The sequence below is a fragment of the Theobroma cacao genome, chromosome 2 (assembly GCF_053813885.1).
Source record: "Theobroma cacao isolate CCN51 chromosome 2, ASM5381388v1, whole genome shotgun sequence".
Classification (NCBI taxonomy): domain Eukaryota; kingdom Viridiplantae; phylum Streptophyta; class Magnoliopsida; order Malvales; family Malvaceae; genus Theobroma; species Theobroma cacao.
The window spans coordinates 37,347,398-37,491,576 of record NC_142640.1 but is presented as its reverse complement, the minus strand read 5'-3'; the positions used below and the strand labels follow the sequence as shown (position 1 = coordinate 37,491,576).

Below are 144,179 nucleotides of genomic sequence, written 5' to 3'. Positions count from 1 at the left end.
GTATCTGACAGAGGAGCTCAGTTTACTAGTAGGTTTTGGGGAAAGTTGCAAGAAGCATTGGGCACTAAGTTGGATTTCAGCACAGCTTTCCACCCTCAGACTGATGGACAATCTGAACGGACCATACAGACATTGGAGGATATGTTGAGGGCTTGTGTGATAGACCTTGGTGTCAGGTGGGAACAATATTTACCCTTAGTGGAATTTGCCTACAACAACAGTTTCCAAACTAGCATCCAAATGGCACCATTTGAGGCCTTATATGGACGAAGATGTAGGTCACCCATTGGATGGCTAGAGGTGGGAGAAAGGAAACTTTTGGGGCCTGAATTGGTGCAGGATGCAACCGAGAAAATACACATGATCCGTCAAAGGATGTTAACAGCACAAAGTAGACAGAAATCATATGCTGATAACCGACGGAGAGACTTGGAGTTCCAAGTAGGAGATCATGTATTTTTGAAAGTTTCGCCAACTAAAGGGATAATGAGGTTTGGCAAGAAAGGGAAGTTAAGTCCTCGGTATATAGGGCCATTCGAGATCTTAGAAAAGGTTGGAGCGGTGGCTTATCGTTTGGCATTACCACCAGACCTCTCTAATATTCATCCCGTGTTTCATGTATCCATGCTTAGGAAGTACAACCCAGATCCATCACATGTAATACGGTATGAAACAATTCAGTTGCAAGATGATCTAACCTATGAGGAACAACCGGTAGCTATCCTTGATAGGCAAGTTAAAAAGCTCCGTTCAAAGGATGTAGCCTCAGTGAAAGTGTTGTGGCGGAATCACACTAGCGAGGAGGTAACGTGGGAAGCTGAGGATGAGATGCGGACAAAGCATCCACACCTCTTCGATATGTAAAGGTAAGCCACTCTACATTGAATTTAAATTCGGGGACCGAATTTTTATTAGTGGGGGAGAATGTGAGACCCTGTCAAGCTCGATTAAAAGACGGTATTGTATCGAGTGGTACAATTAAGTTAAATCGAGCCTTGAACTAGTTCAAATAGAAATTCTAAGAGGAATTTGAAAATTTTAAAACCAACAGAATGGTTTAGAATAGTGATTTGGAGTTCAAGGTCCAGTTTGGAGTCCATCAGAAAATTGACCGATTAGGGACAAAACGGTCATTTTACCATTTGATGATAAAATGGAGATTTTTAGCCAAGATTTGATCACATTTGACCAAGAATAATTATATGAAATATAATTATGATTATTGGAGTATAAAATGATGTTTAGTAGTGAAAAATTTTGATTCTCGGTATTTATAGAGCACAAGGGCAAAATGGTAATTTTGCCACTAGTGGACTAAACGAAAATTTTTTTGAAACAATTTTTGCCCCATTTAGTTAATATTGATCAATATTAGTGTTATTTTAGGTTGAAAAGTAGAAATAATGAGATTCCGGTACATTTCAGAGTATAAGGGCAAAATCGTAATTTTTTTGTCTCGGGGGCAAATCAGTAAAATTTTCGGCCCAGCACTTGTCAAGACCAAGGGATTTTAATTGTGGTAGGATTGGATAAATACCAGAATATTTGTGGTGGAAAATTAAGAAGAAAAAGTCAAAAAGTTAAAAATTTGGCCAATAAGCATGTGACACATGGCATGCTTGATTATTTTATTATTTTCTATAGAAATCAGCCCATTAAATCCCCAATTCCCTCACCATATTCGGCCTAGACATCCAGCAACCAGAAAAAAGGAAGAACAAAAGGAAAAACAAGAAAACCTAGGTGGAAATTCAAAGAAAAAGTGAAGAAATCAAGGAAACAAGCTAGGTAAGTTAAAATTTCTTTAATTCTCCTTGATACCTAGCTTACCCATGCTTTTGTTCTTGATTTCCATGGTTGAATATTGAGTTATCATGATGAATTCAATTCTGAAAAATGGGTATGGAAGAGGAATTGTTGTTGGAATAATTTGATTTTAGACTATGTTAGTGTTTAGGGATAGTTAAGCATGGTTATGAACAAAAACACAAAAGAAATATTCAATTTCTCTAGGGTTCCTTGTTGGCTGAACCATGAGGGCTGAATATCAATGGGGTATTGTTTTTATTTCAAGGAAAATGGCATGGAAAATGATGAAGTAAGGTGAAACGGTTATGTAGAAAAAGATTCGATGCTAGTACACCAAATGACCAAATTTTTTTCTATAAGGAATTGTGAGGGTTCTAATGCTGAATTTGGCTTTATTTAAATGTATGTGGTAAATTAAGGTATTAGAGGAGAAATGAATTAATTTGGAGGTGATTTGGACACAATCGCCGATTAATCGGGTGATCGGTCAAATTTAATCGATACCGTGATTAAGCGGTAATCAGACATATTTTTGCATTACATATCAAGCATTAGTAGTTTAAATTAATTTATATCAATTTAGGGACAATATAGTAAATTCCTCGACTTTGTTATTTGTCAAGGTGGTGAGACGTCCGGAAAAGGCAAAGGAATTACGCCTGAGGACTATTAGTCAGAGTTCACCCAGAATCCGAATTTTCAACACCTGTGAGTGGACTGCCTATCAAAATTGTTTTGGGAATATGACTATTTTGAACAAAGTGTTTGAATGATTTTATGAAATTTTTCATGAAAATGAATGCCTTGGGAACAAGCTTTTAAGAAAAGGTTTATGTTATGAAATGTGGTTATTATGGATTTCTATGTGGCTGCATTATGTTGATATACATATATGCTTGAATATAATGTTGTGTAATTATGTTGACTCGGCTATGTGCGAGTAGGGAGTGTGCATAAGCCGAGGATGACCCGGTTATGTGCGAGTAGGGAGTGCGCATAATCCGGTGATGACCCAGCCATGTGCGAGTAGGGAGTGCGCATGAGCTGGTGATGATGATGATGATGAGCTGGTGATGATGATGATGGGTTGATGAGATGATGATGATGGGTATATACGTATATATATATATACATATGTAAATGTGTGTGATATAGCAAATTGATGGACAATGATTTATGGTTGTAATGTACGTAAAATTTGACACATTATACTTTGAGAATTTTCATGAATGTTAGGTTGATTTTATTAGTTTAGCAGGATGGCTATTGTTGAGTGAGGAAAAATGTTTCTCTTGTTGCTTTGTTTTCACTGCATCGAAATTCATGCTCGCTGTAGCGAAAAACTCTGGGGTTTGGAGGGGTTTTAAATAGGAATGAACTAAATTGCATTGTTTGAAACAAGTGCATCATGATTTTAAATTTTTCCTAATTGTTGCTTGTTCCCTTCCTTGTTCACTCACTGGGTTTATACTCACCATTTTCAAATTCATGTTTTCAGATCACGAGGTAGCCGATAATTAGGACGAGGTGTCCTTGTAGATCTGTGTACATCTTCTGGTAGGTGTCTCGGCATTCGGTAGCTGTATATCCATCCGAGTCACTCCGCTGGAGGTCGAGTATTATTTTGTTATGTATAGATGAACTTAAATGTAAATTTTAAAAGAGTAATGCCAGTACGAGTTGGCAATGTGTATCACTATTTTGACTCAAAGTCATGAAATACGACTTAGTGATAATAAATAGAATCATAAGTAAAATAAATAATAGGCTTGCTTGGATTTAGTGGATTATGTCCATTGGACCCATGCGCCGGTCATGACCCGGAATTTGGGTCGTGACAATTCTATTCTCTCATTTTCTCTTATTTTCCCCTATTTTCTCTCAACTTTCTTTCATTTTCTCTCAAAAATCTCACACACCCCCCCAAACCCTAACCCCATTCACTTCCAAATCTCTAGTCCCAATGGTATCATGCACCAAACGAGTTTGCCAAGTGTCAATGACTCATCAAAGGAGAATCCTCATCTAGGCCCTCACAAAACTTTATGAAGAACTTTGAAAACCAAGCCTAAGAAAAGAGGTACACTGAGTTCTTCTCTACCCTTATAATTTACCCTAGTAAGCTTAGAGATTTTCAATATCTTGAGACCCTACGACTTCCCTATGTAGAGAATCTTAGGCGGCAAGGGTGGTTGGAATTTTTAGGGATGAATAGGAAATTTTATGAAAGATTGATCCGAGTATTTTATTCCAATGTCACCACCACTTTCAAGGATAATCCAACAAATGAAAATGAGTATGCCCATGAGGATAAGTTTACTAATTAGGTAATGGGAAAGGAAATGCATATAATGCCTACTATGCTCAGCCACATACTATATATTCCTAATTCGAGAAAACGCTAGTATAATTTTAGGGTTTATGAGGGTTTAGGGTCTAGGGTATTACGCTATTGAGTTTTTTGTATTTTTGGCCCCTAATGACATAGGCCAAATTAGTGCCAATAGGTTAACCATTCACGATAAGATTTTCCACCTAACCATATCGTGGAACCTTAGGCCTAGTGGGAGGAAATATTCCCACATGAAGAATGAGGACTTATATTTTCTGCATCACATCAAACACAACATTCCAATGAACCTAGCTGAGTTTATGTTTCCAGATATGATGCAAGTGGTAACCGGAGGGAGTAAAACTTTGGCTCATGGGATGGCCATAAGCCAAATCTTGGATTTTTATGGATTCGATTTCTTAGTAGATCCTCCTACAGCACATAAGGTCCACACTACCATTGACGAGCATACAACTAACAAGTTCAACTATTAGATGATTAATGGGCAGCGGTAGCCTAAGGGACTTATGCCTTCATAAGCACAAAAAGAGGCTGGTGATGAGAGTAGTAGTAGTAGTGACGATGTTGAAGTAACTGATGCTACTACTTTGGGCAATTTGTTCACCTACATGTAATCTATGAAGTCTCAGCTCATGGCTCACATTGACCCATCTATTGAGTTAATGATGAGCTACGAGGATGGGTCACTGCTATGGAGCACGAGGTTGTTTCCTTGGTCCAACTATGCGACACCTTCCCCCTAATCGATCCTTCGACCCAATCAACCACTTCAACTGGTCATCCCATCGATCCTATCACTAAAATTGATCCAACTGCTCCGACCACTAATCCGACCAATCCCTCTTTCATCACTCCACCTATTTTACCTTAAGCATTTTGAGGACATATGTTTTCTTTTGTGCTTACATACATTGTCTAGTTTTCTAGTTCAATGGCATCAAACATTTGCATTACATTCTCATATTTTTTTTACATAGTTATGCTTCTAACACTTTTGAATGTTAATACTTTGGATGTTCATATTTTGAATGTTGATATTTGGGATACAAATATTATGGATGTTATGATGGTTGTATTGTTAATGACAAAGTCTCTACAGTTATGTTGCTTATATGGCTTATATTGCTTCCAATTGATCTTTAAGGTTTATTTAAAGCCAGTTTCAAACTCATTTTATTCATTTTAATATAACAAAAAAGGGGAGAAGTGTTTTTTTGCAAAATTTCACCCACACAAATGCACATAAATTTTCAACACTTAGAATTAAGTGAAATGGAGCTTTTCATTTTTAAAATAAGCTTAAGTTCAAAACTAAAAGGGAGTTTTAATTGTCAATTTTGCTCATTAGTTTTATTATATCAAAAAAGGGGAGATTGTTAGCTTTACAATTAATCCTATTTTAAAATAACAAAATCAATGATCAAAATTTAAGTTTTTAAGTGTATTGAAGCACCATAAATTTCCCTTAAGCATTTACAAAAAAAATGGCTAAGTGTTTGTAGCTCAAAATGCTTTAGAAAATGTCTTATTGCATTAAGGTATCAAGACATTTTATATAAGTATCGAGACATCAAACTTAAAATGCCTCAAGAAGCAAAAGTCTCGAGACATTTCACATAGGCTTCAAGACATCATCTCTAAAGCAAGTGCTAATGTATCAAGACATGGTCTTGAAGTATCAAGACATCATCTCAAAAGTCCATAATTCTAGAGAGCAAGCCCAAAAGTATCAAGACCTGTCTTCAAGTTGTCAAGACTTCACCTCTAGACATCAATTTCTAGAGAGCATGTGCCAATGTGTTGAGACCTACCTTCAAAGTATCAAGACATCCTTCATTCTAAAATTACCAAGGATAAGCAAGGTATCAAGACATGAAAGAGAAGTATTGAGACATTTTCTCCAAATTTGAATTTCCAAATAGCAACATCAAATGTATCGAGACCCGACTACACTGTATAGAGACATCCTTCAATCTAAGAATGCCAATGATGAACTAGGTATTGAGACATCCAAGAGAGGTATTGAGACTTTAATGGACTCAAGCAACAAGGTATTGAGACATGTTTCAAAGGTATCATGACCTCAAGTCAAACAAGCTAGAAAAAGACATGTTTAACAACTACTCTTTGAAGCACAAGTCCCCAAAAGGCTATTTTAGATACTTACATACAAATAAGGGTCTATGGCAAGTTTTCCAAGGTAGAGAACACTAAGAGCAAAATTTGCAAGATAGAGCAAAACCTCTAACTCAAGATTTCTCCAAAATCACTCTCGAAATCAAAATGTTCTTTCATTGAGCTACTTGAACCTCAAACTTCTTTATTCTTTCAAGAGCTTTCATTCTTTCATTATATTCATTGTATTCATTGTATCATTCAGCCTTCTTGAGGCATTTGAGCTTTCCATCCTCTTTGTATTCCATTGTAAAGGTTTTTATCTTAACATTGAAAATACAATGTTGTTGAATGGTTATACTTTAACCAAGTAAAAAGGTAAAGGGTTTAAGTCTAAGCCTTGAAAAGATTGATTGTGAAGGTTATGCTTTGTCCTTGAAAAGCATTTTTGAGATAGTGGATTCTAAACTCCTTAGCAAAATAAGGGAGAGGGACATAGGCAAAGAGGCCGAACTTCCAAAAAAATCCATGTGTTCTTTCTTTGCTTTCTTAAATTGTGTTTATTGTTATTAGTTCTTCGATCGCTTTTGAGATCCTTGAAAAAGAATTTCTACAATTTTAGTTTTAAAGAAGCTTTTCCATTCTTACTTGTTTTTAGAAGCACTCTACTCTTCAAGTTTGCAAGAATTTTCAAAAACCTTTAATTCACCCCCTCTTAAGTTATATTCCTTCAACTTTTAATTATAACTATCCTTGATGAAATATCCGTTGGTATCAATGCATTAAATGCTATTGGTATGTCCTTGACATTTTATGTAACCATCCTCAACCTAACATATTTCATCATTATTATTCGACGGTATTTTTCTAGCGATTTTAATCCTTTGATGTTAAATCTAACCATCCTCGACAAAATATTCGTCGGTATTTATAAATTCAATTTCGTTGGTATTTTCTTGACATATGAATTCCCCTAACATTTTATGTAGCCATTATCGATGGATTATCTATCAAATTGTCCACTGACGGCTCCGATGGTGTTACAAATACCAATGGATTACTTCCGTCTTTAGAATATATTGTCACAATAGAAGTTTTAAATTAAATGATTGCCAAATGAATCGAAGAGACATTGCAACTTCGTCAATTCACCCTCATAATCAAAATATATTATAACAATAAAAGTTTTAAAATAATTTTCAGCTACATTCTTAAATTTAGAAAATAAAGAAAATACATCTAATTTAAATTTTGGTGGAAAGAACAAGATATATCTACTATGATGATTCACCAAAAAGATATAATATCTATAAACTTCAATGATAGGAACCCTAGCAAACCCCCAAATATCAATATAAATGATATCTAGTGGTCTTTTACTAATTAAACTAGACATATGGAAAGGAAATATATGGATTTTATTACCACAACAAGCATCATAAGATGTAATTTGTATGGGTGCGAAGCAAGGTAGAGAAGAATTCTTGATAACTAAATGCAAAGTTTGAGAAGAAGGGTGACCTAGTCTTTCATGCCATGTATAAATGTTTGTTTTAGTCCAAGATTAGCTAATGCAAAAGGACTTAATCAGAGGCATAGTCTCTTGGAACCTATAGGACCTCAATATCTATTCAAGCATTAAGCCAGTGTCCTTTTTTTATTAAAAAATTCCTTCACCAAGATAAGAAAAGGAAAAAATTCAACAAGGACATTATTAGTTTTAGTGAATTTTGAAACAAATATGAGATTAGTTTTTGGTAAAGGAACACATAAAACATTATTTAAAGAAAAAGACTGAAAGGAGGGATGAACTAAAGTTGAGCTAGTATGAGAAATTGATAAAACTTTTCCATCACCGATAAAAACTTGTCAGTTAAATTTCTACCTATGCAAGTATACGTATTGAAAAGATAGTATATAAGCAAGCAAAGTATCGATCTCAAAGAGAATTGATCTAAAATTTTACTAAGTACCAAAATTATAACAATTTAATCTTATCCAAACAATCAAAATTAATTAATTAACTAAAACTAATCAACCAAAATTTAAACTAAAAAGAAAAATCAAAGTAATAATAACTTGAGTAAAGATCAAATCAAACAAGCCTAGGATTACAATATCCCTCACACTTCATCTAAATTTTACCTCTCTTCCTCAACTTATTTCAATGGATTGAATTGCTAACCTAGAGTCATCAATTATTTATAAGGGTTTCCCAACTCATCTTTTAAAAATATCTTTTTTAACCAAAACACTATATCCCTATGTGAATTAAAATTAAAACAAACTCATTAAGTTCAAGCTCTAATTTAGCTACATATGGCTTATAGGTATTTCCCTATCCTATACGCAAATCAATTAAAATGATCATATGCTATCTCAATTTTAGTCTACACTAAACTCCCTTTCTCAAGTTTGTTTAGGTTCCTAAGTCAATTTAATTGGTGATCAGGCAATTAAAAGCATTAAGAACAAATTTAAATAAACAATTCAAATCCCATCAAAGATAAGCAAGAAAGAGATTAAAAATTTAGATTACATGTGAGTTCAATTGCAATCCTAGAAAAAAGAAAATTAACTACTCATAATTGCAAAGACAAATAACATTATATAAATTTCAACCATTAGGAGTAACAAGAAAAATAAAAGCTAAGGAAGAAAACAAAACAAATAGTTGCAACCCTGTTTTTTAAGTTTCAACCTCAACTTCTAGCTTCTTAAATCTCCAAAAGTTATCTTTTTACTTTCTCTTAAAATATCCTATTTATACTAACAATCTTAACCTACAAATCCCTAAATTAACCTACTAGTTCTAACTATTGGGCTTAATAGTGTAATGAGGCCCAAACATCAATTGTCAATCTTAAAATTGCCATTCCCGCAACAGTATATCCAGCCATTTTGTGATGCCATTTTCTTTATCTTCAAAGCAAAATTTGGGAAAAGTGATTTCCATGAAAGTGTTAGCTCTATCTCTTAGCTTTCCAATGGTCCAAGAATTGCAGTATTTGGAGTTTTGTAGCGCAAGTTATGGTTGACACATATGCAAGCAGACTTTTGGGTCTTTCAACACCTTACTTTCCAAAATTAAGCCCAAGTCTCTTAGATCCTACAAAAATATAAAAACTAATAAATAATAGTCAAATTAAAAGAAATAAATATAAAATTAAAATAACTTACTTAAAAATAAACTAATTATAAAAATAATAAAAAATAACTAAATTATAATTGAAAATTAAGGACTCAACTAATATTTAATAACAAAATTGGAATAAAATAATTCTATAAAATAGAATTATCAAAAGTTCATTGGGACCTCTATACGCAAATGTAAATAATAAGTTTTGCAACTTATTTATGACATGATCAAATGGACTTGTGTCAACTACCCACTAAGAGGATGATGTCGTCATTCTAAAATGATTAACAGTTAGATAGAAGACTTAGGTATGATTTTCAAGCAATCTTGAAGTTTGAATGACATAAATTCTTAAAAGGCCTAATTGATCAAAAAAACCTGATTTTTGAGGAGGCTGCTTTGGCCTGTTAGAATGAAAAGAAGTAGCTTTAGTAGCAAGATGGGTAAAGGTATGATCATATTAGTTTATGATTCTTGTTTTTTGATAACTTCTTCATAACAATGAACTTACTTCACAATTCTTCAAAGGTAATGTAAGTTTCCCTAACTCTTACACCAGTTGCAGTTTCCTTGAAGTTAGAACCAATTCTATTAAGAGCATAGATGACAAGTTCATCTTCATTTACAAGTGAGTTCACCAATGCAAGTTCATCAGCAACGCTTATGAGATTTTGGAAGCATTCATAGACTCTCTTAGTGCCTTTGGGTTGGGTAAGTTTTTCTCTTAGTTAAATCTTTTGAGATCTAGACTTGTTAGCATACAACTTATTGATTTTGGCCCAAGCATCAAAAGATGTTTTAGCATAGGCAAAGAAACGCACAACACTTTTGTGGCAAATGAAATAATACAATGAAGCAATAACTAATCTTGTTTGACCTAGTGATAACATGTTGGATTAGCAATAAGAGTATGAAGGTTAGTACCTTTTTGTGGTGTCATCGTTGAAGGGCAAGGGGTGGAATCGTCCACATATCTAAGTAACTTATATCCAATTAAGAAAGACTTGAATTTAGTCTGCCAAGGGGGAAAGTTAAGAAAAGTGAGTTTTATAGGAAGGTGTGCAGCAACATTAATAGTAATCAAGAGATTATGTTGATTGGAGAAAAGAAGTTTAGAATTAGATGGAATTGTCGAAAGGCAGGTAGTATTTTCTAAGCTTGAGGAAGACATGATCAGTTGAGAAAAAAAAACAAGAAATATTCTTGACTTGATAGAACTTAGAATGGCTCTAATACGATAAAGAAATTCAATATTAGAGATTGAATATGGAAGAAAGCGACCTTGGTATTTTCATTTCACAATGATGTCTTCATAATACAAAGATTAAATGATAAGACAAGTTTAAAATACAAATAGTTTTAGATAATTTTTTATATAAAATAATTTTAACTTAGTAAATAACTTAAGTCACTTTTTTTCCTTTCTACATGATCCAATGATATTTTGAAAATTTTATTTTATGATATTAAAATCAACATCGAAAACATGTCACAAGTTGAAAAAAATGTTATTTAACTTAATATGATCAATAAATCTAATTTAATTTGAATAATTCATCTAAATTCAATTCGATATGAATTAAAGAATTAAAAACTTAAACTTGATATAAACCAAACTCGAGTAACTCGAATATCAAATCCAAATGATTTGAACTAACTTGAGATAATTTGAATTTAAAGTCACTTGAATAAAAAAACAAACTTGAATTTTTTTCAATCCAAATTGACTCGACCCGCTCAATTGTTACTAATCATTGGGCATTGGTTGAATTGCTACAAATGAAGTGGTGAGATTTGTAGTCTAGATCAGTCTAATACAAATTACAAATCTAGATCAACCTAATACAAATTCTAATTTGTTTTTGCAGTGATATTAGACAATCTACCTTCACAATTGTGAAATCCCACCTTTATGAATAGTGTTTAATAAGAAATCCTTAGGTGAGCAATTAATTAACATGCTTTGAGCATTTGAAACTAAGTTTTTGAGTTTTAAAAATTTATGTTTTAATGTTTAGAGATGATTTACAAAGTTTGAGATTGAAAATAGTCCAATTGGACATGTTTTCAAGGTTTATTTTTAGAACATCTATTGATAGATACAATCTAGAAAAGTTTTCTCAAAGCTACCTTGAAGAACATCTATGAATAAATAACCAGACTTATCTATAGATAGCCAAATGTATCAACAGATGGCCCCCATCAATCGATAGATAGCAACTAGAAAGTTTTTCAAAAGAGCTTTTAAGCTCATCTATCGATAAATAGCCCCGATCTATCAATACATGACATCATTTTCACAAAAATAAAAGGGATAAAAATGTATTTTCACTTCCCAAACTATAAATAACTCACTTTCACATAGGGTTATCAACTCTCAGCTAATTTTCAGAGTTAATCTCTCCCTTCTAAGGCTCTCTCAACCTATTTTTCACTCAAATCACTATTTTTGGAAAATTTGAGCTTGATTTTGAGTTTTAAAAACAAATGTGATATTTTTCACTCTTAAAACCTTTCAATCTTGGGTTTTTAACTCTGAAAATATTGTGTATTGTTCCAAATTTGTTGATTTCTACAAGCCAAAGGATTTTGATGGATTCCCTCCTTATTTAGAGCTCACCTAAGGTAATGATAATGTATTTATGAATTTATGCACATGGGTATTTGTAGAACAATGATTTTTAGCTAGAAATTTAGTTGTAGATGAATTTGACTAATTTCAAAAAGGCTTGGTTAGATTACTACATGATTTGGGGATTAAGGAATGATTATTATGATTATTGAATGTCTCGGAACAAAAAAAACTCCACAGTAATAGCTAGAGTAGATTGGTACTTTTTGATCAAAGCCAACATTTTCAAGGTGAATGGATACACCACTTTTGAAACTATTTTAGTATGTAAGTTGAAAGCATGATTTAAATGATTAAGGGTTTATTGATGAGCATGATTTCCCATAAATATTTATTCTAGAAAATGTATTTATGGATGTGGAAATGTTTTGGAAATTGGTTTTTGAAACTATATGTATATGTAAATATGCTATTATGTATTAGTTTTCAACAATGGAGGCCAAGCCTTTTTATGATTGCAGTCCACTAAATTACTTTGGCCTTTTGGTTAGTGTGGGTACGAGAATTATATATATGTGATTGAGAATGGTTGTGGATGATTAAAATGTTCTTGAATGTAAGTATTGAGAGTATGGATTGAAAATGTCTCCATTTTTCTTGATTCATGTTTGACATGATTTGTTATTGATGGTTGATCTTGATATGATCTTTTATAAAATTTTGATTGTGTTGTGATTGGTTCTAGTCCTAGTGCAGGCGTAAGAATACCATAGGGATAAGATTGGCGAATACACCATCCATTCCCCTTATATATATTGGCTCTAGTTTCGGTGTTGAGGTAAGAATACCACAAGGTTAAACTTGGCCAAGTGCCACATTTTCCCTTTTTGTATGTTAACTCTAATCCTATTGTAGGAGTAAGAATACCACAAGGTTAAGCTTGGCCAACGTGTTACATTTTCCTTTTTTGTATGTTGGCTCTAGTCTTGGTGTGGGGGTAAGAATACCATAGGGTTAAGTTGGGCATCGTAGCACTTTTCCCCTCCTTATGAGTCTTGATGTGGGGGTAAGAATATCATAGGGATGATTTGGGCGAAACTACCTATTCTCCTCTTAATTTGCTCATTGTATGTATTGATGTGATTTATGAAATGAATGGTTCATTCTTCATTGAATATTTAATGTTGAACTTGAAGGTTCATGGGTTACTTTCTATTTTCTCCTAGTAAACATTTTGTGAGTTGAGCTTTTGGTATGAGTACCATATTTTATGCATCATCAGTTTCGGATGCATTTATGGTTACATAATTGTCATAATTATTTTGCAACTATGATTTATTATAAAAACCCTTATCCACTAGCTTGGCCCCTTCCTCGTATTCACTCACGGAGTCTTTGTGACTCACACTTTATTTTCTCCTATTTTGTTTCAGATTAGTATCTTGCTTGGTTGGATCACTTAGGAGTTGTAGCTCAACTCATATTTTATAGGTGTGGGAGATCCTCCTTTCTAGTCTTCTAGTGTCGTTACACTCCGCTGTATGTATCAAATCAACTCATTAGATTACATTGTTGATATTGAACTTGGGATATGTAAATAATGTTGATATACTTATTTATGTTTCCACACATTATGTTGAGTCCCAAATATGGATACATGTTGATGATAAGACTCTGGTAGATGAACCATAGCAATGTAGGTACGAGATGCGTGTCGAACCACAATTGATATAATATTGTGAATATTGCATGAGATGAAATAGTGATATAATACTGTAATATAAAATAACAAGTGATATTTTTTTCAGGTCAACCATTAATTATAAAAATTTATTTGACTATAAGAATTTATTTGAACACAATAAAAAAATAAAGATTTGAATTTTCTTGAATAATTTAAATTATTTGAACACAACAAAAGAATAAAGATTTGAATTTTCTTGAATAATTTAAAGGTTTTTTTTTAATATTATGCCTAAAACTTCTTAATTATTGGTTAAAAGTTGAATTTCCTTCTATCATTTCCATAAGCAATATCATTTGTACGGTTTGTACTTATGATCTAATCATGTAATTAATTGTTTTTGTAGAAAAATATATATAGAACAAAGAAAATTGGGAAGCAACTATTTATTTGTCAATGAAATTAAGTGGCGAAAGCAACTCATCATATGATTTGATAGAATGAAAACACACATCTCATCCAATATGCAACATTTATTTACGAAAATATTATATGTTGACGTAACAATCCCACCGTATAGAAATTTTATTTATGTTCACACATGCTAGTTCTTAATGTGATCTCGTCTGACTCATTTCGTTTCTGGCTCCGTTAGGTGTTAATTTAGGGCACCCAACCAGGACTTATGATGGAACTGCTCCACTGATCCAGTCCTACCTGTTGCTATTTTCCTTCTTCTTTTTTTTTTTCTATTTTACTCTGCCCCTCAAGGAATTAGTAATGCACAATTGACAATCCATGGCATCTAACGTTGTTTTTTTCCCCCTGAAATCCATGGAATGCGGAACTGGTTAAACCCAAAAGCTTGGCTGGAGTTAATTTGACAATGAAGTTAAAATCCTAAGATGCTTTTGGTTCAGGATGCTGGAGTGGAGACTGACAAAAATAAATCGAGTATATAAGAAAATTGGTTTACAAAGCAGTAGTCTTCTTTTTCAACCATACTCTTTGCATTTTAAGATGTAAGTCTTCTTTAGCCTCCTGTAATCCAAGTCCTCACTTTTTGGTGGTCCGTAACAAACTTCATAGTCAAAAATAATTGGTAGTGAAAACAGGGTTAATCTACTGATGCTGGCAAATCAAAATGATTTGATGTCCTCTCTAAAGCACGAACACGGAGGAATTCCCAATGTACCAGTCTCCAATGTACCTGATTGGAATATGCCTCAGACACGTTAAGATATACATATCAGATACGAAAGGGCATGCCAGGAAAAAAATAAAATGTTAGGACACAGTCAAGACACATTGGAAATGCGTTGAACATGATGGTGGAAGGATAATTGTTCACCAGAAAGATTGGAGACAAAAAATGGAGTGGAAGGTTAGATGATCAATTGAGAGAATCTAAAGAGTTACAGCATTGTGCAGGATTGGGTGGCTGCAACAACAACTACATTAGTGCCTGGTGAGGAAGATAGAGAACATTAGCTTTTGATAAAGGGCATTAAACTATAAAATTGGGCTTGATTAATTCCATGGTACATTCTAAAACAAGCTCACAATGTACCAATGGTAACATAACATATAAAGATTTTTATGCTTGTCGATAAAATTGATAAACATCAAGCCAGTTTAAGCTCAACAAAGGCACTGAGTAGATAGGCTTTGAACAGACAATTCTTCATAATTACTCAGTCAAAGAACATATCTATAGAAAAACAGAGCATAAGATTATGATACATTACTTTTTTCGACTCCAAGAGCTTTGATTCATTCGCTGTTGATATTCATTTCCTTTATGGTGAAAAAGGTTAAGCACAATTGTTTATCTTGTACTCCTTTATATTTACTGTTTTACTATAGTTATTAGTTAGTAATTATACTTTTGCATTATTAAGTGGTTATGTAACTAGCATGGAATGTCTTAATGAGTTTGAATAGCTAGGACTAGATGTCATTTATGTGTATCCAGGGGCTAAAATTAAAAACTGCTATAAGCCTAACATATATGGTCCTTTAGTCACATTAAGCAGCCATGTTATACTGTTTGAGGTTCTACAACCTTAAACCCTAGTTATTTTGTTCCTACTTCAATTTTCACCAATTTTAGCCTTCTTTCTGATTTTCTTTCATTGTTTTAGTTTCTTTTTTCTTGTTTCTACTTAGCCTTGTTTAGGATTTGTTTTACTTTTTCTATTAGAGATTCTTTCATTGTTTTGGTCTTTGATATAGTGCAAAAGTAGAAACAATACAAAGAAAACGAAAACAATGAAAGAAAAAAAAAAACAAAAGGCTAAGATTGATGTAAAATCAAAGTAGGAACAAAGTAATTTGTTTAGGGTTGTAGAACATCTAACAAAAAAAATTTCAATACAATAAAACTACCTAATGTGTCTAAAGGATTATTTATATCTGGGTTACAACAGCTTTTAATCTTAACCCTTGCATACAAGGAAATCACACCTAATCACATAAACCACACGTTAGTCATATGACCACTTAATAAAATAAAATCATAATTATTAACTAAGAATAATAGTAAAACAATACATATAAAGGAATACATATGAAGATAAACAATTAGATAAATTCTAGAATGCTCCAACTTTAGAATAATACTCCTATACATCCAAAGGTTTTTTTTTAAATTTTAGTGTTCCTCGTAATTGTGGAAGCTGATACTCAAAAAAAAAAACTAGACAGCTAGGAAGCACGAATAAGAGTATGATTTGTTACAGACATAACAATACAGAAGTTTTTGAAAAACTAGAACACATGGTAGGATATGATAATAGAAAATATATATTTATTATGTATAATTTCATTAATTTTTAAATAAAATAGAGATGATATGCAAAAAAGGTCTCAAATCTTGTAAAATTTATTTAGAAAAATATTTCTTTAATTGTAATTTTATTAATATAGTTTTGGGATATATTTCGAATTAATCTAACACAATAACTTTATAGGGCTAGAAATCATGACCCAATATACTTTAAAAAACCAAAACCCCAGTTTACTCAACCCAACTTTGCATTTTTTGATCAAGTCCAATTTTATAATTTAAAGCCCTTTTGCCCTACCATAAAAAAGCTCATTTTTTTCCATCTTCCTTACACAGCTGCCTAGTTCAGAACAGTTTTGCAACTCCTTTCATTCCCTCCCTTAATCATTTCACCTTCCAATCAATATTTCATCTCTAATTGGAATATAAAACAGATTAAAATATTCTCAACAGTTCTTTGTCTTCTCTTCTAGCCATCTTTTCTATGAAAGATAATCCTTTCACCGTCGTGGATAGCCCATTTCCAATGTCTTGGCCACGTTTTGACCATGTCCTAATAGTTTATCATATTTTTTGGCATGTTCTTCAAAGCCAAATAAGAATCTTAATGTGTCCAACATGGATACAAAATCTATACGTTGGGGATTTTGGCATGTTGTGCTTTATTGCTACAAAGACATTTAAATAAATATAAAAATTTTGAATCTCTTAGTTTAAATAAGCATTTCAATTGTTGCACTCTTCATTACATTAAGCAAGCAATTCTCTCTTATAACTTAGGCCACTAACACGTATCAACATACAACAATAACAAGTCTTTTCCTGTAATATGGGATTGACTACTTCGATCACAATCTCTATCGCTCTCTACACAGAACTATACACTGAACAATATCATTAAGAGTAAGGTTGCTTATTATTGTTTCCTTCCATAATTTCTTTGGTTTCTCCCTCCCCTTTTGACAAGAGCATTTTCCATTAACTGATACAACAATAGAAAGACTTTTCTTAAAATTTGGGATTGATTACTTGGATCAGATATCTCTATTGTTCTCTATGTAGAACTATATAAAGTAATATCATAAGAGTAAGGTTGTTTTATATTATTTCCTCCCATGTTTTCATTGGTTTCTCCCTCCCCTTTCAACATGAGCATTTTCCACTAACACTGTCTAGTTGGAACATTCATAGAATATTGTAAAAGGGTTTGGTCATTTTGTGCCTTTCATTTTCATTGAAAATTTCAACCCTTAAAGTTCCATGTAAGAAACAAACTATTAAACACCGACATCTTGAGTCTCAACTTGGGCTAACAATCATTATCCTACTTGCTTTGCTATCTTACCAAAACAAAATCTTCACTATTGTCTCTAAATTACAGTCTTTAAGGATTAAAAGAAAAACCCACCAACTTTCAACCATAGTTTGCAAACGGTAATACGGCTTGAATGAATTTTGAATCATGGACAATACTGGATGTACGAAAACTTTACAGAATGCAAAAGTTATACTATCTACTCCAAAGAGGAAACAAGTATGGACAAATTCAATTCTTGGCTTCAAAGTTTAAGGTATCAGATAAAGCTTTTAATATAATAGCCCTCTGGGTTATTCAAAATGCAAGACAAAGGGAGAAAGTTTTAAATGCAATTGATGGTATACTAAATGTTTTAGGAGACTAAAAATGTAAAGCATTATATGAATCACTTGAATTGCGGAAAGCAAGCATCCAAAAAAAAAATTTAGTGGAAGAATTCTTAAGCACAAGATACATAACAAGTAATGTCTCTCTTATCAAAGAAAGATCCCTTGGAAGCACATTTACAATTTCTAGAAGCGTGCACTTCCAACTTCATTAAAGTAAGAATACCATTCTTGTCAAGTTCATGAAAGCTCCCACCTGCTGAAATTTGAATATCAAGTTCATTCTTCTTTGTCGATGTTCGATACTTGTATCAAAGTGTAGACATTCTGTTTTTATATTTTCTAATGATAATATTAAACCATAGACATTTTGTTTGTCCTATTTTCACTAAAGTATAGTTCAATTCCCATCTAAATTAACAAATAATTCCACTTCTACTCTTTTCAGTGAGAAGAGGACAGTAAGGAAGTTTCTACCAAGTAGCAGAAAAATAAGCAGAATACATCAATACATAGCAGAACAGGCCTTCACCAGACACTTACTGAACAAGGATGTTGTTTTAAACATTGTTAGTCAGGTCCTATATTATTAAATGTGGTAATTTATAAATTCCTTAAAATCATGAGGAACATTAGACAAGATTTAGCAATAGGAACATAAGTTCTTGAAAGAAAAGACCTAAACCATCATACTATTCACTAATAGCTCTCAAATGTTGGTCAAACTAACTATCCAATGATTTTGAGACAATATAATGATGGCTATAACACATCAAAAAGAGGAAATTTTTCTAAAACACCAACCTCCGTATATAAATTATTGCTCAAAAGTGTGTAAACAACAGTAATGGGTTTTCAAATGGAAGTGACAAAATTTGAATTTTGCAACCAAGTACAATGAAGTGGATTCAAACCTTAAGGGGTTGAAGAAGGCGGTGCTTCATTCTTGAAGTTTGCATTTGCAGCTTTATCCATGGATGGTGGTACATAAATTCTTGCTTTCTTAAGAACTTCAGCAACAACCCAATGCTTACGCTTGCTCAACGGCCTAGAAGGATCCAATTTAACCTTGGAAAAAGAAAAAACATGTTGAAGTACTGGAAATATTACTATGACACTCAAGTACAAGACATTGTTACAATAAAAAAAAGTTTAAAAAGATACCCTGTCACCAATGTTGCATTGATCGTTTTCGTCATGGGCCATGAACTTGGAGGTGCGCTTGACGTAGCGGTTGTAAAGCTTGTGATGGAAGAGCCTGTCCACTGCTACTACCACTGATTTCTGCATCTTATTTGACACAACAACACCCACAACTGATTTCATCTTCTTATTCTGTTTTTTCCTCTTTGATTGGCTTATAGCATGCCAAAACTATTCTCTGCAAAACGAAAAGTCTGATTCCCAAAACTATTTTGGCGGACCAAAAACATAAGAGAAAGAAAGGAGAAAAGATCATGCGATTTACTCCAAATGGTCTTCCCCCAGGGCTCGAGGAGAAAGCAAAGGTGGAAGCAAGGGTTTTAGATCAATACAGCAACGAAAACCAATTTAGATCTCATCTGAAGAATTATATAACCCTAATTTTCCTTTTCTTTTACAAATTTCATGGAAAATAATCAAAAAGCTCTAAAATTAAAATTAAATGAAAATTAAACAAAAACTATGGTGACTAGAGTATGGTTTCACCTTCCAAAGTAGCGATTTCTTGAAAGCGATCAAGGAAGCTCGAGAGAGGAAGCGGACCAAATGTGAAGCTCGTTAGAGAGAGGCAGCGGAGCAAATGTGAAGCTCGTGAGAGAGAGGAAGACGGCTGTTATGGGCGAAGAGAGGAAAAAAAAAAAGGAAAGTACCGTGAGGGGAAGGAAGAAAGGGTTAAAAAAAAGATAGGGATTGGTTATAGGGATGTCAATGACCCCTGTTATAGTGTACCTGGGAGTACTCGATTCGTTTGCATAGAATTAGAGTATTTTATAATTGGATTCGAATAGAATTTAGGTAATAATTTTACTATTTATAGCGAGTTTGAGTATCACTTCTTAAATATTCGATATTTGAATTTGATTATATATTTTTTTAATTTTATATGATTAAAAATAAATTTATATTATTAATTAAATTAATTTATAAAATTATAATTATTAATTAATTTATAATATCTTTTAATATATATTTTATATATTATATTAATTTATAAAAAATATAATTACTATTATATATATTTTAGTATATATACTTTAAATATAAGTATGTTTATTTTTTATTTTATATTAACATTACAGAAATTATAACTTATAAAATTATTGTTTATAATATATACTTTTGTGTATCTAAACTTATAAAATATATATCTAAATAGAAATTGTAAGACTAGAATAATTTTGGAATATAGTTATTTTTATAAATTTCATAGATAAACCCATGTAGCTAATTAAACTTGTAGTGTTTAAGTTGTTATTTGAATATTTGTTTCTAATTATTTAAGTTGATATTTGAGATATTTTTTTATTATTTAAATTTAAATTTTATTATTTATATGCTTTTTTAAATTTAATTATTGATGAATTATATGAAATATGGATGAAAATATTATTGTATACAGATACGGGGTACGAATTCGGGTTCAGGTAATTGAGTATTCATGAAAAGTATTTTAATAATTTTTTACATAATCGAGTTTTTAAACGGGTTCGGGTAATTATCGAGTAGTGAGTATATATTAGGGTTCGAGTTAGGGTAGTAAATTTAAAAATATTCGAGGTAATTATCGGGGTTTAAGTACTCCATTTTTTAATTAGATTTGGGTTCAGGCATCTCAAAATTAGCGAGTACCTTACCCGTTGACATCCCTAATTGATTACATTACTACCTTATTAGATAGTTGATGCTTGGACAAATGCAATGGGATAACAAGTAACCTAATTATAAGTAATGTAAATTTGAAAAAATAATATTATAGCTTTTGATTTATAAGTATTTTGTTGAGGATGTAATATTAATTTTAAGAATTATTTTTTATTAAGATATAAATTTACTATATTTGTATTTGTATTATTAATTTTTATAAAATATCTTCTTTTAAATATATTTTTAATATCATATATTTTATTTTTATTTATAATTTTGTATATTTTATTTTAATTTTTTAATATATTTTTCTATATTATATATTTTATTTTAATTTTTTAAAAAGATAATATAAATTTGATTAACCGTCATCATCCACCATCCAACGAAAAATGGCCACTTAAAGTAACAAAGAGACATTCCTCGAAATTTATACAAAAAAATAAACAAATTGTAAAAAATAGCAAACCGCATAAATCTATTTCAAAAGTAGCCTTCAAATATAAAGTTAAGTGTTTTTACCAACTTTTATCATTAACTTGACAAAAATGTCCTTTAAACCATTTCAAACAAATTAAATATTATTGATTTCTCTCTCTCACCATCCAAACAAATTAAATGATGTCTATTTTTCTCGTCATCTACTTCTCTCTAATTTTACCATCATTGTCATCTCTCTTTGCCTATCTTTTGTCATCTCATCATATCATCATCAATATCTAAACCATAAAGCAAAGATGACATCAAGGTATGTTTTTGTATTTATTGGTTTACATTCACCGAATCTTAAAGTTGATAGGTTAAAGTTATAAGTAAAATGAAATCAACAAATTAGAACACTGCCCTGAGTTGTTACATGCCCTGAGTTGTTACACTCCATGCTAAAGGCGAAAGTCCCATAAAGACAAGTAAAAATAGTTTTCTCTTGATCTTCAAGAGCTATAGCAACTGGAATTCTTGGGATTCAACGTCATGCTCAAATAGGAGAATAATCAAGGAATTAAAAATATAATGTAGTGGAAAATAAGAAACTAATTTTAATCAAAAAAACAGTTAAATCCTATAGGATCAATATTTGTGTTTTCATATAATTTTTAAAATAATTCGGAATATTTATAAGTTTAAGAGTTACATACCTTACTCTAGATATTGTAATCAAGAGCCAATTAAATTCAAAATCGCTTATGATGAAGCAAGTAACCCGAAAAGAGAATAAGCCAGTTTAAAATCCTGCAGTCAAAATCTTTGCTTCTTTATCTTTAGGAACTGTCAAATCTTCAGCCACCCAAGTGTTTGCCTTCTAACAATAATCCACACAACGATCGAATAAGACCTTCTCAAATGTAGCATTTTACTTATGCTAGCAAGTTTTGTTTCTAAAACAAAAAAGACCAAAAATTCTTCTCGAATCTTATTTCTGTCAAACAAAGAAAACTATTTTTCTCTTCTTATTTTTATGAAACGGTTAAAAAGTGGCTGAAGGCTTAAAGTTTTAGTTTGCTAACATAACATATTTATATAGCCAAACTAAGTTGTAACCCTAGATACAACAGTTGTATTTTAATTCAATTAAGTCCTTGTGAACTTAATTAATTTTCCACTTATTTTGGTCTATTCCAATTAAGGCCAACTTAATTGATTATCCTTATTTAATTTCAATCATGCCACTTAATGTGTGTGACCTATTAGGCTTCTAACATGTTTGCAATAAATATAAATCCTAATCAAATATCAATTTGATAATTAATTTATATTTATAGATTATGAGCAACATCTAGCAATACATCATGACCACCCAAATGTTAAAGAGTCAATTAAAGAATTTGACAAAGCCCTTCAGTGATAAGCCTCTCAGTGCAATACAGTCCTCTCATCAAATACCCCAGATATGTCACAAAGCATGGCTCAGTATCTACTTATAACATTCCATATTAGTTCTCATAATTCATGACTAACCTTATAAATTTAGAAAACTAACTTTCCTCAAATTCATCATGCTTTGCCCAAAGACTTTATACAAGTTAATTAAGAATTGAGAATAAGTGAGATACATCCCTTCATATCACTTGGGGTGATGAATCCTCTCTTGACCATTCATTCACCTTTGCATGTGTCACAAGCCAATCTCGGGCCATGATTGGCACAAAGACCCAATAGGCACAACCCATTAGGCCTAAGCAAGCCTTCCTATATGAATATGTACATTAGTCCATCTATTATTCATATTTCTTTAAGATCTATACTTAATAGTGTTCGAATGCTAATTTCTTCAAAGACAATTCATAGAACCCAAGTAAATACTTGCACTGGCATCATAAATTAAAATATACATAGATAGTTTGTCAAATGTATCTTAACAATTCACATTAAACATATATGTGCATATACAAAGACCTTGACCGTCAGCGGAGTGACTTTGGGCAACCTTCCAAAAAATAGATAAGAGGAAGCACCTCGGCCTAGAATCCAACTACCTTTGAACCTGAAGACTAAAACATGAAGTTGAAAATAATGAGTATAAGTTGATTGTGAGTTCTGACTTTCAAAAAAAAAAATAGAAAATAATGAGTATAAACTCAGTGAGTGAACTTAGGAAGAGAACAAGCAAACGATACGGAAAGATTTTTGAAAACACGATGCACTTATTTTAAAAACAATGCAATTTAGTTTAATTTCTTGTAAAACCCTTAATTCAACCCTTGATTATTTAATCCCTTAAGGTGAAGGATTTAAAATCCACAATGGAGTTGAAAAGAGTGAAAACTACAGCAAATATCCAATCAAGACAAGTAAAACAGAGGGTTTCTCGTTGCAGTGGAAAGGCATACTATAGCATATAGTATAATCACATTTTTTATTTTCATAACTTGTTTATAGCATATATATATATATATATACATGTACACCACAGTCGCCTTACCCAGCTTATGTGCACTCCCTACACGTACATTTCAATATCATCATGTGCACTCCCTACACGCACATTTCAATATCATCACACGCACTTTCACCCACATCATTATTGGCATGTGCACTCCCACACCGCACACCACCGGCACCGTCTCGTGCACTCCTACACTGCACATGCACAGTTATAGCTATTATACAGCATTATCACTCAAAGCATAACACACGTATCCACATAATATAGGAACACATGGTTTCATTATATCACATATTTTACCATATAAAAACATTTCATTAAGGGCTTGTTCCCATGCAAATTTTTTTAAAGAAAAACCAACAAAATATTTCAAGTGGTTCAATCAAGCATATGATCATTTATTCCAAAACATTTTAATACAAGTTCACTCACCTTAATACCACCTTACAAAACTAGTGCCCACAAAGTCTCAATCCAGGTAGTCCCGAAATACCGTTAAAACATTGGTGCTTGAAGGTTTAAAGATCAACCAAACCTTTTAGCCTTAAAAATGAAGATTTGAAGCAAAAAATCCAAGTGTTGTTGAAAGTGGAGTAGAAATAGAAAACAAAGGAAAGGAAGAGGGATTTTTCTTTCTCTCTCCTAGGGTTTAGATGTGCTAGAAATTGGGGTTGAAAGTTGTAACTTTGGTGCACAAAGAGTTGGGAGAAGGAAGAAGTAAGAAAAAGAAAGAAAAGAAAGGAAAACAAGGAAAAGAAAATGAAAAATCTTGATTTTTATGGTGAAGGAACAAAAATGGCGTTGGGAGGATAAGGAGAAGGAAGATGATGCTTTGGAGATGATGACCGGTGATGTGATAAGGATGAAGGGTCACTTTGACCAAGCTTGATAGGAAAATTATCGTTTTGCCCTTCTAGGTTCCCATACTTTCAATTTGTACGACTATCACATGAAAATATATTTCATAACACTTGAGTGAAATACCAAATAGAATTCTCATAGCAGATCATGTTAATAACTCTCTAATATAGAGTTGTTTGGATTTAATTTAGATCATAATTTGGCTTAGTTCTTGTAATAATACATAAAAATTAGTAGATTTTATTTAATTATTTTAAATTAGTTAATTCAGATAAGTCAACTTAATCTTAGTTAATTTTATGCTTAATTTGGTGTTAATGTGCTTAAGATAGGTTGTTATTGATTTATTTGTGCTTTTGTAGGTATTTGATGAAAGAAGAATTTTAATGGAAGAAGAAAAGCTATTTCAAGGTGCAAACTTGCACTGCATATATTTTGGTATTTCGGCCATAACTCTCTCTACAAAGCTAAGAGAAAAATATACAACTTTTATATTTACAACTTTACCCAGCTCAGCTTGGAAGGTGGTCAAAAATCTTGTTGAAGTTGACACACTGCAGCAGTCCTAGAGCAATTACAATTTCTGTTAATTAATTGGGCAAGACTGTGGCCCATATAGTTTGATGAGGAAATCCTAGCTGAAATTGACTTCTTTCTTCACTCAACTTGGCCTAACTTCAAATCCTATAAAAACAACCTTTTAGAGGACTTAAAAAAAAAATAAAAAATGCCAGATTGATAGTTGAGAGTCAAGCTATAGAGTTATTGAAGCTAAGAAGAATTTGAAGGATCCAAGGAGATTTAGAGATCAAGATTACAATCCTTGGTTTTTTCTATCTTTTTGTTATTCTCATATTCTCTTGCTTTTGTTTTTAATGTTTTAAACTTTATTCAATGATGATGTGTGACTTGATGGGGAACTAATTCATTAATCTAAGATTATGATTAAACTCAATATGTAGTCTAAATTATTTATCTTTCTTTTACTTATGTTTGATAGATTAAAGTTGTTTATTTTATTCTGTTTTTAATGCTTCTAGTTGACTGGCCACCAATTAGATTAAATTGAAAACCTAGGTTAAACCTTGATGAAGGAGATTTAGATAGACATTGAATAAAATAGCATATGATTGAATGCACTAAGTTGATTAGGTGGTTTGATTTGCATATAGGGTAGACATACACTTATAATCCATACGTAGCCAAAATTAGAGCACAAACTTAATGAATCTTTCTTCAATTTAATTTGCATAGACATATATTAAATTAATTGGAAGAGGTATTTTTATGAGAAACTCGACAAAGACTTGTAAATAATTTAGGACTCTAGGTTAGCAACTTAATCCATTAAACTAAGTTAAAGCAGAGAGACAATATTCAGATGAAGTATTGAAGGATATCATAATCTTAGGTCTGGTAATCACTAGAAGTTAATAAGATAATTTTGTTGATATATCTTAGATTAGTTTTAGTTATTAGTTTATTAGTTTTAATTTTAATTTTAATTGTTTAGATAAAATTAGGGTGAGTTAATTTTAGTAATTAACATTAAGAATTAATTCAATTCTTTGTGAGATCGCCACTCTACTCACCATCATATTATCTTTGCAATATGTATACTTGAGTGGGTAGAAAATTGAACAACACATGTTCAGTGAACTTGTTTTTTAACAAGCAGCAACATGTTATCCTCAAGTATCCCATATACTTCAATATATGAAATCGATTTGTTACTTCCCAAGTAAAGAGGCTTAACATGTACTAGTTTTTGAGCATTATCAATGCCTTGTCTTGACAAAATAATGACCAGGAACAATTTTAGGAACGTGGCTTTGATGTATAGTGATCTTATAATTGTATTAAGTTTACAATTCTCTTATAAGGCCTTTATGTTCCATGGGCTTCATCCAATTAGTACTTAATAACTCCTTATTATTGCACTGACATGAAGGAAAACCTCTATTACATATATTTATGTGATGGAGTATGCATTAAATGATAATATATATTCCTTGACCAATCTAATTTGCTCAAAGGCATATACCAAGAGGAATAACCATTCAAAAAACAGTAAAATTGAGCTTTTGATAATCCATACATACCTTCCAACCAGTCACAGTTCTTGTGGGAATAAGCTCATTGTTTTCATTAGAAACAACAATCATACCTCCTTTCTTTGGTTCACGTTGGACTAGACTTACCCATGTCTATTCAAAATTGGATATACTATACCAACATCTAGCCACTTGATAATTTCTTTTTTAACCACTTCTTTCATGATTGGATTCTACTTATGTTGACGCTTAATGGTTGCCTTGTGGTTGTCTTCAAGAAGGATCTTATGCATGCAAATAGATGGACTAATTCCCTTGATGTTATCAATGGTCCACCTTATGGCCTTCTTAAACTCTCTTAGCACACAAAAGAGCTTGTCTTCTTGCGCATTAATAAAAGCAGAAGAAATAATAATTGACAAAGTATATGAGCTTCCTAGAAAAACGTAACTTAGATGAAAATGCAATGGCTTAAGCTCAAGTGTGAGTGGTTCTTCAATGGAAAGCTTGGCTGGTGAAGTTGAAGAAGTTGGTAATTCCAAAAACTCAAATTAAGATTTTGGGAGGCATGATGGAGCATCCAACATTTTTGCATATTCAAGAACTCTATCATCATCACTTTCACAAGTAGAAATCAATGAGGTCTCGAGTGGACTATTAGAATAATTTTCCATAAACACATCATTGGTAATGTTATTCATCACATTAACTACAAAACATTCATCAAAATCTTTTGGGAAGTTTAAAGCTCTAAAAATATTAAAAGTTACCTCTTAGTCTTGAACCCTTAAGGTAAGTTCACCGTTTCCAACATCAATTAGAGCTCCACCAGTAGCTAAAATTGGTCTCCCAAGCATGATCAATATTTCACGATATTTTTCTATGTCAAGCACAATAAATCTACTGGAAAATAAACTTACTAACTTTTACTAAAACATCTTCCATTATACCATATAAATAAGTGATGGATCGATCAACAAGTTGCAAAGTCATATAAGTAAGCTTAATCTCCCCTAAACCAAGTTGCCTATATATTGACAATGACATCAAATTTATACTTGCACCCAAATCACATAAAGCTTTAGCAAAGTATAAAGTACCAATAGTACACGAAATGGTAAAATTACTTGGATCTTTAAGCTTTGTTGGAAGCTTATTTTGCATTATGGCACTACACTCTTCAATAAGTGCAACAGTCTTAAACTCACTTAATTTCCTCTTTTTACTCAAGATGTCTTTCAAGAATTTGGAAGCTTATTTTGAATTATGGCATTGCACTCTTCAATAAGTGCAATAGTCTTAAACTCACCTAATTTCCTCTTTTACTCAAGATGTCTTTCAAGAATTTCACATAGTTGGGCATATATTTCAAAGCTTCAATAAAATGAATATTAATATGAATCTTTTTCAATACCCTAATAAATCTTTGAATTGCTTGTCAAGCTTATCCTTTTGGAAACGTTGAGGAAAAAGTAGAGGCGGTGGTTGTGAAGGATTTAATTGTGATTTTTATGTCTTAGATTTTTCGTCAAAATTTTCAACCACAATTTCTTTTTCAAGATCAATTTCAACTTCTTTTTTAGCAGACTTGCCTAAATCTACGGATTGCTCATTACTACCACTTACCTCTTTTCCATTTCTTAGTGTATTGCCTTACAATGCTCCTTACCTTCTTTTCTAAGATTGGGTTCAGTATCACTAGGTAAAGCACCCTGATTTATACTATTAGTGGCATTAGCTAACTGACCCATTTGTGTTTCAAGATTCTTGAGTGATGTTGTTTGACTTTGGATGATAGCATCATTAGCCATTTATTGCATGAACTTCTCTTCCATAGTTGGCTTTTTCTCAAGCAAAGGAGCTTTAGCTTATGGTGGAAAACTAGGAGGAAAATTTGATTCTGCTACTAAAAAAGATTTTTGATTGTTACCCCATGAAAAGTTAAGATGATTCCTCCAACTAGGATTGTAAATGTTGGAATATAGATTATTATACTACTTATTAAAATTTCCAACAAACTGTGCAGATTCATTAGTAATAAGACACTGAACACTGAGATGCTTATCTCCACATAACTCACATGTTAAAATAGGACTATGAACAACATTGACACGTAATATATCAATTTTCTTAATGAGAGCAACCAATTGTACAATCAAGGCATTAATTGCATCAGGCTTATGAATACTAGCAACTTTCCTTAAACCCAATCCCTCAAATGGTCATTGATAATTATTGGAGACCATCTCCTCTAACAAGTCATAAACCTCATCAATGGATTTACTCATCAGTGCTACTATTGATATAACATTAATGGTGGTTCTAATTGGACCAAGCAAACCATTATGGAGAGTCTAAACTTACATCCATTTAGGCAACCTATGGTGATTACATACTTTAAATTAGTCTTTATATGTCACAGCCCAGTTTTCGGGCCATGACCGACGCATGGGCCTAGTGGGCATAGCTTACTAAGCCCAAGCAAGCCTATTTATATGACCTGTTCATCATTCCATCAAAAGTTCCTAAAGTCACATTTCATAATTTCAATCCAAAATAATGCTAACCATTGCCAACTCATAGTGGCATTACCAATCAAAATATACATATATTGTCTAAAACATACATCTTAATAATTTACATCAGATTTCTCTATACACAATAAAAGGGATACTCGACTTCCAACGGAGAGATTTGGGCGAAAGTACAACTATTGAATGTCGAGATACCTACCAAGGAGATGATCTACGAGGACACCTCGACCTAGTTACTGACTGCCTCCTGATCTGAAAACATGAAGTTGAAAACAATGAGTATAAACCCAGTGAGTGAACAAAGGAAGGGAACAAGCAAACGATAAGAAAAGTTTTAAGAAATCATGATGCACTTATTTTCAAAAACAATGCAATTTAGTTTAGTTCTTATTAAAACCCCTCATTAAACCCATAATTGGTTAATCACTTGATGGTGAAGGATCCATGCACAACAAAGAATTTGAAGAGTGAAAACTTTAGTAGCATTCAAGCAAGTCAAGCGAAATGACTGATCCTCGCTACAGTGGAAAGGCATGATCATAAGCTGGCCGAGGGTTTCTCATTAAAACCCCTCATTTCAAACTTAATTAATTAATTCCTTGATGTTGGAAGTCCATGATCAACTATGATGTTAAAGAAGTGGAAAATATGGCAGAAACCAAACAAGGTAGCAAGCACGACAAAAGGTTTCTCACTGCAGCGAGCGAGGGTTTCTCACTAAAACCCCTCATTTCAAACTTAATTAATTAATTCCTTGATGTTGGAAGTCCATGATCAACTATGATGTTAAAGAAGTGGAAAATATGGCAGAAACCAAACAAGGTAGCAAGCACGACAGAAGGTTTCTCGCTGCAGCGAGCGAGGGTTTCTCACTAAAACCCCTCATTTCAAACTTAATTAATTAATTCCTTGATGTTGGAAGTCCATGATCAACTATGATGTTAAAGAAGTGGAAAATATGGCAGAAACCAAACAAGGTAGCAAGCACGACAGAAGGTTTCTCGCTGCAGCGAGAATTCATTCTCACTATAGCGAAACCACCTGTAGACATCTCGCTGCAGCTAGAATGTATTCTCGCTGCAGTGAGTTACAAGACTGTAGCCAGCCTCCCAACCCGAGAGTTTCTCGTAGCAGCGAGAATCATTCTCGCAGAAGTGAGAAACAGAACACCAAGAAGAAAGTTCTCATTATATCAAGAAAAGGCCATCTTGCTACAATGACAAAATCAATTTGAAAGTACTTAGCAATTTTCAAGATTCAACATGCAAGATTTCACATACATTACAACCATATACCATATTCATAAACTTTATATTGCAAATATATATATATATGTCAAGCCCGACCTTATAAAATACTTGCCATGTCATTCATGTGATTGACAATATGCTTGCATACTTGGAAAGCCCCGAAAAATAGTCAAAAGTCGGTAGTGTACTTAGTGGTGCAACTAAGTTGAATTAAGCCTTGAACTAGACCAAATAGAGATTTTAAGATGAAATTGAGAATTTTAAAACCCCAGAATGACTTAAAATGGTGATTCGGAGTTCGAGGACTGATTTGGAGTCAAATTGAAAATTTCATGATATAGAGGCAAAATGGTCATTTTGCCACCCGAGGTTAAAAATTGGAATGTTGGAAGAAGTTTTTGATCAAGATTGACTATTTAGAACATAATTTGAGTTTGAGAAGTGAAAAATTTTAATTTCGACATTTTTTTGAGCATAGGGGTAAAATAGTCATTTTGCCACCCCAGGGGTAAAATTGTAATTTTACACCACCCAACACTTGTCCAGCACATGAATTTTACCCAATATTATCATGGATAATTGAGAAAATTTAAGTGGTGGAGAGAGATTGCTTAATGGGTAAGTATGACACATGGACCAATGGAATGGTGACATGTGTCAAGTTTATATCCATTTATTATTTAGCTTTAAATTCAGCACAAAATCAGCCTATTTCTCATTCTTATGGCCGGCCAAAGAAGAATAAAGGAAGAAAAGAAAGAACAAGAACCCTAGGTGGAAAAATTCAAAGGAAAAGTGTGAAAAATTCAAGGAAACAAGTGAAAAAGGTAAGATTTTTTCAATAAAGCTTGAGATTTACCTTTCCCATGCATTCTTTAGCATTTTCCATGGTTGAATCACATGGTTTCATGATGGGTCTCTTGCTGACCGGACATGGGGGGAGGAGTTTTGATGCTTGATTTGGTTAGATTTCAATGTATTTTAGTGTTTTTAGTTAGTTAGTGATGTGTAGCTTGAAAAGCTAATAAGAAAAATTCATTTTCTTCCATTACCCATCATTGGCCAAATTCTCCATGTGGAATATTGATGATGATTTTGATTGTTATTTCATGTGATTTGGTTAGGAAATAATGAATTTCGGTGAGAAAATCAAGTAGGAAAAATTATAGTATTGATGTACCCATCATGGCAGAAATTCCCAAGGGAAAATGTGAAGGTGATGTTGTTAAATTTTATGCTATTGGATTTGTGATTGATGGTTTGGAGAATTGGAAGAAAAATGGAGTTAATTGGAGTTGAATCGGACATATTGGCCAATTAATTAAGTGATAGATCGAATTAGGCGAACACTGTGTTTAGACGATAATCCGAACAATTTGCATTCCATTTCATGCATCCATATAGTTTTATAACGGTTTAGCACCAATGTGGTAAATTGCTTGATTTTGCATTATGTCTAGGTGGTGAATCCTTCGCCAAGGGCAAAGAAATTGTACCTGAAGATCGGTAGTCAGAATACTCTAGAAATTCGACTCTAGAAATAATGAGTAACCTTATCATCATTTTAATTATCAAAAGTGGTCTTTTTATTAGATTTTGTAAATTTTATGGAAAATGAGTTTAAATGGTTAATTTTTAGGTTTTATAAACAAAATGTGTTTAAATGAAAAGATTTTATAAATTGTCTTGAAATTGAATGATGGCTTTGAAAATAGAGTAACTGGAGACCACTTGATGTGTTGTAAATTTATGGTTCTAATTGATGGCTTATGATAATGTGTTGGCATGACTGGCTGGAATTGTGGTTTGTGAACTGTATGAATTGTTTTGTTTTACATTTACAAGCTAGGTAGTATAATATTAGTCATGTCATGCTATCAAAATTTTATTGTATGGTGGGTTTAGCTTGCTGCGGTGGGCGGGTTCTGTGGACCAGCCTATTAGAAGGGCACGAAATTCAGTTATATATGTACCTCGGTTGAAGAGGCGTGTAGGGTATCTCCTGAGGTATGGTTAAAGTTCACGTCACGCTGAACCACTCGAACGCCAAGGAACGGTTGTGTTTTTCAAACTAAAAATATGTTTATGTGTATACGAAACCTTTTAACAGCCTTGGCGGACTAGGTTAAATGCCTCAGCCACGATATTCCCGAGAATGATTTTGGCAGGAGCCAAGCTTTTAAGATACTCATAAGCCATGTTGATTATTTAAATGAAATGAATATTTATGCTATGAAATACATAGTGAGATGTAATATTTTAATCGTCTCCATTTACTCGACTTTAGATATTTTGGATGATGTTTGTTTACTCACTGGGATTATATAATCTCACCACTCTCATTTTTACCCATTTCAAGCTTAGAATAGGCTGTAGATAGCTAGTTTCATTGAGGCTATCATTGGATTTGCATCCTCCAAACTGTAAGTTCACAGTTCTCCTTACTTTTGGTTATTCGGGGACCCACTGGTTATTGTAAATTAAATTAAATACTTTGGCTTACTATATTACAGTATGTATGAATTTATTTTGCTTTTACGCTGCAAAAATTATTTACGGATAACTCTAAAAATATTGTTTTATAAGAAAATAAAATATTTTATTGAATATTTCTTTTATTTTATTTTATTATATCCAAATAATCATAATTTCATTTTAAATGAAGGTTTAAATATTTAAACTTATTTTTGATTGTGAATTATGTGTTTTGTACTTGCAAATTACATTTTTAGTGGATTTCGAAATTTTTAAGGAAAAATGACTAAAATGCCCTTGTGAGACAGAAATTAATTTTTTATTGTTTTAAGTTGGAAAGAGCTTAAAATCTTTTAAAACATGATATTTAGCAACGGTTACTCATAGGGGGAATGAGAAACTGATATTAAAGTTTTGCAGGGTTCGAGTTGGCATTCCGGGTAATGAGTGTTCATCGGGACACCGCGACGGGTTGTCACGGGCTTGAGGGGAGTACCGGGTCATGACAATATATATATATATATATATATATATATATATATTATATTATATTAGTGTCCTATAGGAGCACAAGGATTCATCATATTGCACACTCACCACATAAAACGTTTTAATAAAGGCTTGTTCCCATGCATAATCTTTAAGGAAAAATCAAATAAAAATCAGTCACATGCTTCATCCAAATACCAATACATTTCCCAAAATATTTTAAATGCAAGTTCACTCACCTTAGTGGATTTGTAATTGAATTTCTTTCCAAAATTCTTCCAAGCTAATAAGGGAAATCACTTATTTAGGGAAGAGCATGAAAAACCTTACGAAAGGGTGTAGAAAAACATGAGAAATAAAGCTTATTTAGGGAAGCTTTAAAGGTTTCAAAGGATATTTCCATGAAAAGTGCAAAGAAACATGGAATGGAGAGGAGGATAGGAGGAAGAAGAAGAAGAGAAGCTGCTGGAAAACTGAAGAAAAGCTACTGGAGATTAGATATTTAATGTTAAAGTTTATCCAATTTTCATACAATTTACAATAATGCTTTTAACAAGGCCACTTGTCTTCCTCCTTTCCTTTATGCACTCTTTTTTACTCCTTTAACATTGAGACAAAGTCCATAATAGTCTAAAAGTACTCGAGTTCACGAAAACTTAAAAATTTCGACTCGAGATAAAAAATGACCATTTTGCCCCTACCTAGGAAATCATCATTATTTCTATTTCCTTTGTCATTTTATCCTTATTTTCATCATTCATTTATGCCTTAGGCCTACTTAGGCCTTAATAATGTTTGAAAGCATACTTCTAGGGGCTCACTAAGGAAATGACGAAATTACCCTTAGTCCGTGATATCGTGTCTACTTTTAGCTACAAGTCTATAAAGATCAAGGTCTCACATTATACCTCTCCCAAGCCTCATATAATGATTTAGAATCGAATTGTGTGAAGGAGTGATGATATCATCCCGCATCTTGGCTGTTTTAGTTGGTGGAAAATATTTAGCCAAGAATTTCTAAGCCAAATCATCCTAAGTATTAATGGAACCAATTGGAAGTGAATTCAACCAACTCTTTGCCTTGTCTCTTAGTGAAAATGGGAAAAGCCTCTATTAATGGCATCATCAGAAATGTCATTAGTCTTGAATGTATCACAAATCTCTAAGAACTTCATAATATGTGCATTAAGATCATTATTTGACAATCCCTTAAATTGAACTAAAGTCTGAATCATTTGAATGATTGTTGGCTTAATCTCAAAGTTATTGGCTTGAATAGTAGGTCTACGGAAGCTAGAGCGAAAGCTTTAAATGAGAAGTACAACATATTCTTGCAAGGACTTGTTCTTTTCTTTTCATTAGCCATTGTTTCGAATTCAGTTAAAGGTTGTGAATTTTCTTTTCAAAATCTTCAAAGAGTCTTTTTGATTTTCGGATAAAAATGAACAATCTCCAAACTTTTCACTTTTTGCATGCAACAACTGAAAGTACCTAAAAATGAAGAAAAATAAAGTTTGAATTAAGACTAAGATTGCTTGGTATTAATATTAACAAAGAAAAGTTGGCACAAATTCCTCAGCAATAGCGTAAAAAACTTGTTGTCGAATTTACAATGCAAGTGCAGGTGTCGTTAACAAGTAATATAGTAGAAAGTAAAATTCGTTCTCACAAAAAATTGCCTAAATCTTTTGGTTAAGTACTAAAATTAACACAACTTAATTTTATCCATACAACTGAATTTAAAACTACTGAAAATTAAAAAAACTAAAACTAAAAGCAAAAGTAATAATTTAACTAGAATCAATCAACCAAAAGTCTAAAACCACAATATCCCCTCAATATTTCATCTGAATCTCTTTTACTCTCTCTTTGCTTACTAGATAGGCTCCAATTGTTAACCTAGAGTTCTAATATATTTATAAGTCTCTTCTGATATACTTATAAAAATATCTTCCTTAATCAACTTACTATATTCCTATGCAAATTGAAATTAAGAAAGACTCATTAAGCTCAAACTCTCATTATGGCTACATATGACCAGTAAGTATATTCCTACCTTACACGCGAATTAAATCAATCAACTCATGCAATTGATATTGAACAAATGCTACTTCATCCATGGCTTACTCTAAACTCCCTCTTCCAATTCTGTTTAGGTTTCTAAAGCAATATAATCGGTGATCAAATAATCAAGCGCATTCAAAACAAGATTGAAATAAACAACTCAAACACTATCAATCATAAACAAGAAAGAATATTAAAAATTTAAAGTACACATTGGGTTCAATTGCAATTCTAGGTTAAATATTTAGTTTCACATGACTACTAAAAAATCATCCAAAAAAGTATAACCATCAAAACTAAACAAATAAAGTATAAAGATAACAAAAGAAGAAAGAACTCCAAGATTTGTCAAGTCTTCGATTTGTAATCTTCCTTGTTTTCTTTGCTTTCTTACTACCTTGAATTCCTCTTTTTATTCAAAAAAACCTTGCTTAATTCTTGCTTTTTTCTTTCCTAAACATGCTTCTAAAAAATGGGTTAAATAGAGCTCAAGTTCATGTCAAAATAGAAGTTCGAATGCACCAAAACTCCTCTCTAACTTGCAAGTAATAAATCTATTGTATAGAGTTATTTTATCACATTTTGAGGGTTTATGTAGCTAAATCTTTGAGATTTTAAATTTGAAATTAAGTATTTTAGTTGTTTTCAATACATGTCGAGTGATTTTGTTTAAGTTATTTTAGTTTAATTTTATGTTAAATTACTTTAAATATCTTTAAGTTTAGTTATTGTTGATCTCTTTTATTGTTTTTGTAGGAAATTTGATGAAAAGACCTTATTTGGTGATAATTCGTGCAAGTATGGTGATAACTTTATTTGTACATATTGTAGTATTTTAAGCATAACTCTTGCTACAGAAGTCCAATTGATGTTATTCTTAAGCCATTAAAAACATAAGAGATAGGGCTACAACTTTCATGTTTACCACTTCACCAAGTTCAGATCAAAGCGAGGTGAAAAGCATGTTGGAAAAGGTTGGATTGTTGTAGTTTTTGCACAAGGCAACATGAGAAAATAAAGGCCACAACCTTGGAGAGAAGGAGGCTGTAGTGCCCTTGATGCCAAGTGACCATACAAGAACTAGAGAGATGGCACCATGACGCTGGTGAAGCAAGGCCATAACACCTTAGCAGATTTGAGGCATTACACTATCACCCAAGAGAAAGGCATTGTGGCAACCAATGAAGAAGGCTGTAGCACTGAGTTACGATATTCAGGCTTTCCCTTTTTGAATTTTGGAAGAATTACGTCTTTTTGGAGGCTTTGTTGTTGGTTTAATACATGCAAGTATACATATCGAATAAGTAATATAGACAGTAAGTCCAGTATCGTATCTCCGTAGGGATTTGCTCTTAAGTTCTCACTGGGTACTAAAATTTTAACAGACTAATCTTATCCAAGTAACTTATATTTTGAAAGATTAATTAAAAACTAAATTTAGTTAAACACTAAACTAAGGAATGAAGGCTGAAAATTTACTAGAAAAGTAATAGATTAAAGGCCTAAGATCATGGGTTCACTCAACATTTCATCTGGAATACATTTTTCTTAAGTTAAATTCATGGGTGGTGTTGTTAGCATAAAATCCAAATTTATGTACATGTCTTCTTTGAGATACTTGTACACATACCTAACTTAATTGGGTCACTATATCTCTATAGTAATCAATTAAATATGGTTCATTAAGCAAGTGTTCTAATTTAACTGTATGCAATATTTAGGTGTATGTCTACCCTAATTGCTAATTAGATCTGCTAATTTCTAAGTGACATGAACAATTGCTTAGTCTAATATAAAATTACTTTGTCAAGTTTCATTTAGATTTCCATAACCAATCAATTACTGATCAAACAATCAAAGGTAATAAGTACAGAATTGAATAAACATCATCATACCCATTCATAATAAATAAACGAGAAACAAAATATTCAGATTACATATTAAAATCCACCACTATCCTAGAAAAATAATTTAGTTAATCATTTCTGCAGCAAACAACATTTTCTTGATGTTTACAATGAAAGAAAGAGAAAGAAAGCAAAACTAAAGTGAAGAATAGGTTTTCTATCGATTCTGATCCTCAATCTTTGTCAATTTCTTTTTGTTTCCTTTTATGTAGAACTCCTATGTTTTCTCTAAAAAAGCTACCACTCAGTCTTTTTTTCTCATTTGATGAAAAAAATCCTATTTATAATCTCTCAAATACCCTTAGACTTAAAAATCCCGAAATGCAGATTATTTTTTCACTAATACAGGTTAAAGCTTCCACGACCTTGCTCCTTATGTGTTACGGTGCTCCATACTCAGACAATAACTTGGCCAACTTCAGCATCCAGCGTCACGACTTTCCTAAACAAAGACTAAATCAGTGATGACTCAAATTAGGACTTTTAACATGAAAATAAGCTAGAATTACTTGCATTAGAGTAGTTCAACATGTTTTAAACTTATTAATAAAAAGATATTAAAACTACCTAAAACTAACTTAAAAACACAAGGACTTAACGATTTTAGCATCCAAAATGCAGCAAAATAACTCTATATAATAGAGTTATTAGCTTTTAAAAGGCAACTTTGAGGCAATCAAAGAAAAAGTTTTGATTATGTTTTCTCCAAAGAAAAACAATAAAAAAAAGCAAGAAACATTGTGCAAGATTAATGATTGAAGATCTGACAAATCTTCAATTTTTGTTCTTTTCTTTTTATTATTTGTTTTTCTTGAATTGTTACAATGGTTAAATTTCTTTGGACTATATTTTTATCTTTAGTGATGACTAATTTACTTTTTCTAAGATTATGATTGAACTCAACATGTAGTTTGAATTCTTTATCTATCTTTAGCTTATTATCAATGAGTATGAGTTGTTTATTCCAATTTTATATTTAACGCTTTTAATTGCTTCATCACCAATTAAATTGATTTGTATATCTAAATACAACTTGATGAAGGGAGTTTAAATTAGGACAAGAATGAAATAGCATGCGTTCAAATTCACTCAGTTGATTGGGTGATTTGATTTGCATATAAGATCTACATATACCTATATGTCGCATATAGCCAAGATTAGAATACAAACTTAATGAATCTTTTTTCAATTGAATTTATATAGACATAGACATATAGTAAATTAATTAGGAAAAATATTTTTCATAAGAACCTCAACAAAGACTTATAAATAAATTGGGACTCTAAGTTAGCAATTCAATCCTTCAAAGTAAATTTAAAGAGAGATAAAGGATTCAAATGAAGTGTTGAGAGATATTGTAATCCTAGGCTTTTTATTAATTGATTTTTTCGAGTAAAGTTTTGCCTATTAGCTTTTAAATTTCATTTAGTTATTATTTAGTTTTAGTTTTGCTTTTAATTATTCACTTTAATTCGGTTGTTTAAATAGGATTAAGTTGTGTTAATTTTCGTATTTAGCAGAAGTTGGTACAATTCTTTATAGGATTCAACATTCTACTTACTATTACATTACTTGTTATGATATGTACACTTGCATGATAAAATCAACAATAACGAGCATCGCGGTTTTCTCTCTTTGGGTGCCGCAACATTGTGCTCTCAGTCTCTTTTTTTTTTAGCTTTTCTTTTCGGGCACCATGGCGTTGCCTCTTTGGAGGCCACGACATCGAGTCCTCTATTTTGTTGAAGTGTTCTTACCTTGTCGCAGCACTGTGGCACTCATGCTTCCAAGGCCATGGCCTTCCATGCTTTGTCTTGAATGTCTAGGTTTTGCTGCATTGCTTTGACTTGTGACATGATTTTCCCTTTCTTCGAAGCTGAACTAGAAAAGTAGTAAACATGAAAGTTGTAACACTACCTCTTAACTTTCTGGCAGTTTAAAAATCATGTTAATTTTGCTGGTCCTAAATAAATGTGCTAGAAGGGGGGTGAAAAGCACTTTTTGGCTCTTGGCAAGATGAAGAACTAATTTGAAAAGCAATGAAAATAAAAACAGAGTAGACAATGCACAGCAATTTAGAGTGGTTCGGTCCAAGACCTACATCCACTACCTTGATTATCCAACCAAGGATTTTCGAAACTAATCCACTATGAATCGGTGAAATTCATAAGCTTTCACCAAGCTTTATAATGGCTTTTACTAGGCTTAGCCAAAACCTTTCACAATAGTTTTTACCGGGATCAACTAAAACCCAACACTTAACTTTTCAAGGCTAAGTTAGAACCTTAACACAAACAAGCGATCCTAGCTTGAAATAATCACTTAGAGTGACTTGCTCACTCTAAGAATACAAAAAGAGAAGTGAAGAGAGTGTACCTATGATCACAAGGTTGATCTAAGTGGTACCAAGTGAAGTGTAGTTCACAATTACAAAGATGGGAGTTGAGTGCAGTAAATGAGCAGTGAGTATTTGTAGGTTTTTCAGCTCTTTTTTTTGTGTTCTTGGAAGCCTTCATTACATTTTTAGTCGTTGGAACTCTCTTTTATACTTGGAAAATCAGCTTTGATGTGAGTTAGATAGTTTTTGACCATTGAGAACAGTTTGGTAGCAATTCTGGCTGTTAATCTGTCTTCTAGTGCACAATTCAAAATTTCTGGCAGAATGTTCTTAGTTGACTAACCGATATCTTAGTCGACTAAGTTGTCTCTGTCTTCTGATCTTAGTTTCTGACAGTGTGCACTTAGTCGACTAACTCATTCCTTGGTCGACTAAGTTGGTTTTGTTTCTCAATACTCTTCAGTTCGCCAACTTTTGATTTAAAGCTTAGCTGACTAACTCTTCATTAATCGTCTAAGGGGCTTTTGTCTTGTTGATCAATTGTGACTTCCTTATTCCTATGCTCTTTGATATGTGCATTTGAATGATTGATTAGTTATTGCATACAATATTTTTCTTGCACACTCAAGTGGAGATATTAGACACAAATGAATGGGAATGTTTTATTATCATCAAAAACTAATGAAGCCAACAATCTCCCCTTTTTTTATGATGACAAAACATTCCTTGATTAACAACACAATGTCCTTTTATTCTTTTTAGTTTTACACAAAATGGTGGTTTTCCTCCCCCTAAGTGTGTGATCCCCCTTAGTGTGTGCATAGTTTTATTATTCATCTCAGCATGTTTTTATTCTCGTCATACATAAATGACATGTAAGGGTTCAAATTTTTGACAAAATGTATTTATATAGGCTTATGAAATAATAAGCAGGAAGTGACAGAATGATAGAACATTATTACTATTTTAGCATGTTGTCTATCGTATAGTTCCCAGATTTAATCCATTCCAAAGCCAAATGCCATAAACCATCTAGTCAAAAATATTTGCATTCATATTTATTTTCATCCAAATCTCACTCACAATATCATATCAACAATTAATTGTCAGCATAACAGCTCAATATCAGCATCAAATCTTTAAACAGTAGCAGAAACTCAATAATAGCTTTAAATATTCAATCATCAGCTTATCAGCATTGCATTCATTCAAAATTCAACCAAAATATCATGAGAATAAGTTTCAGTGCATTATCAGAATAAGTTTTCAACACATTTTTAGCATCAGTCATTAACAACAGAGGTTTTCAACACATTACAGAACAAAATAAATAAACAATGTCTCAGCACAATGATCAGTATCCAATTTTCAACAAACTACCATAGACAACCTAGTTAGATTTAACACCCTAAATTTCACCTAGATTTTTAGTACCTCTACCTTAACATTTTTTGTAATTTATTTTTCTTTTCCCTTTGCTTTCCACTTCTCCCCCTTTTTGTCATCATCAAATCTCAAGGATGCTTAATTATCTTCTAAAAAGGATGAGGGAGAGGACTCATCATCAGTGAAATATTTGACATTGAGAGGTTCAGGAGAAGATTTTGATGGTGATTTTTGTGGTGGAGGTTCAAGAGAAGAGATAGTTGCTGGTTTAGACTTTTCAGCAATTCTGGAGGATTTTCTTCTTTCAAGGAATTTTGTCTTGGTTGCCATTCTCTTGATGCCTTCACCAGGTGGTTTTGATTTGGCTTGTGGATCAGTAGTGGCTTTTTCTTTTCCTTTCCTAGATTGCCCTTCTATAGTATGAGTTGGTGCAGATGTGGCTTGTTGTGTTTTTGCTTTAGCTGCTTCTTTCTTAGCTTGCTCCTCATGAACCATTTGATGAAAAAGACCCATGATTGAAACCTCTTCAGAATGTGGAGGAGATGGTTGAGGTTCTGGTTGTGGATCTTGAATAGGTGGAGAGGTGCCATCAAGAGATCCAAGAACTTCAGTTCCCTTATCTGATCTTTTTTCTTTTTCAAGCTCAACTTCAAGGTCAATCATTGGTTCAGCATCTTTAGCTTGAGGAGTAGGGCCTCCAGAGCTCTCAGCTAGGAAGGCAGAGCCTTCAGTAGCCTCCCCTGCTGGTGTTGGGCTTGGAGTTGCTTAAGTGTCTTTAGCTACAAGCTCAGCAATGGATTTCCCTTTTTCCTTTATCATATTTTCAATCTCTGCAAGTCTTTATTCCATTTTCACAAATTTTGCAGATTGCTTTGTAAGCTTCCCATTCATTCTCATCAACAGATTGAAAATCATTTCACTGGAAAATGGTGAGAGTGTTGCCTTTGTCTGTGCTAGTATTGTAGAGACCTTGTGTGAGACCTTGACTTTTATAGACTCGTAGATAGAAATATATGCGATATCCCTAATCAAGGGTAATTTCATCATTTTCTCAATAAGCCCATAAAAGTAAGTTTTAAACAATATTATGGCTTAAGTAGGCCTAAAGAATACATGAATGATGAAAATATGGGTGAAATGACAAGGAAATAAAAATTTTGATGATTTTCATGTTCTAGGGGCAAAACGATAATTTTATGAATTTACGGGGGCAAAGTTGAAATTTTGGAATTTTACACCACCTAACACTTGTCATGCCCATGGATTTCAGCCATTAACATTTTACATTGTGGATAATTGAAACATTTTATATGGTGGAGAGAGATTGCTTAATGGATAAGTTTTACACATGGACCAATGGAAACATGCCATGTGTCAAGCTTGGATCATTCTAGAATTTCCTTGTAAAATCTATTTAAAACTCTCTTAGTCTCACCCATATGGCTGGCCAAAGCATGAAGTGAAGAGGAAAGGAAAGAACACAAACCCTAGGTGGGAAAATTGAAGAAAAAGTGTGGGATTCCAAGGAATTAAGCAAGGTAAAGTGAAAATTCTTTATTTTTACTTGAGATTTACAATACCCATGCTTTATTTTCTTATTTCTATGGTTGAGAAACATGATTTCATAGTGAATAAGTGGTAGGCAAAATGGGTATGGAGAGAGAATGATCTTGGATTGGTTTGATTTTTAGGTATGTTAGTGTTTTTAGGTGATTAATGATGTGTAGCATGAAAACAAGTGAAGAAAACCACCAAAGGTTTGGTGCCCATCAATAGCTGAATTCTCTAAGTGAATAATGAGGAAGAATGGGATGTTATTCTAGGTGATTTGATTAAGAAATAATAGTTTTTGGTGTAAGAATTAATGAATAATGGTGAGAAAATTAAGTAGGAAAAATCATGGAGTTAGTGTACCATTGTTGGCTGAAAGTTCCAAGAAGAAAAATGAAGATAAATTTTGCCTAATTGTGTGTTAATTAATTTGTGCTTGGTGAATTGAGGGATTGGAAAAGAAATGGAGCAAGTTGGAGTGATATTGGATGCATTGGCCAATTTATCGAATGAAAAATTGACTTAGGCCAATACCGGGTCTAAATGGCTACCTGTGCATTTTTCATTTCATATCATATATATATCGAGCCTGAAATAGCTTATGACTGTTAGACATAATTTAATTGGAATACGTGTCATGGAATATGGCTAGGTGGTGAGCCATTGGATATAGGTAAAGGACTGTACCCGCGAACTAAAAATAGGAGTATTTCTACTCATAATACCGGTGAGTGGACTTGCATTTCAAAACTTGTTTTGGGGATATAATGTATTTGTCAAACATTTGAATGGATTATCCAGCTTTTCATAAAAACAAGTGCCTTAGGAACAAGCTTTTGATAGATTGTCTTCATGTTGTGACATGTGACTATTATTGATTCATGCACTACCACATTGTGTTGATATATATATATATGAATACATTGTTGTGTAATGATATTGACTCGGCTATGTGCGAGTAGGAAGTGCGCTTAAGCCGATGATGACCCGGTTATGTGCGAGTAGGGAGTGCACATAACTTGGTGATGGCCTGGTTATGTGAGAGTAGGGAGTGCACATAACCCGGTGATGACCTAGCCATGTGCGAGTAGGGAGTGTGCATGAGCTGGGAATGATGATGATGGGATGGTGTGCATGATGATGATGATGGGATGGTGTGCATGATGATGATGGGTATATGGTTGTACATGCAAATATGTGAGCATTCGATTTGTTGAAATTTGGGAGTTTACATGTGTTACATGTTGCTATTGTTATTTTAGCAAGATGACTTGTTTTAAGGGAAAAGGAGACTTTTTCCTTGATGTTCTTATCTTCGCTGCAGCGAGATTCATTCTCTTTGCAGCGAGAAACTTTCTGTCCATTTTACTAACTTGTGGGTTTTGTTATATTTTTCGATTCTTTGGTACCATAGTTGAGTATGGATATTTTAAGTGATTTACTCATGAGGGGTTTACATGAGGGGTTTACATGAGGGGTTCTACTAAGAACTAGAACAAATTGCATTATTTTGAGAAAATGAGTGCATCATGATTTCGATAAACATTCCTTATGGTATGCTTGTTCCCTTCTTGTTCACTCACTGAGTTTATGCTCACCGCTTTCAACTTCATATTTTCAGATTCAGAGACAGCCGGTAACTAGGACGAGGTGTCCTCATGGGCTTGTATCCATCTTTTGGTAGGTGTCTCGGCATTCAGTAGCTATACATTCGTCCGAGTCTCTCCGTTGGACATCGAGTCTCCTTTTGTTATGTATAGACGAACCTAATGTGAATTATTAAGATACATGTGTAGATAGTGTATATACACTTGTTTGGTATGCCAATATGAAGTGGCAATGCTGAATATTATTTTGATTCTAAGTTATGATATATGACTTAATAGTTTAGGATGGAATGATGAACATGTCAGATTAATAGGCTTGCTTGGGCTTAGTGGACTACGTCCATTGGGCCCATACACCAGTCATGACCCAGAATTTGGGTCTTGACACCTTGGGTGATTTAACAAAAGTTTCTCCATCTAACTTGTAACCTATCTTTGGCAGACTACCTAAGTAGATAGCCTGGTCTCTATTCTTTACCAGGTCCATTTCATATCTTTTAGTCCAAATTCGTTTCTTCTACACTAGAGAAGTGATGACATTCCCATATGGCAGATTTATCTTGTCTCCTGTACAGGTTCTTCTCATCCTTTCAACCATAAATTGACCTAGATTCAAGGGAGTAGCATTGAATGCATGCTCCATTAGCCATAAGTCCTGAAGGCTAATGTAGCTAAAATTGCCACTTCTGCCATGAATGTTTACTACTATAAAGTAATGCAAAATCTTAATTTGAGGACTGGTAATCAGTCCGACATTACTTTTTAAGGAGTATTTTTCTTTCTTCCCTGTAATTATTTCCCACAAGGAGGACGGGTCATAATTTTTAGGGAATTCAAACTCTCCTTCTTCACTTTCGACTTTTAAGTAAATTTCCTAGGTCAGCAGCGGTTACAGTAAACTCCTTTCCATTTAAAAACACATTCAGGCCATCATCAAGATAATTAGTAGAATCTTCAAGTTCCTCATTTCCTAACGCAATACTTGCATAAAACTCTTTAACCAAACTGGCACTGTAGGATTGATTCTTAAATGTACTATACTGCTTTAGTTTTAATTCCTCAAAATAATCAAATAAACTTGTCTGAAGTTTTGGGGTTTCATTGAAACTATCCCAGTCAATGTATTTTCCACAAGTAATGGGGGCATTCTCTAATTTCTTGTATCTATCTTCATGTACTTTGTTCTTAAACTTAAAAGATGAGGTGTTACCTTTCTTAGATGATTTTTCCTTCTCTTTCTTTTTCTCTGTTTTTTGTTCCTTTTCCTTCTGCTATTTTCCAAAATTTTCACTCATTGATGCAGACCTAATTTTCTGTTTCTTTCTCTGTATTTATGCTTGTATGCCTTTTTCCAGTGGCAGTTTTCCTTTCTTATTCTCAGCAATCTCTTTGGTCAAAGAGGTTTTTGCTATTTTGGATTTGAGAGAATTCTGATCGAGGGCTTTTAGAATCTGAGTGGAAGCGGTTTCAGTTTTGGGTGGGTCAGTTTCAGAGGAGAGAAAATGTAGGGGAAATAAGTTAACGGGCAGTTTAATTTCTCTAAAAATCGTCTGTCTCCCCTTTAAATATTGTCAGTTTTTCTCCTATTCAAAATTCAAATTTTGCCTCATATTTTATTTTTCATAAGACAGTATTTTCTACCCATTTTCTTCACTCGGTATACTGCTTTTGTTTACTATTTTATTCTTTTTCTTTCTAACTTAACTGAGTCTTATTATTTAAAGTGACAGAACACTCTTAGTTGACTAAGTGTCTCTCTTAGTTAACTAAGTGCCTACTGTCTTTTTGAGAAAATTTTAAAATTTTTCCTAAAGCTCTTACATACTAACCATTCCTAAATTTCTTCTAATCTCACAGAATCTATCCTCATTTAAAAGTTTTGTTAAGATGTCAACTAATTGATGTAAAGTATTTACAAACTCAATTTTAATGTCACATTTCACTGTGTGATCTCTAACAAAATGGTGCCTAATCTCAATATGCTTAATCCTAGAATGCTGCACAGGATTTTTTGAAATGTTGATTACACTTGTATTGTCACAATATATTGGTATGTTATTCATTGACATTCCATAATCTTTTAGTTATTGTTTAATCCACAAGATTTGAGCACAACAGTTGCTTAGAGACACATATTCTGCTTCAGCTATAGACAGAGCTACTAAATTTTGCTTTTTGCTGGACAATGACACAAGCATACTACTTAGAAACTGACAGGTTCCACTAGTACTCTTTCTATCTGTTTTGCTGCCAGTAAAATCAACATCTGAATATCCAACTAAGCTAAAAGATGGTTCTCTAGGGTACCATATGCCTAAAGTTTATGTGTCTATGAAGTATCTAAAAATTCTTTTAATAGCAGTCATGTGTGATTCTTTGGGTTGAGATTGAAAACGAGCATATAAACACACACTAAATTGTATATCAGGCCTGCTGGCTGTTAAATAAAGAAGTGATCCGATCATACCTCTATAGAGCTTTTGATCAACATCCTTTCCTTTTTCATCTAAATCAAGTCTGGTGGATGGACTCATTGGTGTACAAATTGATTTCATCTTTAGCATATCAAACCTTTTGAGCATGTCTTGAGTGTATCTGTTTTGATTGATGAAGATTCCTTTCTCACTTTGTTTGATTTAAAAACCAAGAAAATACTTTAGCTCACCTATCATGCTCATCTCAAATTCTCCCTGCATTTCTTTAGCAAAATTGTTGCATAAAGCCTCATTAGTTCCACCAAACACAATGTCATCCACATAAATTTGAACAATAATTAAATCTTTTAAATATCTTTTGATAAATAATGTTGTATCAATACTACCTCTAACATAACCTTTTTTAACCAAAAATTTTGAAAGCCTTTCATACCAAGCTCTAGGAGCTTGTTTCAATCCATAAAAGGCTTTGTGAAGTTTGAAAACATGATCTGATTTTTCAAAGTCTTCAAATCCTAGTGGTTGATCAACATACACTTCCTCTTGAATGAATCCATTTAAAAATGCACTCTTTAATTCATTTGGTACAATTTAAAATTCATAAAGTATGCAAAAGTAAGCAACAACCTTATGGCTTCAATCCTAGCAACCGGTGCAAAGGATTCATCATAGTCAATTCCTTCCTCTTGGTTGTATCCTTGGGCTACCAACCTAGCTTTATTTCTAACTACATTCCCTTGCTCATCTACCTTATTTCTATACATCCATTTTGTTCCAACGGTAGGGTGGTTTATAGGCCTAGAGACTAATGACGATACATGGTTTCTTTTGAATTGATCAAGTTCCTCTTACATGGCCAATATCCAGCTTTCTTCTTTTTCTGCTTCCTCAAATGTTTTAGGCTCAATTTGAGATATGAAAGCTAAAAACACACAAGTCTCTCTTATTGCTCTCCTAGTTTTAACACCTTGTGAAATATCATCTATGATTAGTTCTTGTGGGTCGTCTTTTGCATATCTCCAACTCCTTGGAAGGTCATTATGCTGATTTTCAGTTCTTTGCAGAGTTTCTATAGGTGGAGGTTCTGTTTCTCTACCTAAGGTATTTTCTTCACTATTTTTCTCATCATCTAAACTCATTTCTTCCATTTGTCTTTCAAGGACATCCGTATCATTTTCATCATCAAAAAATTTCCTTTTGTAAGGTATTGGATTCATCAAAAACTACATGGATGGATTCTTCAACCATTAAAGATCTTTTGTTGAAGACTCTATAGGCTTTTGAGTTTAATGCACATCCTAGAAATATAGCTTCATCACTCTTTGCATCAAACTTACCTATGGACTATTTTCCATTGTTTAACACAAAACATTTACAACCAAAGCTTCTAAGATGACAAATATTTGGTTTCTTACCTTTGTACAGTTCATATGGAGTCTTTGATATCATGGCTCTTATAGATATTCTATTAAGGATATAAGCTGCTGTATTAACAGCTTCTGCCCAAAAGTATTTTGGTAGATTATTCTCACATAGCATAGTTTGAGCCATTTCCTTCAAGGTTCGATTTTTCCTTTCTACAACTCCATTTTGCTGGGGTGTTCTAGGTGCAGAAATATTATGATCCAGCCCCTTTTCATTACAAAAATTCTCAAATTCATCTCCTTCAAACTCACCTCCATGATCACTCCTAATACTAACTATAGTTAGTCCTTTTTCATTTTCAACCTTCCTACAATGACTTATAAATGCTGGTATAGCATCATTCTTATGAGCAAGGAAGTAAACCCAAGTATACCTAGAGTAGTCATCAACTATTACAAAGCCATAAGATTTTCCTCCTAGACTAGTTGTACTTATTGGGCCGAATAGATCAATGTGCAGTAATTCAAGAGGTCTAGATGTGAAAACAACTTTCTTGGTTTTAAAGGCTGTTATAACTTGCTTTCCTAGTTGGCAAGCATCACATATTTTATCATTTTCAAATTTTATATTTGGCAGTCCAACAACTAGATTTTTCTTACTTAATTTTGACATAGTATGCATGCTCACTTGTCCTAGTCTCCTATGTCATAGCTAGCTATCATTTTCAGCATTTGCCACTAAACATATTTCACAATTCATTTCAAAATCTTCAAGAAATACAACATACATATTCTTTAATCTTCTTCCTATAAATGAGACTTTATTAGTGCTTATATCTATCATTTCACACTTATTTGAATCAAAGCATACTTTAAATCCTTTATCACATATTGACTAATGCTCAATAAATTATGTTTCAAGCCTTTAACTAATAACACATGACTTATTTGAGTTTGGGAGTTCTTACCAATCGTTCTTATACCATGAATTCTACCTTTTGAATCATCACCAAAGGATATGGTTCCTTCCATTCTTTTGTCCAACTTAGAAAATATCATTTCATCTCCTATCGTGTGCCTTGAGCAGCCACTGTCCATATACCAAGGCTGCTTCTTCTTGAGTTGAGCTCTTGAACATGTCTCCTTTAAGTGCAGCTTAACCTACAAGACAGATTTTCAGTTTTTCTTTATAAGTACCCGTACCTTGATGGGTCCTTGATTGTTAGTTGTAATATAAGATCCTTTTGGAACATATATTTTTCTTATTTTCTGTGTGCTTCTTTTCTCAAAACAATCATATAATAAATGACCAATTTTATTACAATTATAGCATCTAGATAATGCATTAGCAGAATTTTTCTTGTAGTAGACATTTCTTTTTGAAGTTTCATTTTTCAAACTTTTACGAGCTGTGTTTTCATCAAGTGTTTTTTGCAAAGCTTCAGATTTATTGTCCAACTCTAATTTTAAAACTTCAAAATCTATTTTTGAATGTTTTAACTCAACTTGCAGAAAATTTCTTTGCTCAAAAACAGAATTGAACTCTTTTCTTATCTTTTCCAAATCATTTTCAAGAGATGCAGTCTTTTTCTTTAAAGTCTTGTATTTCGAAAAGAGTTTTTCAAATTCATCATAAAGGCACTCATACTCATCTTGTAAATCATCAATAGAAATATCACAAGGGGATGAGGATATCTCGGATTCATTATCCCGTGCCATCAAACACAAGTTTGCTCTTTCCTCAGCTTTTTCTTCCTCACCTTTAGAACTTGATGTGTCACTGTCTGATCAAGCAGTTGCCACCATTGCCTTCTTTGATTTCTTGTTTTTCTTTAGATTTTCATCTTTCAGCAATGGGCATTCGGACTTAAAATGTCCAGGCTTCTTGCATTCGAAGCAAGTTAGCTCATCTTTTTTGTTGGAGTCATTTTTGTTTCTAGTTCTCCATGAAGAATCTTGATCTTTTCTAAACCCTCTTCTAGCCAATCTCCAGTTTCTTTTGCCCATAAGCTTTCTGAATTTCCTTGCAACTAGTGGCAACTCTTTGTCATCATCACAGGATAACTCTTCCAACTTTTCTTCAAGAATGCTGGCTTTTAGTGCAATGCTCTTTTTCTTTTCTTTTGCTTCCCTCTTATCTTCTTCTTCCTCTTCCTTGAGTTCTAGCTCATGAGTAAAAAGAGAACCATAAATCTCATCTAGAGTTATAACATTTAGGTCATTGGCTTCTCGGATTATGGTCACTTTAGGCTTCCAATTTTTTGGTAGCCTTCTAAGAAGTCTTTTAACAATCTCATGCTTGGGAATTGGTTTGTCAAGTTGACTTAATTTGATTGTGATGTTTGTGAATCTATCTAACATGCTGGTGATATCTTCATCAGGCTCTATCTTAAACATTTCATAATTATGGGTCAATAGGGCTATCTTGGACTCCTTGACTTGAGAAGTTTTTTCATGGATAATCTGAAGTTTATCCCACACCTATTTTGTTGTAGTACAGCTTGAAACTTTATTGAATTCGGTGGGAGTTAGAGCATAATACAATGTGTTGATTGCTTTAAAATTTGTCTAGACCTTTTTAGTTTCAGCGTCAATCCATTTAGACCTTTGTTTAGGGATCATCTCATTTGTCACTACATTTAGAGTTGAAAGAATAAATGGTCCGTTAGTTATGACGTCCCACATCTCATAATCAATTGTCTTAATATATATTGACATCCTAATGCTCCAATAAGGATAGTTAGAGCCATCAAACAAAGGTGGTTTGTTTGTTGATTGTCCCTTAGAAACTATTGATTTTTGTAGAGCCATTTGGATCTTCCCAAGGGTTTTAGACCTTAATAACAAGGGTTAGGCTCTGATACCACTTGGTGGTCCCAAATAAATGTGCTAGAGGGGGGTGAATAGCACTTTTTAGCTCTTGACAAGATGAGAAACTAATTTGAAAAGCAATGAAAATAAAAACAGAGTAGACAACGCGCAGCAATTTAGAGTGGTTCGATCCAAGACCTACATCCACTACCTTGATTATCCAACCAAGGATTTTCCAAACTAATCCACTATGAACCGGTTAAATTCATAAGCTTTCACCAAGCTTTACAATGACTTTTACCAGGCTTAGCCAAAACCTTTCACAATAGTTTTTACCGGGATCAACTAAAACCCAACACCTAACTTTTCAAGGCTAAGTTAGAACCTTAACACAATCAGCGATCCTAGCTTGAAATAATCACTTAGAGTGACTTACTCACTCTAAGAATACAAAGAGAAAAGTGAAGAGAGTGTACATATGATCACAAGGTTGATCTAAATGGAACCAAGTGAAGTGAAGCTTACAATTACAAAGATGAGAGTTGAGTGCAGTAAATGAGCAGTGCATATTTGAGAGTTTTTCAGCTCTTTTTTTTGTGTTCTTGGAAGCCTTCATTACATTTCTAGCCGTTGGAACCCTCTTTTATACTTGGAAAATTAGCTCTGATGTGAGTTAGATAGTTTTTGACCGTTGGGAACAGTTTGGTAGCAATTTTGGCTATTAATTTGTCTTCTAGTGCACAATTCAAAATTTCTGGCAGAATGCTCTTAGTCGACTAACCGATATCTTAGTCGACTAAGTTGTCTCTGTCTTCTGATCCTAGTTTCTGGCAGTGTGCACTTAGTCAACTAACTCATTCCTTGGTCGACTAAGTTGGTTTTGTTTCTCAATACTCTTCAGCCTGTCAACTTTTGATTTAAATCTCGGCTGACTAACTTTTCATTAATCGACTAAAGGGCTTCTGTCTTGTTGATCAATTGTGACTTCCTTATTCCTATGCTCTTTGATATGTGCATTTGAATGATTGATTAGTTATTGCATACAATATTTGTCCTGCACACTCAAGAGGAGATATTAGACACAAATGAATGGGAATGTTTTATTATCATCAAAAACTAATGGAGCCAACAAATTAGACTTCTATAGTGAAAGATATGCTCGAAATACCGAAACATGTGTAGTGAAAGTCTACACCTTGGATGCATTATTCTTAACAAAATATCACATTTTTCATAGCACACCTACAAAAGCAACAAACTAACTTAAATAATAGCTAAACTTAAAGCAAAATATCATAAAATAACTTAAAGCAATTGAACCTAATATAATTAACTTAAATAAAATAAATGACTAAAAATAACTAATACTTAAACTAAATCTCAAGAACTTAGACAAACTACACCTAAAATTGTGACCAAATAACTATATAAAATAGAGCTATCAGTCGATTCTAGAAAGAGGCAGAAATGGGGTTGAAGAAAATGCACAAGTCTGGCCATCAAGAATCATTACTTGGAAGACAACATGTCGATTCTGGAAGCTTTAGAGAGAAAAGTCATAAACTTGGAGAAAAAACAAGAGATGGGGAATGGATAAGGACGGAATGCCTAAAATTAAATTTGAATTTTCAACTTGGCACCAAATTTTTAGAAGAATCGACACTAAAAGCACAACATGTCAATTTTCAGGAAAAACAAAAAGGTATAGATTTTCTAGAAATACAAAGAATCGACACCTCAAGCAGAACATGTCGATTCTACATGGATGACAAAAATGAGACAATTGGCACAAAGCATAGCAATTCTTTTTGAATCTTACTCCAATAGGCAAGAAACTTCCACGCATATAAATACCCATTTGAGAGACATTAAAATGAGAGAAAAAAGAAAAAGAAGAAGAGGAAAACAAGAGAAACATCATTCCTTTTTTAGTAGAGAGTGCTGAAACCAAAAAAAGCTTAAAGTTCCTTCCTTTCCAAAGAGAGTGAGAAGGAAAACCAGAAAGTTTATTCCTTTCCTCATTTCTATAACTTTTTGAGCTAAGATATTATTTCATCAGTCTTTATTTCTCATAAAGTTCTCATCTTTTTGTGCTTAATAGCTCATCCACCTTGTTAAGAGGTCAAAAAGATGAAATCTTTATAATCCACTATTGTATTTGGTTATACCTCTCCAAAAAAGGTGGTACTGGTTATACCTCTGTTGGAAAAGGTAGAAAGGTTATGCTTTAACCTTGAAAAGGCAGAAACTTTATGAAAGGTTATGCTTTAACCTTGAAAAGGCAGAGACTTTTGAAAGGTTGTGCTTTAACCTTGAAAAGGCAATGACTTTGTGAGGTTATGCTTGTTCCTCTCGAAAAAGCAGTATTTGTCTGAAGGTTATGCTTACTCCTTGAAAGACAATTTATTAGTGGATTCAAACGCCTTATGCTATAAAGGGAAATGACATAGGCAACTAAGGCCAAACCTTTATAAAAATCTGACTGAGTATTTTTTTATTTTCTACACATTTATTTTCAGCTCATACTCTGTTTTTTGTTTCCACTGCAATTTCTAAATATTCTCGTGACTCTATTTTAAAGAAGGAATTTTTTCTTGATAACCAATTCACCCCCCTTTTTGGTTACATTGCCTTAAGCCTATTACATCTAATGAGAATAAAAGGAACAAAATTGAAGACCAATGACAATCACTATGTTAGGCGTTGAAAAAGATGTAAACTAACCTTTTGCAAAAGCACTCAATCATATGCTTAGATGATGTCGGTGTTTTACAAACTTCCAATTTTCATCTCCTTTGAAGTTTGTAAAACACTGTGCATCATCTAAGCCTATGATTTGTTCTATAGTCTTTGTCTGTTCTCCATTCGAAGGCTTCATTGCCAACTGCACTAATAGATTTTATGGACCTAACCTACCTACTTGAGAATATTTAGCAAATAGGGAATTCGCAACAATATGAGGTTTTTATTTACTAAATAATCTCGAGTAAGTCGATTAAGTCCATTGAATCTAAGAGTGATGAATTATGCTGTACTCCTTGAACCCAAACTCCCTGACCTGAACACAAATAAAAAGAAAAAGGCTTAGTCCAGACAACACTAAAAAATTAAAATATATACTTAAGCTTTTGGCATGATTCTAGATGACTTGGTTGATTACAAGACAATGAAACTTTATTATATAAATGATAATAATAAGAGTAAATATATAATAAGTAACAATAAATATCTACAAATGCAACAAAAATAATAAAGTATAAATTATTATCTTAAGTAAATTAATTAAAAGTAATTTTTTAGTTTTGGTATATTACTTTTTTCTAAAAAAACTAAGAACATACTTTCATTAATATTGAGGGATAACAATTTTCCCCTCCATCAATTATAGAATTTGAGATAAAGACACACCACATGGATATTGGTCAATATACCCTCTCATTACAAACAAACAAACCCCCCACCCTCAATACTTATACAAGGTGCCCACAAATGTATACCATTCCCTTGTTGGGATGAAAAATAGCCAAGAGCCAATATCAATCTTCCCTACTTTTTATACTAACACAATTAAGCATTAAACAAAATCTCCATTACGAGCATGTACAAAACATACCAGCACTTAAAAACCCCTTTACACAACATCAATAAACATCTTATACCCATTCCATCTAGCAAGTAATATCCTTTCTTTTCAGACAGAACACAACATAAACATCAAAAAACAAAAAAGACATGGAGAAAAGAACATATCGTTAGTGGCTAAAGACTTGCCTTTGCATTTTCTATTTTCATCAGTTAATGAAAGCCAAACATTAAAAAAAAAGACTGAAAATGAAACATAATAAAAAGGCTTGCAACAACTAATTACTTATACCCTGTTTGGCTAAAACAAAGTAATCGGTTATTTTTCAGCAACAAAGCCAAATGGTTGTGGTAAGACATAACATAGGGCAATTTGCTTGCCATAGCGGCAAAACATGAAGCAAGCAATCACAAAGGAAAAACCCTAGAAAAATATAAAAAACCCTAGGACAAGAAAAACCTTAGCAATTGAAAAGTAAAAAGAAACCTATTCTTCTACAAGTCGCTAGCTAGTCCACTAAAAAAGTCTACTTCTTAAACAATCTACTTTCAAAATTAATTAAGGTTTAGAAATATATCAATTTTTAGACTACATAAAATTAAACATACTTAGATTAACGATTGAGAAGTGGATCTATGATGAGGGATGGTGGGTTCGCGACAGGGTGTATGTGTCGGTGAAGGGGAAGGGTAGAGGGTCGGTTTAGGGCCAAAATGGGGTTAAAGACACTAGGAGGCAGGGAGGAATAAATAGAGAGAGAAAGTGAAAAGGTGGATCTGTGACGAGGGAGGGTAGGTCTACACAAGGGAGTGTGGGTTAGTAAAGAGGGAGGGAAGAGGGCTCGATGACACTAGGGGGAGGGGTAGGGTGAAGGGGACGAAATGTATTTCATCTAAATTTTTTTTATAGTGAATTTTTTCTTCACTTTTCTACTTCATAAATGTGCTAAGGAAGCTCTATTTATACATATGAATGCTTTTGGAGCCATTAAAAGCCTTTAGAGACTGAAAATGGTTATTTCTTGCTCGTAAAAAGTGTTTAATGGCTATGAGGGATTGCTCCCTTCCAAGGAAGGATCGATCCCTAAGTTGTAATTTTGAAAATTTGTGAGTGAGGGATAGATTGCTTCAAGGGGGAATTTATCTTTAACAACTAGCAATGGATCTTTTCGATTCTATGTGAAAAGGATTGATCCTTAAACCCTAGGGATCGATTCATGTAGCTTTGTTCATGAAAAATACTTTATTTTGAACCTAAATGAATGTAAAATAATTAGACAAATGTGATAACTCTATATATAGAGTTATTATGCCACATTTTGATTATTAAAAACAGATAAGTCTTTCTGTTTTTAAGTAATTTTAGGCAGTTTTTATGGTTTTCATTATTAAGTTTAGTGCATGTTGAACTACTTTAATTTGAGTAATTTTAGCTCAGTTTTATGTTAAAAGTTCTAATTTGAGCTATCACTTCTTTAGTCTTTGTTTTGAAGGTTCTAAAGTGCATAACGATTCATAAAAGTGAACCACGTAAGGATGGCTAGGTTGTAAATGTTTACTGAACATGCTTTGGTATTTTAGGCATCACTCGCACTACAAAAGTAAAATTTATGAGATTCTTGGACCAATGGAAATCTAAGAGAAAGGGCTACAACTTTAGTGTTTATCACTTTGTTCAGTTTTAATCGGATCATGGTCAAAATCCTTGTTGAATGAGCACTACAGCAGTTTTCATGGACTGAACATGAGGTATTTTGAGCATAATGTGGTATTTTGAGTATAAATCTCACTCCAGAAGTCCAATGGATGTGATTCTTGAACTATTGGAAAATTAAGAGGAAGGTCTACAACTTTTATGTTCACCACTTTGTCCAGTTCGAACTGTAGCATAAAGAAACTTGTCAAGAAGCAAGCGCCGCGGCACAAGCCCGATATCTCAACATTCAATTTTAGTGGGTTTTTAAAATTCTAGGGTTTTGGGGGGTCTATTTAAGGGGGCTTTTGAGAGCAACTTTAGAAACAATTAAGCTAGGGTTTTTTGGAGAAAAAGAAGTTATCAAACACGCAAGAAAGCTAGGAAAATCAAGGAAGAGTAAAGATTCAAGAATTAACAATTCTTTGTTTCTTTCTCAACTTTTATTTTTCTTTAACTTTCTTAGACTTGTTTTGATGGATAATTATCTTTGGATTATGTTTTTATTTTTCAGCATGAATTAATTTACTTTTTCTAGGATTATGGTAGATTTCAGCATGTAATCTAAATATATGTTTCTCTTTTATTTATTATGAATGGGTATGGTTTTGTTTATTCAAATTTGTTCTTAATACTTTTGATTCTCTAGCTAGCAATTGAATGATTTGTGAATTTAGATAAGACTAACCAAAGTAATTTTAGATTAGACTAAGATTTGAATAGTGCATGTTTTACGTCACTTAGGTGATCTGATTCGCAATTAGGGTAGACATACACCTAAATGCCATACATAGCCAAATTAGAACACTAGCTTAATGAACATATTTAATTAATTACTATAGACATATAGTGACTCAATTAAGTTAGGTATTTGTGCAAGCATCTCAACGAAGACTTGTACATAGGTTTGGATTCTAGGTTAGCAAAACCACTCATGAATATAAATATTGAGAGAAATATATGTCAGATGAAGTATTGAATGAACCCATAATCATAGGTTTTAATCTATTACCTGTCTTTAGTGAATTTTTACTTTTCGTTAATTAACTTAGTTTTTGATTGAATTTAATTTTAATCAATTTTCTACAAAATCGAGTAACTTGAATAAGATTAATTTGTCATAATTTTAGTACTTAGTGAAGAATTAAGAGCAAATCCTTATGGGATACGATTCTAGACTTAGAGCATGTTTGGCCTGGCTTTTTTTTAGCTTAAAAGCTATTATAAAGCTCTTATGAAGAATAATAGCTTTTAAAATTAAGTTAAAGCTATTTGGTAAATTTACTTTTTATAAGCTCTTTTTTATAGATAACTTGTTTGGGAAAAAAATTTATATAAACTCTAATTTTGGTTAAAATTACCATAAAGAGTATTTAATAAATAACTTTCTATTAACCACGAATTTCTTTGCTCAAAATAGAAAAAATGAACTTTATTTTTTTTCTATTTAAAATAAAATTTTGAAAATATAAAAAGTATTTTTATATAACATAAAGTTTATAATTAATAATAAATCATAAAAAAAGAGTTTCACAAATAATTCATAGGTAACACATAATTCATAAATAACTCATAAATTAACTATTTCTATTTTTCATCAATGCAGTAGCTATTTGGTTGCAAACTCTACCCATGTAACTATCATCCAATGCTCTTCTAGAAGCATATGAACCCACTTCTTCATCATTACTTCTTTCTTCTTGACTTTCAGGAATATAATTGGGATTACGATCACATTTGTCAAACTCCTCATCTATAACACCACACTGTCTAAAGTAGTTATGAAGTGTTATTGTTGCAACAATAATCTTTTCTTGTTTTATCAACGAAAATGGCTTCATATCACGTAGAATATGCCACTTATTCTTCCAAACTCCAATTGTTCGTTCAATGACATTTCTTAACGAAGAATGTGCATGGTTGAATGTTTCTTCTACACTGCAGTACCCTGTATTTTGATACGGATACGGTGGCTAATAAAGTTTACGGATGCCAACTAAGGTCAATTACCGAGTTAAAAAGGGTAATTTAGAAGTGAACCTGTGAAATCTTGATCTCCATATACACATAACTAGGAGTAGACGCGATAATGTGGACTAGGAGTAATTTCGTAATTTCTCTTGGTGAGCTCCTATGAGTGGGTTTTTTTTTATGCTATTAAGGTCTAAATAGGCCTAAGGAATGAATGAATGATGTTTATGATGGTAAAATAAATGAAGAAGATAAAAATAATGATAATTTCCACGGTAGGGGTAAAATGGTCATTTCACATCTCGGGTCTAAATTTTTATGTTTTCGTGAACCCGAGTATTTCTAGGCTATTATGGACCTTGCCTTAGTGTCAAAAGAGTAAAAAGTTGCACAAAGGATGAGAGGAAGACAAAGTTACCATGTTAAGGGTATTTTGGTAATTTATGTGAGAAATGGATAAACTTTATATATAAATATCTAAAGCTCCAGCAAATTTCAAGCAACTTCCAACAATTCTTCTTCTTCCTCCCCTCTCTTCTCTCCATTTCATGTTTTCTTCATCTTCCATGGAAGCCTCCCATGGTAACCCTAAACCTTGTGTTTTTCTACACCTTTTCATAGGGTTTTTCATACTCTTTCTCTTCTACACCTCAAAAGCCCTTAAAGGTCTTTCCTTGGTATATTTTCTCACTAGCTGGACGGGTGGAAAGAGAGAGGGAGATTGTCCACAATAGCTTGGAAGCTTTTGAAAAGGAATTCAATTACAAAAACCACCAAGGTGAGTAATGAATTAGGTTTAATTTTGAAGTTGTTGATAATGGTTGATGATTAGAGTGGTGAGTTAAATCTATTGTTGAGATTGTTAATCATTTTTAGAGTGACTAGAGTAGAGTAAACAAATAGCCACTTAATGGTAATTGAGAGCTAGTTAGAAATAACTAGCTGAACTTGAATTAGGAAATAGCTTTTGAGAGTGTATTAATGCCAATTTGGGTTGATTAAGGTGCTATTGTGTGTGTATAGGTTCCAACAAGGCCTCACATGTCCATTTAAAGCATTAGTTGAGGCTAGAGTCAAGCAAAAGAATCAACAAGATCGGTGAGTGAACTTGCATCAAAGTGTTTTTGGGAAATACATATGTGTTGGGATGAAGCATTTAAATGATTTACTTGGTTTTCATTAAATTATGCATGGGAACAAGCCTTTGATAAAATGTTTTGATGTTGTGATATTATGAAATGTGTAAAAAGATGAATCCATGTGCTGCTATATTATGTTGCTGTGTATATATATGAATATGTGTTGTGCATTGATGAATAATGTTGTGTGATAATGATGACCCAGCTATGTGCGATGTGGGAGTGCACATGAGCTGATGATGACTCGGCTATGTGCAAGAAGGGAGTGCGCATAAGCCGGTGATGACATGGCTATGTGCAAGTAGGGAGTGCGCATAAGATGATGATGATGAGCCGACTATGACGATGAATGAAGTGGGGTGGTGTATGTGTTTATATATGCTTATATATGTATATGTGATAGAAAGTTTATGATTATAAGATGTGATTGAAATGAATAATGAGAAACTTGATTATTGTCAATGTGTTCACTTTGATGTGCAATATGATAGGAATGGATTTTGTGGCATGTGAAAACCCCTTAATTGTCATCTACCCTAAATGTCGCTGTAGAGAGAATGTATTCTCACTATAGTGAGAAACTTTCTGGTGGTGGGGGCACAAACCAGCCCTATTTCTCGCTGTTGAGAAGAAGAATTCTCGCTGTAGCGAAAAACTCTCGGGTAGACCCGAAATTTAAATGCAGTTCTTTTATTTTGACAACGATTTTGACCACCTTCCAGTCAGAACTGGGCAAAGTGGTAAACATCAAAGTTGTATCCCAAACTCTTAGCTTTCTAATGGTTCAAAAATTAGTTCAATTGAACTTTTGTAGAGGGAGATATGTTGGAAAAACTGAAACATATGCAAACTAAGACTGTTTCTCGCTGCAGCGAGAAACTTGCTGTCTTGCTTGCTACCTTGCTTGATTTTGATATATTTTTCACTCACTTAGCTTCATGGATTGATCATGGGTTCTTGCAACACTATGAGGTTATTAATCAAAGTTTTAAATGAGGGGTTTTTTAATAAGAAATTAAATCAATTGCATTGTTTTTGAAACAAGTGCATCATGATTTCCAAGTTCTCCTTATCGATTGCTTGTTCCCTTCTTATGTTCACTCACTGAGTTTTATATTCATAGTTTTAAACTTCATGTTTTCAGATTCGGAAGCAATTGGGACCTAGATTGGGTGTCCACATATGCTCGTCTTCTTGGTAGGTACTATGGCATCTCAGTAGCGGTACCTTCACTTAAAGTCACTCTGCTGACGGTTGAGAGTCTTTATCTGTGTACATTAATGTAATGTAAACTGCTAGGAGTCATGTTATAAATGAAGTATGTATATGTTGGATTAATGATGATGATGCCCTTATGAGACAGCAATGAATGACAGTACTTAGAGATAATACAAAAATGAATATTTGGTTGCTATAAAATATTATTGAAACATTCATCGTTGAGAATTACAACACATGGTTTTAAAGATGATGGATGGAATGAGGAATAGGATCTCATAAAGAGGCTTGCTTGGGGCTAGTGGGCTATGCCCACTAAGCCCATGAGCCGGTAATAGCTCGAAACTTGGCCTATGACAAAGGTGGTATTAGAGCCCTAGGTTTAGTCGAGTCTTAAGAATTCTCATGTCAGTCAGTGGAGTTGTCAGAGTTAATGTAGAGTCTTGTTTATGGGTTGTGACTGCAGCATAAGTCATAGAAAGGAGGCTATATGAACTTCTATTCTTAGTAACCTATTATAGTACCTCGTACCTTGATATGGTGGCTAATAAAACTTACAGATGCCAATTGAGGTTAATTATCGAGTTAAAAAGGTGATTTAGAAGTGAACCTCTGAAACCTCAACCTCCATAAACACGTAACTAGGAGTAGACGTGATAACGCGAACTAGGGGTAATTTCATCATTTCTCATGGTGGGCTCCTAGAAGTGGATTTTTCTAGTATTATTAAGGCCTAAGTAGGCCTAAGGAATAAATTAATGATGTTAATAATGGTGAAATAAATGAAGGAAATAAAAATATTAATAATTTTCACGGTAAGGGCAAAATGGTCATTTTATATCTCGGGTCTAAATTTTTACATTTTCATGAACTCGAGTATTTCTAGACTATTATGGATTTTGTCTCAGTGTCAAAAGAGTAAAAAGATTGCACAAAGGATAGGAAGAAGATAAAAGAACCTTGTTAAGGGCATTTTGGTAATTACGTGAGAAAATGGATAAACATAAGGCATAAATATCTAAGTTTCTAGGAACGTCTTCAAATTTCCAGTAGATTCTTCAAGCTTCCAGCAACTTTTTCTTCTTCCTCACCCATCTAATGCCATTTTCATTCCACCTTCATGAAAATCAAAATTTTCATGGGATTTTTCCTTGTTTTCTTTTCATTTCTTTTCTTTTCCTAATTCTTCATTCTCCTAACTTCTTAGGCACTGAATTTGCAGCTTCTAACCCCAATTTCCAGCACATCTAAACCCTAGGAAAGAGAAATAAAAATCTCTCCTTGTTTCTTATACTTTCTATTTCTACTTCACTTTCAACAACACTTGGATTTTTGGCTTCAAATCTTCATTTTCAAGGTTGAAAGGTATATATATTTCCAACTTTTGAAATTTTTGAATTTATGGTTATATTTTCAGATTTATTCCCTAATTTCTTCAAATTATTTTTCTTGGAAAGATTAGGTTTTTGTTGATCTTCATGCCTTCAAGCTCATCCAGGTAATGAAATTTTAAATTAGAGTAGTTGGCCAAATGGGTTTGTGAATTAGACTAGAAACTTAGGTTAAATGTTAGGTTAGAGGGTAGATTGCCTAATGTAAATTCATTAGAATTATTAGATTTAATTTATGTCTTAATTGAGGTTGTTATGATTTATTGATAAATATAGGTTTTAATGGTATTTTGGGACTACTTGGATTAGGACCTCTTTGGTGCTAGTTTTGTTAGGTGAGTGAGCTTGCATTTCAAAATGTTTTGGGAAAATGTTTTCATGTTTCAATGAATCATTTGAGAATTTTATCAGTTTTTGCTTTAAAATTTCCTGAGAACAAGCCCTTGATAAAATGTTTGATGTTGTGAAATGTGAAATGTGTAAAAGGATGAATCCATATGTTTTTGTATAATGTTGATATATATATACTATGTCATAAATGGTACCATTGTGTGACAAATGCAACCGTGCATTTGTGGGGTGAGTGTGCACTTGCCGGTGATGACGGTGATGAGGGAGATGGATGGTGATATTGTTCGGCTATGTGCACGATGTGGTGGAATGCACATGAGCTGGGTGAGATGGGATGTCCGGCTATGTGCACGATGTAGTGGGATGCACATGAGCTGGGTAAGATGGGATGTCCGACTATGTGCACGATGTGGTGGGATGCACATGAGCTGGGTGAGATGTACATGATGAATCTTGAAAATTTGCCGTTATTTGCAAATTGATTTTATTGCAACTAGAAACATTCTATTTATACTGCCTTACTTGAATAATTGCTGGAAATTTTCCTTCTTTCCAATTTCATGCTGAATACGGTTCCTTCATCATTAAATGATTTTACAACCAAGGGTTTAACGGAGGGATTTTAATAAGAACTTGAACTTAATGGCATTGTTTTTAAATAAGTGCATCATGTTTTCTAAACCATTCCTTGTCATTGCTTGTTCCCTTCCTATGTTCACTCATTGAGTTTGTACTCACGTTTTTAAAATTCATGTTTTAAGTTTCCTGAGTTAAAAGTGATTGGATCCTAGGACAAGGTGCTCCTCCCTATCCATTGCTCGGTAGGTTTACCATGACATTAAATGTTAGCAACCGTGACTAGAGTCACTCCGCTGATGGTTAAGGCCTAATTATGTGTATATGAATACTTGAGGTGAAATACTAAGATTCATTTGTCAAGCTATATATGTATATTATGGTAGATGATGCCATTATGAATGCATAATTGGGTTTTATAAATTGTTTTCAAAGGGACTATATTTGAACATTATGAATCTTTGATTTTAAAGGGATATGAATTACTGTATAAGATTATACAAAGAGACTTGCTTGGGCTTTGTGGGCTGAGCCCATTGAGCCCTTGCGCCTGTCATGGCCCAAAAATTGGGCTGTGACACCTACCCTTTTGTTAACATTATGTAAAGGTCATAAGTTGTGCCGTTGTCGGGGTTTGAGATGCCACCCTAGACATGAGCTGTTGTTGGAAAGATTTTAAGCAAATGCTCTTAATGAAAGGTTAATGTAATAACAAATCCCTCTGATTAAAGATGGAGGAAATTGGAGTTGGACTAATAGGTCTGTAATGACTTTTTCATTTAATGGAGTTATAATTTAAGCCCATAATTGTCAATTGGAAGAAATTGGATGACATTGGATCATTATTGAGGTCAATATAGAGGAACAATTTTACAATAATGGTAATAAGGGGTGCACTTTAACTGGAATGAATAGTGATGGTTGTAATTTACTTGGAGTGTATAGATCTAAGTATTGAGGAAGGTGTAAACTGATGTTTATGTGCACGAAGGTAAGTGCACTATGTTAAATGAGCTTTTCATGCCCCTATAGAAATGGTGTGGGCTTTTGAAATATTTTGTAAGCGTATAAGTGTCGACTATGTTCATAGCAGCTTGGATGGAGCTGGTTTCGATTTTCATTAAGTAATTGCAAGATCCCAAGGTTCGATTTGAACTATTATGGTTTATAGTTATAAGTACATGAATTAGCTTAAGGGTGAAATTCAGTGACTATTATAACTGATCTGTGGTCATCAAGTGACAGGTTGGTAAACAAACCTGCTATAAGGATGAGCTTGAATTTTGCTATGCTTAGCATAGAGCCAAAGGATCAAAGGACTATGTGTGGATTTAGCAGTTTGAAGTTAAATGACTTAGAAATGATGAATTTAGTCTAAGTGCCATATGGAGTTTTATATTGAGATTGATATATGAATTGCTTTAAAGATCAATTTAAAAATCTGTTTGGTCTAATATGCAACCTATGATGTAAATGATTAGTCTTGAATGTGACTTTTCCAAAGGTAAGGGACTTAAAACATGTGGATTTTCGGATATGCTCTAAGAGGAAGCTTCTGTGTCCTAAGCTTAAAAAATTTTGATCTTATGACTACAAAAGCAAGATTCAAAAATTTAGTGAATTGTCTATCTTATGGATGTAATTGGTTAATAATTGATGAGTAAAGTCAAGATCTCAATACTAAGTGGTGTACAATTTGATATATGTGTATCTAAGAGTAAATTTGGAGATCATTACTTAATCAATTTGCACTGAATGTTATGGTAAAGTTATGTGAATGCTAGTAGTGAAGTATGCCCAAAGTGAGATATGTTAAGACTAATGTTTCGATCGTAAACTTGTGATAGAAAGTTAGTTTTGCAAATTGTGGTTTTTATGACCATGAAATATATGGAGGTTACCAATATGTAAGCATACACTCGAAGTTGTATATCTTGTGATTTGCATTCATCGTATGGAAGGAGATATTCCATAGAAGGATTTGGCCTAATTGGTGATTACATGACTATAAGCTTGGTATGAGATTGAGAATGCCCTAACATGTATGAGAAGTGTGTTGCGAAAGGCTGAAAGTCATTAAGACGAATGATGGGTGAAACATAAATGTTGTTATAACGAGCATAAAAAGCTCATAGATAATCAATGCAATTATATTAAGTTAGTTTGGTTCGGTCCAAAATAAGAGTAAAGACATCTTGAAAGATCTTAAAATAATGTTCAATGGGGTTAATGAGCTAAATGTTATCGAATATATATTAAATTGTTAAAGTTATGCGTGGCTTTAAAGATAAGCCTTTGATGTCTGAGTCGTCAATAAAATTCTATTAAATGATGTGTTTAAGCATTTTGGAAGTGTATTGGAAAACATAAGAATAATATACTAGTTTGACTTGCTATAAGAGGTCGAATTTGGATGGCCATGAGTGGCTTGTGAACAATCAAATAGTGTAAAGTATATGCTCATAAAGGGAGCTATGATTTGTAGATAAAGGTGGAACTTTAGAATTTCATTGTCATAGTTATTAGATTATATTTTGTATTAAATGATATAGTGTAGAACATCAATGATGAGATTGTGTTCAATGCTTTAGGCCTTGTACTGTAAGTTATGGACATGTCTCCACCTTGTGAATACCCTGATGAGATAAATTCAAAAGATTTTTCACAATGAGAAAACATTAAAGCTCAAAGAGCAAATGGCTATATAGTCAAGTTGGGCTCGTGACTGATATGTCACATAAGTATGAAGATATGATACAAGCATAAGTATATTTGGAAATGCTGGTTTGAGGCAATGATTATCCTACCGTTTTGTGGACCCAATGAGGTTCTGATCTCGACATAATTGTAGACGTAAGGCATAAATTGTGAAATGTGCTTCCCCCAAGTTCCAATTTATTTTGAGTAATTATCAAGGTAAAGTGCCTGATAAAGATAGGCAAAGGTGGAATCATGCTTTAAATGTTTAGAGAAAAAGGGTGACATGGTTTGATTAAATGATATTACCCTTGGTAAGGGAATAGAAATACGCTATGAAAATTGTAGAAATCTACTTAGAAAATAGATGATGATTTGAGTATTTATATATGAGTAAAGACTTTGGTAATGAGCTATGACCTAGAAGCATGATATTAGAATATGAATTTTGGCTAAGAAAAATCAATTTTTAAGACACGTGGTGCTTTGAGGATGGTGCCAATTAGTGGTCGATCCTGGTATGAGAATAGAATATTGGGATCAGGTTGTGTATTCACCACAAATGATGAGCATGATCTAACCAACTATAAGAAGAATTGATTCTAAACGTGATTGTTGGTTATTTTGGTTTTACAGATGGCTTATTGTGCTTGATATGCCTAAGGCTACTCGAAGTTAAAATTTTTGGAAAAATATATATGTATGTTTATATATGTTGCATATTGGTACAAAAAAAAAAACTCATATGGAGTTGGTTATAATTTGATTCGATGATAATATTCTATCAATGGTTATAGTGCTAGACAGTGATTAAGATGATTTATCGATGATTTTGGCAGTGAACAAGTTGATTATAATGTTGTTAGCTTAAAAGTAAGTGTTTATACTTTTGGTATAAGTTCCTTAATTTTTTATTATATTGTGATCAAATTTGGTGTTTTGATACAGCCTGAGAGGCTTGGCATATGAACTAGCTTAATTGTAAGCTAGAATTTGTTAGGCTGTTATGAAGTACCCAAATAGAGAAGTATGCCATAGATTTAATTCTTTAAAGGCTAATGGGATATAACGTATGAGTACTCGTATAGCTTCAATATAAGGTTTTGACTTATGGAGATTTGGGTAAAAGTTTATAGCTGATGCGTGAAGGTGTGCATTTGAATTCGTATAATTAAAAGTGTAAAATCTGCCTTTATTGGTATAAAGCTCATGATTCAAAATGAATGATTATGGATTTAATTTTCTAAGGTAAAAAGGACTAAAATAAGTTAATATCAAAAAGGTCTTAATAGATGATTCTTAAATTTTAAAGTGCACTTAAGGAGAGATAAATGTTTAATTTGATCTTCAGATTGATAAACTAATGAGGCCATGAGATCTGATGTTTGGAGTAAATTTGAGAAATATCAAGTTAGATATGTTGTAGGTGATTGATGACGAGCAAATTAGCTATGACATTGGAAATATAGAAATGATTAGTAATCAAAATGAGACTTGGAAAAGGAACTTTAAAGGAAAAATTTTAAGCAACTTTAATCTTGAGAGGTTGAGTTATTGATTAAAGATATTGGTTAAGATTATAAGGGGGTATGTGGAATGTCATGATTTATTGAAATGCCTTGTGGTATAAGTTGAGATTTATCTAGTGAGCACTCAATCATGAAAGTATTGGAGTTTGTTTTTGGGAATATGATGACTAATGGTTACTAGATTTGAATCATCTTTGATATTAAAAAATAGATGAAATGAAAAAAGAGCGTTTGATCCTTATGTATTGTGAAATACTTAAATGGAATTTGTATGGTAGAATGAAAAATAAAATAGAGATTGGTTGGCAAATTAGACCCATAGTCAATGTTGGAATAGATGCTTGAATATTGGAAGGTTTGATACAGGAGCAAAGTAAAGGAGTTGCGGATGGTTAAGTAAACATGCATAATTGATGATTTAAGGATGATTTGATTGAGGTGTGACTAGAATTAATAGCTTAGTTGAATTCTCTTCATAAGATGAAGGATGATATTGTTTGATCCAACAAAAGTAGTACACATAACTATATACTATGACATGGTCGAGTTTTCTATAAGATTGGAAGTAGATATGATGCATAAACCAAGATTCTATGTTAAGAATTCTCGACGAAAGTGATGTCGCAGAACTTTAGAATTTTGATTATTCACCCTACGTCGATTTGAATTTGAAGATGAATTCATTTTTAGTGGGGGAGACTGTAGTACCCCATATTTTGATACGGTGGATAATAAAGTTTACGGATGCCAACTAAGGTTAATTACCAAGTTAAAAAGGATAATTTAGAAGTGAACCGATGAAATCTCGATCTCCATAGACACATAATGCAACGACCTCTCCTCGGTCTCTGCCGGCGTCCAAGACTTTCGAAAAACAACCGCCAAGTCTCGAACAAGCCTGTCTAGAATTTACTCGTTAATCCACTACATTCAATCACCATATAATATTGATACTTTCATATACTAAATTGAACCATAAATATAAAAATCAATACAAACTTTTTCCTTTTATTCGTAAGTATATATATTAAAATTTATAATCTCCAAATTAATGCTTATATAAAAATTTAGAATTCGTTTACAACTTAATAAATAAAATGCTACGACTTGACCTCTAACAGCAGAGCGACTCGAAATAAATTGCTAAGAGATGCCTTTACCTATTCACAGTGAACCGAACGCGTCACTAACTACACGATAGGCTGATCCCTATTTACAAAAGGGGATAAAAAAGGGTGTGAGTCTCATAGACTCAGTGATAATCATTGACTCAGCGAGTAGGGCATAGATGGGAAACAAGTAAACGACAGATCAGTTGAATATAAAAATGCAAGATTATAAAAGCAATTCGTTTCAAACGAGGGTTTGTGCCTTATATAAAAATCAAGAATTTCTTATAAAGTATAAATAATCGAGGTAATAAAATTTTTCGCATCAAAATATATTAATAATCATTTCCGAATCAAATCAATAAAATTTAGCAAACTCCCACGAAACCAAATAATATTTAAAATCATGCACAAATCATAACTCGCCCCATATGCGAGGAATTACAGATTCATTTCACAGATAAACAAATAGGGGAGCTGCGAAAAACAGTTTAATTCCATTTTCACCATGCAGAGAAATATAATTCATAATATTAAAACTTATTTCAACTTATATAAAACCATTACATTTTTGTCAAAAATAAACAACATGGCTTATGACTTTCTTAAAAACTTGGCATGTGCCAAAATTATTCCCATACTCGGTTGTTAAGGATATCTTGGCTTGGGGCTATCCCAATTGAATCCGCCAAGGCTGTTAAAAAGTAATGTTCGCATAAATCATATTTTTATTTTGAAAACATAGTCATTCCTTGGCATTGGCTGAGTTCACCCTCACGTGGTGGTTTTGCATGAAGTGAACTCTAAAGTGTTAACCTCAGGAGCTATCCACCCACACCTCTCATACTGAGGTAAGATATAACGGGGTTTACCGTGCCCCTCTAATAGGCTGGTCCACGAAAACCCGCCCACTACAGTAAGCTAATTGATATCCACCAAATCAATAAAATTCCAACAGCATAACGTGGCAATTATTTTACAACACAACATGTCAAGGCAAAACAACAGTTTATACATTTTCAACACATTTACCAATCTAGCCAATCATGCCCACATTATCATAAACCATTCGATTCAAAATACAATTTATAACGTAACAAGTAGCAGTCTCCAATTACTCTTGAATTTCTTGGTTAAAATGAAATCACCTTTTAAAAGAATTCAAATTTGATTTTCAAGGGGATATTTTAAATCTTTCTCAAAATATCGATCCCCATATCATGTTAAAACTCTCTTTTCGTAAAATGTTCATTGTAAATATTTGCATGATATTTTGTATCAAAATAGCATGGTGAATATGTAATAAATTTCATGAATTCACACCACACAAACAATAAGGCACAATTTCCTTTGATATAAATCTTTTCGAAAAGCTTGTTTCCCGGTTTAAAACACTTTACGTCTAATATATATATATATATATATATATATATATATATATATATCAAATTATTTCTAAAAATAACTTACACCCACAATTCCTTAAAATTTTATCAACACATGTTTTCCATAAATTTTACACTTCACGTAAAATATACGCACTTGTATATATATATATATATATATATATATATATATATATATATATATATATATATATATACGAAATTTTTTAAAATTGACACCCCCTACTCACCTCATAATAGTGGGATATTACTTCAGCATTGATTCGTACGCATATATAATTATTCCTATTTGTCGGTCACGTACTTCATTCAGCACGCCTCCATGACAAACTTTCCTAGCAACAATTTAAACTTAGTATACTTAATCACACATTTGTATGGGTAACAACTTAATTAAAAATTCCTTAAGCAACTTGCATATTTTTCATTCAAAATATGCATAATATTAAACTACCCATAAATCTTAACATATAACATTAACTTACCATTGGGCCTTTTTCATTTCTTTATGACCTTTGGGCCTTCTCCATGGGCTTCTCCATTTTTCCTATTTGGGCTAAACCCATTTATTTTCTATTGGGTCATGCCCATTTATTTTCTATTGGGCCATGCCCATTTATTTTCTATTCTTTTCTTTTCTTTTTCTTTCTTTTTCTCTCTTCCACGTTTCTATTTCTTGGCTAGTTTTCTTCCTCCTCCAGTGGCAACACTTCCAGCTCTCTTTTCCTCAAAAATTTGGCAGCACCAAGCTACCTTTTCTCCCTCAAATTGGCAGCACAATGCTGTCCAATTTTTCTACACAAATTGGCAGCAAACAGCTCTAATTTTTCTACACAAATTGGCAGCAAACAACTCCAAATTTTTTGCACAAATTGGTAGCAAACAACTCTAATTTTTCAGCATCCAAAATCAGCCATAAAAACCTCAAAAATTCCAATAATTAACCTCAAAAAAATCAGCTTTCTTACCTCAAAATTTTCAGCTTTTTCTTCCTCTAAAAATTACAGCAAAAAGCTTTATTTTCCTCCCTCAAAGTGCAGCAAAATCGTTCTTTTTTCTCTTCCTTTCCCACGGTTCTTTCTCTCTCTTTTTCTCTTCATTTCTTTCTTCCTCTCCCACGATTTTTTCTTTCCTTTTTCCTTTGCTTTTCTTTTGCTCTCCCTCACAACTGACTTCTCTCTTTTCTTTTTTATCTTTTCTTTTCATCTCACATGGCTGGCCCCACCATCATTTCTACATTCTTCTCTTTTGTTTTCTTTGTTTTTTTTTTCTTTTGTGTCTTTCTTCCTTCTTTTTTCCTCACATGGCCAGCCCCCACCTTCCTTTTCCTTTCTTTACTTTCTTTATTCTTTATTATTGTATCCTATCCTTCTCTTCCATGAACCCATGCCTTTCTTTGACTTTTCCTTGCCTTTCCCTTTTTCATCTCTTGTATATTACTTGGCCGGCCACCACCATTCTCTTCTTTTATTATTATTGTTATTATATATATATATATATATATATATATATATATATATTAAGTTACATATTGATCACATGGGCGGCTGCCCTTTTGTTCACTTATATTTATATTATTATATATATTTATTTATTAACTTCAATTAACACATTTGCACTTAATCCTTGATTTTATTTTATTTACCACATAACCCTCTAACTTTCACATTTTAAAATTTGATCTTTTCGATGCGTTTAAAAATTCTAATTTTCATCTATCTCTTTCCTTAACACACGTACAATCAAAATATCAAAATTGTACTTCAACGCGGTGTCACCATAATATTTAAATATTTACTTACTCGCGTTAGCTCGATTTAATAAAATCACGCTGATGCAATTATCGTCGTTTTCCTTCAAAATTCTTCTTTACTTCATCTCCCCCACTTAAATTAGTCATATTCCATTTTTCATGACTAATTCTGACAACATTTAAAATATTAATATTTTAATATTATTTTTTTGAATAAAATATTATTTTATTTTAAAATTTTTCACTTGCCTTCTTTGGTCCCGAAACACATCATTACATCTCGGTTTACTTCTGAATCATCCTTTAGCTTACTAATTCCTCTCCAACGAAAATATTATTATTTAATTATTGTTTTTGCACGCGCGAAGCATTTTATTCTTGAACGCTCCTTTCATCCTTTGTCGCTCTTTAGCACGCCAATTCACATCAAACTATCATTTGTTTGATCAATAAGCTCTTATTTGTGTCCAATGAGGGTGCGAGGTATTACACATAACTAGGAGTAGACGCGATAATTCGAATCAGGGGTAATTTCATAATTTCTCTTGGTGAGCTCCTATGAATGGGTTTTTTTTTATGCTATTAAGGTCTAAATAGGCCTAAGGAATGAATGAATGATATTTATGATGGTAAAATAAATGAAGAAGATAAAAATAATGATAATTTCCACGATAAGGGCAAAATGGTCATTTTACATCTCAAGTCTAAATTTTTATGTTTTCGTCAACCCGAGTATTTCTAGACTATTATGGACCTTGCCCTAGTGTCAAAAGAGTAAAAAGTTGCACAAAGGATGAGAGGAAGACAAAGTCACCATGTTAAGGGCATTTTGGTAATTTATGTGAGAAATGGATAAACTTTAGATATAAATTTCTAAAGCTCCAGCAAATTTCCAGCAACTTCCAGCAACTCTCCTTCTTCCTCCCCTCTCTTATCTCCATTTCATGTTTTCTTCATCTTCCATGGAAGCCTCCCATGGTAACCCTAAATCTTGCGTTTTTCTACACTTTTTCATAGGGTTTTTCATACTCATACTCTTCTACACCTCAAAAGCCCTTAAAGGTCTTTCCTCGGTATATTTTCTCACTAGCTGGATGGGTGGAGAGAGAGAGGGAGATTGTCCACAATAGCTTGGAAGCTTTTGAAAAGGAATTCAACTACAAAAACCACTAAGGTGAGTAATGAATTAGGTTTAATTTTCAAGTTGTTGATAATGGTTGATGATTAGAGTGGTCAGTTAATCTATTGTTGAGATTGTTAATAATTTTTAGAGTGACTAGAGTAGAGTAAACAAATAGCCACATAATAGTAATTGGGAGCTAGTTAGGAATAACTAGCTGAACTTGAATTAGGAAATAGCTTTTGAGAGTGTATTAATGCCAATTTGGGTTGATTAAGGTGCTATTGTGTGTGTATAGGTTCCAACAAGGCCTCACATGGCCATTTGAAGCATTAGTTGAGGCTAAAGTCAAGCAAAGAATCAACAAGATCGGTGAGTGAACTTGCATCAAAGTGTTTTTGGAAAATACATATGTGTTGGGATGAAGCATTTAAATGATTTTACTTGATTTTCATTAAATTATGCATGGGAACAAGCCCTTGATAAAATGTTTTGATGTTGTGAAATTGTGAAATGTGTAAAGAGATGAATCCATGTGTTGCTATATTATGTTGGTATGTATATATATGAATATGTGTTGTGCATTGATGAATAATGTTGTGTGATAATGATGATTCAGCTATGTGCGATGTGGGAGTGCACATGAGCTGATGATGACCCAGACTATGTGCAAGTAGGGAGTGTCCATAAACCGATGATGACCAGGCTATGTGTGAATGGGGAGTTTGCATAAGTCGATGATGATGAACCGGCTATGATGATGAATGAAGTGGGGTGGTGTACGTGTTTATATATGTTTATATATGTATATGTGATAGAAAGTTTATGATTATAATATGTGATTGAAATGAATAATGAGAAACTTGATATTTTGTGGCATGTGAAAACCCCTTAATTGTCATCTACCCTAAATCTCACTGCAGAAAGAATGCATTCTCGCTGCAGCAAGAAACTCTCGGGTGGTGGGGGCACAAACCAGCCCCGTTTCTCGCTGCAGCGAAGAAGAATTCTCGCTCTAGCGAGAAACTCTCGAGTAGACCCGAAATTCTAGTGCAATTCTTCTACTTTGAAAATGATTTTGACCACCTTCCAATCAGAACTGGGCAAAGTAGAAAACATCAAAGTTGTAGCTCAGTCTCTTAGCTTTCTAATGGTTTAAAAATTAGGTTAATTTAACTTCGGTAGTGGGAGATATGTTGGAAAAACCAAAACATATGCAAACTAAGACTATTTCTCACTGCAGCAAGAAACTTACTGTCCTGCTTGCTACCTTGCTTGATTTTGACATATTTTTCACTCATTTAACTTCATGGATTGATCATGGGTTTTTGCAACACTATGAGGTTATTAATCAAAGTTTTAAATGAGGGGTTTTTTAATAAGAAATTAAATCAATTGCATTGTTTTTGAAACAAGTGCATCATGATTTCTAAGTTCTCCTTATCGATTGCTTGTTCCCTTCTTATGTTCACTCACTGAGTTTTATACTCACATTTTTAAACTTCATGTTTTCAGATTCTGAGGCAATTGGGACCTAGATTGGGTGTCCACATATGCTCATCTTCTTGGTAGGTACTATGGCATCTCAGCAGCGGTACCTTCACTTAAAGTCACTCAGCAGCGGTACATCATGTATATGTTGGATTGATGATGATGATGCCCTTATGAGACGACAATGAATGACAGTACTTTGAGATAATACAAAAATGAATATTCGGTTGCTATAAAATATTATTGAAACATTCATCGTTGAGAATTACAACATATGGTTTTAAAGATGATGGATGGAATGAGGAATAGGATCTCATAAAGAGGCTTGCTTGGGCCTAGTGGGCTATGCCCACTAAGCCCATGCGTCGGTAATAGCCCGAAACTTGGCCTATGACGTACACCTTCTAGCTGATTGCAACCTCTAAAATCAAGAATGTGATATGTTTCACCTTTATAAAATGCTAGATACCTTTCATATTAGGATAACCAGCATCCACTACATAATATTTACCTAAGAAAAAGGTTAAAGCTTTAAGTATTAGTTCATTATAAAAATTCAAAAGATAAATATATAGAATATCAAACTTTATACAATAAAAATTATAAGTTGTACCTTCTAGAGGGTGAGGGAACACACTTTTCATTTCTTCAAGCACAATTGAAAAGATATGGGTGTCATGTGCAGTGCCAGGCCAACCAACAACCACAAAAGTGAATAACATGTCAAAATTACACACTAACATGACATTGTGTGTTGGATATCCCTTTCGACCAATAAAACAAATTTGATCACTTGCAGAAGGAATAGCAGGAACATGTGATCCATTTATAGCACCAATGCACCCTTGAAAATAAGGCCAATATCTACGATCATTTTTAATTTTGGATGGAGCTTCTGTAAATTGAAAATCTGAAGCCTTGACAATTTCATTGGCCAGTAAACATAGACTATCTAACACTTCACCGAACTTCCTACTTACAGTCTTTCCCGATTTTCCAAATTTATTTTGGACATTACGATTTGTTTCGCTGTGTGCACAAGTCCAAAGAAACATAGCAACCGCCTCCAATGCTGTCATGTCTTTAGATGGATGTAACCATCCCTTATTTATCAATGTATCTGTAAGTTGCAATACAACATGTGATTCCATCCTAAACATTCTATAACTTTCACCTGGAGTTTGTAAAATTTCACGTACGCAATTCCATCAATCAGAATAATTGAATATGTTTCCTTGTTTCATTAAGTATTTCATGTGATATATAATTGCAATAGCAGCTCCTCCATACATGTTTTGATAAAACCTTGCATATTTTCTGCTCTTTACAGCTTGTATTGATGCTTTGACTTCATTAGAAGACATCTGTTTAACAATATCAAAATACATAAGTAGAAATCCAAGTATATCAATTAAAAATACAAATATTATTTTAAACAAATCAAATAGTACCAATAACAATTTAAATAAATATAACATAGATAAAGGTAAATTCTTTGAAACACCAATTTAATTAAACATAATAAGTAACACAAATACAAAAAGACAGTAGTTTAAAGTTCAACATCAACTTAAAATAAACAAATCAAATCCAAAACTAATCAACTAGTCCCATCACAATTTTTAGATAGATTATGCTCATATTGAATCCAGTTTAGCTTATCACTTAAATCTGGCAAAGAAATAAAAATGAGTTTATTTTCTTCCTTTTTAATCAATTATAGTGCAAAATTAAATTCATCTGCACTCAATCTCCCTTCATTTTGTAAAGATTTCATTACTTGAACACACTTTGGAATACTATATTGTCCTATGGGTTGTGATGACATTGAAATTTCAACACTTTTAGCTGTGTTATGACTTTCTACTGCCTCACACAATTGTCCCAATGTTCTTTCCAAGCTTGCTGCAATCCCAGTTTTTGCCTTACCCTTTGCCACTTTTTTTCCCTTTTTTTTCTGGCACCATTTTTTTCCTCTTGATTTGAGTGTTTACTAGAGGGCCATCATCTTCATCGCAATTGAATTCTTCAGCATTAAATTCAACGCTGTCATGTAATGGAGTTAGATTTGTAGATCTGACAATATCTTCAATTGGTATACCCATCGCTGATGTCCATGCATTTTTACTAATGGCTACAGTATCCCCAAATATAAATTCCAATTCATCAGCATGTTCCAACCCTTGATATCGAAATTTGGCATATTTTGGATTGATTTACACAAACATCAAAGAGAAAGAAACTTTTAAATGAGGTACATATGTAAAATAATTTATAGTAGATGAAACATATAAAATTTAAAATACTTACTTTTATTTTGGCTTCCCACCATGTGGCATCAGCTTCAATGGTTCCCGTCTCATCGTTTCAACCCAAACCTGTTTCTTTGCCTTTCAATTGTTTCCATAAAGCCCATTCATTCCTTAGACTATCTAGTCTATTTTTCAATTGCTTTTGGGTATAGTTTTTATTAGCATGAGTATTAAACTCTTGTATTACAACTTCCCATCTTTTAGTTTTAAATGAAATTCCTGATTTTCCACACTTACGAATCTCATCCGTACAAACTTGAAGTAAGATTTTAGTAGTGACTAAATCCCACTTTGCATTTTGTTTTCGTTTATTTGAAATTTCAAAATTAAGTGGAGGCATTTCTTGACAAGCCATAAACTGCAACACGACATATAAAGCAATAAATATTGTGTCATCGCTCAAACAATAGGACATCCAAATTTATGATGCAATCAACAAAATTTAGAAAATGAATGCTGCTATTTTTGGTACAGATTTTAGTTTTAATCTTCTATATTTATGATTAGTTGAACCTTTATATCTATATATATATATATATATATATATATAAGATGTAGATAGTGACACACTAAATAAATTAGGATACAAAGACTGAAACCAGAAAAGAAAATGAAAAAGAAAGACAAGCGAGGTGATTGACCATATTACCACAAGCTACAGGGACATCCTCTTGCACACATTTCTAATTTGTTTAATGAATTTTGATATAATGATGACTTTCATCATATGACTCAACTCTTAATAGAACTAATGGCCGAAAGAAAAAAAACAACCTAATGATGCCTCCCTTAGATTATGAATTGATATATTAATGATTATACGCTTTGACTAACCAATTAATGCTAAGTGGCATAATTGCATATATGGTTAGACTTTAGTTTATATCAATCCAAGCCATCAAATATTCAAATACCAACTATCTAAACAAGCACAGAAAAAAGAAATGGTTATGTAGAAGAAGTTGTTTTCTTTGACTATTTGGAAAGAGAACAAAAGCTAAGGGAAAGGACAAAGAGCCATCATTTATGCAATGAAGAAATTGTTGCTGGGCTTGACCAACAGGGAAGACGGAGAGGGAGAGGACGGGCACAATTTTTTCTAAGTTTACTAATAAAGAAGTAGTCATCCTAAGTTTACTCAAACTTATATATTAATTAATTTTTTTGATAAACTAAATAAATAAAGTTATAATATTTTAAAAAATTACTGATTTGTTTTAAGAAAATTATTAGAAAATTGAAAAGGAACAACAAAATCAGAACAAAAGAACAAATATCAATTTATTTATTTAACTTTAACTTTAACTTTAACTTTATGTATATCAAATATCATATATATGACTTATTTAACTTTAACTTCTCAATGTTCATCTAATTTTTTCAACAACTATTGACCTATTTGACTTATTTTAAACATAATCAATAAATATTATATACACCAAAAAAAGTTAAGAACAAATCAATATCACATAATTATCATATCAAACAATAAATTGAGAAATATTAAATAATAAAAAGAATTTCCAAAACCCAAGAAAAAAGAATGATAAAAAATAAAATGAAAAACAAACAGAAAAAAAGAAGAAGAAATAATACCTGAATGCAGTTATGATTTTTTTGTTTTCGTTTCTCTTAATTTTGTAAGAACGAAAAAAATCATGATTTGCAGAAATGGAGAAAGGAGAGGGAGATCAATAGGAAGAAAGGAGAGGGAGATCAATAGGAAGAGAGAGGATATTTTTGGGAAAAAATAACTCTCCAAATAAGCTAGCGTGTTTTAAAAAAAAAAGAGAAAAGAAAGCTCTTAATTGGAGCTTTTTTTAAGCTCTTTTTTTTTTAGATTTTATTCTTTCAAAAAACTGCTATTTTTTTAAGAGTTTTTTACGAAATTTTGTTTGGCCCAGCTTCTATTTTTAAGCAGTAGATAAGCTAAATATAAGCCAGGCCAAACGGGCACTTACTATCTATATTACTTGTTCGATATGTATACTTACGTGTACTAATTCCACACCAAAATGCATAGGGGTTTTTAACATGAAGAAGTTTAAAAAAGTCATTCAAACAATTTTGATCATGGTTTTTGTCATTTCAAAACTATAATCACTTTAAAGTTATTAAAGCTAATAAAGCTAACAAGATCCTCTAGCTTCCTTTTTCTTTCCATCTTCTTGAACTTTATTTTGTACTCCCATTTATAGAGAAAAAAACACTTTTCATAGGGAGTTGTTACTATGTTATTGCAATAATTGATGTTAACCCATTTTTAACATTTTTTTAAAAAAAAAACTAAATTAAATGATTTAGATGAAGTTGGGTCAGGTTAGCCCACTTGGGCGCCCAACTTAATTTGAATTCAACATGAAAAGTTATATCTATACGCCTATTATCAAAAAAATTGTACACTACAAAAAGATTATTTTTTTTTTGTAACAAAATTGTCGTGAAATATAACTTTGAAAGAAAGTATTAAAGAGAAATAATATGAGTGTAAGAAGATTTTCTATTTCATGTCTTGTTCCAGTTTATCAACCATCAACTATAATGCCTCTATTTATGGCACACATAGATGGAGGGGAAATGAATTTACATAAATAAAGGGGATGAACTTAGTAGATAGGAATGTATATACGCTGAATGAAATCAAGAGATAAAGATGTACCAACATAAATATGTGCATTGGATATAGGAGATACATTGGATATTATCAAATACAATGGATATTCACATATATCTATAACACTCCCCCTTGAATATCCATTGTACTGTCTCATTAAAAATTTTAAGCCGAAAAAACCCAACGGGATAAAAACCAGTCAGAAAGAAAAAAGAGTATAGTGCATGGTCCATAATTGCTAACCCTCAATTAAGCCATGTTGCCACTTATAGGGTTTATCCCTTGAATGTCCATTATATTGCTTCATTAAAAATCTTAAGCCGCAAAAACCCAGTGGAACAAAAATTGGTCAAAAGGAGAAAAAAGTACAATGCATGGTCTATAATTGTTCCCCTTCAATTGAGTCATATTGCCATTCCAAAGGGCAAATTAATCTTGCATCTTGTTAACTTTCCACATTCCAATGCCATATACTGTCACGACCTGATACTCCCCTCGAGCCCGTGACAACCGTCGCAACGTCCCAATAGACATTCATTGTCTATAATGCCAACTGGAACCTCATAAGGCTTTAATATCAATTTTCGCATCCCTTATGAGCAACAGTTGTTAAGTATCATGTTTTGAGAGATTATAAACTATTTTCAAATCAAAACAATAGAAAAATAATTTTTTTCTCACATGGCCATTTTGGTCATTTTTCCTCAAAAAATCTTGAAACCAACTAAAATGTAGTACGCAAGTGGAAAACACATATTTCCTAATCAAAAATAAGTTTAGATATCTAAAACATTCATTTAAAGTGAAATTATAACTATTTGAATATAATAAAAATATTCAATAAAATATTCTATTTTCTTATAAAACAATATTTATAGAGTTACCGGTAAATAATTTTTGTGGTGTAAAAGCTAAATAAATTCATACATACTGTAATACAGATAATCAAAGTATAAAATTTAATTTACAGTGACACGTGGGCCCACAAACGACCAAACGTATAAAAAACAGTAAACCTATAGTTTTTAAGGATGCAAATCCAACTGTAGCCCTCAACGAAATGAGCTATCTATAGACTATCTTGAGCCTAAAAAGAGTGTAAAGGAGGGTGGTGAGATTATATAATCCCAGTGAGTAAACAAATACCATTTAAAATATCTAAAGTTGAGTAAATGGAGACAGATAAAATAGATTAGCATAAAATTGATTCACAGCATTTCGAACTCATTTTAAGAAGATAAAATAGATTCATTTCACCAAAGTAAACAATGAGGCTTATGATTTCCTAAAAAGTTTGGCTCGTGCCAAAATCATTCTCATACTCAGTTATCAGGGATACTTTGGCCGAGGGCTATCCCAACCGAGTCCGCTAAGGTTGTTAAAAAGTCATGTACGTATAAATCATGTTTTTATTTTGAAAACATAGTTGTTCTTTGGCGTTAGCTGAGTTCACCCTCACGTGGTGGTTTGGCATGAAGTGAACTCTAAAGTTTTAACCTCAGGAGTTATCCAACCGCGCCTCTCATACTGAGGTATGAATATAATAGGGTTACCGTGCCCCTCTAATAGGCTGGTCCACAGAACCCGTCCACTGCAGCTACCAATTTATAACCCACCATATAATAAAATTTGCAATAGCATGACATGGCAATTATTTTATTTTACAGCCTCTCAAGGCAAATTAACAGTTCATACATTTTCAACACAAATACCAATTCAGCCATTCATGCAAATATTATCATAAGCCATTCAATTTAAACCATGATTTATAACATTGCAATTAGTCTCCAATTACTCCATTTTCAAAACCATCATTCAATTTCAAGACAATTTTATAAAATCATTTTCATTTAATCCCATTTTGCTTGTAAAACATAAAGATTTACCATTCAAACTCATTTTTCATAAATTCACAAAATCGGATAAAACCACTTTAGATGATTAAGACGATAGTAAGGTTACTCACTATTTCGGGAGTCGAATTTTGAGTACTCCGATTCTTGATCCTCAGGTACTATCTCTTTACTTTTGCCAGAAAGCTCATCACCTAGACATAATGCATAATAAGCCATTTACTACATTTGTGCTAAACCGTTGTAAAACCAATTCAGGCTTTATACTAATGTATGAAATGGGATGTGAAATACTTGGGCAACTATCTAAATATGGTGTTCAATATAAATTCAATTATGTACCTAAATAAAATGGTATTGGCCTAATTCGATCTATCACTCGATTAATTGGCCAATACGTCCAATTTAACTCCAATTAACTCCATTTTTCTTCCAATTCTCCAAACCATCAAACACAAGTCAAATAGCATAAAATTTAGCAAAATCATCCTCACATTTCTTCTTGAGAATTTCGGTCATGGTGAGTGCATCAACACTATGATTTTTCTTACTTGATTTTTTCACCATAATTCATCATTTCCTAACCAATGCACTTGAAATAAAATCAAATCCACCATCAACACTCTACAAAGAAGATTCGGCCAATGATGAACTCATGAGGAATATGTGAATTTCAAGCTTAATTCTTACACTTAACACCATAAACAACTAAAAACATCCATATATCTTAAAAATCTATCTAAATCATCATCAAATTCTCTCTCCTAGGGTTTGATCAGCACACTATCCTTCATGCTATCTTGTGATTCAACCATGGAAAATGCAAAAGAATATATGGGAAAGGCAGATCACAAGTCAAAATCAAGAAATTTTACCTTTGATTGCTTGATTACTTGAAATCCACCAATTTTCTCTTGAATTTTCACCCTAGGGTTCTTGTTCTTTATTTTCTTCCTTTGTTCTTGCTTTGGCCGGCCATATGAAGAGAAATGGGCTGATTTTGTGCTAATTTATAAGTTAAATAATAAATGGATGAAAATTTGACACATGTCACCATTCCATTGGTCCATGGGTCATACTTACCCATTAAGCAATCTCTCTCCACCACTTAAATTTTCTAAATTATCCATGATAATATTGGGTAAAATTCATGTGCTGGACAAGTGTTGGGTGGTGTAAAATTACAATTTTGCCCTTAGGGTGGCAAAATGACTATTTTGCCCTTATCCTCGAAAAAATGCTGAAATTAAAATTCTTCACTTCTCAAACTCAAATTATACTCCAAATGATCAATCTTAATCAAAATTTTCATCTAACACTCACATCTTAACCTCGAGTGGCAAAATGACCATTTTGCCCCTAGGTCATGAAAATTCCAATTTGACTCCAAATCGGTCATCGAACTCTGAATCACCATTTTAAATCATTCTGAGGTTTTAAAATTCTCAATTTCATCTTAAAATCTCTATTGGACTAGTTCGAGGCTTAAATCAACTTGGTTGTACCATTTGGTATATTGTCGTCCTTTAACGATTTTCGAGGTACCCAAGTAAGCAAACATGCATTCTTATCTAAGAATGGCATAATAAACATATTGTAAAGCTGAGCTTGACATATACTAATTTCTTAAATGTTGATGTTGGCAATGATTTGGTAAAAAGATCTGCAAAATTATTGCTAGAGCAAATCTGTTTACCACAAACTTGTCGACTTTCCTAGAGTTCTGAATGTAGAAAAATTTTAGCAAGATATGCTTGGTCCCATCACCTTTAATATATCCTCCCCTAACTTGTGCAATGCAAGCAGCATTATCTTCATAAATTATAGTGGGAGAAATTTGTAATTGGTGTTAAACAACAAGAATTATTAATATGTGTTATAATGGATAGCAACCAAACACTTTTTCCAGCTTAATATAAAGCAATAATCTCGAAGTGGTTGGGAGATGTAGCTATTAGCGTTTGCTTAGTAGAGCACCAAGAAATGGCAGTGCCATTTTACCAAATAATTAACTGGTTTGAAAGCAAGCCTTGTGCAAATCAGATTTATATTCCACATCACCATATCCAACTAAATCAGAGTCAGTAGAATCCTTGGAATAATATAAATCCCAAATCTATGGTTCCTCGGAGATGACGAAAGAGATGTTTTATCACATTCCAATGTCTTCAGGTTGGCTCAAAACTAAAATGTGCAAACAAATTTATCACAAAAGCAATATCTAGTCTTGTACAGTGTGCCAAGTACATCAAAGCCCTAATTGCATTAAGATATGGTACTCTAGGACCAAGTATCTCCTCATCAAGTTCTCTAGGACAAAACGGATCCTTTTGGGGATCAAGAGACCTTACAACCATAGGGGTGCTCAACAGGTGAGCCTTATCTATGTTAAAACGTCTAAGTGATCTCTCGATATATGTTGACTGATGGACAAATATACCATTTACTTTGTGCTCAAGCTCTAGACCAAGACAAAGTTTGATTTTACCTAAATCTTTAACTTCAAACTCCCTTTTCAAATATTCAGCAGTTTTATATAACTCTTCTAGAGTTTCAATCAAATACATATCGTCGACGTAAACTGGTAAAATAACAAATTTGATTTTCGATTTCTTAATAAACATGTATAGGCAGATAAAATGATTTTTGTACCCTTCTTTAATTAGGTACTCGCTTAAGCGTTGATACCACATGCGGTCATATTGCTTTAACCTGTACAAAGATCTTTGCAACTTTATTAAAAATAAGTTACGGGGAGTGTATGCATCAGGCATTTTGAATCCCTCAAGAATTTTCATATAAATATCAAAATCTAATGAACTATATAGATATGCGATCATAACATCCATAAAACGCATTTCCAATTTTTTGGAAACTGCTAGTCTAATAAGGAAACAAAAGGTAATTATATCCATCACAGGTAAATATGTCTCATCATAATCAATCCTAGGTCTCTAAGAGAAACCTTAGGCAATGAGTTGAGCTTTATACCTCACGATCTTGTTCTTCTCATTTCGTTTTCGGACAAAAACACACTTGTATCCAATGGGCTTTACATTGTCAAGGATTCAAGCTACAGGCCCAAAAACCTCTTGTTTAGCTAGGGAAGCCAATTTAGCCTAAATTACTTCTTCGCACTTGGGTCAATTTTGCCTTTGACGATATTCAATAATGGACTGTGGTTCATAATCATTGTTTATAATCTCATGAGCAATGAAAGGTGGAAAAGCACCATCGATGATTATGTCATTTCAATCCCAAATCTCATTACAATATGTAATGGAAATCTCAATATTCTTAAGGTCGATGGTCTTTTCATGGGTTCATGCCTCTTTAGGGGCAATAAGCTCTCTTGGAGCAAGCTCAACACTAGGCTCTTCTTGAGTGGATTTCTAATTCCTCTCTCTTCATTTTGAGGGACAATGTCTTTTGTCCTATCGGTCTTCCACACTTTAAGCATGAGCCATTTTGATCCATTTTAGTTTGTTCTTCAAGAACAGCAATCTTAGCTGGAATATGAGACTTTGTAACCTTGGCAGCATCATTAAATGCGCTAGGAAGTCTATTGGCAATAGCCTATAAATGGATTATACGTTGCACCTCATTTTCACATTTAGGAGTTCTTTGGTCTAAATGGGATAGATTTTTCCCATTCTATGATAAACTCTCAACTGGTTTCTACTTCTCAGCCATGGAAGCCTTAAGTATCCCAATAAATGGAAACATTATTTCATCAAAATGACAATCCGCGAATCTGGAGGTGAAAAGATCACCCATCATTAGTTCCAAGAATGTAATAATGGATGGTGAATCAAACCCAACGTAAATGCCCAAACGGCATTGAGGATCGATTTTAGTCCTTTTTGGTGGTGCTACAAGCACTTGCATAACACAACCAAAAATGTGTAAATGTGAAATGTCTAGTTCATGGCCTAGAACCAATTGCATGAAAGATTGTAGGAGACTAGTAGTGGGGCATAATCTAATTAGTGTCACCGCATGTAAAACAGCATGACCCCATGCTGAATAGTTGAGCTTTGTCATCAATAATAAAGTATGAGTGATAATTTGGATGCGTTTAATTAGGGATTCTACCAAACTATTTTAAGTATGATCATGTGGAATTGGGTGTTCAACCTCAATTCCTAGTAAAGTACAATATACATCAAAGCTTTTTGATGTAAATTCGTTAGTATTATCCATCCTTATGCTCTTGATTGGATAATTAGGGAAATGTGCTCAAAGCTTTATAATTTACACATGTAAATGTGCAAAAGTGACGCTATGCATAGATAATAGGCAAACATAAGACCATTTGCAGGATGTGTCCATTAATACCATGAAATATAGTAATGACCCACTTGTCGGTTGTATTGGTCCACAAATATCACCTTGGATTCTTTGCAAGAATAAAGGGGATTCGAGATTCACCTTTGTTATAGAAGGTCTAGTAATGAGCTTTCCTTGTAAATAAGTTTCACAAGTTTAATCTTTGGACAACAAAACCTTTTGATCCTTTAAATGGTGTCTTCTAGTATTTTGGATTATCCTACACATCATTGTAACTCCTGAGTGACCCAAGCGATCATGCCAATGTCCAAACTCATTGGGATTTACCAGTTTCTAGGACATGGTAGTGTAGGATTCAACAGCTCTAATAGTGACACAATACAATCTTATAGTTGAAGCTTTTAGCTTCTCATGGATGGTTTTCTAGCCCATTTTATAAGAAATGATGCAGAAACATTCCTTGTTTTGTTCATAAATTGTCTCAAGATGGTATCCATTAGGGCGTACATCTTTGAAGCTAGGTAGATTTCTCTTCGATCTTTTGCTGAGCAATACATCCTCGACATTCAAGGTGGTGCCATTTGGCAAAAAAATTGTGGCATTTTTGGATCCATCAATAATCTCAAAAGGAATTGATATTACATGGACACTTGCCTTACATAATGTCACACTTGAGAAAAAGTGCTTGCTATAAAGTATGGTATGTGTTATTGCACTATCAAGTAAATAGGCATATTCCTTTTTCTTGGTGATTACCATTTGCACTTGTATTGACAACTTCAAGTGTCAACTACAAGGATTTTTAGAGATCCACCGCTACTTCAAGAGACAAAAGGAGGCTTAAGGTCCGTTGATGGCTTTAAGTCGATTGGACGGTATACAAAATTAAAATCTAAATGATTGAAGAATTAAAAAAAATTACCTTCCTAGTTGGTTAGAGCCTCGTGTTGATAACATGTTATGAAACATAACTTTGAAATAGAGTATTAGAAAGAAGCAGTAGGAATGTAAGAAGATCTTTTATTTCATTACTTGTTCCAATATATTAACCATCAACTATAATGCTTCTATTTAGAAGCACACATAGATGGAAGGGAAATGAATTCACATAAATAGAGGGGATGAACTTAATAGATAAGAATGTACATAGATTGAATGAAATTAGGAGATAGGGATGTACCAACATAAATATGCATATTGGATATGAGAGATATATTGGATATTATGAAATATAATGGATATTCACATATATTCATAACAAAAACTTAAATTTCTTTATATGTGTAAGTTTCATGTGCCTAGACTTTAGATCAACCTTGTATATCCTTAAACCCTAAAACTCACTTCACACCTTGCCCAAGTCAACCTAGAAACCAAAACCAGTCAAGAACTTAAGATTTTTGAAGCAACTTACAATGGGCAATGAGAAAGTAAAAGAGAAATATAAAGAGAAGAAAGATTAAAACAATGTGCTATTATTCTCAAACTTGGTGTGCCTTACAAATGAACATAGGATGCATATTTATACACATGACTAGCACTTTAATCTAGGTTATCTATAATTTAAATTTAAAATAAATGGTTAAGGCATTCAAATTTTAATGTTCATTTTACCTACATCATTTAAATTTGAATGTTCACTATATCTGCCTTTAAATTTAGAATACATCATCCTATCTACATTAAAAGAGTGTTCAAACACTTCTACCCCTTAGCACGTAGAGGAGCTAGACCTTCTGTTTATCAAGCCAACCGGTTGGTTTGCCTCAACTACTAGTGTGCTTGGGCTATGGTCTATCTTTGTTGCCAGCTTACCTGGTCATTGGCCTACCTAGTTATTAATTGCTTGACTTAAGACATCCTCTCCCACTCAATCCAATAATGCCCTTGTTGTCGAGAGATAAGTGCCTTTATGCCATGCATTATTGCATAGCACGTCATCTTTTCACACACTTTTGCCTTGAACAACCTTGCTCTATGCACTCTTACTTTGGATTCCCTCGTCTTATGCACTACCTTCGCATGCTTTTACCTCATGGACCCTTGTCCTACATATTGTCTCATTGCATGTTGATCCCTTATTTATCACCATCTTGGCACTCTTGTCTTATGCACACCTCGCACGTACTGTCTCGTTGTGGACCAGTCTAACATTTCCTCAACCCTTTGGTTTAATAAGTGCTTGGTTGGTCTCAACAATTCCACGCCCATACTTGGGTATCTTAGCCCTTCTAACTATTGATTGTGGTGGTCTCGTTGCCATTGATCGTGGTCTTTCTCACACGTTACTACACTATGTTGTCACTTGTTATTACTCCCTTTAATGCAACACGATGTTACTCAACCTTAGTTTTTTCTTACGCTTTGTTAGTTGTGAATGGTAGAACTACCTGCCACTGTATTGACTTTTCTCTCAAGTTATTTGGGTTACTTGATGGGGTCTCCTTTTCCTTGTGTAACACTAAGCTTCATAGCTATTACTATTCCTCAAGTCCTTCTACATATTGGTCACCACTATCGTTGCTTGGATCCTTTAGCAAAATAGCCATAAGCTTATTACACTTGGGGTAGTCATTTGTTTAATGTAGTCCTTGACACAAGAAACATTTGGTGGGCTTCATTTTCTTGCCTTTCCCTTTGACGACTACCTTTAATTGGTGGCATGATAACTTTTCCTCGACCTTTCATTTGACCCACTTTCACTTTCACCTCCACCATTGCCTTTCTTCTTAAGTTGGGATAAATGGAACTCGACTAGACCCTTAACCATTATTAGGATTTGCATAAGGTCTTGCACACCTCTACATTCAAGCTTCTACTTCGTCCATGGCTCCAAAACATCCATAAAAGAAAAAAGGGATTCTTGCTCACTTAAAGCCCCTACTTGTAATACTAAATCAAAAAACTACTTCATGTACTCTCGTATTTTACCCTTTTAAACTAGCCCTTGTAACTTCCCCTTGCCTTATCCTTGGCATATTCATGATAGAATTGTTGTCAAAGCTCCTTCAAGAACTCCTCCCATGTATTTATTGTAACACCCCCACTTTTTGGTGTAAATTAAGTTAATAAAGAATGAATTATGAAATATATGGTACTTCAAGGACTTTGATGGTATGCTCTGTTCGTTAAGTGTTTGAGAATGTGTATATTGACACTTAGGCAAAATACTTAGGAAATATGTGATAAATCCCATAACTTGAGGTTTTGATCTAAGTTTGATGTTATGTTTGTGAATTTATGTGCATGGGATTAAGTTAAGTGAATGATTTGAGGTGTAATATTAACAGGGAATGATTTTAAGGTGTTAAACTTGGATTTTTGGTTTAGAGTAATTCTATCGATACATGTAAGGATGCATCGATAGATTTGGTCAAAGATAAACATGTATCGATACATTGTCCAAATGAATTTAAAGTAGAGAGCACCCAGGGGAAAAAGTATTGATACATTTTCCTCATGTATCGATACATGGTTGGGCAGTGAGCGTTCTGCTTGAAATGTATCCGATACATTGCCGAAATGTATTCGATACATTGCCTCAATGTATTGATACATTTACCTAAAATTAGGGCAGATGTATCAATACATTATCAAATGTATCGATACATCACTAAAGGAAGACAAAAATAAATAAATAAAAGATTCGGGCCATTCGACCATTTAAAACAAAACCCTAAAACTCTTTCTCTCTCTACCATCTTAAAACTCTAAGGCCCTAAACAGATTCTTGGAGCTAATCAGAGCTTGGCGAAATGTTATTGAGGTAAGATTAATGTTTTTACCGATTATTTTTCAATTTCATCGGTTAGATTCTAAGAAATCCAATTTTTCCAGCTTGAGTGAATCTCCCCCGATTTAGCTAGAATTTGAAGCTAAGATTTGTACAATCCAGCTTACAAGGCATTGGTTTAGCTCATTATTGAAGGATTTGAGGCTAAATGGTTGGATTGATAAGATTTGGTTAATTATGGAAAAGCTTACATTTTTTGAAAGCTAGGAATAATTAATATTTTCATGTTCTGATGTGGAAACAGAGTTAAACCAACTTGTTGGCAAGCTAGAGGGCGATTAGAGGCTAAGGATCGAAGCTTGGCTAGAAGTATTTCTAATTTGTCACGGTAAGTGGGTTTGAATTAAAATACATGTGATGTATGACACCTTGATGAACGCGTTACCATGGTATTAACATGTGTGTATGTATATATATATATATATGTATATATATGATTGCCTAGATGTAAGTGACTATGCTAGAGAACCAAACTGTGGAATGGGTGTTTGTGTGTTGTGATGTGAGCCACATGGCTGGCCTATGGTTGTAACTAGACTAAGATATCTAGAGCCTATAATGAACTTTGGGAGTAGATTTCCCTAGGTGAAGGATATGCTAAGAGAATTTGATCCAATGATGCCTTGGAGATTTAGAGGCACTTAGAATCTAATCGAGCTTAAAGACGATTGAAGCTCGATAAATGTGAATTGAGGTTCGGTAAGGAAAATGTGAATGATAAAGGCATGTTGGCTTTATTTGTGGATTTATGTTTTCGTCCGATGGATGATTTTTGGACATTGATCTGATTTGTGGTTGAGTGGAGTTTCGTTCCCCTATGACTATGTGTATGCCTGAAAAGGATGGTTACAGTGGCACTAATCTCACCTATTATTCCCGCCTGTAGTGCTTTAATGCCATTCGTTGATAATACTCCAAGTGATGTCGACCATTGAGAGATTACTCCAGTCGATGACTTTGATTATCCACCAGCTGTTTCGACACTGTGCGTGATTTGTTCTCCATTCGTTGCTTCGGCACGGGTGTGATTTGTTCTCCGCCAACGACTTTGCCCTGAGCGTGATTTGATTCTCCACTGGTTGGCCACTAAGCATAATTTGATTGTGCTCAGGGGAGAACCACTCGTTGATTTGATTTGTATATGACATAAGAAAGCCGTGGAAAGGCTTAAATAAATATTAAATGAACCTGATGTGATGCTTTGGCAACCAAAGTGTGCCATGGAGAATGATTTGAATAACTTTGATTGGCTTCAAGAGTAAGCCTAATGATGTGTGATAACCTTTAGAAACATTGAGGAGATGATATGTCCTCACATTGGAGATTTTAGGGATAATGATACGCTTTGTATTTGGAGATGTTTGCTTAAATATCTATATGTTGGGATAATGCATATATTTTATATATGATTTTGTTTATCTGCACCACTCACTGAGTTTTATAGTACTCATCCATTTATGTACTATGTGCAGATAAATAGGCCACAGAGCTGTGTGGTAAAGGTCATCCCGCGATTGACCGATTTTGGCATCTAGTTGGTTGCCATCTGCTATGTCAGTCATGAGCTTCCGCTCCGCACTTAGTTTGTTGTGTATGTAGGCACAATGTGCCATATGAACTTGTGTAAGGCTTGTTATATACGAACCCGCCTTAAATGGCCAATGTATGGCCTTATGAATGTTTGTATGGATTGTGCACTAGGGATAATGTATTTATGTTTGGATTTTAATATGAATATTCAGTTATTAAATCCCTTTGCATTTGTGTTATATAATTTTGGATTCTAAGCCTTACTTGGGTCTAGTGGGCTTACTTGTTCGGCTTGTGCATCGGTCATGGACCCTGTGTTAGGTTGTGACATTTATTGTCATTCTTCCAAACTTTTCATCACACCTATGTCGCCATTATAGTAAGTCGTGTCCACCAAGTACATATCGACAATGTTGATTCGCAAAGCTTCCTTTATGATGCATATGGCTCAAATATATTGCTCTAGAGTTTACAAGAATTTGTCCACCTCATTGGTTTTTTACTTGCCTTAAAACTCCTTAGGCTTGGGCACCTCTAGTCGAGCTCTCATTTAGACAACTGGCACACCACCCCTCTATGGTTACCTTGTATACAATGAGCTCATCCTTGAGCCCCCATATCTTGTGTCTTAACATCTCAACCAACTCTTCTAGTGTTGTGTCTCACTAGTTTAGTATCTCCATTGACTAATTAAGTGTTGCGTACATCTACCCATGAAAGCTCGTTATCTCAAGTTCCAAACTCCTTTATGCTAGCTTCAATCTCTTTGAATTTGTCTCTTATTTCACTCACAACCACCTCCACCTTGGAAGCTTAGCCATCTAGAGTGGACAGCATGTCCCTTGAACTTGACTTACCTTTCTTGGCTACACCTTTAGTCTCCCTTATCTCTTAGGTGGGTATAGATTGGTCAGTTGTTAAAGCCATCAATCTCTTGGCTATGATGCCAACTTTCACATGCTAAACCTTTAGCTCAACTTCATGCGACCTTGAACCTTGAAATCCACTTCACACCAAGCCTAAGTCATCTTGGAAACCAAAATCAGCCAAGAACTCAAGGTTCTTGAAGTAACACAATAGGTAGCAAAAAAGTAAGAGATAAAGAAAAAAAGAAGAAAGCTTGAGACAATGAGCTTTTATTCTCAAACATGATGTGCTTTACAAATGAACATAAGGAGATATTTATAGGTATGTCTAATCCCTAATTTATCTACAATTTAAATTTAAAATAAATGACTAAAGTATTCGAATTTGAATGTGCATCGCATCTACATTATTTAAATTTGAATATTCACACTATATGCATTTAAATTTAAAATACATCAACTTATTTATACTAAAAGGGTGTGCAGACACTTTTGCCTTTTGGCGCATGAATGGATTGAGCTTTTTGTGTGTCAAGCCAGTCGATTGGCCTACTTAGGTTGTTGGTTTGCGTGGATTGCAGGCCTATCTAAACTACTAGCCTGCCTCTTTGCTGCCCTACCTAGCTACTCAAGACTCAGCCCGTGACATAGGCACTATGCATGGTAATGTTGCCAAATGTATTTGCAGCAAAATTTCGTGTAATTTTTACTACAATTGTTATTCGTAATAAATTAATACACTATAATTCCTTTCATGTTTTGAATATTATAAAAGTTACTCCAAAAAATTTTATAGCAAAATATAAAATTCATTACAAGGAGAACTGGGATATTGCGACGTTCTTCCTGGTGTGGACGACACGACGTACGCATGTTGATGTTTTCCCAATCTTCCTATTTTCTTCTATTTTGGCAATCTGCACTTAACAAAATACTGGCAAACAATGGTTGGGGAATTAAAAAAATGAAAAATTATTATAATTTGTGTCGGTGGAGCTGGAGCCGTATTTCAGGATTTTGGTTGACAATGGCACCGTACACATCCCAGGCTACAAAACGTGAAAGAGAGAAAGCTACAGAGAAAACCGTGTTGCCAGCTTCACTACAACATAATAAAAATTATATTTGTTTTAACAAAAGAAAATATGACATGGTATTATTTGCCGTGGAGTATGTTTGGATTGTTTTTTCCCCTTAAATTTGCTACGAGTTCTTTATGCGTCTGATTCGAAGCCTGCCGCTAAGGCAATGATTTTGAGAATATCTTTTAATTAATTTTCGAGAGTGAAGGCAAATATTTCAAAGTAAGGGGAAGCTTGCTTTGGTTGGTGAATCAGACAGCACCGAAGTCTTTGTCGCCACCAACCTTAATTCCTTTTCGCAGCAGTGCAGTTTGTTCTCTCCTGCGTTCCCGTATTCCAAGATCTAAAGTCTCCTCAAGGTTCAAACTTCAAACTTCAAACTATATCTATATAATTATAAGGTCTTCCTTTCCTCTCTTTATTTACCATATTTTCAATGGAAGCTGAAGTCAAATACAATCCCAGTCTCGTCACCTACCACCATTGATCTAAATGCCATGAATAGTTGGGCACTAGGTCCTGTCTCTTTAAGACTAGGCCAAACCTTTGGGCTGTAGTACCTCGTATCTTGATATGGTGGCTAATAATGTTAGTTTTATGTTCTTTATATTTATTTTATGTTTTTATAGGAGGAGAATCAAAAATAATTTCAATTGGCAAAGAAAGGTGCATAATGGGCTATTTCTCTATTTGCATATGTTTCGATTTTTCACATATATCTCCCACTACACAAGTCCAAACAAAACCACCAAGGTGAGTATGGGTTAGGGTTAATCTCTTTAGTGGTTGATGATATCTAGTAATTAGATTTGTGAGTGTTTTATTGTTGAGGTTGATTATTTATTTTAGTATGACTAGAGTAGTGCAAATAACAGTCATTTGATAGTAGTTGGAAGCTAGTTAGAAATGACTAGTGGAACTTGATTTAGGAAATAGCTTTTAGAATAGTATTAATGCCAAGTTGGGTTGATTGTGATGTTGTTGTGTGTAATAGGTTCTAACGAAACCCTACACCTCCATTCGGCACATTAGTTGAAGTTAGAGTCCATCAAAATGTCAACAAGGACCGGTGAGTGAACTTGCATTTCAAAATGGTTTTGGGAAATGTAAATGTATTTGGATGAACATTTGAATGATTTTATCCAACTTTTCATTAAAAATGGGTGCTTGGGAACAAGCCCTTGATAAAATGTTTTGATGTTGTGAAAATGTGAAATGTGTAAAAATGATGAATCCATATGCTCCTATATTATGTTGGTATATATATATATATTGTTGGTCCCGATAATATGTGCTAGAAGGGGGGGTGAATAGCACAATTTGGCTCTTAACAGTATTGGAAACTAATTTCCAGAACTAAAGAAAATAAAAACAAAGTACAAGATGCACAACAATTTAGAGTGGTTCGGTCCAAGACCTACATCCACTACCTTGATTATCCAACCAAGGATTTTCCCAACAAATCCACTAAGAACTGGTGAAATTCACAAGCTTTCACTAAGCTTTACAATAGCTTTTCAAGGCTCAGTCAAAACCTTTCACATTAGTTTTTCACGAGCTAAACTAAAACTTAAAGTGGTTTTTCCAAGGCTCAACCACAACCTACAACAATCAAGCTATCCCAAGCTTGAACAACCCCTTAGAGTGACTTCCTCACTCTAAGAATACAAGAAGAGTAGTAAAAGAAAGCACCTATGATCACTAGTTGATCTGATTGGTACAAGATTGAGTGCAAAATACAAATGCAAAGAGTAGGCGTTTAAGTGCAGACAAGTACAGTAAAAATTTTCTGATTTTTCAACTCTCTATAGCTCAAATCTCATTCAAGGCTTCTAAAAACTAGTTTTTAATTGTTAGAATACCCTTTTATACTTGGAGATGCAACTCTGATGGTAATTTGGCAATTTTATGTCCGTTGGAAACAATTAAGGATGAGTTCTATTCGTTAATCTGTCTTGTAGTGCTCTGGTTCAATTTGCAGACAGAAAGCTCTTAGTCGACTGACTTGGTCGACTAAGTTGGTTCTATTTCTCAAACTCTTCAGCCTGTCATTCCTCCAATTTGAAACTTGGTCAACCAACATTCTTCCTTGTTTCACCAATAAGCTTCCTCCTTGTTAGACAGCTACATCTAATTATTTTTATCCCTCTTTTTCTTTTGATATACTCTTTGAAGAGTTAAATAATTAATTTCATATATTAATTTTCTTGCACACTCAAGTAAGGATATTAGACACAAATAAATGGGAATGTTTTATTATCATCAAAAACTAATGGAGCCAACAATTTTCCCCTTTTTAATGATGACAAAACATTCCTTGATTAACAGCATAGTGTCTTTTTACTCTTTTAGTTTTCTGCAGAAAATGAGAATTGCTCCCCTTAAGTACATGCTCCTACTTAGTGTGTGCATATTTTTCTTATTTTATTCCAGCAAATTTTATTCTTGTCATATAGAGAGAATGACATTGTACACTTAGATTATATATGTGTATATACATGTGCAAAAATCTAGAATGATTTACAGCAATGAATGTTGACAGATTTTCATAAAGAATTCAGCAAAGTTCTGTCAACAGCATACAGTCATCAGATTTTATCTATTCCCTTCATGATTCAATTGACATTCTATACACAACATCTATATCTATTTATAAACAGAAGTTATTCTTAATGCCATATTGAAAATCATTTATCAGCATAGCATCGGCAGATTTTGTTCATGACAGTAAAAATACCAAGATAGCAAAATATCAGCAGACTTCAATTTGTAGTAGTTAAACAACATAGACATATCAGCATTCACATTTCACACAACCATATAAACAACAGAATTAAACTTAAGTGTTCAAGTGCCACCATGGCACAAATAATAGTTAATCAAAAAATATTTCGAAACTACCCCTGGACTATTTTGCTTTTTATCTCCGATTTTTCTAAGTTCCTGCTCTTGGTTCTGCTTTCTTTTCTTTCCTAGGTTCTTGATTCCTCCACCCTAACATTTTTTTTTTGTTTTTTTTTAAATTAATTCTCTAGTTCTGCCATTCTACTCCCCCTTGTTGTCAGCATCAAAGGAAGGGGCTTCTATTCATCTGATGTGTCAAAGGGTAAGGATTCAGTGCCATAAAAAGGGTTTAGAGGAAAAAGATAGGGTTCTCGGAGAGGTGATGACTTTCTAGGGAAAGGTTTCGATGAGGACTTGTTTGAGACAGGGACTGAACTCTGAGGAGAAGAGGCTGAAACTGGTCTAGATCTCTCTGCCAACCTGGAAAACTTTCTTCTCTTGAGAATAACTGTCTTGGTGGCCACAGTTTTTTTTCCTTTGGTTGGTGGTTTTGCCTCAGTTGGTGGTGCTGCAGTGGCTTTTTCTTTCCCGAATTTTGCCTTTACTTTGGGAGCTAATGCAAGTTTCTTTCCTTTTCCTACATCTCCATCATCTTTTTGAGTTTCTATCTTGGCAGTGTCTTTTTCAGCTTGCCCCTCCTTAACCATTTGGTGGAAGACATCCATAATGGAAACTTCCTATGAATTTCGAAGAGAGGCCTGGTGTTTCTTTGTTTCTGAACCAACCACTTCAATCCCTTGTTCTGATTCATTTTTGCTTTAAAGTTCATGAGAGGGTGTCTTGGTTGGCTGATCATCCCCTTGGTGAGAGTCTTCAGTCTGCAGAATAAGACTGGCAGATTTGTTGGTGGAACCTTCAGCTTGAATGCCATAACTTCCAACATGAGGATCAGATTTTTCTGCTAGCTTAGCTGAACCTTCAGCACCTTACTGTGCTGGTGCAGTGCTAGATGTTGCAGAGTTGTCTGCAACCACAGGTTCAAATGCCATGTTTTCCTTTTCCTTTAGCTTGTTTTCCAACTCAATGATTTTTTCTTCAATTTCTGTAGCTTTTCTCCTTGGTCAGTCAACTTTCCATCAATCCTCATGAGCAAATTAAAAATTACTTCATTTGAGAATTTGGAAGAAGCTCCTTCAGGTTAAGCAGGTAGGTTATGTTTTTTTCTTGGACCAGTCTTAGAGGTCTTAATGATCCTTTCCCCATCGAGCACGTACCCCATTTTAACCAAGCTGCCATAATAAATAGCTTGATCTCTAGTTTTTATCAAGTCCATATCATACCTCTTTACCCATATTCCCTTCTTCTGTACAAAGGATGTAATGACATTCCCATACGGTAGATTAACCTTATCAAGTCTGCAGGCACTTCTTATTTTTTCAATCATATATCGTCCCAGATTCAGAGATACCCCATTGAAGGCATGTTCCATAAACCAAAGGTCTTGGAGGCTGATGTAGCTAAGGCTTCCATTTCTACCCTGAATGTTTACTGCTATAAAATAGTGTAAAATCCTAATCTGAGGGTTGATTATCAGACTTGAATTGCTCTTTAAAGAATATTTTTCCTTCCTCTCGGTAATGATCTCCCATAATGAGGATGGATCATATTTTTCAAGGAACTCATACACACCTTCTTTACATTCTATTCTCAGCCGGTTCCTTAAATTTTCAGCAGTCACAACAAATTTTTTTCCATTCAAATATACATTCAAACCATCTTCGACATAATCATCAAACTCTACTAATTCCTTTCCTTTCAAAGCAATGCTAGAATAAAACTCTTTAACTAGACTTGCACTATAAGACCTATTCTTAAAGGTGTTGTAACCTTCTAGTTTCAGTTCATTAAAGTACTCAGATAAACTAGTCTGGATTTTTATATTTTCATCAAAACTCTTCCAATCAATAAATTTGCCATAGGAGATTGGTGCATTCTCAATATTTTTGAACCTATATTCATGCAACTTATTCCTGAACTTTGAAGAAGAAGAACTAGTACCTTTGTAGAGTGAGGATCTATATCTTTCTTCTTGTCAGTTTTTTACTTTTTTTCTCTTAGTTTCTTGGATATTTTTTTCACTGAAGCAGGCATGATTTTCTGTTTCTTCTTCAGACTTTCCGCTCCTGTTCCTTCCTCCATTGGCCTTTTCCCTTTCTTCTTTTCTTATATCTCTTTACTTTGAGATGTTCTAGCCATTTTGATTCCAAAAATTTCTGACCAAGTTTTTTTTTTTAATGGTGAGGGTTTGAGTCAGTTTCAGGGGCAAACAAGAAGATTTGGGTTTTTGTTTTTAGAGCAACGAGTTTTAAGGGAGAGAAAAGGAGAGGTTGTCAACAGTTATTTCTTAGAAAAACTACTCACCTTCCCTTAAATATTGCCCTACTTTTATTTCTTCATAATTTCAAAATTCCCTCTAAGATTTTGGTTATTTACCTTTGGCAGTTTTTTTTCATTCTTTTTGCACCCAGTAAACCCAATTTTTACCTCATTTTACTCCTCTTTCTCTAAACTGACTGAGTCTTCCTATTTAATGTTGTCAGACCACTCTTAGTTGACTAAGATTTCCTTAGTCGACTAAATGCACTATGTTTTCTATGTAAGAGTCAAAGGTTTTCCTATAATTCCTTCATACTAATCATCCCTAAATTTCTTTTAATCTCACAAAATCTATCTTCATTCAGAGGTTTGGTAAAAATGTCTGCTAATTGATGTAAAGTGTTCACAAATTCTATCTTAATATCATTTTTCACTACATGGTCTCTAATAAAATGGTGTCTAATTTCAATGTGCTTTGTCTTAGAGTGCTGCACAGGGTTTTTTGATATATTGATTGCACTTGTGTTATCACAGTATATTGGTACGTTATGCATAGTTATTCCATAGTCTTTTAATTGTTGCTTGATCCAAAGAATTTGTGCACAACAGCTACCTAGTGATATATACTCTGCTTCGGCTATTGACAAAGCTACTAAATTTTGCTTCTTGCTGGACCAAGACACAAGCATGCTTCCTAAATATTGGCTTGTTCCACTAATGCTTTTTCTATCAGTTCTACTGCCAGCAAAGTCAGCATCTGAATATCGAACTAAGCTAAGAGTTGAGTCTCTAGAGTACCATATTTGTGAGACCCTGTCAAACTCGATTAAAACACGGTATTATACCGAGTGGTACAACTAAGTTAAATCGAGCCTTGAACTAGTTCAAATAGAAATTTTAAGAGGAAATTGAAAATTTTGAAACCCACAGAACGACTTAGAATAGTGATTCGGAGTTCAAAGTTCAATTTGAAGTCCATCAGGAAAATTGTTTGATTAGGGACAAAATGGTCATTTTACCATTTGATGATAAAATGGAGATTTTTAGCCAATATTTGATCACATTTGACCAAGAATAATTATATGAAATATAATTATGATTATTGGAGTATAAAATGATGTTTAGTAGTGAAAAATTGTGATTCCCGGTATTTATGGAGCAGAAGGGCAAAATGGTAATTTTGCCACTAAAGGACTAAACGAATTTTTTTTTTAAACAATTTTGCCCCATTTGGTTAATATTGATCAATATTATTGTTATTTTAGGTTGAAAAGTAGAAATAATGAGATTCCGGTACATTTCGGAGTATAAGGGTAAAATCGTAATTTTTTTATCTCGGGGGCAAATCAGTAAAATTTTCAGCCCAGCACTTGTCAAGACCAAGGGATTTTAATTCTGGTAGGATTGGATAAATACCAGAATATTTGTGGTGGAAAATTAAGAAGAAAAAGTCAAAGAGTTAAAAATTGGGCCAATAAGCATGTGACACATGGCATGCTTGATTATTTTATTATTTTCTATAGAAATCAGCCCATTAAATCCCCAATTCCCTCACCATATTCGGCCTAGACATCCAGCAACAAGAAAAAAGGAAGAACAAAAGGAAAAACAAGAAAACCTAGGTGGAAATTCAAAGAAAAAGTGAAAAAAATCAAGGAAACAAGCTAGGTAAGTTAAAATTTCTTTAATTCTCCTTGATACCTAGCTTACCCATGCTTTTGTTCTTGATTTACATGGTTGAATATTGAGTTATCATGATGAATTCAATTCTGAAAAATGGGTATGGAAGAGGAATTGTTGTTGGAATAATTTGATTTTAGACTATGTTAGTGTTTAGGGATAGTTAAGCATGGTTATGAACAAAAACACAAAAGAAATATTCAATTTCTCTAGGGTTTCTTGTTGGCCGAACCATGAGGGCTGAATATCAATGGGGGATTGTTTTTATTTCTAGGAAAATGGCATGGAAAATGATGAATTAAGGTGAAACAGTTATGTAGAAAAAAAAATTCGATGCTAGTGCACCAAAAGACCAAATTTTTCTATAAGAAACTGTGAGGGTTCTAATGCTGAATTTGGATTTATTTAAATGAATGTGGTAAATTAAGGTATTAGAGGAGAAATGAATTAATTTGGAGGTGATTTGGACACAATCGCTAATTAATCGGGTGATCGGTCGAACTTAATCGATACCGTGATTAAACGGTAATCGGACATATTTTTGCATTTACATATCAAGCATTAGTAATTAAAAATAATTTATATCAATTTAGGGACAATATAGTAAATTCCTCGACTTTGTTATTTGTCAAGGTGGTGAGACGTCCGAAAAAGGTAAAGGAATTACGCCTGAGGACTATTAGTCAGAGTTCACCCGGAATCTGAATTTTCTACATTTGTGAGTGGACTGCCTATTAAAATTGTTTTGGGAATATGACTGTTTTGAACAAAGTGTTTGAATGATTTTATAAATTTTTTTTATGAAAATGAATGCCTTGGGAACAAGCTTTTGAGAAAAAGTTTATGTTATGAAATGTGGTTATTATGGATTTCTATGTGGTTGTATTATGTTGATATACACATACACTTGAATATAATGTTGTGTAATTATGTTGACTCGACTATATGCGAGTAGGGAGTGCGCATAAGTCGAGGATGACCAGGTTATGTGCGAGTAGGGAGTGCGCATAACCCGGTGATGACCCAGCCATGTGCGAGTAGGGAGTGCGCATGAGCTGGTAATGATGATGATGAGCTGGTGATGATGATGATGGGTATATACATATATATATACATATGTAAATATGTGTGATATAGCAAATGGATGGACAATGATTTATGGATGTGATGTACATGAAAGTTAAGACATTGTACTTTGAGAATTTTCATGAATGTTAGGTTGATTTTATTAGTTTAGCAGGATGGCTTTTTGTTGAGTGAGGAAAAATGTTTCTCTTGTTGCTTTGTTTTCACTGCATCGAAATTCATGCTCGATGTAGCGAAAAACTCTGGGGTTTGGAGGGGTCTTAAATAGGAATGAACTAAATTGTATTGTTTTGAAACAAGTGCATCATGATTTTAAATTTTTCCTAATTGTTGCTTGTTCCCTTCCTTGTTCACTCACTGGGTTTATACTCACAATTTTCAAATTCATGTTTTCAGATCACGAGGTAGCCGATAATTAGGACGAGGTGTCCTTGTAGATCTGTGTACATCTTTTGGTAGGTGTTTCGGCATTCGGTAGCTGTATATCCATCCGAATCACTCCGCTGGAGGTCGAGTATTATTTTGTTATGTATAGATGAACTTAATGTAAATTTTAAAAGAGTAATGCCAGTACAAGTTGGCAATGTATATCACTATTTTGACTCAAAGTCATGAAATAGGACTTAGTGATAATAAATAGAATCATAAGTAAGATAAATAATAGGCTTGCCTGGGTTTAGTGGATTACGTCCATTGGACCCATACGCCGGTCATGACCCGGAATTTGGATCGTGACAATATTCCTAGTCCTTGAGTGTCTATGAGGTATCTAAAAGTTCTCTTAACAGCTGTTAGGTGTGATTCTTTAGGCTGTGACTGAAATCTAGCACACAAGCACACACTAAACTGAATATCTGGTCTACTTGCTGTTAAGTAGAGAAGAGAGCCGATCATACCTCTATAAAGCTTTTGATCTACATCCTTACCTTTTTCATCTAAGTCGAGTTTGGTACATGGACTCATTGGTGTGGAAATTGATTTCAGCTTCAGCATATTGAATTTCTTGAGCATATCTTGAGTGTATCTTTCTTGGTTGATGAAGATTCTTTCCTCACTTTATTTAATTTGAAGACCAAGGAAGTACTTTAACTCTCCCATCATGCTCATATCAAATTCACCCTGCATTTCCATAGCAAAGTTCTTTCATAAAGCCTCATTAGTTACACCAAATACAATGTCATCCACATATATTTGCACAACAATTAAATCATTTAGATATCTCTTAACGAACAATGTAATATCGATGCTGTCTCTATCCTACTCTTTTTCAACTAAAAATTTTGAAAGCCTCTCATACCAAGCTCTAGGAGCTTGTTTCAATCGATACAAGGTTTTATGAAGTTTGAAAACATGATCAGATTTTTCAAAGTCTTCAAAACCATTTGTAATAGATATATATAATGTAGGGATATTGATAAATATTTTTTTGACAAAAATGAAAAAATCATTTCATTTTATTTCAAAATTATCAATTTGAATAATTTTATTATATATAGTAATAAATACTTCAAACTCAAGATATTAGAAACATTTGTATTTATATATTTAAAGATAAATAATAAAAACAAAAGAGAATTGTATTTTTATCGTTTGCAATTTTCGAAAGAGAAAAAGGCTTCTGTTTAATGTATCTGGATGGAATATTGAGCAAGATAGCGTGGGAAACGGCAAAGATCTTATATTGATAATGAAGCTTCATTGGCGGTGGGTAGGTATTGTAACAACTACGATAGGTGAAGTCCAAGATCAACCAATGCTATAAATACCTAAGAAAAATGAAAAGAGGAGGTCCTAACCTCTAAAGACCAAACTGGCCAACCTCTTTGCCTGTTCTTAGAGAACCTAAACTCCTAAACATTTTCATCAGATTCGAATCAAATTTGTCCTAAACCTAGTTCCTCCGCGTTGAGAAACATATGTGTAAACCAAGCAACCGAACAAGCCAACCCTTTAGTCATCGGCGCCAATAAGCTTTTTGTCTTTCTTCTGCAACATTTCCAAGGACAAAGAACTCTGCAGGAGAAGCAGACAGAGACAAAAGGAAAAGATGGGTTTTGGAAAGGGAACGTCATTGTTGGAAGATTTGATAGACAAAGCTGGAGGTTGTGCTGTGATCGATGGAGGTTTTGCTACTCAGCTTGAGACTCATGGTGCTTCCATCAATGACCCACTTTGGAGTGCTCTTTGCTTGATTAAAGACCCTGATCTAATTAAACAGGTGCCCTTCTGTCTTTTGTTGACCTTTCTCTCTGAGCTTCGAGAGAAGAATGTGCTATGGTGTTTTGCAAATGTCCATGTGAAAAAACCAAAAAAAAAAAAAAGAACAAAGCTTATGATTATTTGGTTTTTCTGAAAATTTGTTATAAAACAGAGCATAATATTTTAAACCTGGTTTTAGGTTGTGATCAATGTGGATTTGTTTCAAATGTACAGGTTCATCTGGAGTACCTTGAGGCTGGTGCAGATATCTTGGTTACTTCATCTTACCAGGTTTGTTAATAGTATTTCAGATTGAGCAAAAAAAATTGATTTGAGTGAACTTCCTTTCCTCTATGCCCAGTAATTATCTGGTACAATAAATTGCCTTTAATTTTAAAAGATAACAAGGTCCTAGTATCAAAACTGGACTTGAGGGATTTCTAGGCAGCCATAAGTGGGTTATATGCACAGCTTTGTTGAGGCATTGATTTTAAAATTGATTATTAGGAGATATCCTAACTATATGTTTCCTTTTCCAATGCAATAAGTCAGCATCTTTCTCAGATGCCTTATTTTGAGAGTGAACTATATAATCTGCAGATAGAATCTGTTTAAGTTCTCCTGCAATGACTGATTCCGAGGACACAAGTAACATATCTTTGTACAAATTTTCCTACCTTCACATTAGGAAGAATAATATATATGAGATGATTATAAGTGACAAAACCCCCTTTTTTATTATTATTTTTATTATTCAGCCTTTCCATATTTGAATACTTTTTCTTCTTAAATTGAGAATGGAGACTGAAGAAAACAATTCTAATTTTGCATGATAGTAATTAATCTTCCAGAAGCTGATTAGTAGTGTTTGCTACCAAAAAGAAGAGCTGGAGTTTATCTTGCATTGAATTTCTGAGAGTCCTCCTAGTGCTCTATTCTTGTATTTGTCTCTAATTTATGTTCACAGGCCACCATTCCCGGATTCCTGTCCAGGGGACTGTCCCTTGAAGAAGCGGAGTCATTGCTAGAAAAGAGTGTCCAATTGGCTGTGGAAGCCCGTGACAAGTTCTGGGATGCTGTAGGTAGTGTTCCTGGGAATAGCTACAACCGAGCTTTGGTTGCAGCCTCAATTGGAAGTTATGGAGCATATCTGGCTGATGGTTCAGAATACAGGTTCCAAATTCTGAATAACTTAATTTACAATTCTTTTAGATATCAGACATCTTTCATAAGCTTAACGTGATCACATTATCTGCATATGCTCTGTCTTTTCCTTCAGTGGATGCTATGGACCAGAAGTGAATCTGGATAAGCTGAAAGATTTTCACCGGCAAAGATTGCAAGTTCTTGTCAAAGCAGGTCCGGATTTGCTAGCCTTTGAGACCATTCCCAATAAACTTGAAGCTCAGGTTTGTTCTTCCACAAACTTCATTTCTTATTTATTATATATATTGAAGGAGAATGTAGCATGAATGGCGACTTGTTTAACGACAATACATTGGTTACAATCTGTGCTTCATCTAAAGTGAATGTCACACTTTGGCTAGGCTGGCACTGGATCAAATCTATTCTAATAATAGACTATCATTTTCATGAATTGCAAATGATTATTATGGTCATACAAGTTGGCAGGAGAACTAGAACCTGTGGTTTTATGGAGGGGAAGTATTTCTTTTTTTCTTTATTGTCTTCAATTCTTCCTTATTCAAAGAAAATGAAAATAATAGCATTTCAGGTTCTGTGATTCCTCTTGTTTGCAGTATTAGGAAATATGCAAATGAACTTCTTGTTTTAAGATTACTATGTTTTACAGGTGTGAAGTTACTTACATTCTTCATTTTCTTTTCAAGTTTCCAGTGTATTTGGTTTATTCTGCAACATTTACCAAAATCAAAACCAATCAGTAATGACTTTTACTGCTTAATGCGTAGTGACTTCAAAATTTAATCGTCAAATTACTCTTTATGACTCAATTTTGCACATATTTTGTTTGAAAATTTTCTTTCTTAGTGCAATGATTCACCACAATCATTAAAAATGCAACCAAAATGCTATCAGTAGCCCTCTACACATTAGCTCTAATGAATTGACTTAGATCAATATAGAAGCACTCATTCAGAGTTAAAAATCTAATTTTACTTAACCTCTTTTCAAGCTGCTGCAGGGTGAAAATTTCCTTGGTGTTTTGATGCTCTTAACAATATTCTTTATATCCCTTTTCCTCTTGACTTGATTTGTCCCTTCAGAGCATGATGCCATCTTTCTATCTCCACTTACAGGCATGTGTTGAGTTGCTTGAGGAAGAAAACATCCAAATTCCATCATGGATCTGCTTCAGTTCTGTAGATGGTGAGAATGCCCCCTCAGGAGAGAGTTTTAAGGAGTGCTTGGATATATTGAACAAGAGCGTGAAAGTAAACGCAGTGGGAATAAATTGTGCACCTCCCCATTTTATTGAAAGCCTTGTATGCAAATTTAAGGAGGTAAATTACTTAAAGCAATGGGCAGATAATCAAACATATTTTAAGAGCATCAATGGCTCTTTTCTCAGATAAAAATCAGTTCCTTTACTAAGATAAACTAGTAATCAAATGATTCTAACGTAACTTCTCATTCTTCCAGATGACATCGAAGGCAATTGTCGTATATCCAAATAGCGGAGAGATATGGGATGGTAGGGCTAAGAAATGGCTGGTAAGTTATATATTACATATAGTCTCCTGTTTGTTGTGCAAAAAGATGTTGCATCCACTGAAATGGACTTTCTTCTTTGATTAACAGCCTTCAAAGTGCTTCGGTGACGACAAATTTGAGTTGTTCGCAGCAAGATGGCGTGACTTAGGAGCTAAACTAATTGGTGGTTGTTGTCGGACAACACCAGCCACAGTTGGAGCCATTTCCAAGGCTCTGAAAGAGAGGTCTTAACAAGTGAAGATAGGTGACAGGAACTCATAGTTTTACCAGTAGCTGCAGTTCATATATTCTGCTACCACTCGTAATTTAAATTTGTTGCTGCAATATTAGTTCTTTTAAAAGTTTTCTCCAGTATTCTTCCATTTTTATTGTACTAATAGATGCGGAGCTATATTCATCCTTCCTGGCCAACTCACAACAAATTTACTTAGTTTCGGAAAAAAATGAGTCCTAAATTTATCAATAAAACTCTTGGAAGTTTATCTCTAATTGCACTCAGGGACTCTAATAGAAAAGCTGTTTTAGGTTGCCCCCAAAAGGGTTGTATCAAGGCATGTAGGTCTTGGACTAAAACCAAATGATCCAACTTCCAGATTCCCAACTTCTCTTATTTCACACTCAACGGTGGAAATTTAATCAATGGTTTACAGCAAGAACTTCGTGCGATCATGCTTGTCAACATTAACACCATCAACAAGAGCTACTCTGTTTTAATTGCCCATGCTTATCCTGGAAATCCTCACATAGATAAACCCAGAGCAATCTCAAAATGATATTAAATCAGAATCAGTTCTGGCCTAAAAAGATTGCTAGGTTGCAACTTTCTTATCTGGTAAATTGACAAAAATGAGGAAAGACAATGGAGCGGCAGAAATTTAAACTGGCAAAACCTCCCACGGCAAGTACATTGAAACATCACCTTTCCACTATGGCCTATGCCTGAGTTTTCCAGGTTGAGCTTGAGAGATAAGAAAACCAAAGAATAAAGAGAAAGGCTGAAAGCTTCATCATTTATTAGAAAGAAGAATGACAAAACAAGGAGCCTCAACTTTAGTTTGAATAGCTAACTTTTTTTGACCTAATCCAGCGGATTGAAATATCGTAAATGCTTAAATTTGCTAAAATACAAGGAGCCCCAGTACCCGTCTCCACTTGTGTACTACGTTAAACTCTGTAAAATGAGAAAGCAGTAATTATGTCTGATAGTCAATTAGTCACATTCTGAGGAACGGTATACAGCTTGCTTGTTCTCTATTTCTTGTTGTTGCATGGATTCAACCATCAATTTGACTTCATCCACCATTAAGGACAGTATTTAGGATAAACCAAAAACAAACTATACATCAACACAGAATGCTGATATTTATTTGCCCTTGCTGCTAGCAATCGACTTTATCAGCATAGCAGATCCAAGGTATCTGCCTGTCTATCTTTAACTTTTTTGAAAGTCAGCTTGTCTGCACAATATACAAGCACAAACAATAGAATGACAGCATAGCTTGTTTCCATTCAAAATCAAGAGAACCAAAATAGCTTACAGCTGAAGGCCACAAGGAAATATGAAGATCAAACTTTACCCAGTTCAATAGTTCTTTTCTTTCACTCTACAAAAGTTGTTTGCTCATCACCAAGAACCTAAGAGCCTAAGACGTTGAAGCCAACTCAAAATCAGACCATCTATACAAGTACAACCCACTTTTAGATATCAACGCCGAGGAGGATCACAGTTACTGTTGGGCCTCCAGCCACCATGGTACCCTTCAGCAAATGCTCTGCCAGGATATCTCATTTCAGGGTTTCCACCCATCGTTCCATAACCACCTATATAAATTTTAAGAGGCTTTCAAACCAACAAGATTTTGGAGGGCAACATATTGTAAAATCCTCAATAGGAAGAGGCAAATATAATAACAGTTACCATAATTTATAACTTGTCCATGCTACAGTGAGAAGAGGAAGCGGATAGTAGAGTGGAAAGAGATACCTGGTCCATGTGCTCTACTATCTGCATTCATCTGCTCTGCACGAAGTTTCTTGACTTGACAAGCCATGCAAAGAAGATTTTGCTCCATAGCTTTCTCATATTCAAAAGCTGTCCTATAAAATATGCAGAACCAATTTCATTTTGTGGAAAGAGTAGCATTTGGCAGTTAGGTACAATGCCATCTCATAGTCATCTTACCACATCTTTCCCCACAGCACATCAAACAGAAAAAAGTAGTAGAACTCAAATTAATATAAAGATAAATACTTAAATAAATCCAATTCCAAACCTGGCATTAACAAGCTCCTTACGCATTCCTTCTGTTGATATATGCCCTTGAGCAAATTGGATTGGCTAAGAAATATAAATTGTCATTTAATGCATATTTAATCAGATAACTATATGTGATAGAGGTTTTCCTTCATCTTAATACAATAATAAAGAGTTAATAAATACTAATTGGATGAAACCCATTGAACATATAGACTTTATAAAACAATTGTAAAATTGTTACAATTATAAGATCTATATGTATCAAAGCCATGTTCTTAAAATTGTTCCTGGTCACTGTATTGCAAAGACAAGGCATTGACAATACTTAAAGACAGGTACATGTTAAGCCTCCTTACTTAAGAAGTAAGGAATCGATCTCATAGATTAAAATATGATCCGCTATGAGAACTCCATTTGGTATTTCACTCAAGTGTTTATAGAATATGTTCTCATGTGATAGTCATGCAACTAGTCCTTAGACTTAAGACACCAAGTCATCTTATATAGGGAATGACATATTTTGATTTCACCCATACAGGTTTGAAGGCAACCAGATGCCTAAATTGTTGGTATATGCCCTTAAGCCAATTGGATTGATCAAGAAATATATATATTGTCATTTAATGCATACTCAATCGCATAACAATATGTGATAAAGGCTTTCCTTCATGTTAGTGCAATAATAAGGAGTTATTAAGTACTAATTGAATGAAGCCCATGGAACAGAAAGGCCTTGCAAGAGAATTGTAAAGTTGTTACAATTATGAGATCACTATGCATCAAAGCCATGTTCCTAAAATTGTTCCTAGTCATTGTATTGTCAAGACAGGACATTGAAAATGCTCAAAGACTAGTACATGTTAAGCCTCCTTACTTGGGAAGTAAATAATCGATCTTATAGATTGAAGTATATGGGATACTTGAGGATAACATGTAGGTGCTTGTTAAAGAACAAGTTCATTAAACATGACTCGCTATGAGAACTCCATTTGATATTTCACTCAAGTGTTTGTGGAAAATGTTTTCATGTGATAGTCGTGCAACTAGTCCTTGGACTTGAGACACCAAGTCATCTTGTACGGGGAATAACATATTTTAATTTCACCTCTACAGGTTTGGAGGCGACCAGATGCCTAAACAAAGTGTTTTTGAGTATGCCACGAAGCATGCGAAGGTGAATGAGTGGTTAAGAAAGAATTTATCACCCCAAGTGATATAAGGGGATGTATCTCACTTGTTCTCAATTTTTGATTAACTGGTATAAAGTCTTTGGCCAAAGCATGATGAATTTAAGAAAAGTTAGTTTTCTAAATTCATAAGGTTAGTTATAAATTATAAGAACTAATATGAAATGTCATAAGTAGACGCCGAGCCATACTTAATGACATATTCAGGATATTTGATGAAAAGATTGTATTTCACTGAGAGGCTTATCACTGAAGGGTTTGGTCAAATTCTTTAATTGACTCTCTAACATTTAGGTAGTCATGATGTATTACTAGATGCTGCTCATGATCTATAAATATAAATTAACTATCAAATTGATATTTGATTATGATTTATATTTATTGTCAACATGTTAGAAGGCTAATGGGTCACACACATTAAGTGACATAATTGGGCTTAAATAAGAATAATTAATTAAGTTGGACTTAATTGAAAAAGAACAAAATAAAGTGAGAAATTAATTAAGTTCTCAGAGACTTAGTTAAATTAAAATATAACTATTGTATTTAGGGTTATAAATTAGTTTGGCTATATAAATATGTTATCTTAGCAAACTAAAACTAAAAAAAGAAGCCTCATACCGATTCTCAACTGTTTCATAAAATAAGAAAAGAAAAATAGTTTTTTTTGTCTGACAAAAATAAGATTCGGCAAGACCTTTTGGTCTTTTGTTTTAGAAACAAAACTTACTAGTACAAGTAAAATCCTATTTTTGAGAAGGTCTTATTTAATCACTGTGTAGATTACTATTAGAGGCCAAACACTTGGGTGGTTAAAAATTTGACAAATCCTAAAAGTGAAGAAGCAAATATTTTGGATTTAATTAGCTCATGATTACGATATCTAGGCAAGGTATGTAGCTTTTAAACTTATGAGTGTTCATAATTAATTTGAAAGTTACATGAAAAACACAAACATTGAACTTGTAGGATTCGACTATTTCTCTGATTTAATACTAGCTTATTATTCCGCTGCGTTATAATTTTAATTTATTGATTATTTTCATATTTGAGCATGAGGTCGAATTCCAACATAAACATGATGTTTTTGGGTATACCATGAAGTATGCGAAGGTGAATAAGTGGTCAAGAGAGGATTAATCACCTTAAGTAATATGAGAGAATGTATCTCACTTGTTCTCAATTCTTGATTAACTTGTATAAAGTCTTTAGCCAAAGCATGATGAATTTGAGGAAAGTTAATTTATTAAATTTATAAGGTTGGTCATGAATTATAAGAACTAATATAGAATGTTATAAGTAGACACTAAGTCATACTTTATGGCATATCTGGAATATTTGATGAAAGGATCGCATTGCACTGAAAGGCTTATTACTAAAAGACTTTATCAAATTCTTTAATTGACACTCTAACATTTGGATAGTCATGATGTATCGCTACATGCCGCACATGATCTATAAATATGAATCAATTATCAAATTGATATTTGATAAGAATTTATATTTATTGTTAGCATGTTAGAAGCCTAATGGGTCACACACATTAATTGACAAGATTGAGATTAAATAAAGATAATCAATTAAGTTGGACTTAATTGGAATAGACCAAAATAGAGTGAAAAATTAATTAAGTTCACAATGACTTAATTGAATTAAAATACAACTGTTGTATCTAGGGTTACAACTTAGTTTAACCCATATAGATATGTTATATTAGCAAACTAAAACTCCAAGCCTCTAGTTACTTCTCAGCCATTTCATGAAATAAGAAAAGAAAAACAATTTTCTTTGTTTGACAAAAATAAGATTCGATAAGAATTTTTGGTTTTTTTGTTTTAGAAACAAAATTTACTGGTACAAGTAAATCTTACCTTTGAGAAGGTCTTATTCAGTCATTGTGTGGATTACTATTAAAAGCCAAACACTTGGGTGGCTGAAGATTTGACAAATCCTAAAGGTGAAAAAGCAAAGATTTTAGTTGTAGGATTTTAGGCCATCTTATTCTCTTTTCAAGGTTTTTTACTTCATCAAAAGTATTTTTGATTTAATTGACTCTTTATTACGATATCTAAAGTAAGGTATATAACTCTTAAACTTATGAATGTTCATAATTAATTTAAAAATTACATGAAATGTAAAACCCAACCCTATAAACACATGCCATGACATACATGCACTGAGTAGCATGTTATTACGCTAGGAAAGTTCCTAAGAATAGATAAAACCCGGTATTATACCTAACGGTACACTTGAGTTGATTTAACCTCGAACTAGTTCAAATAGGAATTGTAGGATAAAATTTAATATTTTACAGTCCAAGAATGACTAAAAATGATTGTTCGGAGTTTGAGGGTTCATTTGGGGAAAAATTTAAAATTTTGATGTTTAGGGGTAAAATCGTCATTTTGCCACCTAAGATAATAATTTGATAATAGAGTGAAATTTTTGACCAATATTAACTATTTGGAGTATAATTTAAAAATAGGAAGTGAAAAATTTTAATTTCGGTAATTTTAATAACATAGGGGCAAAACGGTAATTTTGTCGTCTCGAGGTAAAAACCGTAATTTTCACCACCCAAAACTTGTCAAAATCATAGGATTTACTTATTTTTGGTATGAATAACTATGGTATTTCAAGTGGTGAAAACTAAAAGTTTAATGGATGAAATTTTAAAAACAGGCCAATGGGAAAGTGACACATGACACTTTTTAATTGTTTAATATTATTTTAATGAAAAGTCAGCCCATTTAAACCCCATATTAAGTGATAGCCGGCCATAAGGAGAGAACAAGAGGGAAAATAGAGAGGAAAGGAAGAAAAGAGAAAAATCAAAGGAAAACTAGAAAATTCAAAGGGAAAATCACGTTTTTCGACCGTTTACGCGTCTAACGGTAAGATTTTTCGACTTTAGCTTGATTTCTACTTTTCTTATGCCTTTGTTTCCATTTACCATGCTTGAGGAGAGAGATCAAAAAGTGATATCAAGGGCTGAACGAAATTCAAGGGTGAGGAATTTGAAATTTTTATGTTTTGATTTTTAGTTAAATTGATAGTTTTAGTTAGTTAAATGTGTATAGAAATCAAATTGGGCAAGAAAGCATGAAATTTTCACAATACCCACCCTTGGCTGAATGTTCAATGATGTACAATGATGATGAACTGATTTTTATTCCAAGAGAAATGAAGAAAAAGTGATGAAAAATGGTTAAATGTGATAGAAAAATAAAGTGAAAAATTAACCGAGTAAATGTCCCATTTTTGACTGAATTTTTCAAGGAAGAAAGTGAGCTGATTTTGGTGATTTTAGAAGGTTATTGGCTGATATTTAATGGTTAAAAATGTTGGAGAGAAAATGGGACAATTTAGAGCTAAAATGGAGCGCGTTAGCAATTTAACGGGTAAAGTACAAAAAAATAGGTTAATACCGTGTTTAAGCCGTTTTAGGCTATTGCATTTCATACCATGCATTAGTATAGGATTTAAGTCAATTATATAGTGATTTAGCATTAATGTAGTGAATTGGGTAAATTTTGCAATGTGTTTAGGAGGAGAGCCTTCCGGTAAAGGCAAGGAAGTCGTACCCGACGAACAGTGATCGGGGCACCTAAAAAGCAATTAGTTTGTACAAACGGTGAGTAAACCTATTATTATTGTAAATTATCTAGAGTTTATTTTTAAATACTCTTCATGGATTTTATGAAATGAAAATGAGATTAAAAAGGGATTTTTAATGTTTTAGAAATAAATGTGACAAATAAAAATATATTGTGTTGATTATGAAATTGAGTAATTGGAGGCTGCCAATTATTTTGAAATATATATTTTCCTATGAATGGCTTATGATATATGAGTATATGTGGCTATATGTTATAATTGCATTGAAAATTTATATAAGTTGTCTTTTACTATGCAGGCTGGGTAAATAAATAAAAGCCACGTTATACTGTCGAAATTTTATTAAAATTGGTGGGTTTAGTCACTGCAGTGACGGGTTTCCGTGGACTGTCTATTAGAGGGGCACGGTAAACCCGGTTATATAGTTACTCCGGTAGTAGAGGCGATAAGGGTAACTCCCGAGGTAGTATTAGAGCTCACTTCACGTCGAACCCCCACGTGAATGTGTAACTCGACCAACGTCAAGGAACGACTTGTTTTAAAAATAAAAATGTGTTTCACATGTAAATATCTTAACAACCTTGGCAGACTCGGTTAGATGCCTCGGCCAAGGTATCCCCGAGGATTAGTTTTGGCTTGAGCCTTGTTTTTAATAAAATTCAGAAGCCTTAACAACTGTTTTGATAAATAAAAAATATTTTATAGTTTAAGAAATAAATTGAAAACCTTATCAAATAGTTTGTGATTTGTTGTTTAAACTTGCCTCCTATTTACTTGCCTTTAAATGTTTATGATAATGTCTGTTTACTCATTGGGATTGCAAAATCTCACCCACCTCCTTTCCAAATATTTCAGGCCTGTGGTAGCTTGTAGATACTCGATTTTGTCGAGGATTCCAGTTGACCCCTCTATCACACAGACAGTAGATTACTATCACCAACACTTGGTGTATTTATGGGCCACTTGTCATTGTAATTATTATTGTACGTTATAACTTTGTAAATTATTGTATGTATGAATTTATTTTACTTCTAAGTTACAAAAGATTACTTACACGTGTTTCTATAAATGTTGTTTTATATAAAAATGCTATATTTTTATCTTTTGATTTACTTGAGCCGGAAACAACTGGAAATTGTTGAAAACTGATATGTAAGCCTTGTGGAGTTCCAATTGGTATTTCGGGTAATGAGTATCAATCGGGACGTTGCGGCGGTTGTCATGGGCCCGAGGGAGGTTACGGGTCGTGACAATTCAGTTGGTATCAAAGCTTTTGGTTTAAAAGCTTATGGTTTTGAAAGAAGTTTTTGATTTTTAAAGTTCTTGAATTTAAAGTTATTTGAAAATAATTTACAATGTCAGTGTGGCCCAGTTAAGATTAGTTAGTTGCATGTAGTTGCATATAGAGTCTTAAGTCGTCTAAATCAATTCCGTTTTTCTTGTAGATCATTATGCCTCATCGACATGAGCTACCACCTATCACTAGATCTACCGGTAGGGGAAGAGGTCGCCCTAGATAAAGTCGGTCGGATTTCATAGAAGAGGAGTTGACTGCGTCTTCTTTTAGAGTAGTTCCTACTACTGAGTCTACTGACATTCCTGTACCTCCTCCACCACCTGTTGCTACTCTTGGCGTAACTGCCATGTCACCCGAGGCAGCTCAAGCATTAGCGACTTTTCTCATTGCTCTTACGGGCCAAGCTCAGGCTGGTCCAATTCCACCCGCTGTTTCCCCTGTAACAGCCCCAGTACCACCACCTCCTATTCCACCCCAAACACCAGACGTCTCCATTTCTAAGAAATTGAAGGAAGCTAGACAGTTAGGTTGCGTCTTGTTTACTGGTGAGTTGGATGCGATCGCAGCTAGGGATTGGATTATTCAGGTATCGGAGACACTGAAAGATATGGGATTAGATGATGAGATGAAATTGAAAGTGGCTACACGGTTATTTGAGAAGAGAGCCCATACTTGGTGGAATTCAGTAAAATCTCGCTCTTCTATACCACTGACTTGGATGAATTTCCTCCGATAGTTCGATGGTCAGTATTACACTTATTTCCATCAGAAAGAGAAAAAGAAAGAATTTCTGAGCTTGAAACAAGGGAACATGACCATTGAGGAGCATGAAACTCGTTTTAACGAGCTGATGCTTTATATACCTGAGTTGGTGAGATTGGAGCAAGACCAAGTAAACTACTTTGAGGAAGGACTCCGTAATGAGATACGGGAGCATATGATAGTGACTGGCAAGGAGTCGTATAAGGAAGTTGTGCAGATGGCCTTACGGGCTGAGAAGCTCGCCACTGAGAATAAACGGATCTGAGCTAAGTTTGCAAAAAGAAGGAATCTGTCTACGTTCTCGAGTCTGTCTTCAAAGAGAGGCAGAGATTTGACATCTGCTGCAGGAAGTACTACCTCAGCGTCTATGGCATCCACTAGACCCTCATCTCAGCAGTCACAGTTGAGATCTTCTAGATTTGATCAGCCAGTGAGGAGTAGTCAGGGGGGGACTTCATGAGGATTGGACAAATGCCATAATTGCAGAGGATTTCATGTTGGGTCATGTAGAAAGCTTGTAACGTGTTTTCAATGCAGCCAACAGGGGCATATCAAGAGAGATTGTCCTCAGTTGAGATAAGGTACAGTAGCTACTTCTACTCTTCCGACTCGTCTTAGTATACCGCGGAGAGACACTTCGGGATCACAATCTAGACAGGGCCCAATGATACGGTCAGGCATGGGGAGTAATACCCTAGAGCAGCCATCTTCCAGACCGCTGATAATTCTATTTTATAGAATTATTTTACTCTAATTTTGTTATTAAATATTAGCTAAGTCCTCAATTTTCAATTATAATTTACTTATTTTTAGTTGTTTTTATAATTAGGTTACTTTTAAGTTAGTTATTTTAATTTTATGTTATTTCTTTTAATTTGTTTATTATTGATTAGTTTTTATATTTTTTGTAGGATTAAAGGTGATTTAGGCTTAATTTTGGAAAGTAAGATGTTGAAAGACCTAGAATCTGCTTGCATATGTTTCAGTATTTTGGTCATATCTCAAGATACAGAACTCCAAATGATGTGATTCTTAGACCAGTGGAAAGCTAAGAGACAGAGCTACAACTTTTGTGCAGATCACTTTGCCCAGTTCTGCCTTGAAGATAGAGAAAATCGCATCTAAAGATAGTAGACGTACTATATCAGGAATGAAAATTTGTAAAGATTGACAATTTGAATTTTGGGCCTCTTATTATACTTATAAGCCCAATTAAACCCTAAGTCAGCTTAAGGAACTTTAGGTTTAGTCTATTAGTATAAATAGGATATGTTTGACAACATTAAAAAAAGGAGGAAGACATCCTTTGGGAGATTTAAAAAACTAGAAGTTGAGGCTGAAACTTGAAGATCAAGGCGGAGAATATTTTTTTGTTTTCTTCCTTAGCTTTTATCTTGATACTTTTAATGGTTGAATTTTATACAATGTTATTTTATTTTGCAATTATGAGTAGCTAAACTTCTTTATCTAGGATTGCAATTGAACTCACATGTAGTTTAAGTTTTTAATCTCTTTCTTACTTATTTTAATGGAATTTGAATTGTTTATTTCAATTTGTTCTTAATACTTTTAATTGCCTGATCACCAATTAAATTGATCTAAGAACCTAAACAAACTTGGAAAAGGGAGTTTAGAGTAAACTAAAATTGGAATAGCATATGATCAAATTAATTGATTTGCGTATAGGATAGGGATATACCTATAGGCCATATGTAGCCAGATTAGAGTCTGAACTTAATGAGTCTGTTTTAATTTCAATTCACATAGGGATATAGTGTTTTGATTGAAATAGATATTTTTATAGGACGAGTCGGGAGACCTTTATAAATAATTTAGGACTCTAGATTAGCAATTCAACCCATTGAAATAAGTTAAGGAAGAGAGGTAAGATTTAGATGAAGTGTGAGGGATATTGTAATTCTAGGTTTGTTTAATTTGATATTTTCTCAAGATTATTATTATTTTGATTTTTCTTATTAGTTTTAATTTCAGTTAATCAGTTTTAGTTAATTACTTAATTTTGATTGTTTGGATAAGATTGAATTGTTTTAATTTTAGTACTTAGTAAAGTTTTAGATCAATTTCCTGTGGGATCGATACTCTGCTTGCTAATATACTATATATTCGATACGTATACTTGCGTAGTAGGATTTTAACTGACAAGTTTTTGGCGCTGTTGCCGGGGAATTAATTCTAGATTTATTACTAATACTAATACCAAACAATTTAGTCTTACTTGAAATTTTATTTTTCTTATTTTAATTTTAGCTTTTATTTCTTGCATATATCTTTGGTCATTGTATGCAAAGAAGAGACAACTTGATTTTTGTTCCTTTTGATCCTAAGATAGAAAGAACTTTCAGAAGGCGTCGAAGGGAGAATTTTCAAGTTGCAGTTTTAAATTAGACAATGGCCGAGGATAACATTAATAATGGTAATAATGCCATTAATGTGGTTCCCGAAGCAAATAGAGCATTGCGAGACTATGCAGTTCCTCTGTTGCAAGATTTGCACCAAAGCATTAGGAGACCTTCCATCAATGCGAATAATTTTGAAATTAAACCAGCCTATATTCAGATGATTCAGTCTTCAGTCCAGTTTGGTGGGTTACCCAGTGATGATCCTAATGCTCATTTAGTAAATTTCCTGGAGATTTGCGATACCTTTAAATATAATGGAGTAACTGATGATGCTATTAGATTGAGACTGTTTCCATTCTCTTTGAGGGATAAAGCAAGAAGCTGGCTTAATTCATAGCCTAGTGGGTCTATCACTACATGGGAAGAATTGGCTCAAAAGTTTCTCGCAAAGTTCTTTCCACCTGCAAAGACTGCAAAGTAGAGGAACGATATCACCTCATTCACACAATTTGAAGGTGAGTCCTTGTATGAAGCTTCGGAGAGGTTTAAAGAACTACTGCGAAAATGCCCACATCACGGGCTTCCTGATTGGTTGCAAGTTCAGACATTCTATAATGGGCTTATTAGGTCAATTAAAACCATAATTGATGTTGCTGCTAGTGGGGCATTGATGAGTAAGAATGCGGCAGATGCTTATAAATTGTTGGAAGAGATGGCTTCAAATAATTATCAATGGCCTTCAGAAAGGTCGGGTTCGAGAAAAGCTTTTGGAGCCTATGAAGTTGATGCAATAAGCAATTTAGCCGCGCAAGTGGCTGCACTGTCCAAAAAGATCGACACAATGGGAGTTCATGCAGTTCAAAATTCAATTTGTGAGATGTGTGGGGATGGCCATTCAAATGATCAATGTCCATACAATTCTGAATCAGTTCAGTTTGTGGGGAACTTTAACAAACAGCAGAACAACCCATATTCTAATACTTATAATCTTGGTTGGAGAAACCATCCAAATTTTTCATGGAATAACAATGCAGGGCCTTCCAATCCAAAACCCAACATGCCTCCGGGATTTCAACAGCAAGTTAGATCACCACTTCCTGACAAGAAGCCCCAAGTGGAAGAACTACTTTTGCAGTATATATCCAAGAATGATGTGATACTTCAAAGCTTTGGAGCATCCTTGAGAAATCTTGAAACTCAAGTGGTTGCAAATTCCGTCAATAGTAGACCTCAAGGTTCCTTACCTAGTGACACACAAATCAATCCTAAAGGTAAGGAACAATGCCAAGCAATCACCTTAAGGAATGGAAAAGAGATTGAAGGGGTGAATGAAAAAGTAGTTGAACCTGAGAATGAACATGTTGATAATGAAAGAATTTGTGAGAAAAAAAGTGAAGTCGAACAAAAAGAGAAGGTCAAGGCTGAAAATCAAGGAGTTTCTCAAGTCATCCATCCTCCACCACCTTTTCCCCAAAGGCTCCAAAAGCAAAAGCTTGAGAAGCAATTTCAGAAGTTCATTGATGTCTTCAAGAAATTACACATAAATATTCCTTTTGCTGAAGCTCTGGAACAAATGCCTAGTTATGTCAAGTTCTTGAAGGACATCCTCTCCAAAAAGAGAAAGTTAGGTGAGTTTGAAACTGTCTCCCTTACAGAATAGTGTAGTGCAATTCTCCAAAACAAGCTACCACCAAAACTCAAAGATCCAAGTAGTTTCTCAATCCCTTGCATTATTGGTAATTTATTTTTTACAAAAGCTTTGAGTGATTTAGGTGCAAGTATCAATTTAATGCCTTGGTCAATTTTTGAGAAACTTGGTTTGGGGGAATGCAAACCCACTTCTGTAACTTTGCAATTGGCTGATCGTTCTTATGTGTACCCAAGGGGAATTATTGAAGATGTTCTTGTCAAGGTAGATAAATTTATTTTTCCAGTTGATTTTATAATTCTTGACATGGAAGAAGATAGGCAAATTTCAATCATTCTTGGGAGGCCATTCTTAGCAACTGCTAGAGCTTTAATTGATGTTGAAAAAGGTGAGCTTACTTTGAGAGTTCAAGACCAACAGGTAACATTTAATATTTTCAAAGCTTTAAAATTGCCTGTGACATTTGAAGACTGTTTTTCTGTTAGTGTAGTGAACAATTTGACACATGATGTTTTCTTAGAAGAAAATCCCAATGATCCTCTTGAAGCATGTTTAATCACTAACTCTGATAGGAATGATGATGAGTTTATTGGATATTCAAATTTGTTGAATGCTCACTCCAAATTTAGAACTAATCATCAATTTGAGTCTTTAGATATTTCAGCTTCTTTGGTGCCAACTTCTAAGCCTTCCGTTGAGGAGCCACCTACTTTGGAACTTAAACCTCTACCAGTACACTTGAGGTATGCTTTTCTTGGAAAATCTTTCACTCTTTCGGTTATTATTTCTGATTCTCTTACTAGCTTGCAAGAGGAGAAGTTATTGCGAACACTTAGAGAATTCAAGGAAGCAATAGGGTGGACCATAACTGATATTAAGGGAATTAGCCCTTATATTTGCATGCACAAAATTCTTCTTGAGGAAGATCACAAAGCCACAATTGAACAACAAAGAAGATTGAATCCCATCATGAAGGAAGTGGTCAAGCAGGAAATCATCAAGTGGTTGGATGTCGGAATAATCTACCCTATCTCTGATAGCTCATGGGTAAGTCCAATTCAATGTGTTCCTAAGAAAAGAGGAATGACTGTGGTGGCCAATGACAATAATGAGCTCATTCCAACAAGAACGGTGACTGGATGGAGAGTGTGCATGGACTACCGCAAGCTCAACAAAGCTACAAGGAAAGATTACTTCCCTCTTCCATTCATTGATCAAATGTTAGATCGCTTGGCTGGTAATGAATATTATTGTTTTCTATATGGTTATTCTAGCTATAACCAAATTGCTATTGCTCCTGAAGATCAAGAAAAGACTACATTTACATGTCCTTATGGCACCTTTGCTTTTAGAAGAATGCCATTTGGATTATGTAATGCACTTGCCACCTTTCAACGATGCATGATGCCCATATTCACAGACATGGTGGAAAAATGCCTGGAGGTATTTATGGATGATTTCTCAGTCTTTGGAAATAATTTTGATGATTGTCTTTTAAATCTTGCTAAGGTACTCAAGAGGTGCGAAAAGACAAATTTGGTGCTCAATTGGGAGAAATGTCACTTCATGGTGCGAGAAGGTATTGTTCTTGGGCACAAGATCTCTAGTAATGGCATTGAGGTAGATAAAGCAAAAATTGAAGCAATTGAGAAATTACCACCTCCAATAAATGTCAAAGGTATTAGAAGTTTTCTTGGTCATGATGGTTTTTATAGAAGATTTATTAAGAACTTTTCAAAATTTTCTAAACCACTTTGCAATTTATTGGAGAAAGATGTGCCATTTAAGTTTGATAATGAATGTCTTGTTGCTTTTGATGAATTGAAGAAAAGATTAATATCTGCACCTATCATAATTAGTTTCGATTGGACTCTTCCTTTTGAGCTAATGTGTGATGCGAGTGATTATGCAATGGGAGCTGTTTTGGGACAAAAGAAGGATAAAATCTTCCATTCCATCTATTATGCTAGCAAGACTTTGAACGAAGCTCAGAAAAATTATACCACGACAGAAAGGAGCTCTTAGCTGTGGTTTTTGCTTTTGACAAATTTCGCTCCTATCTCGTGGGGACAAAGGTGATAGTGTACACTGATCACTCAGTTATCAAGTATTTGATTGCCAAGAAAGATGCTAAGCCAAGATTGATAAGATGGATCCTCTTACTTCAAGAATTTGATCTTGAGATTCGTAATAAAAAAGGAACAGAAAATCAAGTTGCAGACCACCTCTCAAGATTAGAAATTGAAGCTCAAGGTAAGGATTCGACCATAATCAAAGAGACGTTTCTTGATGAGCAAATCCTTCAAGTTAGTAAGAAATCACTTCCTTGGTATGCTAATTTTGTAAACCATTTGGTAAGTAATATTATTCCCCCTGATTTAAATTTTCATCAGAAAAAGAAATTTTTGCATGATGTTAAATTTTATTTTTGGAATGAGCCTTACTTGTTCAAACAGTGTAAAGACCAGATGTTCAAAAAATGCATCCCAGAGGAAGAGATTCAAAGTGTGCTTCACCATTGCCATTCTTTAGATTATGGAGGACATTTTGGAGGAACAAGGACTGCTGCTAAAGTCCTCCAATCAGGTTTGTATTGGCCTACATTATTTAAGGATGCTCATAATTTTGTATTGCATTGTGACAGGTGCCAAAGGGTGGGAAATATCTCAAGGTGACATGAGATGCCTCTCAACAACATCATGGAGATAGAAATTTTTTATGTTTGGGGTATTGACTTCATGGGTCCATTCATATCCTCATATAACAACAAATACATTTTGCTTGCTGTGGATTATGTCTCCAAGTAGGTTGAAGCAGCAACCTTTCCTCATAATGATTCGAAGGTGGTCATGAATTTCATCAAGAAAAATATTTTCAATTGATTCGGCACTCCAAGGGCAATCATTAGTGATGAGGGAAGTCACTTTTGCAACAAATATTTTGACGCCCTTTTGGCAAAATATGGAGTTAAACATAAGGTTGCCACTACGTACCATCCTCAAACTAGTGGCCAAGCAGAAGTATCGAATCGCGAAATCAAGAGGATTTTGGAGAAAATCGTGTGTCCCACAAGAAAAGATTGGATGATGCATTGTGGGCATATAGGACTACTTACAAGACCCCGATTGGTATGTCTCCATATAAGTTGGTCTTTGGCAAAGCTTGTCACTTACCGGTGGAACTTGAACACAATGCTTATTGGGTTGTCAAGAAGTTAATTTTGATCTACAAGCAGCAGGTGAGCAAAGGTTGTTGCAGTTAAATGAGCTTGATGAATTTCGCCTTCAAGCTTATGAGAATGCCAAACTCTACAAAGAGAAAACGAAGCAATGGCATGATAAGAAGATATTGGCAAAAAGCTTTGAGCCAGGACAAGTAGTGTTGCTTTATAATTCTCGCTTAAAATTATTTCTGGGAAAGCTCAAATCAAGGTGGTCTGGTCCTTTTATTATTGATGAGGTATTCCTACATGGAGCGATCGAAGTTAGAGGGATAGATGGTCGAAAATTTAAAGTCAATGGACAAACATTAAAGCATTGTTGGGGAGGCGAAATTAATCGTCAACAGTCCTCAATTCACTTGCTTGATACGGCCTAGAGTCCAAGACAGTCCAGTCGAAGACTATAAATGAAGCGCTTCTTGGGAGGCAACCCAAGCTTCTTAACCTTACTCAGTTTTGGTTTATTTTATTTTATTTCATTTTATTTTTATTTTTATTTTTATTATTTTTATTTTTATTTTTATTATTTTACTTTATTGTTATTGTTATTATTATTATTATTATTATTATTATTATTATTATCTATTCTTTTCCTTTTTACAGGTCAAAAAAATCGATTCGGAGTGAGGGGAGTATTCTTGTCCCTTGTCTTTCATTTTCTTTTATCACATTGAGGACAATGTTCATTCTAAGTTTGGGGGAGTAGTTTAGAATTTTGTTAGTTTATTTACATGTTTTATTTGTGATTTGCATTGTTAGTTTATTTACATGTTTTATTTGTGATTTGCATGTTTTGTTGTGTTAAAAAAAAATTGAGATAGTTATATCTTATTCTTGATTGTCCCAATCCTAGGATGATATTTTAATTATCTTTTGATTCTTAGCTTTTGGGAAGCATATAGTTATGATTTAATTTTATGTAATATTCTTGTGTTAGTTTTATTTTAGAATGTGATTTCCAATAATTTGAAGCACTATACTCTTTTACTTAGAATTTATGTGTGATTTAGAGAAATTTTATATTGATGAAAAAGTATAGTGGAGTCAAGAATTCTAGAATTTGTTTGATTCTCTCTCGAGGCGAAATCTTAGATAACATTTAGGATAGGAAGTGATTTAAGTCATCTTTGGATTGTTTGAGCCTTTTTGAGCCTACCTTGTTATATTTATCCTTAGTCACCCTTTTTGAGCCTAATTTACCTTTTCTTTGTAATCGCACAGTTATATTAGCCTTGGCCTATTTATTTAATTCCAGCAATTTGAACCTCTCACCCCCTAAGTATGTTAATCGTTCTAAAGAGTGATTTGAGCTTAAAGATAAATTGAGGGAGAAAGGTGTGAAAAAAAAAAACACAAAAAGTGAAGGTTGTTAGTAAAATCACTCCTAGTCTATAATGGTCAAAAATAAGTTTGGGGGTTGAAAAATAAAAAAGGGAAAAGAAAAGAAATAATGTGTGTTGTACAAAGGAAAGTTTACTTCAAGTTTGGGGGTGCTATACAAAAAAAATAAATAAATATTTGAGCTCTTTATATGATCTAGATTGATCAAGTGCTTAGGGTGAATTTGAGCCAAAATATATCCTTTATCATACCTTGACCCTAGCCTTACATTACAAGCTTGATAAACACCTATTGGGATCCTAGTACTAATCTATGCTTAGAGTTGACATAAAACTAATCCGAATTGCATGATATTCTTTGTAAGAGAGCATTCACACACACAGAGGAAGTCCATTCGAAAAATAAGTTTTCACTTGAATTGATGCATGAATTTAAGAATTAGCTGTATGTTACCTTAAGTTAGAACTGGAGTTAATTTTTGAGGAAAAATTGAGAAATCATGATTTGGTATTTCTATCTCTCATTTAAGGATTTTTTTTTTTATGTTTTAGTTTTCTTTTTATAATTTTCTTTTGCTCGAAGACTAGCAAAATCTTAAGTTTGGGGGTGTGATAATTCTATTTTATAGAATTATTTTACTCTAATTTTGTTATTAAATATTAGCTAAGTCCTTAATTTTTAATTATAATTTACTTATTTTTAGTTGTTTTTATAATTAGGTTACTTTTAAGTTAGTTATTTTAATTTTATGTTATTTCTTTTAATTTGTTTATTATTGATTAGTTTTTATATTTTTTGTAGGATTAAAGGTGATTTGGGCTTAATTTTGGAAAGTAAGATGTTGAAAGACCCAGAATCTGCTTGCATATATTTCAGTATTTTGGCTATATCTCGAGTTACAGAACTCCAAATGATGCAATTCTTGGACCAGTGGAAAGCTAAGCGGCAGAGCTACAACTTTTGTGAAGATCATTTTGCCCAGTTCTGCCTCTAAGATAGAGAAAATCGCGTCAAAAAATAGTAGACGTACTGTGCCGAGAATGAAAATTTGTAAAGATTGACAATTTGAATTTTGGGCCTCTTATTGTACTTTTAAGCCCAATTAAACCCTAAGTCAGCTTAAGGAACTTTAGGTTTAGTCTATTAGTATAAATAGGATATGTTTGACAACATTAAAAAAAGGAAGAAGACAACTTTTGGGAGATTCAAGAAACTAGAAGTTGAGGCTGAAACTTGAAGATCAAGGCGGAGAATATTGTTTTGTTTTCTTCCTTAAATTTTATCTTGATACTTTTAATGGTTGAATTTTATACAATGTTATTTTATTTTGCAATTATGAGTAGCTAAACTTCTTTCTTTAGGATTGCAATTGAACTCACATGTAGTTTAAGTTTTTAATCTCTTTCTTACTTATTTTAATGGAATTTGAATTGTTTATTTCAATTTGTTCTTAATGTTTTTAATTGCCTGATCACCAATTAAATTGATCTAGGAACCTAAACAAACTTGGGAAAGGGAGTTTAGAGTAAACTAAAATTGGGATAGCATATGATCAAATTAATTGATTTGCGTATAGGATAGGGATATACCTATAGGCCATATGTAGCCAGATTAGAGCCTGAACTTAATGAGTCTGTTTTAATTTCAATTCACATAGGGATATAGTGTTTTGATTAAAATCGATATTTTTATAGGACAAGTTGAGAGACCCTTATAAATAATTTAGGACTCTAGGTTAGCAATTCAACCCATTGAAATAAGTTAAGGAAGAGAGGTAAGATTTAGATGAAGTGTGAGGGATATTGTAATCCTAGGTTTGTTTAATTTGATATTTTCTCAAGATTATTATTATTTTGATTTTTCTTATTAGTTTTAATTTCAATTAATCAGTTTTAGTTAATTACTTAATTTTGATTGTTTGGATAAGATTGAATTGTTTTAATTTTAGTCCTTAGTAAAGTTTTATATCAATTCCCTGTGGGATCGATACTCTGCTTGCTAATATACTATCTATTCGATACGTATACTTGCGTAGTAGGATTTTAACTGACAACCGCAGCCCCAGATTTGACCAAGGTTTTTGTAGTGACTGAGGATGAAGCCTAGGTTCGACCTAGCACAGTGACAGGTACTATGATTGTGTTTGATAGAGATGCACATGTTTTGATAGATTCGGGCTCCGATAGATCATACATGAGCATATCATTTGCATTATTCTCAGATAGGAACCTGTCACCATTAGAGGAAGAGATTATAGTGCATACTCTTCTAGGCGAGTGGTTAGTAAGAAATACGTATTATAAAGACTGTGGTATTAAAGTTGGAGAAAAAGAATTTATGGTGATTTAATCCCTTTGGAGATTCAGGACTTTGATTTGATCTTGGGTATGGATTGGTTGTCAACTCATCAAGTAAAGGTGATTGTTTTAAGAAAGAAGTGATTCTCTAGAGTTTAGAGGGAGCCGAAGTTGTATTTACAGGGGAGCATCGAGTATTACCGTATTGTGTAATCTCGGCCCTCAAAGCTTTGAAATTGGTGCGAAAGGGATATCTGGTATACTTGGCTCACGTGATTGATATATTAAGGGAGGAACCTAAGTTAGAGAATGTCCCTATAGTAAGTGAGTTCCCTGATGTATTTCCTGATGAATTACCAGGACTTCCTCTCGATCGTGAGATCGAATTCACCATTGACTTACTTCCGAGTACTGCCCCTATCTCTATTCCTCCATATAGAATGGCTTTGGCAGAGTTGAAGGAGTTGAAAGTACAATTGCAAGAGTTAGTAGACAAGGGTTTTATACTCCCTAGTACATCTCCGTGGGGAGCACCGATTTTATTTATGAAAAAGAAAAACAGTACACTTCGGTTATGTATAGATTACCAATAGGTTAACAGAATGACCATTAAGAAAAAGTATCATTGCCGAGGATTGATGATCTTTTTGATCAATTACAAGGAGCTATAGTGTTTTCTAAGGTTGATCTGAGGTCTAGGTATCATCAGTTGAGGATTAAAGAACAGGATGTACCCAAGATAGTGTTCAGGACTCGGTACGATCATTATGAGTTATTGGTCATGCCTTTCGGGTTAACTATCGCACCGGCAGCTTTTATGGATATCATGAACAGGGTGTTCCACCCTTACTTGGACAAGTTTGCTATTGTGTTCATTGATGACATTCTGGTTTACTCGAGAGATAATGATGAGCATGCTACCCACTTGCGTATAGTATTACAGATTTTGTGGGAAAGACAATTGTATGCAAAGTTTTCAAAGTGTGAGTTTTGGTTATAGGAAGTGGTATTCTTAGGACACGTAGTATCTAGAGCTGGAATATATGTTGATCCTAAGAAGATAGAGGCAATTTTATAATGGGAGCAACCTAAGACGATGACGGAGATTCGTAGTTTTCTCGAATTAGTCGGTTATTATCGGAGGTTTGTTCAAGGGTTTTCCTTAATAGCAGCTCCTTTGACCCGTCTAACTCGTAAGGGAGTTAAGTTTGAATGGGGTGATGTTTGTGAGAATTGATTTCAGGAGCTAAAAAACCGGTTAACCTCCGCTCCCGTTTTAACACTTCTTGTGAGTGCTAAGGGATTTGTAGTTTATAGTGATGCCTTAAAGTTGGGGTTATGGTGCGTACTGATGCAGGATGAAAAAGTTGTGGCTTATGCTTCTAAACAGCTAAAGAGGCATGAAGCAAATTACCTTACCCATGATTTAGAGTTAGCAATAGTGGTGTTTGCTTTAAAAATCTAGAGGCATTACTTGTATGGTGAGCATTGTCGGGTATTTACAGATCACAAGAGTTTAAAATATTTGCTCACTCAAAAGGAGCTTAATTTGAGGCAAAGGCGATGGTTGGAGTTGATAAAAGATTACGACTTGGTGATAGACTATCATCCGAGAAAGGCGAACGTTGTAGCTAATGCCTTAAGTCGTAAGTCTTCATCGTCTTTAGCCTCATTTCAGAGTTGTTATTTGCCAGCATTATTAGAGATGAAATCTCTTGGGGTCCAGTTGAGAAATGGTGAGGATGGATCCTTATTGGCCAGCTTCATTGTGCGACCTTCATTACTTAATCAGATCAAGGACATTCAGAGGTCTGATGATGAGTTAAGCAAAGAAATTCAAAAATTGACCGATGGGGGAGTCAGTGAGTTCAGATTCAGAGAAGATAACATCTTGGTGTTTAGAGATCGAGTTTGTGTTCTTGAGGGAAACCAACTAAGACAGGCGATCATGGAAGAAGCCCATTCTTCTGCCTATGCATTACATCCCGGAAGCACCAAGATGTATAGGACTATCAGGGAGAATTATTGGTGGCTAGGTATGAAGTGAGACGTAGCAGAATTCGTAGCAAAGTGTCTCGTATGTCAGCAAGTTAAGGCGAAGCATCAGAGGCCAGCAAGTACACTTCAGTCTTTACCTATTCCCAAGTGGAAAAGGAAGCATGTAACTATGGATTTTGTTTTAGGACTGCTGCGAACATAGAGGGGAAAAGATGCAATTTGGGTGATCGTAGATCGGTTAACTAAGTCTGCTCACTTTTTAGCTATCCATAGTACATACTCTATTGATAAGCTAGCTCAGCTCTATGTAGATGAGATTGTGAGGCTACATGGAGTTCCCGTTTCTATAGTGTCAGATCGAGATCCTCGATTCACTTCTCGATTTTGGTCGAAATTTCAAGAAGCTCTCAAAACCAAATTGAAATTTAGCACTGCTTTTCACCCACAGACGGATGCTCAATTAGAGAGGACTATCCAGACTATGGAGGATATGTTGAGGGCTTGTGTCATGGATTTTCTTAGGAGTTGGGATAGACACTTGGCATTAGTGGAATTTATTTACAACAACAGCTTCTAGTCTAGCATTGGTATGACACCATACGAAGCTTTATATGGAAGGAAATGTCATACTCCACTTTGTTGGGATGAAGTGGGTGAAAGAAAGTTAATTAGTATGGAATTGATCGATCTAACTAATGATAAGATCAAGGTTATACGAGAAAGGCTGAAGGTAGCCCAGGATAGGCAGAAGAGTTATGCAGATAAACGGAGAAAAGACTTGGAGTTTGAGATTGATGATAGAGTTTTTCTTAAGGTTTCTCTGTGGAAAGGTGTGATTCGATTTGCGAAGAGGGGAAGGCTTAACCCGAGGTATATTAGACCATTCTGAATCATTGAGAGAATTGGACTAATGGCTTATCGGTTAGAACTACCTCCGGAGTTAGATCGGATCCACAACGTTTTCCATGTCTCCATGCTTAAGAAATATGTTCCAGATCCCTCTCACATCCTCGAAGCACCTCCGATCGAGTTGCATGACGATTTGAAGTTCGAGGTGCAACCTGTGAGTATCTTGGATCGAAAGGATCGAGTATTGAGGAACAGGAGTATTTCAATGGTCAAAGTGTTGTGGAAAAATGCTCGAATGGAGGAAATGACATAGGAAGTAGAGCATCAGATGAGGAACCAATACCTGCATCTATTTGTCAAATATGGTAAGTGAAATTTTGAGGTCAAAATTTTATTTTAAGCGGGGTAGAATTGTAAAACCCGACCCTATAAATACATGTCATGACATACATGCACTGAGTAGCATGTTATTATGCTAGGAAAGTTCCTAAGAATAGACGAAACTCGGTATTGTACCTAACGGTATACTTGAGTTGATTTAACCTCGAATTAATTCAAATAGGAATCGTAGGATGAAATTTAATATTTTACAGTCCAGGAATGACTAAAAATGATTGTTCAGAGTTCGAGGGTTCATTTGGGGAAAAATTTAAAATTTTGATGTTCATGGGTAAAATCGTCATTTTACCACTTAAGATAATAATTTGATCATGGAGTGAAATTGTTGACTAAGATTAACTATTTGGAGTATAATTTAATGATAGGAAGTGAAAAATTTCAATTCCGGTAATTTTTGAAACATAAAGGTAAAACGGTAATTTTATTGTCTCGAGGTAAAAACCGTAATTTTCACCACCCAAAACTTGTCAAAATCATAGGATTTACTTATTTTTGGTATGAATAACTATGGTATTTCAAGTGGTGAAAAATAAAAGTTTAATGGATGAAATTTTAAAAACGGGCTAATGGGAAAGTGACACATGGCACTTTTTATTATTTAATATTATTTTAATGAAAAGTCAGCCCATTTAAACCCCATATTAAGTGGTGCCCAGCCATAAGGAGAGAACAAGAGGGAAAATAGAGAGGAAAGGAAGAAAAGAGAAAAACCAAAGGAAAACTAGAAAATTCAAAGGAAAAATCGTGTTTTTCGATCGTTTACGCATCTAACGGTAAGATTTTTCGACTTTAGCTTGATTTCTACCTTTCTTATGCCTTTGTTTCCATTTAGCATGCTTGAGGAGAGAGATCAAAAAGTGATATCAAGGGCTGGACGAAATTCAAGGCGGAGGAATTTGAAATTTTTATGTTTTGATTTTTAGTTAAATTGATAGTTTTAGTTAGTTAAATGTGTATAGAAATCAAATTGGGTAAGAAAGCGTGAAATTTTCATAATACCCACCCTTGGCTGAATGTTCAATGATGTACAATGATGATGAACTGATTTTTATTCTAAGAGAAATGAAGATAAAATGATGAAAAATGGTTAAATGTGATAGAAAAACAAAGTGGAAAATTAACCGAGTAAATGTCCCATTTTTGACTGAATTTTCCAAGGAGGAAAGTGAGCTGATTTTGGTGATTTTAGAAGGTTATTGGCTGATATTTAATGGTTAGAAATGTTGGAGAGAAAATGGGACAATTTAGAGCTAAAATGGAGCGCATTAGTAATTTAACGGGTAAAGTGCAAAAAAATAGGTTAATATCGTGTTTAAGCCGTTTTAGGCTATTGCATTTCATACCATGCATTAGTATAGGATTTAAGTCAATTATATAGTGATTTAGCATCAATGTGGTGAATTGGGTAAATTTTGCAATGTGTTTAGGAGGAAAGCCTTCCAATAAAGGTAAGGAAGTCGCACTCGACGAACAGTGATCGGAGCACCTAAAAAGCAATTATTTTGTACAAACGGTGAGTAAATCTATTATTATTGTAAATTATCTAGAGTTTATTTTTAAATGCTATTCATGGATTTTATGAAATGAAAATGAGATTAAAATGGGATTTTTGATGTTTTAGAAATAAAGTGACAAATAAAAATATATTGTGTTGATTATGAAATTGAGTAATTGGAGGCTGCCAATTATTTTGAAATATATATTTTCTTATGAATGGCTTATGATATATGAGTATATGTGGCTATATGTTATAATTGCATTGAGAATTTATGTAAGCTGTCTTTTACTATGCAGGCTGGGTAAATAAATAAAAGTCACGTTATACTGTCGAAATTTTATTAAAATTGGTGGGTTTAGTCATTACAGTGATGGGTTTCCGTGGACTACCTATTAGAGGGGCACGGTAAACCTGGTTATATAGTTACTTCGGTAGTAGAGGCAATGAGGGTAACTCTTGGAGTAGTATTAGAGCTCACTTCACGTCGAACCCCCACGTGAATGTGTAACTCGGCCAACGCCAAGGAACGACTTGTTTTAAAAATAAAAATATGTTTCACATGTAAATATCTTAAAAATCTTGACGGACTCGGTTAGATGCCTCGGCCAAGGTATCCCCGAGGATTAGTTTTGACTTGAGCCTTGTTTTTAATAAAAGTTAGAAGCTTTAACAACTGTTTTGATAAATTATAAATATTTTATGGTTTAAGAAATAAATTGAAAACCTTATCAAATGGTTTGTGATTTGTTGTTTAAACTTGCCTCCTTTTTACTCGCCTTTAAATATTTATGATAATGTCTGTTTACTCATTGGGATTGTAAAATCTCACCCACCTCCTTTCCAAATATTTCAGGCTTGTGGTAGCTTGTAGATACCCGATTTTGTCGAGGATTCCAATTGACCCCTCTATCACACAGACAATAGCTTACTATCACCAACACTTGGTGTATTTATGGGCCACTTGTCATTATAATTATTATTGTAAATTATAACTTTGTAAATTATTGTATGTATGAATTTATTTTACTTTTAAGTTACAAAAGATTACTTACACGTGTTTCTATAAATATTGTTTTATATAAAAATGCTATATTTTTGTCTTTTGATTTACTTGAGCTGAAAACGACTGAAAATTGTTTAAAACTGATATGTAAGCCTTGCGGGGTTCTGATTGGTATTCCGGGTAATGAGTATCAATCGGGACGTCGCGGCGGTTGTCATGGGCCCGAGGGAGGTTCCGAGTCGTGACATGAAAAATACAAACATTAATCATCTAGGATTCGACTGTTACTCTAATTAAATACTAGTTTATTATTTCTCTTTGTTATATTTTTAATTTCTGGATTATTTTCATATATGAGCATGAAGTCGAATTCTAATACCTTCAACATCAGCCCTCGTGGCAATTAGTTGCTAATTCTCAATTTGCAGATGATTAACATGTTTTATGAGACCCATAGTAGATTCCACCCTTAAAGCATTCGATTTTTGAATTTCAACTCTTAATTGCATAACCTTTGCCTAAAGCAGCTCAAAAGCATGATATGTTACTTCAAGCTTCATTCCTCTATCAATCAATTCCCTAGTTAGGTTCTCTTTTTTAGCTTAGAGGTTGTTCATGATTTGGCTCAATTGGCGAATCTCTTTTTTTTACAATAGTCAATTCTCTTCGAAGATTAGTATTATCAAGTATAACATGTTGGAAAGCTAGTATATTTCCATAACATTCAAACATCCCACATTGCTAAGGTACATAAAGGTGTGAGTGCTTCAAATAAGCAAACATACTATAGGCTTGTTGCAAAGAAGAAAAAAGATTGGGCTCGCGCATTCACAAGATCGTGCTGGGCCTTGAGAAAATTCAAATTCTCTCCTTGTGCATGAGTATACATATGGGTTAGGCTCAAGTGAACTTTTTGTACCTTGGCCTTAATTTTTTTAAGTTTTCTTAGCCTTTAATTGAATCAAACTCAAACTCTATGTGCTGATGACTCTCTAACGTCTATTTGACCAAGTATTCTACCATGCTGATGACTTTCCTGATTTTGCTACAACGTATACCTGACTAAGTATACACGCTTGCCAAGTTTCTCTCAACTCCCTAATTTGATGCAATGTTCACCTTATTTGGTACAATATTCACTTTATTCTCTGCCTTTATATACAGCTTCCCTACCTCACTCACAACACACCAAAAGCCTCTCATCTTCTCTTAAGTCTTTTCTGCTTATTTTATGCTTCCTTTCCTTTTTAGTTGGGTTCTTTCTTTCTACTGTTCTTGCCATTCCTTACTAGTTCGTGCAAACTATAAGAAAAAGTCTGTTAAATCCTGAAGGATAACTACTACAGTCCTTCTGTATTGAGTTTTGTACTTCAAAGGAGTATAAATTATCCTTAAAGACAGTGATACTATGCCTTAGACTTCTTAGTGTTCTTACTTGTTTTATTTTATTTTCTTTTATTTTTTAATTTTTTTAACATAGCATATCAATTCTTAGTAAGAATCCACTGGATTTTCATGTGTAGCATTTAATAACTTATTGCATAGCTATAGGGTCAAAAGGCATAGGACCTGGTACAACAGGCTGAGGCCCATTGCGGAACCCCTGAAAACTATCCGGATAACGAGGCATATGATTTCTCCCTGCCATACTTAAAATCCTGCAGAAATTATGGCTTATCTCATATACAAGACAAAGCAGAAACCATTTTACTAAAGGTGTTGTACAGGACGAAGAACGAATTCTCATTTTCAATTAAAAGAAAACTACTCAAATAGGGAATTGTGTAAGATTTTCAAACTTCTGGTAATACATTTCACTTCCAGTGCTTACTCCACCCCAGCCAATAATTCAGTTCAATAACACATCAACTGAAAGATGGGTTCTTGTTTTCACAAACCATTATCATAGTTTTGTAGGAAGCTTAGGCAATGCAAAAAAAAAAAAAAAAAAAAATCAATATGATCTATTCACTAAAACATAAATATACTTGCAATACGCTTCTATTGTCCGGGACCAAGCAAAAGATGATATGAAGCTGGTCTTTTTAAATTACCAAGAACCAATGAACTAGAACATAGTGCAGTATATTTAATCTTCGAATAAAGATATACTTATTCATAAATGTAAAAACTATATATTTTTCTCCAATTTACAATTGCTATGTCCAGACCTCGGGACCAACTAGTAAACAAGATTTCAAGAACAAGAACTATCCACCTGTAAACTCCAAAAATGTTGGAGTTGGAGGTCCATCTTTTTCCAGCCATTAAAAAGATTGCACCATGTACCATACTAATCAAATATTACTGACACTGACTTTAAACAAAGACCACCACCAAGAGTCCTATCTCATACGTTGCTTCACTCTATTAAATTTTCCAAGAATGCAAATATAAACTATATGAACTCTTCTTCTGCCTCTTTTCTGTCTTTCTGTTTGATTATCACATTTTAGCCACTACCATTTGCATTTAAGTGAAGTAAATCCTATTAAAAAATAAATTTTCACGCCAAAGCTTAAACTTACAGTTAAGGAGCTTTCAAGAAACCAATGGCGATTCTCCGGAGACCGTTATTTTCTGAAGCGGAGGAGAAAATGTAGTTCATTTACGAATTTGCCTCATAGCGCTTCCCCAGTACTATTAATTTATTATTATCTGCTGTGATGGGCCATTTTGCAGGCCGTTAGGCTCATTGTTTGTTCAATGTATTGGGCCTCCTGGTCCGCTTTGCAAGCTCTAAAACATTCAAAACATTTTTTCTATCATGGACTAATTTAAATTATAAAACAAAATATTACAAATTCTAGTTAAACAATGGTAAAAATAAGAAAAGACAAAAGAATTCGAAGAGGTAAAGGGAAAATAGAAACAATATGGAGAGCCTAAATATACTTTGTACATAATCAATTTGATTATAATAAATAAACATAATTATAAATTTCAATTTTAAATAATAAATGTTATTTAAGAGAAAAGAATAAAAAAAGGGAGAGGTAGAAAATAATTTCATCATATATAACAAATATTTTTAATAAAAATTTATAATTATTATACTCTTTTCTTTCTTTTGTTCGGAATATTTTTATAAAAAGTTTATAATTTACAATAAATAAAAATTATACATTTAATCCAATAATTTATTATTTAATTGAATAAAAAAATTACAATACCCTCAGGTAATATGATTATTGTCCCCTTTTAAAAAAATTATACATTCGATCAAATAATTTATAATTTTAATGAATAAAAAAATTACAATACCCACGGGTAATATGATTATTGTCCCCATATTAAATATGAAGATGTTTTTTTCCCTTTCAATAGAATTTTAAGAATAAATTTTATATAAAATTTAAATGTACATACCTCCCTATTTTGCATACAAAAAATATGCTTGTGCTTTCTATTTTGGATCTTTTGATTTTCTCAGTTAGTGCAAGTTGGGTTAGGACAAGTTTCAGACGAAAAAAGTTTAGGTGTATTAATGGATATCTTGTAATTAAGTACCATATATTACTCAACCTGATTAAGTAAGATTAAGATATCTTATAATCAGGGTTTGGGTAATAAAGTTACTACCTATCATGGGTTCGGGTAAGATTCGTGTAGTGGCCTTTGGATACCCATTACTCAAACTCGATTATAAATAAGGATTTTTAATATTAAAATTTAGTTTTATATATTTTTTTGTTTATAAATTCTTTATAATTAATAGAATACTTACAAAAATACATTAATTCTTCTAAATATAATTCTAAACTTTAATTTATTTTTTCATGAACAAATTCTAATTTATTAACCTAATTTTCATTTAATAATATATAATTATTATTTTAAATTTATTTTAATAAGATAATTAATCGATATCAATATCTAACAAGTAATGTATAGGATATATATAGATACAGGCTTGGATAATAATTCAAGAAATTAATAGGGTATTTATAAAGTTTGAATACTACACGAGAGAGAACTACGAGCAAGTCATTTTCAAGCCAATCAAACCACCTTATCCTTTAGCAAGAATTTTCTCATCTGAGTTTGATTTTAGAACACTAGATCTCCACATCACCTCTATCCAATTTCAACTTAGTTTCTAGGAACAGTCTTCCACAAATTTTCCAAGGACAGTCTTTTTCCATTCAAAACTTCAAAGCCTAAATGCCTAGTCTAACTTGTGTATCAATTTATGAATTAAAATGGAGGTTAATTATAATTTTGGTTTTTATCTTTTCATTGTTTCATGTGTCAAGAAACTTAGATTTTTATCTTTAAAAAATAACAAAATTCAAATCCAATTCTTCCAATAAAAAATACAATAAAAAAAATCAAGCTTTTCTCGATGAAATTTTTCGTTGGAGAAAGTTAACATTCCATCAGAAATGTATTTTTTCAATGAACTATTTCGATGGCAATTCCATCACTAAAAGCATTGTCAGTAATATTTTCTGTCACAAATTTCTATTGGAAAAAGTACATAATTTCGTCCAAAAAAGACTACAAAATTATCAATTGTATTGCATCAATTCCATTGAAAAATATTAAAATTTCGACCAAATTTTTTGTTGGAAATACATTTTCAACAAAATTTCATAAAAAATTCCAATAGAATTTTCGTTGGAAATGCTTTTTCAATGGAATTGCGTTAGAAATTTCCTAAGGAATTTTCCGTCAACGGAATTTCTTTGGAATTTTCCATACAATTTCTATTGGAAAAGCATTCCAACGGAAATTTGGTAAAAATGTCCAACTGAATTTTTTGTTGGTAATGCGTTTCCAACGAAATATTCCATTAGTAATTTTTGATGGAATGTTTCGTTGATAATGCCTTTTCAACAAAAATTTTCATTAGAAATGCTTTTCCAATAAAAAATTTCGTTGAAAATTTTTACAAAATTTTGTTGATGATGACTAAATTACCAATTGACATCCACAATTTACGGCCAAGATTTATAAGAAAAATGCACATTAAAATCTAAAATTTAAAATCAAGTTGACACAATTAAAAATTATCATAAACACACAATATCTAAAAATGTCAAACAAATATAAACATAAAGCTAAATGTGCTATTGTATGCTATACTGACAAAGTATCTAAGTTCAAAACTAGGAAAGACGCACCATATCATTAAATGTTTTTTTCTTACTCGTTAGGATTTGAACTTGTAGTACTCGCATTTCCTTATTTCGAAAGCGCATTACTCACGATCATTGCTTTCCATATGTGTCATAAATTCTTTCATACTTTTCGTCATTGCTTCCGTCATGTTTGCCATTGAATTGGCACTATTCTCCTTAATTTCCTCACGTATTTTACTCAAATCTTCTGATAGATTTTCCAATTTTTCTTCCAATGCAATTGCAGAACTAGTAGTATTTGATATGCTAAGCCCACACCTTGACTTAAATGTTACTACATTGCTATGTGTTGAACTAAGTATAGCTATAACAGGCACTTGAGTACCAAACCATAAACGTGAGTGCGTGTAGTCTCCATCCCTCCAATCACTTCAGTGCAAGCATGTGGATCAAATTTTGATTGAGAGAATGAATCTTCTCCATACTTTTGCGATAATGCGAAATTATACATTTCCTACAAAACAAAATATTAAAAAGGATTAGTATTCAATTATATCATCAACTTTGAAGTAAAAATCAATCAATTTTTTACATACACTTGTAGCTTTAGACTTATTGTCTGTAAAATCACTGAGACTCACTAAATAGCTGTGGGTGCAGTTGAACACTTCCAAAAAGCTAACATCTCATTCCATCTCGATTGCTTGCATTCATTTACAACTATATATACTCAATCATAATGCATATATATAAATAACATGTAAAACATATTATACATACATTATAGAAAAACTAAGGGAGGAATAATTTAAACTTGGGGAGGGGGGAAGGGGGGTTGCTTAGGTTCAAACCCAGTCCTACATGCTTTACAAACAATCTTTGATTAAATGCTTGAAAAGTAGTCATAAATTCCATTTTTTCCAACATAGTGAGTTCAACTTAGTGAGTCTATAAAACCTATACCATAGTCTTGTAAGGAAAAATCCAAGTCAAATTACTAAATATACAAATTAAATTTAGTTCGAATGAAAATGCAGAAAACCATACATATAAATGTCAAGTAAGATTAATTTTTTTTTTGTAAGTGACAAGTTTACACCCTTATTCTCTTAGATGTTGATTAAAGTTTGAAGTATTTAGTCAAATATATTTTTTTTAAAGTTAAAAGATCATGATGGTTATGGTGAAAAGCTGATAGGAGTTAGTTTAAGTGTGAAGGTTTGCATGACCCTGTTGCAGTGAGATGTACCGGAGAGGAGCCAAAGCTTGAGAAAGAAATGGGCAAGGCAAGGCAAGGCCGGAAGGGGACCGCTAAAAGGGACTACTCAGAACAGGTGTAATGTAGCAGGGGGAAGACATTAGCAACAAAAAGGGTTTCTTTCAAATTCCTAGCAAGAAGGAAAAGGATTGACAGAGAAACAAATAGATGGGATCAAACGACTCATTCTCATCCATGGCATTTGGGACCCACAAGAAATCCCTTGATTAGAGAGGCAGCCAATGAGAAGACAGAGATCAGGATTAACTTTACAGTTTCAACCAATAAAATTCTAGATAAGGCCATGTTGTGGACCCAAAAGCGCAATCGTCCACTGTCGAGAGGCCCCAAAAGTGCATCGAAAGGCTGTTAAAAATGCTATAAAAGACCGGTTTGTGGGTCACATTCCCCACCATATACAAAATAATTGTAACATTTCAAAGAGGTTCTCAAATAAAGTGCAATTCAACATTTCCGGTTGCCCTTTGGCTTGCAACGTTTTACTCTGATTTTATTTTTTAGATTAATTTCTAATTAAGCTTGAAAACTTTTTTTTATTAGAACCCCAGTATTTGTTTAATTTGAACCAGTCCGGACGTTAGCTCCATGATTTCTACAAAAAATGTGGCCAACGCCGTTGGTGGCAAAACGGCAAGAGCTTGCGATAGCTGTATAAAGAAACGGGCTCGTTGGTACTGTGCTGCTGATGATGCTTTTCTTTGCCAAGCCTGTGATTCTTCTGTTCACTCGGCTAATCCACTTGCTCGTAGACATGAAAGAGTTCGCTTGAAAACTGCTTCTCTTCAGTCCTCAGGTCATGAAGCTCCTTTGGAGAGCTTTGCACCATCTTGGCATAAAGGGTTTACCAGAAAGGCAAGGACGAGGCGACCCACGAAGGCTTCTATTCATCAAAAGCTAAAAGCTGAGCATACGAAAAGGAACAGCAACCCCTTTCCTCTCGTGCCTGAAATTGGGGCTGATGAGATATCGTATGAAGAGAACGAAGAGGAGCAGCTTCTTTATAGGGTACCAATATTTGATCCCCTTGTTGCTAAACTATGCACTTCTACAACGTCAAATGAAGCTGCTGTGAGCGCTGTAGGAAACGACGTTGAAACAGCTGATGCTGCTGTTAGCGAATCTAAAGCTTTCCTGGCTTGTAATGGACAAGATGCGGATGGTTCACATGGGCTTTTCCCGTCTGAGATGGATCTTGCAGAGTTTGCAGCTGATGTTGAGAGTTTGCTTGGTAAGGGTCTTGAAAATGAGTCCTTTGGCATGGAGGACCTGGGGCTAAAGGACTCTAAGGAGAAATACTTCAGGGACTGTTCCTTAGGAAACGGTAAAGTGAAGATTGAAGATGAAGAGAGTTTTGAAGCTGTTGGAGCGTGCCATGTCGATTCTGAAATCGATATGGCGAGAGAACCCTTTAAGTTGAATTTTAGCTGTGATTCTCCAGGCAACTGTGGAGAGGAAGATGAGTTGGTAAAGGAAGAGGTAACTGTGAAGAGTTATGAGGAATACGAGGAGGATACTGCAAAAAAGAAGAAGAGGAAGATACTTTTGAGCCTGAATTATGAATCGGTAATCACTGCCTGGGCAAGCCAAGGATCTCCATGGACTTCTGGTGGCCGCCCAGATTTTGACCCAGATGAATGCTGGCCTGATTGCATGGTAGGTTACTACTTCATGTTCCCATATATATGCTGTGCATCCTGCAGAGAGGCCTACGGTATAGTTTAGAACAAAAAGGACGAAAAAGAAACCAAAAGGACTTATACTTAATTACTCGAAACAACATTATAGCATCTTTCTAGTTTGCTTTATTTTTCTTGTTTTCAAACATCAACAACTTTCTAGGCGTCAAGCTATTGTTGATTACAAGATTTTGTTTTTCCAGGGCACTGGTGGAACAGAAGTTCACCACACCTATAGTGATTTGATTGGAATGGGAGCCCACCAGGCATTGGGAGATGGAGGAAGAGAAGCAAGAGTATCAAGGTATAGAGAGAAGAGGAGAACAAGGTTGTTCTCGAAGAAAATAAGGTACGAGGTTCGCAAACTGAATGCGGAGAAGAGGCCTCGAATGAAAGGGAGGTTCGTCAAGAGGGCATCCTTTCTTGCAGGACCTGCTTTTCCTTTCGTCAACAAATAGCTGTTTGAACAATTTGTTTGTACTAATCACCGGTGAACTGATGTGAATAACTGGCTAGTATTTAGGCCTTCAATGTTCTATACTCTCCAAATAATTAACAAATAAAAGGTAAGTTTCTTAGATTTCTTTGTTTTCTCCCACATTCTCTTCCTTTCTTTCCTGAAATCTGAAATCTGAAGAAGAATTGGGGGAATTAGAAAACAAGAAAAAAGGTGGAGCCGTAGCTAATTTGCTAGCTTAACTGGTTAGTAATAAGGACACGGAAGGAGAAGAAAATGCAGCTAAAACACCGTACTGCCAATTATCATTTACTAGTAGAGAAATAATTGATTAATGCTTTCATGTGTTCATTATATTCGACTTGTGCTTTTGTGGATGGGGTTCATCATTTACGGACAACTAACAGATTTACCAAATACAACAGTACAAGTTAGGCAAACAGTGGTCGCCCTGCTTGCCCTGAAGATTTGAAGAGATTAGGGATAGCAATAGGTACTTGTTACTGGACCTGCTTATGTAAGATTAGGGTATCAAGTTTGGGACGGATTCAGATAGTGATTTTATTACTCGTATCGGGTTCAAGTAGGATTCAAATACCATTTTTTGGTTACCTGCTATCCAAACCCAATTATCATTTATAAATATTTTATTATTATTTGAATAGTTAAATTAAGATTATACAATTTTTACCAACTTTACAAGTAATTCTTTTTGTTAAAAACTAACAAATATATGAAAAGTATGATTACTCTAATTAATGTGATGACATTAATATATATAAATTAAAAAATTATTAGATAATTAATTATATTTAAATAATATGAATATCATATCATATTATAAAGGAATATAATTATTATATATATATATATATACTTTTAAGATAAATATATTTAATTTCTATTTTATGTTAACATTACAAAAATTATAACTTATAAAATTATTAATTATAATATATATACCATTGTTTGTATAAACTAATAATATATACTTAAAGAGAGCTTTTGAGATTAGAATAGTTTTGGAACCTAATTATTTTTTTTAATTTCATGAAATTAAGGACAAATCCATATAGTTAATTAAATCAATTCATGAAATTATGATTATTAATTAACTTGTAATGTCTTTTAATATATATAGTTTATATATTGTGTTAATTTATAAGAAATATAATTACTATTATATATATTAAAGTATTTTAGTATATATACACTTAAAATATAAACATATTTACTTTTTATTTTGTGTTAACATTACAAAAATTATAATTATAAAATTATTAATTATGTTTGAGATATTTGTTTCTGATTATTTAAACTTAAATTTTATTATTTTTGTGTTTTTATTAATTTAATTATTAGTAAATTATATGAAATATATAAGAGAAATATTATTATATATGGATATGGGTACGGATTTGGGTTCGAGTAATTAGGTACCCATGAATAGCATTTTAAAATTTTTTTACATAATCGGGGTTTTTAAATGGGTTAGGATAATTATAGGATAGAGGGGATGTATTAGGATTAGGATTAGGGTAGTAATTTTTAAAAATATTCAAGTAGTTAATAGATTTCAGATACTTTATTTCTTATAAGGTTAGGGTTTTGGTACTTCAAAATTAACGAGTATTTTACCCATTGACAATTGTAAAAGAGATCTAGTTCATTGTTCACCCAATCAAGAAAGAATTTCTAAGAGGGATATTTAAGGACATAACTTTACACTTTTCTTATGAATTTGAATATACGTATAGAAAGTATAATCATAATAAAATAATTTTGAGTAGCGACAGATCCAAAATTTAATTGTAAGGAGCCAAGTACAATTAGATAATAATAAATTATTCTCATTTTTTAAAAAAAATTATGAGAAATAACCTTCTTTATAAGTCCAATTCAAAAATGTTTCTCATTATAATTCTAATTATTTTTATCCAATATTTGGCATTACTTGACAACTGTAGAAGAGATCGAGTTCATTGTTCACCCAATCAAGAAAGAATTTCTAAGAGGGACATTTACGGACATAACTTTGCACTTTTCTTATGAATTTGAATATATGCATAGAAAGTATAATCGTAATAAAATAATTCTGAGTAGCAATGAATCCAAAATTTAATTTTAAGGAGCCAAGTACAATTAGATAATAATAAATTATTCTCATTTTTTAAAGAAAATTATGAGAAATAACCTTCTGCATAAGTCTAATTCAAAAATGTTCTTCATTATAATTTTAATTGTTTTTATCCAATTTTTGACATTACTTGACAACAATGCCCTTTAAACAATTTCAAACAAATTAAATGGACTCGATTTTCTCTATCCCGTTATCCAGACAAAAATTTTAAAATTAAATCTTGATTTCTCTCTCTTTTTAAATACTGTCTATCTCACCATCCAACTTTCTCTCACCATCCTAAAAAGTAGAAATGACATCAAGACATGTGTTTTGGGTTCTTGGGTTTATTGGTTTATATTCATAGAACCCCAAAGTTAAGAAGTTGAAGTTAGTTAGATATATCTGTAAATTAAAACACTGCATGACTTTGACAATTTAAACCTAACTGCAAGAAAGCAAATCAATTAGTTATTAGGCATTAAGTTATCGATTTTTAGACATTGTGTCATTAAAATAGTAAAAAGAAATCTTTTTATACTTTAGTATTCGTAATTAACAAGGAAATTATCCAAAGTTATATAAAAATATAAGAGTAAAGAAAAGAGATTTAAAAGATAACTTATAGTTATTAGATATAATTAGGAGCCTAACATTTTGTGTTATATTTAATATTCTTTTTAAAAAAATTATACTAAATTTAAGTTACAAATTGTTTTGGGTTGGTTTTTGGTTTGTGACGTTTACATATACATAGATTAATTTCCCTTAAATTTTAAATGTTAGAGTTAACCTAATTTCGAGCTGAGCTCAAGTACTGAATTTTTTTCATCTTGTAGTGGCAGTTCCACAAACTTGATTTACTCTACAAGGGCAGGGGTGAAATAAGAAAAGAAATAAATACTATAATTTTTCAGTCAAATAATTTCCAGATGATAATATTTAGGTGCACATAACATGGTCTTGGGAGCTTGAAAACGACTCTGCAATGGTGCTTTCTACAGGGAAACCTTTCCATATCATAAGACAATGGAGCATCCAAACAGAAATAACAGAGAACCAATAACTGCCCCACACATTCATCCTTTTTCTATGTAAATATCCTCTCGAATATTAGTTTTATTTTTTCCAAGAAAAGGAAATCATGATGTTAACCGCAAACATCTTTCCATCTAGATAATGACGACACCATCAGCACTGATCTTTTGTTTTCGTGATTCATTGAATTTTTTAAAGATATATGATTATTAATATAATGATACAAGTGTGTTTTTTTCATTTTTATTAAAATATCAATAGATAAGATATTTGTTATTTTTGAAAATTTTATCTCCCTTCCTATTATTTAATAGAGTATCTAAATTTTATAAATACTTGATTAAATTTAAAATTATAACTCGAACATGTACTTAAATATCTCAAACACCATTAGTTAAATACCCAAACTCATTAAACATTTGATTAAGATAAATGTAAAATTCAATTTTAAATTATTATTAATGTTAATTCATAAAAAATAAATTAAAGTTTGAAATTATATTTAAAATAGTATATTTAAAAATGTTATATATAAAAAATTAAAATTTATGACGTTAAAAATAAAAATTATTTGATTATAATTGTAATATTATTTACAAATATAAATAGTTTTATCAAAAAAAAAAAAAAAGCCTAGCTGATTTTACCGAGGACTGAAATCATTAATTGTCCCCTTTAATATTTTTTCCTCATAGAAAAAAAACTAAGAAAGCCATAATAATGGTCCCTTTCCATTTCACGATCAAGTTGGAAGAAATTTGATTAAAGGCAAAGTTTGATAGCGATAGTGGCCCCTGTGATTAAATTTCAAACTTGGCTTTCTCTGAAGACTAGTGATGATATTATGATAATATTGAGAGAGATCATCCAAAATGTATAAGGAAAGGCTGAGACCATGGCCCTGATTGCTAAAAGGGGTGGTATCATGTGGTGTCAAATCCTAAAACTGCATAGCAAAGTCCCATCTGCGAAACTTGTACATTTCTGCATATTACTTTCCACACGACGTAGATGCACGGTGTTGTTTATCAATTGTTTGTTTATTTTGCAGGAAGATTGTATCTCTGACTTTTTTTGATAACAAAATTATTTTTTGGATTAATTTTTTAATTATTGGAAATCATAATATTTTTATGAATTTTTTTTTTCAAAAAAAGAGCAAAATAATTTAATCTACAACATAGTCATTTTTTCCCCTCGTTTCCTTCTCCTATTTTTCTGTTTCATTCATTGTGATTTTGGCTAATAAAATATCATTGACAATCTTTATTCAATTCTTTGATTTAATATATATAATTAAGATAAATTAAAGAACAAAAATTCTACATAAAATAGGAAATAAAATTTTCACACATTAAACTCTTATTTGTTATTAATTTTTTTTCCTTTTCCTTCTCTTCCTTTTTTTCATTTTCATTTATTTAAAAAAAATTAAAGAAAACAAAGAAAATGAGTTAAGTTGCCACGTGGCACTCCCATGGAGCTTCTCAATCCAATTAGTATAGATTGCTATAGATCGTATTTTTTAAAATTATTTAGAACAGCGAGAAAAGGAAAAGGTAGAGTGGACAAAAAAAAAGAAAAATAAGAAGAATGGAAGTATAAAAAAATCATATTTTTTCGATATTAGTAGCCTTATAGATATA

The 144,179-nt window shown here is 33.4% G+C and overlaps 4 protein-coding genes, 1 long non-coding RNA gene, 1 other non-coding gene and 1 pseudogene across 12 annotated transcripts; 4 read left to right on the top strand and 3 right to left on the bottom strand.

Annotated features, from left to right (window-relative positions):
* Nucleotides 1-14,609: 14,609 nt before the first annotated feature.
* On the bottom strand, nt 14,610-19,994 carry LOC18609263 (uncharacterized). 7 transcript variants are annotated; one of them, XM_007044289.3, is made up of 4 exons: nt 19,794-19,994; nt 19,269-19,485; nt 19,019-19,172; nt 14,610-14,882 (listed from the first exon to the last, which is right to left on the bottom strand). In XM_007044289.3, the coding sequence occupies exons 2-3, from the start codon at nt 19,428-19,430 to the stop codon at nt 19,020-19,022; spliced, it is 315 nt and encodes a 104-aa protein (XP_007044351.3). In that variant the 5' UTR covers nt 19,431-19,485; nt 19,794-19,994; the 3' UTR covers nt 14,610-14,882; nt 19,019. The 7 variants fall into 7 exon arrangements, with proteins under 7 accessions (XP_007044351.3, XP_088660026.1, XP_017971782.2 ...); XM_088803900.1 differs by having other exon boundaries at nt 19,269-19,501; nt 19,794-19,990; XM_018116293.2 differs by having other exon boundaries at nt 19,269-19,478; nt 19,794-19,990.
* Nucleotides 19,995-99,082: 79,088 nt separating this feature from the next.
* Nucleotides 99,083-101,263, top strand: LOC148764225 (uncharacterized). The gene is made up of 2 exons (XR_016024828.1): nt 99,083-99,155; nt 100,650-101,263. It is a non-coding gene; the product is annotated as an uncharacterized LOC148764225 (long non-coding RNA).
* Nucleotides 101,264-101,964: 701 nt separating this feature from the next.
* On the top strand, nt 101,965-105,640 carry HMT-1 (Homocysteine S-methyltransferase family protein). Its single transcript, XM_007044288.3, has 7 exons — nt 101,965-102,471; nt 102,687-102,743; nt 103,420-103,625; nt 103,732-103,861; nt 104,732-104,935; nt 105,075-105,146; nt 105,234-105,640. The coding sequence occupies exons 1-7, from the start codon at nt 102,301-102,303 to the stop codon at nt 105,375-105,377; spliced, it is 984 nt and encodes a 327-aa protein (XP_007044350.3). The 5' UTR covers nt 101,965-102,300; the 3' UTR covers nt 105,378-105,640.
* Nucleotides 105,641-106,630: 990 nt separating this feature from the next.
* On the bottom strand, nt 106,631-132,673 carry LOC148764222 (protein FLX-like 3; annotated as a pseudogene).
* LOC148764223 (uncharacterized) lies at nt 116,677-120,984 on the top strand. The gene is given in 5 exon segments (XM_088803228.1): nt 116,677-116,701; nt 117,143-120,283; nt 120,286-120,629; nt 120,732-120,861; nt 120,920-120,984. Coding segments are annotated over 5 exon segments (3,705 nt in total).
* On the bottom strand, nt 117,103-117,209 carry LOC148764224 (small nucleolar RNA R71). Its single transcript, XR_016024914.1, has one exon. It is a non-coding gene; the product is annotated as a small nucleolar RNA R71 (small nucleolar RNA).
* A 4,966-nt stretch (nt 132,674-137,639) lies between the features above and the next one.
* LOC18609260 (zinc finger protein CONSTANS-LIKE 16-like) lies at nt 137,640-139,497 on the top strand. Its single transcript, XM_007044286.3, has 2 exons — nt 137,640-138,896; nt 139,123-139,497. Exons 1-2 carry the CDS (start codon nt 137,829-137,831, stop codon nt 139,375-139,377), a joined length of 1,323 nt encoding a protein of 440 aa, XP_007044348.1. The 5' UTR covers nt 137,640-137,828; the 3' UTR covers nt 139,378-139,497.
* Nucleotides 139,498-144,179: the final 4,682 nt, after the last annotated feature.

Coding starts and splice junctions, on each gene's coding strand:
- LOC18609263 (XM_007044289.3), bottom strand. CDS start 19,430: ATGAAATCAGTTGTGGGTGTTGTTGTGTCAAATAAGATGCAGAAATCA. Junction 19,173..19,268: donor AATGCAACATTGGTGACAGG/GTATCTTTTTAA, acceptor TCTTTTTCCAAG/GTTAAATTGGATCCTTCTAG.
- HMT-1 (XM_007044288.3), top strand. CDS start 102,301: ATGGGTTTTGGAAAGGGAACGTCATTGTTGGAAGATTTGATAGACAAA. Junction 102,472..102,686: donor ACCCTGATCTAATTAAACAG/GTGCCCTTCTGT, acceptor TCAAATGTACAG/GTTCATCTGGAGTACCTTGA. Junction 103,862..104,731: donor CCAATAAACTTGAAGCTCAG/GTTTGTTCTTCC, acceptor CTCCACTTACAG/GCATGTGTTGAGTTGCTTGA.
- LOC18609260 (XM_007044286.3), top strand. CDS start 137,829: ATGATTTCTACAAAAAATGTGGCCAACGCCGTTGGTGGCAAAACGGCA. Junction 138,897..139,122: donor AATGCTGGCCTGATTGCATG/GTAGGTTACTAC, acceptor TTGTTTTTCCAG/GGCACTGGTGGAACAGAAGT.